This window comes from Rana temporaria, chromosome 5 (genome assembly GCF_905171775.1).
Source record: "Rana temporaria chromosome 5, aRanTem1.1, whole genome shotgun sequence".
NCBI classification, from domain to species: Eukaryota; Metazoa; Chordata; class Amphibia; order Anura; family Ranidae; genus Rana; species Rana temporaria.
Window position 1 is genome coordinate 4,673,408 of NC_053493.1, and position 115,712 is coordinate 4,789,119.

General features: G+C 47.8%; 1 protein-coding gene across 1 annotated transcript; it reads right to left on the minus strand.

Moving 5' to 3' along the window:
* Positions 1 to 20,914: 20,914 nt before the first annotated feature.
* CALCRL (calcitonin receptor like receptor) lies at positions 20,915 to 104,635 on the minus strand. The gene is made up of 13 exons (XM_040352082.1): positions 104,482 to 104,635; positions 80,930 to 81,014; positions 79,004 to 79,163; positions 63,198 to 63,308; positions 57,340 to 57,452; positions 55,145 to 55,236; positions 51,135 to 51,261; positions 45,359 to 45,512; positions 36,715 to 36,775; positions 36,563 to 36,629; positions 31,693 to 31,911; positions 26,380 to 26,421; positions 20,915 to 21,266 (listed from the first exon to the last, which is right to left on the minus strand). Exons 2-13 carry the CDS (start codon positions 80,990 to 80,992, stop codon positions 21,045 to 21,047), a joined length of 1,431 nt encoding a protein of 476 aa, XP_040208016.1. The 5' UTR covers positions 80,993 to 81,014; positions 104,482 to 104,635; the 3' UTR covers positions 20,915 to 21,044.
* Between the last annotated feature and the right edge of the window lie 11,077 nt (positions 104,636 to 115,712).

A 115,712-nucleotide genomic window follows, 5' to 3' on the forward strand; every position in this document is an offset into this window, starting at 1 on the left:
TAAAAAATTCGAATTTCGACGCGGGAACGGCGGCCATACTTGACATTGCTATTCCACTAGGGCCTAGCTATAACTTTACGCGGCCTATCTCTTACGTAAACGGCGTAAAAGTACTGCGTCGGCCGGGTGTACGTTCGTGAATCGGCGTATCTCCTCATTTACATATTCTACGCCGACCGCAATGGAAGCGCCACCTAGCGGCCATCCAAAATATTGCAATCTAAGATAGGACGGCGCAAGCCGTTGTAGCTTAGATATGTTTAAGCGTATCTCTGTTTGAGCATACGCTTAACCACTTAAGCCCCGGACCAATATGCTGCCTAAAGACCCAAGGGGTTTTTACAGTTCGGGACTGCGTCGCTTTAACAGACAATTGCGCGGTCGTGCGACGTGGCTCCCAAACAAAATTGGCGTCCTTTTTCCCCCACAAATAGAGCTTTCTTTTGGTGGTATTTGATGACCTCTGCGGTTTTTATTTTTTGCGCTATAAACAAAAATAGAGCGACAATTTTGAAAAAAATGCAATATTTTTTACTTTTTGCTATAATAAATATCCCCCAAAAATGTATATAAAAAAATAAATTTCCCTCAGTTTAGGCCGATACGTATTCTTCTACCTATTTTTGGTAAAAAAATCGCAATAATCGTTTATCGGTTGGTTTGCGCAAAATTTATAGCGTTTACAAAATAGGGGATAGTTTTATTGCATTTTTTTTTTTTTTTTTACTACTAATGGCGGCGATCAGCGATTTTTTTCGTGACTGCGACGTTATGGCGGACACTTCGGACAATTTTGACACATTTTTGGGACCATTGTCATTTTCACAGCAAAAAATGCATTTAAATTGCATTCTTTATTGTGAAAATGACAATTGCAGTTTGGGAGTTAAACACAGGGGGCGCTGTAACATTTAGTGTTCACTTAGTGTGTGTTTACTACTGTAGGGGGGTGTGGCTGTAGGACTGACATCATCGATCGAGTCTCCCCTATAAAAGGGATGACTCGATCGATGCGCCGACACAGTGAAGCATGGGGAAGCCGTGTTTACATACGTCTCTCCCCGTTCTTCAGCTCCGGGGAGCGATCGCGACGGAGCGGCTATAAACGAATAGCCGCGCCGTCGTCCCGGATCGCTCCCCGAGGCTTACCGACCGCTGCATGTAGCGGGGGGGTTCCGATGGGACCCCCCACCCACGTCAAGCAGAGGACGTACAGGTACGTTGATGTGCCTGTCCGTGCCATTCTGCCGACGTAAATGTACATGAGGAGGTCGGCAATTGGTTAAACATAAGTCGGCGTAGATTCTGAGTTAGGTCGGCTTATCTACTGATAAGTCGGCCTAACTCTTATGCCGCGTACACACGGTCGTTTTATGTGATGAAAAAAAATGACGTTTTTAAAAACGTCACTATAATTGACTGTGTGTGGGGGAAAACGTCGTTTTATGTCTTCTAAAAAACGACCAAAAAAAATTGAAGCATGCTTCAATTTTATGTGTCGTTTTTCAAAACGTCAACTTTTACTTCACAGAAATTGACCGTGTGTAGCAAAAACGTCGTTTAAAACGACGTTTTTTCATCCGCGCATGCCCAGAAGCTACTTATGAAGCGAGCTTCAATGGAAAAACGTGGTGGAACGTAACCTCGCTTTGCTAGAACATTGTGAGAAAAACGATGGTGTGTAGGCAACTTCGTCTTTGAAAATTGAAGTTTCAAAAACGTCGTTTTTTACTTCACAGAAAATGTCATTTTTTTTCATCACATAAAGTGATGGTGTGTATGCGGCATTACTGAATCTACCTAAAAAACAGCAGAGGTGATCAAATACCACCAAAAGAAAGCTCTATCTGTGGGGAAAAAAGGACGCCAGTTTTGTTTGGGAGCCACGTCGCACGACCGCGCAATTGTTAGTTAAAGCGACGCAGTGCCGAATCGCAAAAAGGGTCAAGGTCCTTCACCTGCATAATGGTCTGGGGGAGAAGTGGTTAAGGGGGTGCTACACTCTGAAGGAACCCTATGGTTCCACAGAAACCCTGGTTGTGTGTAGTGTGTGGGCCAGATTCACAGTGAGAGTACGCCGGCATATCTGCTGATACTCCGGCGTACTTTCAAATTTGCTGCGTCGTATCTTTATTTGGAATTCTCAAACAAAGATACGACGGCATTTGGCATAGATCCGACAGGTGTGCGGCTTTGTTCGCCTTCGGATCTTAGGATGCAATACTTCGGCGCCCGCTGGGTGGAGTTTGCGTTGTTTTTCGTGTCGGGTATGCTAATTAGCTGTTTACGGCGATCCACAAAGGTACGCGCGGTTGTCGCATTCTCTTACGTCGTCGCTAGTCGGCTTTTCCCGTCGTAAAGTTGCGACTGCTATTTCAATGGCTTATATTTAGACTAGCCATGTTAAAGTATGGCTGTCGTTCCCGCGTCGAATTTGAATTTTTTTGCGTAAGTCGTCCATGAATAGGAAATGACGTAACGCATGTCGCCGTTCAAAAAATTACGTCGGTGCGACGTCATTTCGCGCAAAGCACGGCGGGAAATTTCAAAACGGAGCATGCGCAGTACGTTTGGCGCGGGAACGCGCCTAATTTAAATGATACACGCCCCATTTGAATTAGGCGGACTTGCGCCGGACGGCTTTACGCTACGCCGCCGCAAGCTTACAGGCAAGTGCTTTGTGAATCAAGCACTTGCGCGTAAAACTTGCGGCGGTGCAACGTAAATGTAATACGTTACGCGGACGCAGATGTACCTGAATCTGGCCCTGTGTTTTTAGCTATGCAGTCAGTGCCACAGTTTTGCGGTACGGATGCCGTAAATAACAGAGAGACTCACACGACAATAAAACACAATAAGACAAAGCCGTAGCATGCGTATAACACTTTATTTCACAGAGCATTCCCTTTACAAAAAGTCAGCCTGCTTCACATTTCCTGGAGACAGCACAGTGTTGGCAGTGGTAAGTTTTTGGCAGTTGTAATCTGCAGCCTTCATTTGCCCGACCACGCGCCACCGCGACCCGTGATCTCTATTCATATACATTCAAAAGAAAAAAACTTTGTACAGTGCTAAAGTGAATATATTGTCAGTTTCTTCCTTAATTTGCAGGATAACGTATTAAAGTGCAGCTTCGGAAAACGCAGAAAAGCGCAAAATCTTCACACGGTCTTTGCATAATTGCAGCCTGATGGCCAGGGGTCCATGTAGTGACCTTTTCATAACCACACGGCCTCATATTGGTTCCATTTCCCCAGGGGCCATCTTAATAAATGGACACTGCCCAGGGGCCATGATCAGGGCCAGGACAAGCGGGCACAGGCGCTGTGTTGGAGGTGGGGTGCACTGGCGATTTGGCCACCCCTGCCGCTCCTTTTTGACAGAAGTAACTGCAATGACACTCCTGTCAGAAGGAGCAGCTCTGGCTTCTGCTGCAGAGAGGATTGAACTTTCTCCCGCAGGGGGAAGAAGAGAGGTGGGGCGCCGAGACTGAGAGCTCACCTCAGTCTCAGCGCTGGGGAGGAAGGAGAAACTGCTTTCATTGCAGGTGGGAGCAGCATTAGTGATCGGTGAGTAAAAGGGTAAAGGGGTGGGCGGGCACAACTCTGATGTTTGGGGGGCACTGGGATGGGGACACCTGCTGTCTGAGGACAATGACAGGGGTACCTGATGTACAATATATGGGCACAGTGATGGGGGTACCTGATGTACAGTATATGGGCACAGTGATGGGGGAACCTGATGTACAGTATATGGGCACAGTGATGGGGGAGCCTGATGTACAGTATATGGGCACAATGATGGGGGAGCCTGATGTACAGTATATGGGCACAGTGATGGGGGAACCTGATGTACAGTATATGGGCACAGTGATGGGGGAACCTGATGTACAGTATATGGGCACAGTGATGGGGGAACCTGATGTACAGTATATGGGCACAGTGATGGGGGTACCTGATGTACAGTATGTGGGCACAGTGATGGGGGAGCCTGATGTACAGTATATGGGCACAGTGATGGGGGTACCTGGTGTACAGTATATGGGCACAGTGATGGGGGAACCTGGTGTACAGTATATGGGCACAGTGATGGGGGAACCTGATGTACAGTATATGGGCACAGTGATGGGGGAACCTGATGTACAGTATATGGGCACAGTGATGGGGAAACCTGATGTACAATATATGGGCACAGTGATGGGGGTAACTGATGTATAGTATATGGGCACAGTGATGGGGGAACGTGATGTACAGTATATGGGCACAGTGATGGGGGAGCCTGATGTACAGTATATGGGCACAGTGATGGGGGAACCTGATTTACAGTATATGGGCACAGTGATGGGGGAGCCTGATGTACAGTATATGGGCACAGTGATGGGGGAACCTGATTTACAGTATATGGGCACAGTGATGGGGGAACCTGATGTACAGTATGTGGGCACTGTATTGGGGGAACCTGATGTACAGTATATGGGCACAGTGATGGGGGAACCTGATGTACAGTATGTGGGCACAGTGATGGGGGAACCTGATGTACAGTATATGGGCACAGTGATGGGGGAACCTGATGTACAGTATATGTGATGGGGGAACCTGATGTACAGTATGTGGGCACAGTGATGGGGGAACCTGATGTACAGTGTATGGGCACAGTGATGGGGGAACCTGATGTACAGTATATGTGATGGGGGAACCTGATGTACAGTATATGGGCACAGTGATGGGGGAACCTGATGTACAGTATATGGGCACAGTGATGGGGGAACCTGATGTACAGTATATGTGCACAGTGATGGGGGAACCTGATGTACAGTATATGGGTGTGAGAAAAAACATGGGATTGTGGGCAAATCTTATAGGTTGGGGGGGTGTCCCTAATCCCCCCTATCCTAGTTAGGCTTGGAACAAAGGTGTCCCTAGTCCCCCCTATCCTAGTCAGCCATGGAAGGGAGGTGTCCCTAGTCCCCTCTATCCTAGTCAGCCTTGGAAGGAAGGTGTCCCTAGTCCTCCCTATCCTAGTCAGCCTTGGAAGGAAGGTGTCCCTAGTCCCCTCTATCCTAGTCAGCCATGGAAGGAAGGTGTCCCTAGTCCCCCCTATCCTAGTCAGCCATGGAAGGAAGGTGTCCCTAGTCCCCCCTATCCTAGTCAGCCATGGAAGGAAGGTGTCCATAGTCCCCCCTATCCTAGTCAGCCATGGAAGGAAGGTGTCCATAGTCCCCCCTATCCTAGTCAGCCATGGAAGGAAGGTGTCCATAGTCCCCCCTATCCTAGTCAGCCATGGAAGGAAGGTGTCCATAGTCCCCCCTATCCTAGTCAGCCTTGGAAGGAAGGGGTCCCTAGTCCCCCCTATCCCAGTCAGCCTTGAAAGGAAGGTGTCCCTAGTCCCCCCTATCCTAGTCAGCCTTGGAAGGGAGGTGTCCCTAGTCCCCCCTATCCTAGTCAGCCTTGGAAGGAAGGGGTCCCTAGTCCCCCCTATCCTAGTCAGCCATGGAAGGAAGGTGTCCCTAGTCCACCCTATCCTAGTCAGCCATGGAAGGAAGGTGTGCCTAGTCCCCCCTATCCTAGTCAGCCATGGAAGGAAGGTGTCCATAGTCCCCCCTATCCTAGTGAGCCATGGAAGGAAGGTGTGCCTAGTCCCCCCCTATCCTAGTCAGCCATGGAAGGAAGGTGTCTCTAGTCCCCCCTATCCTAGTCAGCCTTGGAAGGAAGGTGTCCCTAGTCCCCCCTATCCTAGTCAGCCATGGAAGGAAGGTGTCCATAGTCCCCCCTATCCTAGTGATGGGGGAACCTGATGTATAGTATATGGGCACAGTGATGGGGAAACCTGATGTGGATGGGATTGTGGGCAAATCTTATAGGTGGGGAGGTGTCCCTAATCCCCCCTATCCTAGTCAGCCTTGGAAGGAAGATGTCCATAGTCCCCCCTATCCTAGTCAGCCATGGAAGGAAGGTGTCTCTTGTCCCCCCTATCCTAGTCAGCCTTGGAAGGAAGGTGTCCATAGTCCCCCCCTATCCTAGTCAGCCATGGAAGGAAGGTGTCCCTAGTCCCCCCTATCCTAGTCAGCCATGGAAGGAAGGTGTGCCTAGTCCCCCCTATCCTAGTCAGCCTTGGAAGGAAGGTGTCCCTAGTCCCCCCTATCCTAGTCAGCCTTGGAAGGAAGGTGTGCCTAGTCCCCCCTATCCTAGTCAGCCATGGAAGGAAGGTGTCCCTAGTCCCCCCTATCCTAGTCAGCCTTGGAAGGAAGGTGTCCCTAGTCCCCCCTATCCTAGTCAGCCATGGAAGGAAGGTGTCCCTAGTCCCCCCTATCCTAGTCAGCCTTGGAAGGAAGGTGTGCCTAGTCCCCCCTATCCTAGTCAGCCTTGGAAGGAAGGTGTCCCTAGTCCCCCCTATCCTAGTCAGCCTTGGAAGGAAGGTGTGCCTAGTCCCCCCTATCCTAGTCAGCCTTGGAAGGAAGGTGTCCCTAGTCCCCCCTATCCTAGTCAGCCTTGGAAGGAAGGTGTCCCTAGTCCCCCCTATCCTAGTCAGCCTTGGAAGGAAGGTGTCCCTAGTCCCCCTTATCCTAGTCAGCCTTGGAAGGGAGGTGTCCCTAGTCCCCCCTATCCTAGTCAGCCTTGGAAGGAAGGTGTCCCTAGTCCCCCCTATCCTAGTCAGCCATGGAAGGAAGGTGTCCTAACTCTGGATCCTAGTCCCTGGTGGTGATGAAGATAATGTGTAGGTTAGACGTATGTTGTACAGCCGGAATATCATGTGTGAGGGATCTACTTCAAGGATACAAAGGGCCTCAAAAGGGGTTACTTTCCTTCTGCTGAGAGATCCTTGTTTATGTAGGTGGTGACGGAAGTTCTGATGGATAGTAACTCCTTCAGTTTTCCCAAGGAACACTACAGGGAGGTGTGACCAGCAGGGGGCGCCTGCTATGCCGCGCACCCGGAAGTTTCACAGCTTTACTATATCACAGTTTTTTTTTTCTTTACTCAATCAGTAACAACCCCCAGCCATTCCCATTGTGGGACAATATGGAAATAAGAAAAGAAAGAACTCACATTGCCTCATCCGTGGATCATAGAAATACAAAAAAAGAGGGTCCCAAAAAGGTGACCCCGGGCCGGACTTTAACGGCACAGTAAACGATAATGATATAGAAAAATAATGATATTTATTGAAGCATAGAAAAATACAAAAGTGTAAAAAAAGGGACATGAAAAGAGGTTAAAAAAAAACCCCATATACATAAAGATACATAGTACAGTGGAACCTCAGATTACAAGCATAATCCGTTCCAGGAGAATGCTTGTAATCCAAAGCGCTTGCATATCAAAGCAAGTTTTCCCATTAAAGTCAATGGAAACGAAAATAATTAGTTCCGCATTAACTTCAATGGGATGCAATACCGAATGCAGCCAGAGGTGGGGGGGGCGCCAGAGAGCGCCAAAAACGGGCGAAAAGGCCCAAGGACACTTCGGCTTGTTTCCTGCGCCCCCATAACTCAGGCCAAATGAGGTACTGCAGGCCTATTTTCTGCTCTGCTCGGCTTCTGCTCCCCCCCGTGCCTCAGGCCAAATGAGGTACTGCAGGCCTATTTTTGTCTCTGCACTCCCGTACCTCAGGCCAAATGAGGTACTGCAGGCCAATGTTTGTTTTTTCTCTGCCCCTGCGCCCCCGTACCTCAGGCCAAACGAGGTACTGCAGGCCTATTTTCGTCTCTGCTCGGCTTCTGCTCGCCCCCGTGCCTCAGGCCAAATGTGGTACTGCAGGCCTATTTAGCTTAAATTCTGCTCGTCTTGCAGGTCAACACTCGCAAACCGAGTAAAAAAAAAAAAAGTTGCTCGCAAATCAAAACGCTCTTAAACCGAGGTTCCGCTGTATATGATGTGAGCCCTAGTGCGTCAACGCGTTTCGCCGCTAGGCTTCCTGCAAGGTATATATATATATATATATATATATATATGCATGTCTCTATGCCTACACATGACCTGGCTGTTTGTCTAGACAGAACAGTGCTTCTTATGCCCCGTACACACGATCGGAAATTCCGACAAGAAAAGTCCGATGTGAGCTTTTGGCCAGAAAATCCGACCGTGTGCAGGGCGGCTCCATCGGAATTTTGCTGTCGGAATTTCCGCCAACAAAAGATTGAGAGCCGGTTCTCAAATTTTCAGCCGGAAAAAAATTTCAGACGGAAATTCCGTTCATCTGTAGCAATTCCGACGCGCGAAAATTCCAACGCCTGCTTGGAAACAAATCAAAAGCATGCTCGGAAGCATTGAACTTCATTTTTCTCGGCTCGTGGTGGTGTTGCACGTCACCGCGCTCTTGACGGTCGAAAGTTCAGAGAACTTTTGTGTGACCGTGTGTATGCAAGCCAAGCTTGAGCGGAAATTCCGTCGGAAAAAAACATCCAAGGTTTTTTCCGAAGGAAAAACCGATGGTGTGCACGCGGCGTAAGAAATGTATGTCATTATTTTAATTATAAATATATCTGTTTTATATCCTAGGTAGTGAGACCCGTTTTCTCTTTTTCTTGCAACCAACGAATCCCAAATGTGTCCTGACGAAGCCTAACGGCGAAACACGTTGACGCACCAGGGCTCACATCATATACTATGTATATATTTTTTTAACCTCTTTAACCACTTAAGGACCGCCTCCTGCACATATACATCGGCAGAATGGAACGGCTGGGCACATGCACGTACAGGTACGTGCTGTGCTATTGTCCAGCCGTGGGTCACGGGCGGCGCGCACCCGCAACCCAGTCCTAAGCTCCGGGAACGCGGGACCCGCGGACCCGATCGCCGCTGGAGTCCCATGATCGTTCCCCGGAGCTGAAGAACGGGGAGAGCCGTGTGTAAACACAGCTTCCCCGATCTTCACTGTGGCTCCGTCATCGATCGTGTGTTCCCTTTTATAGGGGGACACAATCGATGATGTCACACCTACAGCCACACCCCCCTACAGTTGTAAACACACTTCAGGTCACACATAACCCCTTCAGCGCCCCCTTGTGGTTAACTCCCAAACTGCAATTGTCATTTCCACAGTAATCAGTGCATTTTTATAGCATTTTTTTGCTGTGAAAATGCCAATGGTCCCAAAAATGTGTCAGAATTGTCCGAAGTGTCCGCCATAATGTCGCAGTCACGAAAAAAATCGCTGATCGCCGCCATTAGTAGTAAAAATAAATAATAAAAATGCAATAAAACTATCCCCTATTTTGTAAACGCTATAAATTTTGCGCAAACCAATCGATAAACGCTTATTGCGATTTTTTTTATACCAAAAATAGGTAGAAGAATACGTATCGGCCTAAACTGAGGAAAAAAAATGATTTATATTTTTTGGGGGATATTTATTGTAGCAAAAAAGAAAAAAATATTGAATTTTTTTTCAAAATTGTCGCTCTATTTTTGTTTATAGCGCAAAAAAATAAAAACGGCAGAGGTGATCAAATACCACCAAAAGAAAGCTCTATTTGTAGGGAAAAAAAGGACGCCAATTTTGTTTGGGAGCCACGTCGCACGACCGCGCAATTGTTAGTTAAAGTGACGCAGTGCTGAATCGCAAAAACTGGCCGGGTCCTTTAGCTGCATTTTGGTCCGGGTCTTAAGTGGTTAATGTCCCTTTTTTACACTATTATATGTTTCAATAAATATCATTATTTTTCTATATCCTTATCGTTTACTGTCCCGTTAAAGTCTGCCCTGGGGTCACCTTTTCGGGACCCTCTTTTTTTTTGTATTTCCACCGTGGGATAATACTCCACACATATCCCGATGAGGGGGGGAGGGGGGGGCCTGCAATTAGCAAACGGTGATCGATTTTGCCGATTCTGTTACCATAGGTATGATACATTGTGACACACGAGTAAAGCAAAATAAAAAAAAAAAAAATAAACACAGAAAATCAGATTTCCCGGAATTCTGCCAATCACAGAAATCCCTTCATCTCCACTCTTAGCTTGCGACAGAAAGGGGAGGGGTTGGTGGGCGGAGCCAATCCCGACCCCTCAACTTCATCAATGACCCAAGGATTCCGTTATCTTCAAAACGCTCCGACTCTACGCATTTCAAAAGATAACGGGCTAGATTCAGCAACAAGATACGGCGGCGTATCTGGAGATACGCCGCCGTAATTTCAAATATGCGCTGCCGTATCTTTACGCCGACGTTTAGACGTTTAAAAAATAGGCTTCCTCCGCCGACGTAACTTGAATACGCCGGCGTATAATTGTGTGCAATTTTACGCTGGCCGCTAGGTTTTCGGCGTAGAATATGCAAATGACCTAGATACGCCGATTCACAAATTTACGTACGCCCGGCGCTATTTTTTTTTCGTCGTTTACGTTAGGCTTTTTCGGCATAAGGTTACTCCTGCTTTTAGGAGGCGCACGCAAGTATGGCCGTCCTTCCCGCGTCGAAATTTGAATTTCTTAAGTCGTTCGCGAATAGGGCTGGACGTAAATTACGTTCACGTCGAAACCGATACGTCCTTGCGGCGTACTTTGGAGCAATGCACACTGGGAAATTCCACGGACGGCGCATGCACCGTTCGTAAAAAAAACGTCAATCACGTCGGGTCACCAATAATTCACATAAAACACGCCCCCCTCATCCGCATTTGAATTAGGCGCGCTTACGCCGGCCCCATTTACGCCACGCCGCCGTAAGTTAGGAGACAAGTGCTTTGTGAATACAGCACTTGCCTCTCTGACTTACGGCGGCGTAGCGTAAACACGATACGCTGCGCCGCCGTAACTATGCGCGCCCCTACCTGAATCCAGCCCAACATTTCCAAGAAACCAAAATATTAAAAGCGGAACTCCAGGCAAATAAAACAATAAAAATAAAAAAAATCCCTTAGTTCTTGTAAATATTCACACAAAAAAAGTTATTTAACATATTTTTAAATATTAGCAAAAAAAAAAAAATGGCAGAAATGTACAGTATGTGATTTCCTCCTAAACCCCGGCATGGAGGAAACCGGACTGGAACGGTTCTACCCAGGGCTGTCTTAATGAGAGGGCACAGCTGCGTGGGGGGGGGGGCCCCTGCACTATCCCCAAAGCAGCTGGTACTTGAGCCCCACGCTGCCCCAAAATTGGGGGCCCCATGATGGTACTGAGAGTGATAGATACACAGGGGAGGCAGTCTGCCTCCTACCTACTTGATGTCTGTTTACCTGCACTGTCATCACTGTAGGGGCCCCCAGAGCATTACTTTGCCCAGGGGCCCGTGATGGCACTAAGAGTGATAGATGCACGGGGGGGGGGGGGGCACTCCTACCTGTCATCATTGTAGGGGCCCCCAGAGCATTACTTTGCCCAGGGGCCCGTGATGCTATTAAGACGGCCCTGGTTCTACCTGCCAGACTCTTCCATTGTCCAGGATGGAGATGAAGTCCCATTAATATGATCCATGATAAATTTAAAGGTTTTCCTAAAGCCCCCCCCTTTTTTTTTTGTATGAATGGTGAGAGATTGGAATCCCTGTAAGCCCTGTGCCCCCCTCCCCCATCATACATAAGAAAAAAGAGGAAACCCAACACGCTTCGGGGCCTCGGATCCTCCACACCGCATGAACCGCCAGTGGAAGAAGTCCGGCCACATGTGAGATCATACAATACACAAGCCCCTATGAGAGTAGCCAAACGGTCGAAACGCGTTGGGTTCCTTCCTACTGACTATTTAATAAGACACCAGTTTACACCCTTTGACCATTGGGGCGGCGCTCCTACTGCTTCTTGCATAGTTGGACTTTTTTCAAGACCGCCCCACCCCCCCCCCCCCCCTTTGGCAACTCGTACAATGAGATGGTCTATTGTACGAGTCTCTAAACTTTCTAATGTTTTCAGGCTTTACGGTGGGCCAGTAGGGAGTAAAAAATGCTCCGGCGTCAGTGGGAGTTTAAACCATGTGCCCCATTATTTGTATCAGTGAGAGGAATAGTGCCCCATCATTAGTTTAAGTGGAAGGAATAGTGTCCCATCATTGGTGTCAGTGGGAGGAATAGTGTCCCATCATTGGTGTCAGTGGGAGGAATAGTGTCCCATCATTGGTGTCAGTGGGAGGAATAGTGTCCCATCATTGGTGTCAGTGGGAGGAATAGTGTCCCATCATTGGTGTCAGTGGGAGGAATAGTGCCCCATCATTGGTGTCAGTGGGAGGAATAGTGTCCCATCATTGGTGTCAGTGGGAGGAATAGTGTCCCATCATTGGTGGCAGTGGGAGGAATAGTGTCCCATCATTGGTGTCAATGGGATGGATAGTGCCACATCATTGGTGTCGGTGGGTGGAATAGTGTCCCATTATTGGTGTCAGTGGGAGGAATAGTGTCCCATCATTGGTGTCAGTGGGAGGAATAGTGTCCCATCATTGGTGTCAGTGGGAGGAATAGTGTCCCATCATTGGTGTCAGTGGGAAGAATAGTGTCCCATCATTGGTGTCAGTGGGAGGAATAGTGTCCCATCATTGGTGGCAGTGGGAGGAATAGTGTCCCATCATTGGTGTCAATGGGATGGATAGTGCCACATCATTGGTGTCGGTGGGTGGAATAGTGTCCCATTATTGGTGTCAGTGGGAGGAATAGTGTCCCATCATTGGTGTCAGTGGGAGGAATAGTGTCCCATCATTGGTGTCAGTGGGAGGAATAGTGTCCCATCATTGGGGTCAGTGGGAGGAATATTGTCCCATCATTGGGAGGAATAGTCCCCCAAGGGCCAGATAAAGGCAAGCAAAGGGCCACATCCCCGCCCCTGGGTCGCAGACTGGAGACCACTGATCCTTTATAACTCTGGATTCTAATAACAGAAGACCTGGGTATGTACCCCCCTCTATCTAACCATTGTACAAATGTATCCGAAGTTACGAATTATCTAAAATAACGAATGCCGCATCTAAACGAATGGAACAGAACAAATTGATAATAATAATGAACACTTATTATTATTATTATTATTATTATTATTATTATTATTATCTATTAATTCATTCCGGTCTATTTGTTTAGATGCGACATTCGTTATTTCTGGTATTTTATAACTTCGGATAAATTTGTATTCGTTACGTTCCCTAACAGCCACATTTTAATGAAAATTCCTATACCTATAATTTAATAGTTAGCTATTCTTTTGAATTTTTTTGTATTTACGAATTTACTAATTTTTTAATTTACGAATTGCGATCATAACGAATGACCCAAAAAACTTTTCTTATCAATTTCAAAACAAAACGAAAAAAAAAACAAACACCAAAAGAAACAAAAATGAAAACGAACACATTTTTTGTCAGTGCACATGTGCGCAGAATGAAAAAAATAGTTTTGTTTTGTTTCCTTTTGAATCATCATTTACATAAATTTGTTTATAGTTTTATTCGTTCAATTCGTTTTCGGGATTCGTTTCGTTTATTCGTTTTGAAATCGATACGAAAATTTTTCGAATCAATTTTCGAGTAGTTGTCAAATTTGAAAAGTTTTTTCGAATCAATTTCGAATAGATCTAGAATGCAAAAAAATTTTGAATTCAAATCGTTTTCCAATTTCCAAAGAGAATAAAATAGAATATAAAATAAAGGATTAGAATAGAAAAAAATATATATATTTTTTCTATTTTATTTCTTTATTTTCTATTCTATTTTATTATTTTTAGAAATTGGAAAACTATTCAAATTTCGAAAACTTTTTGAATTTGCAAAAAGAATTTGAAATTTTTTTTCGAATCAGTTTCGAATAGATCTAGAATTCGAAAATTTTTCGAATTTGAAAATTTTTCGAATTTGAAAAGTTTTCGAATTTGAAAAGTTTTCGAATTCAAATCGTTTTCCAATTTCCAAAGAGAATAAAATAGAATAGAAAATAAAGGATTAGAAAAGAAAAAAAAATATATATTTTTTCGATTTTATCTCTTTATTTTCTATTCTATTTTATTATTTTTAGAAATTGGAAAACTATTCAAACTTCGAAAACTTTTTGAATTTGCAAAAAGAATAAAACTAGAACAGAAAATAAAGGAATAGAATAGAAAAAAAAATATATTAGATTTGAAAACGATTCGAAAACTATTCGTCCGAATTCGAACTTCGTTAGTTGGGATTCGTTTAAATTTGGTACTATTTTAATTCGGAAATTCGGTTACATCTGAATTTCCGAATAACGAAAATTTGTCCGGATTTTCATTCGCAAAGAAACGAACTGCATATGTCTAGTGCGCAGTCATGTTGGGACAGGAAGGGGCCGTCCCCAAACTTTTCACACAAAGTTGGGAGCATGAAATTGTCCAAAATGTCATGGTATGCCGACGCCTTAAGAGTTCCCTTCACTGGAACTAAAAGGGGGGCAAGCCCAACCCCTGAGGGACCAAGCCCAAACCCCAGAGGGGCCAAGAAGCCCAACCCCAGAGGGGCCAAGAAGCCCAACCCCAGAGGGGCCAAGAAGCCCAACCCCAGAGGGGCCAAGAAGCCCAACCCCTGAAAAACAACCCCACACCATAATCCCGCCTCCACAAAATGATCTGTCTGCCTGAAAACTGCCTGAGGACCTTCTTGTGATCGGAGGAACCTGTGCTGAGAAACACAAACCATCTGCCATTGCCGGTCTCACCATGAAAATGCAGTTGACTCGGCTGCCAAGCTGGCCCTCTGGTTTCAGTGTTTTCTGAGATACTGGCCTACAAGGATTATACAGATCAGGAGGAGGTATTACTACAATTGCTGCATGCTTGTTCCAGGTCAGTGGCAGCCAGGGCACTAGCATTTTCGGGAGATGACCAGTGGCAGCCTATGTACTGTATTTCTCGGTGTTATGGTTACAACCATTGGAGCCAGAGAACTGGATGTTTCCAGTAACTAAAGCCAAGACTGTTTTTATTTTAGTTCTGGATAGAGATTACGGAAGGGTTAGATCAGCTGTTGGCAACTTACAAGGTTTAAGAGGCCTTAAATGTGGCCCCTGAGGGCCGAATATAATATTTACTACTATGCTGCAGAAGACTCTCATAGACTCGAATGGTCATAGACTGTTCTACGGGGAGAGGTTTGAGATGGGACTTGTGCTGAAGGAGACAGTCAGAGACTTGGGGACATGCTACATGAGACTGCTAGGGAACACTTTCTGTTACAACTCAAATCTCCCTCTACCGACTGCTGGGGCCTATGGGCCACACTGCAAACACCAAAGGGCCCCTGGGCTGCAGGTTGGACATCAGTGGGGTAGAACTTTTGGGCGTCAAGAACATTATTTAAAGCCATCCCCCCAACTCTCGATATCCTAGGTACCTACCCATCTATTGAGGTTCTCCATTGGTGCTTTCGCACTCAAATCTCCCTCTACTGACTGCTGGGGCCTGAAGGCCACACTGCAAACACCAAAGGGTTTTTGGGCCTGAGGGCCACACTGCAAACACTAAATGACAAAACGGCAGCATGTGGCCCCCTGGGCTACAGGTTGGACATCAGTGGGGTAGAACCTTTGAGCGCCAAGAACATTATGTAAAGCCATCCCGCCAACTCTCGATATCCTAGGTACCTACCCATCTATTGAGGTTCCCCATTGGGGCCATCACACTCAAATCTCCCTCTACTGACTGCTGGGGCCTGAGGGCCACACTGCAAAAACCAAAGGGCTGCATATGGCCCCCTGTGCTGCAGGTTGGACATCAGCGGGGTAGAACCTTTGGGCGTCAGGAACACTATTTAAAGCCATCCCGCCAACTCTCGATATCCTAGGTACCTTCCCCTTCTATTGAGGTTCCCCATTGGAGCCATCACACACAAATCTTCTTCTACTGACTGCTGGGGCCTGAGGGCCACACTGCAAACACCAAAGGCCCCCTGGGCTGCAGGTTGGACATCAGTGGGGTAGAACTTTTGGGCGTAAAGAACATTATTTAAAGCCATCCCGCCAACTCTCGATATCCTAGGTACCTACCCATCTATTGAGGTTCCCCATTGGAGCCATCGCACTCAAATCTCCCTCTACTGACTGTTTGGGCCTGAAGGCCACACTGCAAACACCAAAGGGTTTTTGGGCCTGAGGGCCACACTGCAAACACTAAAGGCCCCTGGACTGCAGAATGAATGAACAGGAAGCGCTCCTACAGGTGCTCCCTGTTCATTTACAAACTCAAGCAAAGTAAACACAGTTTACTCTGCTTCAGTTATGAATGAACGGAGGAGCGATCGGTACGGATCGCTATATATCAGTCCCTCGCTCTCCATCCTGAAACTGATCCCCCTGCGTGCCTACAGTACAGCCACCTGGCTTCTCCTCCTTCTCTCCCTACAGCTGGCTGTAAGCTGCTGTGGGCACACAGGGTGGGGGGGGGATCAGCTTCAGGATGGAGAGCGGTGGGGGAACAATATACAGTAATTGGTACTGATTGCTCCTGTGTTCATTCATAACTGAAGCATAGTGAACTGTGCTTCAGTTTGTGAATGCACAGGGAGCCTCTGTACGCGCGCTTCCTGTTCATGCATTCTGCAGAGAAAGGACTTAAGGAATATGTGTCCTCAATCACTTTCTCTGTATCAAAAGTGAGACATCAGGGGTCTTTTAGACCCCTGATTTTTCACCAAAAGCCCCCCCCCCCCTCCCCTCCGGACAATATGCCCACACCACTGTCCCCCACATCAAACACACATTGCATGTTTCATAAAAAAAAGTATCATTCACATTTCTCAGTTCATCACCTTGTGTTGGCGAACCATTCGAAAAGAATCGAAATGAATGGACCGCCTTAACGCAACGCACAATAATGCACTTAGCCGGACCTCTCAGATCTGAACCCGGAACTAACAAAGTCTCACTTTTAAGGCTAGAATATTTAGACCCCCTAATGGACGGCTATGGGAAGGAGCAATGCCCGTCCTCTGCGGCTCCGTCTGTAAAGTGGATGAATGTCTTGGCTTTAGCTCTTAGGTCAGTGGTTCTCAACCTGGGGGTCGGGACCCCCTTGGGGGTGTCGAATGACGATTTGCCAGGGGTCACCAAATCCTGGCCAGTTTCTGAAGCCCGCACCGCTCTCCCAGCCTTTTCTCGGCCATTCCTGGAGCCCGCGGGCGCCCACTCAGCCTCTTTGCAGCCGCCCATTCAGTTCACGGCATGGCTGAGGGGCAGAGACTAGAAGTCGGCTGACGGGTGAGGAAAGTGAAGTGGGAGGGGCTGAAGGAGACCCCATCTCCTGATTTCAGCATAGGTGTCACTGCTGCGAGACACCACTGTAGTACGGGTTCCACGCTACGAAAATAATTTTACTGTTAGGGGTCCCCACAATTTGTGAAATGTTATCAAGGGGTCACGACACTAGAAAGGTTGAGAAGCACTGTCTTAGGTGGAGCCTTAACATTGAACAGTTCATACATTGTAACACCGCAATTGCAAATAAAATATTAAAACATATCATCGTAACCCGAAACCAAGACTGGGAATTTAGAACAGGTGAAAAAAATAATTGCTCTGTAAATAAAGCAAAAAAGGTGAGCGCCATATTTAAGATGTCACAAACGGGTGAGGAATTCTACCCAGCATATATGATGGACCAGAAAATTGGAGGGTGCGTTGCGTTAGAAACCCATTGAAATCAATGGTCTGCCAACACGCAAAAGGCAAGTCCCAAAATTTGTAACGCAAGGCACTATGGTGCGTCGCAGCGCCGTTTGTGCATTGGGGCACCATTGAAATTTGAAGCAACATGCACATTACCGCAACTCAAAGGGGCCCTTAAACTGAACCTGCTCTGAAAGGAACGGGGCAGCTATCACCCATCGTTTTCTTCGTTGTTGTCTGGTCATCAAGCCGATCCCTCAGCTTCAAGATCTGGCTTTCCTTGCTGCCTACATATCAGATCCATTTGTTTCGAGTTTTCTTTCTTTCTTTTACTTTTTAAGCCCTGATGAAGCTTTGAGTGTCGAAACACGTTGGTTTTATCTTCAAATTTTTCTTTTTTTTTAAATCAAGATCAATAAACTTTTCTGGACTCATTAACTAACTTGTGATGCCTTTACACTTAGCCTGAACAACTCAAGGGACCCCTAAGGATACCCCGTTGGATAGTGCTGCAGGTTGGACATCAGTGGGGTAGAACCTTTGGGCGTCAAGAACACTATTTGAAGCCACCCCGCCAAGTCTTGATATCCTAGGTACCTTCCCCTTCTATTGAGGTTCCCCATTGGAGCCATCACACATAAATCTTCTTCTACTGACTGCTGGGGCCTGAGGGCCACACTGCAAACACCAAAGGGCCCCTGGGCTGCAGGTTGGACATCAGTGGGGTAGAACTTTTGGGCGTCAAGAACATTATTTAAAGCCATCCCGCCAACTCTTGATATCCTAGGTACCTACCCATCTATTGAGGTTTCCCATTGGAGCCATCGCACTCAAATCTCCCTCTACTGACTGTTTGGGCCTGAAGGCCACACTGCAAACACCAAAGGGTTTTTGGGCCTGAAGGCCACACTGCAAACACCAAAGGGTTTTTGGGCCTGAAGGCCACACTGCAAACACCAAAGGGTTTTTGGGCCTGAGGGCCACACTGCAAACACCAAAGGGTTTTTGGGCCTGAGGGCCACACTGCAAACACTAAAGGCCCCTGGACTGCAGAATGAATGAACAGGAAGCGCTCCCATAGATGCTCCCTGTACAGGATACCCCGTAGAATAGCGAGTTCCCTCATAGAGTTGAAGATCAAATTTTTATATAACTAGCCCCCGAAACACATTGGTTTCATCTTCTAAGTTTTCTTTTTTTTAAATCAAGATCAATACATTTTCTTTCTTTCTTCCACTTTTTAAGCCCTGATGAAGCTTTGAGTGTCGAAACACGCTGGTTTTACCTTTATTGATCTTTTTTTAAATCAAGATCAATAAACTTTTATGGACTCATTTACCAACTTGTGGTGCTCTCATCCTTTACACTTAGCCTGGACCCCGAAGGATACCCCGTAGGATAGCGAGCTGCCTCCTAGAGCTGAAGATCTAATTTTGATATAAGTAGCCCCGAAACACGCCACCCCCCCTGGAATCAGGGATCAGCAAGGTGTCCGCCATAGTCGTGCGCATGGGTTGTACACGTCTGAAATCTGCACCCTGTACATAACACACTCCTGCAATCTGCACCCTGTGACCTTAAAATTATGCCCCCCCCCCCCGGAAAAAGGTTCTGCGGACGCCCATGTTCTGCTCATTAAATATCTACCAGCATTCGGTTTTCCGGTAAATCCAAAAGAGAAAAAGCTGGCGGGATTCTGAGAAAGGCAACAACAAAGGCATTTCACCTGAAATTGGGCTTATTCATATGGAGGCAGGTGCGGTCTACTTTCTCCATGCAGGTGTGATGCTTTTCTGCAATGACACTGCAGTTGGAGAGGAAGTCAGCAGGAACACAGTTCCTCTATGGTTTCCTGGGTCACTGGGGAAGATATGCCATTGGATGCTGCCACCCCATGTGACTCTGGCAGCCATCTTGGGTCAGGCAGCACCTATTTAAGGCCCTGGCTCCAAGGTTTGGCACGCATTTGCAAGTGGGTAGAGTAGGGACAGCTACACCGCCTGGTAGAGACAGTACTAGCGGCAGAGAAAGGTTCCTGAAGAGGAAGGAAAGCATAGGGCTCGCAAATCCTCTAGACCAGGGGGTCTCAAACTGGCGGCCCTCCAGCTGTTGTGAAACTACAAGTCCCATGAGGCATTGCAAGGCTGACAGTTACAAACATGACTCCCTCAGGCAGCGGCATGGTGGGACTTGTAGTTGCGCAACAGCTGGAGAGCCGCCAGTTTGAGACCCCTGCTCTGGACGCCTGCCTGTTGGGCACAAGACGGCCAGGCCACATTCTTCCTCTCTCTACAGATGCTGGCAGGTCGGCTGCACTCTGCTCTCTACCCGCTGTTTGAACTGTGAGTGTTCCCGGTTGGGCGGCCTTCCCGATATTCGTGAACTGTTTCTGCATTTATATATCTGCATTACATAAATAAATCCCAGTCCTTTCATTGCACTGGGATCCCATATGGAAGACTGAGTGTGTTATTCCCGCCGCATGTAGGTTTGTGTGAAATCAGAGGTGGGGGGTACCAGATGGGGACTTTGTGTCTGCTTGCCTGGAACAATAAAGTTACAACTGGGTTGAATTTTAACCAAGTTCCGCTCGCTTTTTCTCCTTTACATTTACTGGCGGTTAGGGTATAGGATGTGCCTTTGGTTGGCTTCTGGTACCCAGTATTCCACCACACCACACTGCACCCCACCTACATGTAGGTTTGGGTGAAATACATCAGGGGAGGGGGTTGTAGGTGGGGACTTTGTGTCTGCTTGCCCGGAGCAATAAAGTTACACCTGGGTTGAATTTTAACTAAGTTCCCTTGGCTTTTTCTCCTTTACATTTACTGGCGGTTGGGGTATAGATGTGCCTTTGGTTGGCTTCTGATACCCAGTATTCCACCCCACCTACATGTAGGTTTGGGTGAAATGCATTAGAGGAGGCGGTCCTAGGTGGGGACTTTGTGTCTTCTTGGCCAGAACAATAAAGTTACAACTGGGTTGAATTTTAACCGAGTTCTGCCGGATTTTTCACCTTTACGTTTACTGGCGGTTGGGGTATAGACGTGCCTTTGGTTGGCTTCTGGTACCCAGTATTCCACCACACCACACTGCACCCCACCTACATGAAGATTTGGGTGAAATGCATCAGAGGAGGGGGTCCTAGGTGGGGACTTTGTGTCTGCTTGCCTGGAACAATAAAGTTACATCTGGCTTTTTCTCCTTTACATTTACTAGCGGTTTGGGTATAGGACGTGGCCTTGGTTGGCTTCCACCACCCGGTCAGCCAGGCCAATACCCCGGAACATCGGGCTGGTGAGCAGAGAACACATTTCCTTATTGGATTCTCCTTGCTGGGTAGGATTCATCGTTTCTATACAAGTGCAAAAACATAAACTTAATACAATTTACAAACTTACTATAAATATGAAATACTGAAAACAAACATAAGATGAGTAGTAGGCCTTGCAGTGGTTACTCCTTGACACACGGACACGCAATCTCGGAGCCGGTACTCGGGATTCACAGGTAGGATTTATCCTGTTTGAAGGACACGTTCTCCATGTCATGGCAGTTTTTCCCGTTCGAGTGCTCGCTGTTATAGTCGTGAGTAAACGTGGTGCCCTGCGCCTCGCTGATGGACGATATGGTGTAGGACGCCGATCGGAGACCCTCAGAATGGGCAAAGCCATTTCCAAACTGGATCCTGTACTGGTTCCAATGTCTTTTTAGAACGCCTTGAACCTAAAAACAAAAACAAACAGACTGCGTGTAAGAAGACCCAACGCTTCCATGTGTTGGTACATGGCTCATCACAGCCTAGGAGGACATTATGGTCTTAAAGCAAGCTGGTCGATAATAGACAGTTATGGATCTGAATATTGCCCATGGTGTGCGGTACGTTTCGCTTTCCGAATTGAAATTCAGACAACATTTTCATTATTCAGAGATTCTAATGTATCCGATTTTCTGAATTACAATAGTAATGATGTTCAACGACTCCTAACTATTAAATTACAGGTATTGGAATTTCCTTTCAAATTAGGCTGTTAGTGAACCTAACGAATACGAATTTATCCAAAGTTACGAAATAACGAATGCCAAATCTACCGTATTTATTGGCGTATAAAGCGCACTTTTTTCCCCTTAAAATCAGAGGAAAATCGTGGGTGCATGTTATACACCGATCCCCACTGTCTCTGAGCGCGACCGACAAAGACCGAGCCGAGCCCAGTGTACTGCGCACTCAGCTAGGCTCGGCTAGGGTCGGCCACGCTTGGCTCCGCCCGCAGCAACGCGAGAGGAGCCGAGAGAAGCTGAGAGGAGCCGAACACACAGGAAATCCGGCTCTGCACAGCTCGACCGAGGCGCCGAACTCAAACACCCCTGCAGACGGACGCGATGGACACCGACAAGGCTGGACGGACCGGCAGACGCACGCGACGGACACCGACAAGGCTGGACGGACCCCGCGCAAGGCCGCAGACGGACGCCGGACAAGGCCGCCGATGGACGCCGGGCAAGACAGCAGACGGACACCGACAAGGCTGGACGGACCCCGCGCAAGGGCGCAGACGGACGCCGGACAAGGCCGCCGATGGACGCCGGGCAAGACAGCAGACGGACACCGACAAGGCTGGACGGACCCCGTGCAAGGCCGCAGACGGACACCGACAGGGCTGAGCATCCAAAATGTACGTTTTTTCCTAAACTTCCCTTCTAAGCTTGGGGTGCAATGCACCGGCGCGCGGTATACCCCGATAAATACGGTATTTATGTCTATCTAAATGGAATGAAACCAAATAAAAATAATAAATAATAATACGTTTTTATTATTATTATTTATTATTTTTCATTTGTTACGTTCCATTCGCTTCCATTTTCTATTACGGATAATTTGTAACTTCGGATAAGTTTGTATTCGTTACGTTCACTAACAGCCAAATTTTAAAGGAAATTCCAATACCTATAATCTAATAGTTAGTAATAGTCATAGTTATTATTCAGATTTTCAAAGTATTCGTGTTTTTGAATTTTCAAATTTTTGTTCTTATTTTTTTGATTTTCGGTCTTTTGAATTTTTGGATTTTCATTCTTATGCCGCGTACACACGATCATTTTTCGGCATGTAAAAAACAACGTTTGTAAAAAAATGTCTTTTAACTGCTTAACGACCGCCGCATGTAAATGTACGTCCACAGAATGGCACGTACAGGCATATGGGCGTACATGTACGTCCCTGCCTTTCCGCGGGTCGGGGGTCTGATCGGGACCCCCCGCTACATGCGACGGTCGGTTCTTCCGTGGGAGAGATCCGGGATGAGGGCGCGGCTATTTGTTTCTAGCCGCCCCCTTGCGGTCGCTCCCCAGAGCTGAAGAACGCGGAGAGCTGTATGTAAACACGGCTTCCCCGTGCTTCACTGTGGCGGCTGCATCGATCGTGTGATCCCTTATGTAGGGAGACTCGATCGATGACGTCACAGCTACAGCCACACCCCCCTACAGTTGTAAACACACACTGGGTGAAGCATAACTCCTACAGCGCCCCCTGTGGTTAACTCCCAAACTGCAACTGTGATTTTCACAATAAACAATGCAATTTAAATGCATTTTTTGCTGTGAAAAATGCCAATTGTCCCAAAAATGTGTCAAAATTGTCCGAAGTGTCCGCCATAATGTCGCAGTCACAAAAAAAATCGCTGATCGCCGCCATTAGTAGTAAAAACAAAAACAAAATAATAAAAATGCAATAAAACTATCCCTTATTTTGTAAACGCTATAAATTTTGCGCAAACCAATCGATAAACGCTTATTGCGATTTTTTGACCAAAAATATGTAGAAGAATATGTATCGGCCTAAACTGAGGAAAAAAATTTTTTTTAGATATGTTTTTGGGGGATATTTATTATAGCAACAAGTAAAAAATAATGAATTTTTTTCAAAATTGTCGCTCTATTTTTGTTTATAGCGCAAAAAATAAAAGCCGCAGAGGTGATCAAATACCACCAAAAGAAAGCTCTATTTGTGGGAAAAAAAGGACGCCAATTTTGTTTGGGAGCCGCGTCGCACGCCCGCGCAATTGTCAGTTAAAGCGACGCAGTGCCGAATCGCAAAACTTGGCCTGGGCATTTAGCTGCCTAAAGGTGGTTAACCACTTAACCCCCGGACCATATTGCTGGTCAAAGACCAGAGCACTTTTTGCGATTCGGCACTGCGTCGCTATAATCGTGTGTACGCGGCATCATTTTTGGATTTCCGAATTTTCTGATTTTTGAATTTCCGAATTTCCAAATTTCCCCTTTTTTTTTTTATGAAACTTGGAATTTTCCAAAAAAAAAAAAAATTCAGAATTTCCGAATATTCTGAAAAATATTGGAAATTTGGATATTTCCGAATGAACGAATTTGTCTAAATTTGTTTGAAAACTAATTTGGAACAAAACCAAATGTCTACTGTACAGGAGGTGTACTACGGAACTCCAGGCACACCGTCAGCACAATATCCTGTAGGTCCAATTACAAGTGAAAGGATGTAAACTGACCAAATTAGCTTCCATGGTTAGCATGGTCAGAAAGGGAGGAAGACACAGGGACTGGTGGGATCACCAGGTAGTTAGAGTGGCCCGGATTCACAAAGCACTTACGCCGGCGTATCTCGAGATACGCCACGTAAGTGTAACTATGCGCCGTCGTATCTGTGCGCCGTGCCCACAAAACTAGATACGCCTGAAAATAGGCTTCCTACGACCGACGTAACTTGCCTACACCGTCGTATCTTGGGCGCATATTTACGCTGGGCGCATTTGCCGCTCCCCTAGATTTTCTATGCACATATGCAAATGAGGGAGATACGCCGATTCACAAACGTAGTTGCGCCCGGCGCATCACATACGCGGTTTGCCTAAGTCGTACGTCCGGCGTAAAGTTATTCCCCATATAGGAGGCGCAACTTATGCAAAGGTATGGACCAGGGAACACAGCCGTCGTATCTTTTGTTGTTTACGTTGTACATGAATATGACTAGGCGTAGGTTACGTTCACGTCGTAGGCAGTGATTCAACGTATCTTAGGCAGTAGTTCCGACGTGATTCTGAGCATGCGCACTGGGATGCGGCCACGGGATGGCGCATGCCCCGTTCATTTTTAGTACTTCTATGGCGCTTGGCCCATCATTTGCATGGGGTCACGCCTCATTAGCATGGCTCACGCCCACTTCCACCTACACTGGCTTACGCCGAGGAAACCCAGCATATCTTTAGGGGGAGTGGGAGCGAGTGCTTTGTGAATCCAGTGCTTGCGCCGGCGTAGCGTAAAAGAGATACGCTACGGCGGCATAAATATGCGCCGATGTCTGTGAATCCGGGCCAATGTCTTGAATTCAGTCTGTAAAGAGAATTAACCCTTAGGTGGAATACAAGGGACAAAGGAGTGCGGTCCCAAAGGTTTACATACATGTTAAAGCCTAACTGAACATGCAGTTCAAGCTAAATGCATTCCAGGTACATCAAAGGAAAAGCGGTGCAAAGACTTCTGGTCCTTTATCTTCATAAAGCAACCAAAGCCTGTCCCCTGCCAGCATGCTGCAGAGGAGGACCCTTTACGCTCTGTGGATAAACAGTGGTCTCTCTGCAGAGGTCCAGCATGCCTCCTGCCCAGCTGGGCATATAGCTCTCCAATCAATGAAGCTGCCTGAGCAGACTTGTTGATAGGAACGCTTGTTCAGGAGGATTTGGTTTGGGGACTGATGTGTGCTGTGTGAGTGCGGCGGATGGCGGTCCGTCTCTTCAATGTGCTGCCAACACAGAGCAGTTTTCACAGCCTGGGGGGGAGGGGAGGGCGGGCAGAGGAGTCTTAAATGGTCATGTAGCTTTAAATAGACTTTAACTGAGAAATGTGTGGTGACTGGGCGCCACGCTTATTGGTTCTTGACCATTACTGCAGACCCTGAGTTGTCAGTAAAAGTGGAGGGGGGGGGGGTCTCACAGCAAGGAGCGTTCACATGTGTGTGCTCCTAGTTCTTTGTTATAACATGGACTGACCAAGCGTCTCTAAGTCATAAAAGCACCATATCCATATTTTATAGTATTTTTATTGGGGTGGATTCAGTAAGCAATTGCGTCTGCGTAACCATAGTTACGCAGCGCAATTGCTTAGCTTTCTGTATTCAGAAAGCTTGTTACGCCGACTGCAGCCTAAGATATGACTGGCATAAGGCTCTTATGCCGTCGTATCTTAGGCTGCATTCTTACGATGGCCGCTAGGTGGCGTTCCCGTAGTGGTCAGCGTAGAGTATGCAAATTGCATACTAACGCCGATTCACAACCCTACGCGCGCCCTACGTACGCATTTTACGTCGTTTACGTTCGTCGGGTTCCGCGTAAGGCTGCTCCTGCTATTAGCAGGGGCAGCCAATGCTAAGTATACCCGTCGTTCACCGCGTCGCGATGTTTGAAAGTTACGTTGTTTGCGTAAGTGAATCGTGAATGGCGCTGGACGCCATTTACGTTCACGTTGAAGCAAATGACGTCCTTGCGACGTCATTTGCCGCAATGCACGTCGGGAAAGTTTCCCGACGGAGCATGTGCACTACGTTCGGCACGGGAACGCGCCTAATTTAAATGATCCATGCCCCCTACGGGATCATTTAAATTACGCGCACTTACGCCGGGCAGTTTTAAGGAGCGCCCGCGCAAATTACGTAGCTACTGCTTCATGAATGAAGCGTAGCGCAGGTAATTTACGGAGGCGCAGCGTTAAAATGGTACGCTGCGCCTCCGTAAGAGGGCGCAATTCGTACCTGAATCCACCCCATTATTTTTATCAAAATTCAGTAAATTCCAGAAAAAAATACACTTACCTCTCCATTGAAGAAACAAAATATCGTAGCCACCAGCAACCCCTAGAGAGAAGAATAATTTATATATCAATGCATACCTCTCCAGAAATGAATGATTATGAGCAATAAATTAATAAATATGGACATTCTCCCAGCATTTTTCATTGATGTAGTGCAAGTCGGGGCCCCTTTAAGCTGCCCTGCAGAATGTCGCTTCCCACTGCAGATTGTTCCCACCCTCCCTGTCCTGTAATAGACAGCTGCAGGGAGAAGGGAGTTAGAAAGGAGGAACCTGATTGGAGGGTTGACCCTACCAACTGGTTTTGGAGCTCTGGGGGAGTGGCTAAGCTGGTGGGATGAGTGCGCCTGGAGCTCAGGAGTGAAGGGGGGTCAGAGATTGCTGCAAGGACTGTGCTGCTGAGAGCTTCAGGGCTGGAGGTGACAATGCATGTGACTTGTAGGGATGAGCTTCGTGTTCGAGTCAAACCCATGTTCGTATGTTCACCAGTTCGTCGAATTAAGAACGTTACGGCCCGTTCGCGCCAAATTCGAGTGACGTGTCACGGCCCATAATTCACTGCGGCATCGCAGTGCATTACTGGCTGATGATTGGCCAAGCATGCACTATGACCCGCATGCTTGGCCAATCACAGCTTGCAAAAAAACGGAGAGCCATAATTGGCCAAAGCTAGGGTGGCTTTGGCCAATTATGGCTCGGGGGATTTAGTACACGCCCCACACTATAAAAGGCCGCCTGCAGGTCGGCCTTGTGCAGTGTGTTGCGGCGGTGGTTAAAGAGAGAGAGAGATTGTAGGTAGATAGAGCAGGCAGGCTAGTCAGTTAAAGTTACAGTGTGTAGAGGATATATATGCATCCCAGGTGTTGTATATATATTTATACACTGTATAGTTTAGCTAGATCAGCTCTTTCTAATTTACTGGCAGGCAGGTGATTGTGCTAGCTGCAGTATTCTCACGTGGTGTACTGCCTGTGTCCTCTGCAGTGTGCACCTAAAGCTACGTGGTGTGTGTACTGTCCGTGTCCTCTGCAGTGTGCACCTAAAGCTACGTGGTGTGTGTACTGCCTGTGTCCTCTGCAGTGTGCACCTAAAGCTACGTGGTGTGTGTACTGCCTGTGTCCTCTGCAGTGTGCACCTAAAGCTACGTGGTGTGTGTACTGCCTGTGTCCTCTGCAGTGTGCACCTAAAGCTACGTGGTGTGTGTACTGTCTGTGTCCTCTGCAGTGTGCACCTAAAGCTACGTGGTGTGTGTACTGCCTGTGTCCTCTGCAGTGTGCACCTAAAGCTACGTGGTGTGTGTACTGCCTGTGTCCTCTGCAGTGTGCACCTAAAGCTACGTGGTGTGTGTACTGCCTGTGTCCTCTGCACATTGTGCACCTAACGTAAAGCTGGTGTTTCTGATATTTACTCCTAGAAGCAGGGATCTGCTCATATTAATACTACAGGCAGGGTATATTGCTGCAAGTACTTTCATGTGGTGTACAGTCTGTGTCCTCTGCAGGCCATTAGTATGTCTGGAAGGACAACAAGGAGAGGCAGAGAGTCACGAGCCGATAAAAGAGGGCAAGCAGGCTCTGCGTCTAGAGGTAACAGTGCTGGTCGTGGACACGGAAGGCAGTAACGTGAGCCCAGAGAGAGCGGGTGCCCAAGAAGGACAACAATCTGGCAGTCATGTTCCCCCAGCTGCAGCATACTGCCAGGTTTTTTACAGTGATGAGGAGGGAGGGGATGATGAGGTCACTGACTCTATGTGGGTGCCTGATACAAGAGAGGAGGAGGAGGAGGCACAGGCACATCTCTAACGAGGCAGGATGCCCTCCAGGGGCCAGCTTAAGGGCAGCACACCAACTGCATCACAATGCAGAGCTACGCATGTGCAGGGCGCTGCTGTCTCTCAGCGTCATTCCAAAAGTTCTTCATCATTAAAATCACTGCTCCAGAAAAAACAACCGTTTAAAAAAAAAAATTCCATTGATACATGTTCCCTGGGGCAAGACCCGGGTTCTCAAACCCGTTTTACGACAATAACTTGCATATTAGGCTTTAAAATTAGCACTTTTGAATTCGAACATTCGAGTCTCATAGACATCAATGGGGTTCTAAATGTTTGCGCGAACGTTCGGTCCATTCGAAAGGTTCTGGTTGCGAACCAAACGGGGGGGTGTTTGGCTCATCCCTGGTGACTTGGGGTTGCTGCAAAGCAGAGGCGTTGCTAGGGGGGTGCGGTCCGCACCGGGTGACACCCGCTAGAGGGGCGACACCATCCGTTTTTTTTTTTTTTAGCTGACATGCCCAGCCTGCCCTGTGCAATCCCAGCCTGCCCTGTACCACCCCAGCCTGCTCTGTGCCACCCCAGCCTGCCCTGTACCACCCCAGCCTGCCCTATATCACCCAGCCTGCCCTGTACCACCCCAGCCTGCCCTGTACCACCCCAAACAGCCCTATAACACCCCAGCCTGCCCTGTACCCCCCAAACAGCCCTGTACCACCCCAGCCTGCCCTGTGCCACCACAGCCTGCCCTGTACCACCCCAGCCTGCCCTGTACCACCCCAAACTTTCCCATGCCACCCCAACTTGCCCTGTGCCACCCTAACTTGCCCTGTACCACCCCAATCTGCCCTATGCCACCATAACTTGCCCTGTACCATCCCAACCTTTCCCATGCCATCCCAACTTGCCCTATGCCACCCTAACTTGCACTATACCACCCAACCTGCCCTGTACCACCCTAACTTGCCCTATACCACCCCAACCTGCCCTATGCAACCCTAACTTTCCCTATACCACCCCAAACTACCCTATATCACCCCAACATGCCCTATACCACCTTAACCTGTCCTATACCACCCCACTACACCAACCTGCCACTATACAACTCTATACTACCCTAACCTGCAACTATACTGCCCTATACTATCATTTACAGGGGCTGGTTTGGGGTGCGCCCCGTGCCCGTGCGCTGCCTGCTTGGTGCTGGGCAGCCTAGACAGAGGGGGGGGTGACACCATATTTTACCGCACCGGGTGACACCAACCCTAGTGACGCCACTGCTGCCAAGGACTGTGCTGCTGAGAGCTTCAGGGCTGAAGGTGGCAAAGCATGTGACTTGGGGTGGCTGCCATGGCTATCAAGGAGTGTGCTGCTGAGAGCTTCAGTGCTGGAGGCAGCTGCACATATTTTGCCAGGGGTCAAGGGCTAACGGTGACACTCTTCACATTTTTTGGAGTTCCTTGGGAATGACTTAGACCTGCAGCCTGTGCGGGTGAGCTGAGTGTGTATAAAGCCCAGGAGTGAAGGGCTCAGACATTGCCGCCAAGAACTATGCTGCTGAGAGCATCAAGGCTAGAGGTGATGATGCATGTGACTTGGGGTTGCTCGCTTGGGCCTGCGGTATGACTGCTGCTGAGGATCTGCCGGGGATCAGTTTACGGCTAATGAGACTGTATTGCTGCTGTGCTGCCTCTGCGAGAACTACAAGGCCACATTTTGCTGTTCCTGTGCTACTGCTGTGGTGTGTTACTGTTTGCTGTGCTATGTGGTGTACTACCCATTCCTGAGCTGTAGGACTGTGACTACAGTTGTGTTGCTACTGTGTGCTAGAGGTGAAGGCTGGAGAGGAGGCCCAACGCCTGGTGGGCTACCTTTTACCTGACTTCAACCTAGAGCTGAGCCCATCAGATGTACTACTCCTCCAAAGGATAAGTCGGGACCTTTGTAGGTGGTGAGAGCACCTTGAAGTGCTAGTTTTGTTATTGTTGTTGTTGTTCCTGCTTACAAAAGAAGTTCTGCCAGGAGGACATTGTGCCTACTTACCTTGGAATTACAAATACTCCCAGCTGGGAGTGAGAGCTCCTAAAAGTAAGCCAAGGGCCCCAACGCAGGCAGGACTAAGATGGTATACCACAGGCCAGTGGCATAGACCTTGGTCTCTTGGCCATAGATAGGCTAGTGGCATAGACCTTGGCCTCTTGGACATACATAGGCCAGTGGCATAGACCTTGGTCTCTTGGCCATAGATAGGCCAGTGGCATAGACCTTGGCCTCTTGGTCATAGATAGGCCAGTGGCTCAGACCTTGGCCTCTTGGTCATAGATAGGTCAGTGTCTCAGACCATGGCCTCTTGGTCACAAAAAGGCCAGTGGCATAGACCTTGGTCTCTTCGTCATAGATAGGCCACTGGCATTCACCTTGGTCTCTTGGTCAAAGATAGGCCAGTGGCATAGACCTTGGTCTCTTGGCCATATATAGGCCAGTAGCATAGACCTTGGTCTCTTGGTCACAGATAGGCCAGTGGCATAGACCTTGGTCTCTTCGTCATAGATAGGCAGTAGCATAGACCTTGGTCTCTTCGTCACAGATAGGCCAGTGGCATAGACCTTGGTCTCGGGGTCATAGATAGGCCAGTGGCATAGACCTTGGTCTCTTCGTCATAGATAGGCCAGTGGTATAGACCTTGGTCTCTTGGTCATATATAGGCCAGTGGCATAGACCTTGGCCTCTTGGTCATAGATAGGCCAGTGGCATAGACCTTGGCCTCTTGGTCATAGATAGGCCAGTGGCATAGACCTTGGCCTCTTGGTCACAGATAGGCCAGTGGCATAGACCTTGGTCTCTTCGTCATAGATAGACCAGTGGCATAGACCTTGGTCTCTTCGTCATATATAGGCCAGTGGCATAGACCTTAGTCTCTTGGTCACAGATAGGCCAGTGGCATAGACCTTGGTCTCGTGGTCATAGATAGGCCAGTAGCATAGACCTTGGTCTCTTGGTCACAGATAGGCCAGTGGCATAGACCTTGGTCTCGTGGTCACAGATAGGCCAGTGGCATAGACCTTGGTCTCGTGGTCACAGATAGGCCAGTGGCATAGACCTTGGTCTTGTGGTCATAGATAGGCCAGTGGCATAGGCCTTGGTCTTTTGGTCATATATAGACCAGTAGCATAGACATTGGTCTCGTGGTCACAGATAGGCCAGTGGCATAGACCTTGGTCTCTTGGCCATATATAGGCCAGTAGCATAGACCTTGGTCTCTTCGTCACAGATAGGCCAGTGGCATAGACCTTGGTCTTGTGGTCATAGATAGGCCAGTGGCATAGACCTTGGTCTCTCGGTCACAGATAGGCCAGTGGCATAGACCATGGTCTCGTGGTCACAGATAGGCCAGTGGCATAGACCTTGGTCTCTTTGTCATAATTTTTCTTTAGATCAGCATTATATTACAAAATGGTTTGCATTGCATTTAAACTCAAGCAAAACCGGAGCGACATTCTAAGGCTACGACTGGCCAAAAATACAAAATTTTCTGCAGCTGTACCTGGTAATTCATGAGAATATGCATGACATAGTCATAGATTTCCTCCGCTATGTGTCCTTCCGGTCTCCATGGCAACAATACAAACTGGATTCCAAGAAGAGGCACGAGGATGAGAGTGGCCCGCACGGCTTTCATGTACAGGTTGGATTCTGCCTGATGCGTCACTTTCAGTTTCGTGATTAAGACACGCACGATGTTCAGCAGAAAGAACAGGTTCACCTAAGAGGAAAGAGAAAAAACACAAAAACATGATTACAAACAATGTATAGAGTTGCTGTCAACTGGCTACAACTCAATGTGAATTACAATGTAACAGCTGACCTAAATGGTAGAGAGATCACATTACATGGACTGCAAGGGTGACCCACAGAATTGGGACTCCCCTCCCCCCTTCCCCTCCACACAAATTTCCTAGCAATCTGGTCAGTGATGAACAGGCTGCCCACTATCATGCAAAGTGCTATTCTGACCACCTGTTCTTTATATTTGACAACCAGGGCCGCCATCAGGGGGGTACAGGCAGTACACCTGTAAGGGGCCTGGGTGGCAACCCCCTTTAAAAAAAAAAAAATGCCCAGATGGCAACCCCCCCCCCTTTTTTTTTCTTTTATTATTTATATATATATATATATATATATATATATATATATATATATATATATATATATATATATATATATATATATATATATATATATATAATTATTATATTATTATTATTATTAAAGGGCCCAGAGATCCCCAGGGCCCCGGATGGCAACCCCCCTTTTTATAATTTTTTATATATATATATATATATATATATATATATATATTTATTAAAGGGCTCAGATGTCCCCAGGGCCCCATGTGGCAAACCCCCCTTTTTTTTTAATAAATGTTTATTTTTGTTTATATATATATTTTTTATTATTATTAAAGGGCCCAGAGGTCCCCAGGGTCCTGGATGGAAACCCTCTTTTTTTTATTTATTTTTTAATATATTTTTTTTATATTTTTGTATTTCTTTTATTATATATATATATCCCCAGGGCCCCCGGATGGCAAACTCCCTTTTTTTTATTTTTTTATAAATGTTTATATATTTTTTTTGTATTATTATTAAAAGGGCCCAGAGGTTCCCAGGGCCCTGGATGGCAACCCCCTTTTTGTATTTATTTTTAAATTTTTATAAATGTTTATAAATGGCAACCCCCCTTTTTTTGTAATTTCTTTTTATAAAAAATAATAATAATTTGTGTATATATATATATTTTTATTAAAGGGCCCAGAGGTCCCCAGCCCCCCCCTGCTTTTCAATTTCAGGCGGCAGCCCCCCAGTTCTCTGCTCCAGGAGGGCCCATGCCTGAAGCTGTGTAAGGGGCCCCATAATTCCTGATGGCGGCCCTGTTGACAACCTTCAAGCAGTGCAAGTCCCCACATGATGGGATACAAATATATAGATGGCCCCTCACGCTACACAGTTTTTGAAGGATCTAAATCAGATTGTGCAAACAGGCTGAACCAGGTTTGGCCAGCTTGCCTGTGAAGGTTCTCATTCACCCACATCATGGAAGATCTAGTAGTAGTTGGTCACACTCGGGACTTGTTTTCTAATGTCGAAGACACTTCACTGCCCATCCAATGGGCTTCCTCAGTTCCTAGGTTTGGCCAGCTTCAGTGGCGTTGCTAGGCAGGCGACACCCGCCAGAGGGGTGACACCCATGGGTAGCGGCACCACTAACACCGCCCGCTGCCCTGTGCCTCGCGTCGCGGCTGTATCCCTCAGCGGAGCGGAACAAAGCCACCTCCTCTTCTCTCTGTTTACATCCACAGAGGAGGAGGAGCCCGTGCTCGAGGGACACACACTGCTCTGTGTATCTGCTGTTCTGTGGTCTGTACGTCTATACTGCTGGGGGTTTGCACTGAGGGGGGGTCTGCACTGAGGTGGTGGTGTCTGAACTAATGTGGGGTCTGCACTGAGGTGGGGGTGTTTGTACTGATGGAGGGGTCTGCACTGAGGGGGGTGTCTGTACTGATGGAGGGGTCTGCACTGAGGTGGGGGTGTCTGTACTGATGGAGGGGTCTGCACTGAGGGGGGTGTCTGTACTGATGGAGGGGTCTGCACTGAGGTGGGGGTGTCTGTACTGATGGAGGGGTCTGCACTGAGGGGGGTGTCTGTACTGATGGAGGGGTCTGCACTGAGAGGGGTGTCTGTACTGATGGAGGGGTCTGCACTGAGGTGGGGGTGTCTGTACTGATGGAGGGGTCTGCACTGAGGGGGGTGTCTGTACTGATGGAGGGGTCTGCACTGAGGTGGGGGTGTCTGTACTGATGGAGGGTTCTGCACTGAGGGGGGTGTCTGTACTCATTCATCTAGTTAATGGAAGATCTAGTAGTAGTAGTTGGTCACACTCAAGACTTGTTCTCTAATGTTGAGAACACTTCGCTGCTCCTCCTATAGGCTTCCTCAGTTCCTAGGTTTGGCCAGTTTGTCTGTGAAGGTTCTCATTCAACCAGGTCATGGTGTATCCAGTGGTAGTTGGTCATACTCAGGACTTGTTTTCTAATGTTGAAGACAATTCTCCGCTCATCCAGTGGGCTTCCTCAGTTCCTATATTTTTCTTCAACCAGGTCATGGTATATCTAGTATTAGTTGGTCACATTTCGGACTTTGTCCGGGTGCCGCCCCCTCTCTCCTGCCACCTCTCTATCACCATAGTTAGATTCATGCATTGCATGAATCTATCTATAGTCGCTGCTGACACCCCCTATTCAGGTGCTCGAATTACAGCAGCGGGGGTGTTATTTGAAAGCACACTGGCTGAAATTGATGGGCACAGTATCAGCAATTGATGGGCACACTGGCAGAAATTGATGGGCACAGTGGCAGCAATTGATGGGCACACTGGCAGAAATTGATGAGTACAGTAGAGGCAATTGATGGGCACAATGGCAGCAATTGATGGGCACACTGGCAGCAATTGATGAGCATACTGGCAGCAATTGATGGGCACAGTAGTGGCAATTGAAGGGCACACTGGCTGAAATTGATGGGCACAGTATCAGCAATTGATGGGCACACTGGCAGAAATTGATGGGCACAGTGGCAGCAATTGATGGGCACAGTAGCGGCAATTGATGCACACTGGCAGCAATTGATGGGCAAACTGGCAGCAATTGATGAGCATACTGGCAGCAATTGATGGGCACAGTAGTGGCAATGGATTGGCACAGTGGCAGCAATTGATAGGCACACTGGCAGCATTTGATGGGTACAGTAGCTGCTTTTGATGACACAGTGGTGGCAATTTATGGGTACAGTGGCGGCAATTGATGGCACAGTGGTGGCAATTTATGGGTACAGTAGCTGCGTTTGATGGCACAGTGGCAGCAATTGATGGCACAGTGGCTGCAATTGATGGGTTTTTTTTCAGTTTGTTTGCGCCCCCCCCAAAAAATGTTAAGCCTTACATTGGGGGTCAGTGTGAAGAATTCCCCTTATAGTTAGCTAAAAAGATAATCAGTGTCTTTGGTTACTAATACCTCTGGAGGAGCTCGAGGGTTCCACAGAATCCTTGGTGAGAAAGGCTGGTCTAAGGATATCTGGACCTCAGTTATGGGGGATGGAGCACCTCAGTTATGGAGATGGAGGACCTCAGTATTGAGGGATGGAGGACCTCAGTATTGAGGGATGGAGGACCTCAGTTATGGGGGATGGAGGATCTCAGTATTGAGGGATGGAGGACCTCAGTTATGAGGGATGGAGGACCTCAGTTATGAGGGATGGAGGACCTCAGTTATGGGGGATGGAGGACCTCAGTTATGGGGGATGGAGGACCTCAGTTATGAGGGATGGAGGACCTCAGTTATGGGGGATGGAGGACCTCAGTTATGGGGGATGGAGGACCTCAGTTATGGGGGATGGAGGACCTCAGTTATGGGGGATGGAGGACCTCAGTTATGAGGGATGGAGGACCTCAGTTATGAGGGATGGAGGACCTCAGTTATGGGGGATGGAGGACCTCAGTTATGGGGGATGGAGGACCTCAGTTATGGGGGATGGAGGACCTCAGTATTGAGGGATGGAGGACCTCAGTTATGGGGGATGGAGGACCTCAGTTATGAGGGATGGAGGACCTCAGTTATGGGGGATGGAGGACCTCAGTTATGGGGGATGGAGGACCTCAGTTATGGGGATGGAGGACCTCAGTTATGGGGGATGGAGGACCTCAGTTATGGGGGATGGAGGACCTCAGTTATGGGGGATGGAGGACCTCAGTTATGGGGGATGGAGGACCTCAGTTATGGGGGATGGAGGACCTCAGTATTGAGGGATGGAGGACCTCAGTTATGGGGGATGGAGGACCTCAGTTATGAGGGATGGAGGACCTCAGTTATGGGGGATGGAGGACCTCAGTTATGGGGGATGGAGGACCTCAGTTATGGGGATGGAGGACCTCAGTTATGGGGGATGGAGGACCTCAGTTATGGGGGATGGAGGACCTCAGTATTGAGGGATGGAGGACCTCAGTATTGAGGGATGGAGGACCTCAGTTATGGGGGATGGAGGACCTCAGTATTGAGGGATGGAGGACCTCAGTATTGAGGGATGGAGGACCTCAGTTATGGGGGATGGGGGACCTCAGTTATGGGGGATGGAGGACCTCAGTTATGGGGGATGGAGGACCTCAGTTATGAGGGATGGAGGACCTCAGTTATGGGGGATGGAGGACCTCAGTTATGGGGGATGGAGGACCTCAGTTATGGGGGATATGTTCTAAAGAGATCATTGCTGGTACATCATTGACTCATTGCACACAATGTCGCTCTTTTATACTCGATATAAAGTGAACAGAAGTGGGATAAAATGAATAAATATAATACATACCAATAAAGCCGCACAAATGGGTCCATGAATAATATAAAGCAAATGAGTGTCAGAACTTATCCAGCAGCTAAACAGAAAAGAGAAGGTTAGAGAGAATATTCTACACTTACAGTGCCATTCAATTACTCACTACAAATGTATTTTTCACTTACTTGTCGTTATAATAAATACTTCTCGCCACGGCGTGTATGCATGCTGGAATCAGAGGGAACCCTGGGAGGAAAGGAATAGAAAGGGTTGAAATGTGAACCTCTCTTCAGGTAAGTTGGCCAAGCCTAGAGTCCCTCAGCTCCTGAATAACCAACATTTAAAGTGCTCTGATTACCATTATCAACTATAGGAAAATGTAAATAAAAACCCACATTTTGGGTTGTCCCCAGAACAGGAATAGTGCGGATATTTTCCAATCAGGATAACTGAGGTCCTCCAATCTCCATAACTGAGGTCCTCCAATCCCCATAACTGAGGTCCTCCAATCCCCATAACTGAGGTCCTCCAATCCCCCATAACTGAGGTCCTCCAATCCCCCATAACTGAGGTCCTCCAATCCCCCATAACTGAGGTCCTCCATCCCCCATAACTGAGGTCCTCCATCCCCCATAACTGAGGTCCTTCACCCCCCATAACTGAGGTCCTCCATCCCCCATAACTGAGGTCCTTCACCCCCCATAACTGAGGTCCTCCATCCCCCATAACTGAGGTCCTTCACCCCCCATAACTGAGGTCCTCCATCGCCCATAACTGAGGTCCTCCATCCCTCATAACGGAGGTCCTCCATCCCCCATAACAGAGGTCCTCCATCCCCCATAACGGAGGTCCTCCATCCCCCATAATGGAGGTCCTCCATCCCCCATAACGGAGGTCCTCCATCCCCCATAACAGAGGTCCTCCACCCCCCATAACTGAGGTCCTCCATTGCCCATAACTGAGGTCCTCCATCCCTCATAACTAAGGTCCTCCATCCCCCATAACTGAGGCCCTTCATCCCCCATAACTGAGGTCCTCCATCCCCTATAACTGAGGTCCTCCATCGCCCATAACTGAGGTCCTCCATCCCCTATAACTGAGGTCCTCCATCCCCCATAACTGAGGCCCTTCATCCCCCATAACTGAGGTCCTCCATTCCCTATAACTGAGGTCCTCCATCCCCCATAACTGAGGTCCTCCATTCCCCATAACTGAGGCCCTTCATCCCCCATAACTGAGGTCCTCCATCCCCTATAACTGAGGTCCTCCATCCCCTATAACTGAGGTCCTCTATCGCCCATAACTGAGGTCCTCCAGCCCACATAACTGAGGTCCTCCATCCCCTATAACTGAGGTCCTCCATCCCTCATAACTAAGGTCCTCCATTCCCAATAATTGAGGTCCTCCATTCCCCATATCTGAGGTCCTCCATCCCCCATAACTGAGGTCCTCTATCCCCCATAACTGAGGTCCTCTATCCCCCATAACTGAGGTCCTCTATCCCCCATAACTGAGGTCCTCCATCCTCTATAACTGAGGTCCTCCATCGCCCATAACTGAGGTCCTCAATCCCTCATAACTAAGGTCCTCCATCGCCCATAACTGAGGTCCTCCATCCCCCATAACTGAGGTCCTCCATCCCCCATAACTGAGGTCCTCCATCCCCCATAACTGAGGTCCTCCAGCCCACATAACTGAGGTCCTCCAGCCCACATAACTGAGGTCCTCCATCCCCCATAACTGAGGTCCTCCATCCCCCATAACTGAGGTCCTCCATCCCCCATAACTGAGGTCCTCCATCCCCCATAACTGAGGTCCTCCATCCCCCATAACTGAGGTCCTCCATCCCCCATAACTGAGGTCCTCCATCCCTCATAACTGGGGTCCACCATCCCCCATAACTGAGGTCCTCCATCCCCCATAACTGAGGTCCTCCATCCCTCAACACTAAGGTCCTCCATCCCCCATAACTGAGGTCCTCCATTCCACATAACTGAGGTCCTCCACCCCCCATAACTGAGGTCCTCCATCCCTCATAACTGAGGTCCTTCATCCCCCATAACTGAGGTCATCCATCCCTCATAACTGAGGTCCTCCATCCCCATAACTGAGGTCCTCCATCCCCCATAACTGAGGTCCTCCATCCCCCATAACTGAGGTCCTCCATCCCCCATAACTGAGGTCCTCCAGCCCACATAACTGAGGTCCTCCAGCCCACATAACTGAGGCCATCCATCCCCCATAACTGAGGTCCTCCATCCTCCATAACTGAGGTCCTCCATCCCCCATAACTAAGGTCCTCCATACCCCATAACTAAGGTTCCCCATCCCCATAAATGGGATCATCCAGCCCACATAACTTAGGTCCTCCAGCTCAAATATCAGAGCCCCCCACAACATCAGATTCCCTCCTTACATCATGGCCCCCATCAAAGTCCATCTGAGTCTCTCTTACTTTAGGATTCCCATCAGTGTTCTCATTACATCAGAGTCCCCCCTCACATCAGGGACTCTATCACAGCCATCTTCCCTAACCCACCACACACATAAGAGTCCTTATTAGAGCCCCCCTTATATAAGAGTCCCCATCAGAGTCCCCCTTACATCAGGGTCCCTATCAGTTTCCTCTTTACACCAGACTCCCCCCTTACACCAGGGTCCGCATTATTTCCCCCTCCAACCTCAGAGTCCCTATAGGGCAGGGGTGTTAAACTCAATTTCATCGTGGGCCGCATCAGCATTATGATTGCCCTCAAAAGGGCCGGTTGTCTCTGTAAGATTAGATGTCTCTTAGATGTCTCCCCATATATTAAATGTCAAGAGCCACCCCACCATCAAAAGCTGAGTCCCCCACCCTCCCTTACATCACAGTGCACCCCCTTTCCTTATTCTGCTACTGGGAAGAAGCTGGATGCATTGCTTGAAAGCAGAAAGTAAGGGTCTGGAGGAGGACCAGAGGAGGGCTGGAGCTTTCCTGCAGCTGCAGGAGAGGTGTGAGGGCCACATGATATGGCCTGGAGGGCCGGATTCGGCCCGTGGGCCTTCTGTTTGACACCTGTGCTATAGGGGCTCCCCTTACATCAGAGTTTCCCTTATATCAGAGCCCCCAGCAGAGTCCGCTGCTACATCATGGTAACCATCAGAGTCTCCCTTACATCAGAGTCCCAATCACAGGGCCAGATGCACAAAGAAGTTACGCTGGCGTATCTATTGATACGCCGCGTAACTTCTACTTTGCTCCGGCGTATCTTTGTTTTGTATCCACAAAACAAGATACGCCTAAAGCTGGGCTAGATCCGACTGGCGTACGTCTTAGTACGCCGTTGGATCTAAGGTGCATATTTACGCTGGCCGCTAGGTGGCGCTTCCGTCGATCTCTGCGTTGAGTATGCAAATTAGCTAGATACGGCGATCCACAAATGTACGTCCGGCCGGCGCATTTTTTTACGTTGTTTCCGTAAGGCTTTTTTCGGCGTATAGTTACCCCTGCTACATGAGGCGTACGCAATGTTAAGTATGGCCGTCGTTCCTGCGTCAAATTTTTAAATTTTGTACGTCGTTTGCGTAAGTCGTTCGCGAATAGGGCTTTGCGTAGAATGACGTTCACGTCGTAAGCATTGGCTTGTTGCGGGTTTATTTCGAGCATGCGCACTGGGATACCCCCACGGACGGGTAAAAAAAACGTCATTTACGTCGAGTCAAGACGTATTAACATAAAACACGCCCCCGTCACATACATTTGAATTGCGTGCCCTTACGCCAGGAGATTTACGCTACGCCGCTGTAACTTTAGAGGCAAGTGCTTTGTGAATACAGCACTTGCCTCTCAAAGTTGCGGCGGCGTAGCGTTACTAAGATACGCTACGCCTGCATAAAAATACGATCCGCTACGTGGATCTGGGCCAGAGTCTTCTTCACATCAAGCCAAAGAAGACAACATAGGCAGCTTCTGCTGACCTGAATCACATTGTGTGCACATTGAGGATATGACCCCGGGCGTGGGTTGGATAATATCTGCTCTCAAGCCAGATCTGGCCCCAGGGCCGTCGTTTGGAGACCCCTGGATTAGAGAATGGTCAACATAAAAAAAAAAAAAAGATTGTTACATGTAGGAGGGGAATGTCAGACTTGGTCTGGGTGGGGATTGGCTAAACACAAGAAACAGCAAAGTATTCCTAATCTCCGAAAAGCCCAACACCCGACTCTTTCTGAGGAACAAAACATTATTTTTCACAAACTTATCTTCCGATTTATCATCAGCGCCAAGCAGAGGAAGCGCGACTGCTAATTGGTTTTATGTCAACTCTTCCGAAATAGACGGCAATCTTCTGGAAGGATCAAAGCGCGTCGGCACACGCCTCAGTCCTCCGAGATATCCTTCGTTATTATCTTCTGACTGACACATAAAAAACAATCACCGCTTACGCGATTCAACCCAAAGGGGCCCTAGTCACAGCTTTGTCTAAGGCCCCTCCAGACAGAAATGCGCCGGCGCTGCTTGTCTTCATGTGTCGCTCCTAAGCGGCGGTCAATGTGAAGTCAGCTCATAAAAAGTGAGCTGTTAGATGTAAAGCACTAATATGTTCATAAAACACTCTAAGGAAAGGCAAATAACCTTTCTAATCATTAAAATCCAGCGGTCACATGACTGCAGGGCTCAGTTGCAATGCCTGTTCTGCATGGCAGGGGGCGTCTTTACATAGGAGGCATCTGGTCAGCAGTCATGTGACACTGGTGCGGGGAATGTCCATCTTTGCTGCCCAGCATGTTGCTTCCGGCACTGGCAGGCATTGTCGCTGTGAATGCCACCTATGCATGCCTTTGGGGCAGTGGAGGCCTCTCGGCCCCTTAATCTAAATGCAGGGCACCGGACGCATGGATTTCTATAAAAGATTTTTTTTTTAAAGAACATGATTGGAGCCTGAGGCTCTAATTGGCTTAAAAAAAGGGTGGGCTCGGGGCGCAGAGCACTACGCCCCGAGCCCACCCTGTTGTGTGACATTAGCAAATTATTATTCGCTAATGTCTTCCCGTTTCTCCCATTGCTCCAGCCCGCCATCGCACACCATTGACAACACCGCCCCCCCCCCCCCCCCAAGGCACTGGATCGCCCTTTCACCTGTCAGGCCCTCGTCAGACCCGCACTTACCCCGTGCAGTTCACAGCTGCCGTGATGGCTTCCTCCCTCTATCTCCTCCGTGTCCCGGCCGTTGCTTCTCCTCCTGGCCAATGGGGTCTTCCGACTCCTGGCCAATGGTCGATTGGCCGGGAGGAGAAGTGATGGCCGGAACACGGAGGAGACGGAGGGGGGAAGCCGCAGCTGTGAACTGCACGGGGTAAGTACAGGGCTGTCTTATGGCTCTGCACACCATTGACAACACCGCCCCCCCCCCCGGGCTCCAGCTTGCCCTCTCACCCCTGCGGTGACAGCTCCTCCGCGTCCCGGCCATCGCTTCTCCTCCCGGCCAATCGGGTCTTAGGACTTCCAGCCAATGGTGTCTTAGGACTCCCGGTCAATCACAAAGCACGTCCTCAGACCCCATTGGCTGGGAGTCCTAAGACACCATTCCGTAGACCTGATTGGCCAGGAGGAGAAGCAATGGCTGGGACACAGAGGAGATAGAGGGGGTGAGAGGGCGAGCCGGAGCCCGGGGGGGTGTTGTCAATGTCATTCATTACTGCGGATCATTCGTTACTGTGGATCATTAGTTAAATCGGATCATTCGTTACTTCGGATCATTCGTTACTTCGGATCATTCGTTACTGCGGATATAGCAATGCCACTGAACGCCACTATTTACGTATGAATGTCGATTATTTAAAAGTAAACACAGGGGCCCAGATTCAAGAAGCAATTGCGCCCGTGTAACCATAAGTTACACGGCGCAATTGCTTACTTGCTCCGGTGTAACGAGTGCTCCTGATTCAGGAACCTCGTTACACCGACTGCAGCCTAAAATCTGCGCGGCATAAACTTGACCAAGTCAGAAGCCATGGGGGTGGGAATCTCACGGGAACTAATGTCGCACCTTAAAGATAACTTCCATTTTAGCTGGACGGAAGTGGCGCTGAAATACTTGGGAACGTTTATACCCCCCTCCTTCTCCCAGGTATACAGACTTAACTTCCCCCCCCCTACTGAGGGAGGTCCAAAAGCTACTTCTCCAATGGACAGGAGGCCTCCACTCGTGGGTAGGACGCTGCAACATCCTTAAAATGACGGTGCTCCCCAAATTCCTATACCTACTACAGGCACTCCCGGTCTTTATCCCGGGAAGCTACTTTAAACTAGTGCACTCTGCATTTACTCGGTTCTTATGGGCGGGAAAGAGGCCTCGTATACAGAGAAATACACTCTCCCTACCGAAGCTCCACGGGGGATTAGCTCTCCCGGATGTACGGAAGTACTACCACGCCGCACAATTGGTACGCCTCCTAGACTGGGTTCGGATAGAACAGGAGCAATCTGACATACCAGGCTCCCTGGTGCCTGAAAGATCTGCCCACGCGGTTCGCGAAACACCCACTGATGGGGAACACGGCTAAAGTCTGCGCGCGTCTATTCACACAATACTCCCTATCCGGTCAGAACTCCCCCCTCCGCCCCGTTATCGGACACCCCAAATTTGACCCTGGACTCTGGGACCGTAGATTTCTGGACCTTAGCAAAACGGGGTTTTTCCAGGTATCACATTTCTGCACGAACGGGAGGTGGAAAACGGCGACGGAACTAGCAGACCCTAACGGGGTGTTTAGACTCGACTTCCTAAGGGCGAACCAACTGAGCCACTTCCTAGGTAGCCCCCCCCCCCCCAGAGGAACTCTGCACAGAGACGGGAACACTGTCCCATGCACTTTCCCTAATGTACTCCTTGCTGAACACCCCCCCTGACGGACACCAGATCTCGGCCCTTGTTAAATGGGAAAAAGACCTAAACACTCAATTCTCTCCACTCAAAAGGCAAAACATACTGCGATTTACGCACAAGTCATCAATTTGTTCCAAAACACAGGAGACGAATTATAAGATCCTCATGCGCTGGTATAAAACCCCTGATCTACTGAACAAAATCTTGCCTGCCTCCGACGCCACTTGCTGGAGATGCAAACAGGACAGAGGTACAATCCTTCATATTTTCTGGTCTTGTCCCCGGGTTGGGGGATTCTGGGGGGAGGTATGCCGCATTGTCCAGAAATTTACAGAGAGAACGGTGCCGGATGACCCGGCGTACTTTCTGCTCCACGCGACGGATTGGCCGGCTGGAGCCTATAAAAAAATCGATTGTCCGCCACCTCCTGGACGCGGCTAGGGCATGCGTGCCCCTCCACTGGAAGTCCCCCCACCCGCCGACGACGGCAACATGGCTCAGGAAGGTAGACGAGATCAGCCGCATGGAGGACCTGGTGCTCTCTGGCCAACAACGACAGGAAGCATACACCAAAACATGGCAACTCTGGAATATGTTTAAATATTCGGAGGAAGGATCAGTCCGACCATATAAGACTCACCCACTGATCCCCCGACTCTGTAAAACCCAGTGGATACACTGGGCCCCCTAGGGACACTCTTGGACGTCCCTGCCTGCGCAGCCCCCCCCCCCCACGTCTCTATCCCCTCCCCAACTTTTTCTATCTTTCTTTTCTTACCTTTGATATTCTAGCTTTCCTACATCTCCTTAAGGAAAACGCGAAAACTAGGAAGGGGGACTGGACCTCTTGGACCTACAGCCCTGTTCCATATACGCATCCATACGACTTCACCTACTTAATGACGAAAGGCAGCTGGAGATCTCTCAAGGCCGCTACTCGTTATCTAAGGGTAAGCCGTACTGACCCTCGAGCCGTGTCTCTTCCGCCATTTCGGAGGGGCATGGTTCCGAGGAGGAAACGTTAATGATAAAAACGTGTGCGATGCCCTGCTATGCTACTATTTCTCTTGATGCCTTTTTAATGCCTGTGTTGACTGTGTTGTCAATGTCATACTGTCTGTAAATTCTATGGCCCGGGACGGGCAGGTTCCTCTGTTTATAAATAAAAAATGTTGAAAAATAAAAATCTGCGCGGCATAAGGCACTTATGCCTCGCAGATTTTAGGCTGCATTCTTGTGCTTGCCGCTAGGGGGCGCTCCCATTGTGTATCAGCGTGTAGTATGCAAATTGCATACTACCAACTGATTCACAAACTTGCGCGGGCCCCGCGCAAGCCAGGTACGGAGTTTCCGTACGGCATCTTTAGCGCAAGGCTGCCCCTTCTAATAGTAGGGGCAGCCAATGCTAAAGTATAGCCGCCGTTCCCGCGACGTGAAATTTGAATTTCACGGCGTTTGCGTAAGTGCTTCGTGAATGGCGCTGGACGCCATTCACGTTCACTTTGAAGCAAATGACGTCCTTGCGACGTCATTTGCCGCAATGCACGTCGGGAGCGCGCCTAATTTAAATGATTCGGGATCATTTAACTTGCGCGCGCTTACGCCGGGCAAATTTGCCGGCGCGCCCTCGCAGTTCACGTGAATCGAGGGCAGCGCAAAATATTTGCGGGGGCGCAGGGCAAAATCGTTGCCCTGCTCCCCCGCAAATATCGCGCAAATGTACCTGAATCTGGCCCAGGGTCTGCAGGGTCTGCAGGTGAGTCAACCATACACAATAGGGCAGAGCTGGGCAGCATTAGTAGTAGAATTTCACACTGAGATATCGGGACACAGCACAGGACAAAGGGAATTCAATCCAGGATAGTTGACAACAATGACAGGGCCCAGGGCAGCTTCCCCTTTTGCCCCTGCCTAAAAAAAACGGCAAACAAAATGTTGATAAAGACTCGGAATATCTTACCCCATCCTAGTAAGTAATACCAGATCAGATGCTGCTTCTCAGCGAAGACGGCCACCACGATGAGCGTATGGAGGTAGATCCCCTCACACAGCATCCAGAAGTAATTACACCCCATCAGATAGAAGTGGATGAACTGGGAGATTTTGCAGCTCACCTGTCATCGTAATAAATAAAAGTTAAAGGTTATTAATGTAAATCAAATCGATTTTTTTAAATCAGATTTTTTTTTCCATTTTTTTTTTTTTTAACCACTTGCCCACCGCGCCTATTCCGGCACTTCTCTCCTTCATGTAAAAATCACAATTCTTTTGCTAAAAAATTAATCAGAACCCCCCAAACATTATATATATATTTTTTAGCAGACACCCTAGGGAATAAAATGGCCGTCATTGCAACTTTTTTTCTCGCACGGTATTTGCGCAATCATATTTCAAAAACACCTTTTTTTAGGGAAAAAAACTGTTTCATGAATTAAAAAATAACAAAACAGTAAAGTTAGCCCAATTTTTTCGTATAATGTGAAAGATGATGTTACGCCGAGTAAACAGATACCTAACATGTCGCGCTTTAAAATTGCGCACACTCATGGAATGGCGCCAAACTTCGGTACTTAAAAATCTCCATAGGCGACGCTTTAATTTTTTTTACAAGTTACTATTTTTGAGTTACAGAGGATGTCTAGTGCTAGAATTGTTGCTGGCGCTCTATCGCACGCGACGATACCTCACACGTGGGGTTTGAACGGCGTTTACATATGTAGGCGGGACTTGCATGCGGGGCGTTTAAAAAAATGTTTTTTTTTTTCATTTTATTTTTATTTAACTTTTTTTTAATATTTTTTTTTTGATCACTTTTATTCCTATTATAAGGAATGTAACCATCCCCAGTAATAGGAATCAGTGTGACAGGTCCTTATTATGGAGAGAGGCGGGGTCAATAAGACCTCCCCCTCCCCCCCACATCTCTCCTCCAGGCTGGAAAGCATGAAATCGGTGAAAAAAAATTCACCAATCACATGCCGACAGCCGGGATTGCGGCTTTGTTTACTTGCGGCTAACGTCGCGCCCGGGCCTTCGACGGTCATAGAGATGACTGGTGACCATCTGGATCTGATTGAAGATCCTTTCAGGCGCTTTACAGGCGCTTTTTTAACGCCAAAGCGCCTGAAAAACACCCCCGCGTGAAAGGGGTCTTAAACTTTTTTGCATTGCAGTGTACACTTCTCTAAGGCCCCCTTCACACCTGGGCGGCAGGTGCGGTGGCGGTATAGCGCCGATATACCGTCGGAATTGCGTCGGTATTCGGCCGCTAGCGGTGCGGTTTTAACCCCCGCTAGCGGCTGAAAAAGGTTTAATACCGCCGGCAATGCGCCTCTGCAGGTACAGCCGCGGTTTCCCATTGCTTTGAATAGGAAGGAGGGGTGGAGGGGCGGCAAACACACCGCTCCAAAGATGCGGCTAGCAGGACTTTTGGAGCGGAGGTCCTGCTAGTCAGGGCCGCCATCAGGAATTATAGGGCCCCTTACACAGCTTCAGGTATGGGCCCTCCTGGAGCAGAGAACCGAGGGGGGGGGGGCTGCCCCGCCTCAACAAATTGAGAAGCGGGGGGGTGCCGCCGATGATTGAGAAAGGGGGGTTGCCCTGGGCCCCTTCATTAAAAAAAGAAATAAAAAAAATATGTAAAAAAAAGGGGGGGGGGCGGTTTGCCATCCGGGGCCCCTGGGCCCTTTAATAAAAAGAAAAATAAAATATTTAATTTTTTATAAAGCTTCTATTAAAAAAAAGAGGGGGGGACCTCTGGGTTCTTTAATAAAATAAAAAAAAATCTACACATATAAAAAAATATGTATAAAAAAAAGGGGGGGGTTACCATCCGGGGGCCCTGGGCCCTTTAATAAAAAGAAAAAATATATATATATATACTTTTTTAAAAAAGCTTCTATTAAAAAAAAGAGGGGGGGGTGGGGACCTCTGGGTTCTTTAATAAAATAAAAAAAAATCTATACATATAAAAAAATATATATAAAAAAAAAGGGGGGTTACCATCCGGGGGCCCTGGGCCCTTTAATAAAAAGAAAAAAAATATATATATATATATTTTTTTAAAAAAGCTTCTATTAAAAAAAAGAGGGGGGGGGGGGTGGGGACCTCTAGGTTCTTTAATAAAAAAAAAATGTATACATATAAAAAAAAAAAGGGGGGGGGGTTGCCATCCGGGGTCCCTTAAAAAAAAAGGGGGGGTGCCATCCGGGCCCCTGGAGACCTCTGGGCCCCTTACAGGTGTACTGCCTGTACCCCCCCTGATGGCGGCCCTGCTGCTAGCGCACCGCTCCAGTGTGAGAGCCCTCGGGGGTTGTCACACTGGAGAAAGCACCCCGCTGTTTAGGGACGGTTTGCAGGCGCTATTTTTAGCGCAATCGCGCCTGTAAACCGCCCCCAGTGTGAAGGGGGGCCTTAAGCAAACCAATTTTTTTGCAAAGTTTATCTCCTAAAAATCCCGCCAGTGACAACGCTTCCTGCTGCAGGCCGACAACTTGAAACCACTTCCCAGCAATTAGCGCCGGACTTTAAAAATCAATGCAAAAAAAAAACGGAAACAAGACCACGAAGTCTGTATTTAGTAGATGTAGCGCTGGCGGCAATCTCAGCCTTGAGTCTGTGTGGATCAGGCTCTATCAGCTCTGCACATCTGGGCGTGTTTCCTCTCCCCTCCCCCCCCCCAACTCCTTTCACAATTGTTCCAGCCTGTCAGGTTGTATGGGGACCCGTCATCGTCGGGATCTTGATGCTGATTTGGCCATTCCGGGACATCAACACCCTGATTTTAAGCCATTTGTTTTTGTTTTTTTACTTTTAACCACTTAAGACCCGGACCTTTAGGCAGCTAGAGGACCGGGCCAGTTTTTGCGATTCGGCACTGCGTCGCATTAACTGACAATTGCGCGGTCGCGCGACGTGGCTCCCAAACAAAATTTGCGTCCTTTTTTCCCCACAAATAGAGATTTCTTTTGGTGGTATTTGATCACCTCTGCGGTTTTTATTTTTTTGCGCTATAAACAAAAATAGAGCGACAATTTAAAAAAAAATTCAATATTTTTTACTTTTTGCTATAATAAATATCCCCCAAAAATATTTAAAAAAAAAATGTTTTCCTCAGTTTAGGACGATACGTATTCTTCTACATATTTTTGGTAAAAAAAATCGTAATAAGCGTTTATCGATTGGTTTGCGCAAAATTTATAGCGTTTACAAAAGAGGGGATAGTTTTATTGCATTTTTATTAATTTTTTTTTTTTTTTACTACTAATGGCGGCGATCAGCGATTTTTTTCGTGACTGCGACATTATGGCGGACACTTCGGACAATTTTGACACATTTTTGGGACCATTGTCATTTTCACAGCAAAAAGTGCTATAAAAATGCATTGTTAGGGCTCTTTCACACGGAGCGGACCGTTTCTCGGTCCGCTCCGTGTGTCCGCCAAAGCTCAGCGGGGATCCCCGCTCAGCTGTCGGCGGATAGGGCGGTCCCCGCACACAGTGCAGGGACCGCCCTGTCTCTGCTCCGTTCTCCCCTATGGGGAACCTGATGCAGACGGACCGTCTGCATCAGTTCCGCTCCGCCGAACGGAAGAAAAATAGGGTTTCTTCCGTTCGGAAAAGCGGATCCCGACTGACGCGGACGCTAGCGGATGCTCCATCCGCTAACGGACGCGTCCCTATAGGGATTCATTACAAGTCCGTTAACGGACTTGTAATGAACGGACAGACGGAGCGGACGTCTGAAAGGGGCCTAACTGTGAAAATAACAATGGCAGTGAAGGGGTTAACCACTAGGGGCCGCTAAAGGGGTTAAGTGTGCCCTGATTTGTGCTTCTTACTGTAGGGGGGCGGGCTAGACGTGTGATCGCCGCCATTAGTAGTAAAAAAAAATATTAATAAAAATGCCATAAAACTATCCCCTATTTTGTAAACGCTATAACTTTTGCGCAAACCAATCAATAAACGCTTATTGTGATTTTTTTTACCAAAAATATGTAGAAGAATACGTATCGGTCTTTTTATATATTTTTGGGGATATTTATTATAGAAAAAAGTTAAAAATATTGCTTTTTTTTCAAAATGTTCGCTCTATTTTTGTTTATAGCGCAAAAAATTAAAATCGCAGAGGTGATCAAATAACACCAAAAGAAAGCTCTATTTGTGGGGAAAAAAGGACGCCAATTTTGTTTGGGAGCCACGTCGCACGACCGCGCAATTGTCAGTTAAAACGACGCAGTGCCGAATCGCAAAAAGGGGCCTGGTCCTTTAATCGGGTCTTAAGTGGTTAAAAGGAAAGTGTAAAAAACAAAACAAAAAAAAAACTTTTTTTTTTTTTTTTAGAAAAGCGCCCTCGTCCCTGCAAGCTTGCATGCAGAAGCGAACGAATAGGTACGTTGCGCCCACATTTGCAAACAGAATTCAAACCACACATGTGAGGTATCGCCGTGAACGTTAGAGCGAGAGCAATAATTCTATCCCAAGACCTCCTCTGTAACTCTAAAAAGGTTACCTGTAAAAAAAAAAGTTAAAGCGTTGCCTATGGAGATTTTTGAGTACCGAAGTTTGGCGCCATTCCACGAGTGTGCACTATTTTCAAGTGTGACGTGTGGGGTATCTATTTACTCGGCGTAACATCATCTTTCACATTATACAGAAAAGTTGGGCTACCTTAATTTTAATTCATGAAACAGTTTTTTTTCAGCAAAAAAGCGTTAGAAAATACCACGTGACATAAAAAGTTGCAATGACTACAGTTTTATTCCCTAGGGTCTCTGCTGAAAAAAAAAAAAAATACATAATATTTGGGGGTTCTGAGTAATTTTCTACCCCAAAAAATTATGGCCCAGATTCACGTAGATGGGCACAAAAATGTGCGGGCGTAACGTATCTCATTTACGTTACGCCGCCGCAAGTTTTTCAGGCAAGTGCTTTATTCACAAAGCACTTGCCTGTAAAGTTGCAGCAGCGTAGCGTAAATCACGCGGCGTAATTCAAATTCGCCGGGTAGGGGGCGTGTATCATTTAAATGAAGCTCGTCCCCGCGCCGAACGAACTGCGCATGCGCCGTCCGTCAAATATCCCAGTGTGCATTGCTCCAAATGACGTCGCAAGGACGTCATTGGTTTCAACGTGAATGTAAATGACGTCCAGCCCCATTCACGGACGACTTACGCAAACGACGTAAATTTATAAATTTTCGACGCGGGAACGACGGCCATACTTAACATTGGCTGCGCTTCATAGACCCAGGGGCAACTTTACGCCGGGAAAAGCCTAACGTAAACGTCGTAACTTAACTGCGTCGGCCGCGCGTACGTTCGTGAATTCGCGTATCTAGCTAATTTGCATACTCGACGGGGAAATCGACGGAAGCGCCACCTAGCGGGCAAAAAAAAAATTGCATTTAAGATCCGACAGTGTAAGAGACTTACACCTGTCGGATCTAATGGATATCTATGCGCAACTGATTCTAAAAATCAGTCGCATAGATACGACGGCGCTAGGCAGAGATACGACGGCGTATCTGGAGATGCGCCGTCGTATCTCTTTTGAGAATCTGGGTCTATGATTTTTACATGGAGGAGCGAAGTGCCAGAATTGGCCCGGATGGGAAGTGTTGTGTTTCGAAAACCCAAAACCCACTTTTTTTTCTTCTGTAATACACTCATCATGGAAGAAGACAAAGGAAAATAAAAATTTAAATTGTCATATAGATAAAAAAATCATTTCACCTACCGGGTTGGTGGCAACCAAAGCCTGGTTGTTGGCCACAGCCGTCAGCGAAATGATGGTGACAATGGAATTGCACACGAAGGACATGAAAAGATTTTTGTGGAGGGTGATTCTCTGGCAGCTTAAATTTCTGGAGAAAGAAGAGTAAATTGTAAATATTGTAAAGGTGGCATTGGATAGCAAAGAACATTGTGGCCCGGATTCACAAAGCACTTACGCCGACGTATCTTGAGATACGCCGCGTAAGTGTAACTATGCAAAACACAAAACTAGATACGCCTGAAAATAGGCTTCCTACGACCGACGTAACTTGCCTACGCCGTCGTATCGTGGGCGCATATTTACGCCGGGCGCATTTGCCGCTCCCATAGATTTTCTATGCACATATACAAATGAGGGAGATACGCCGATTCACAAACGTAGTTGCGCCCGGCGCATCATATACGCGGTTTGCGTAAGTCGTAAGTTATTCCCCATATAGGAGGCGCAACTCATGCAAAGGTATGGACCAGGGAACACAAGCCGTCGTATCTTTTGTCGTTTACGTTGTACGTGAATAGGGCTGGGCGTAGGTTACGTTCACGTCGTAGGCAGTGATTCGACGTATCTTAGGCAGTTGTCTCGACGTGATTCTGAGCATGCGCACTGGGATGCGGCCACGGGATGGCGCATGCGCCGTTCGTTTTAAGTACTTCTATGACGCTTGGCCCATCATAGGCATGGGGTCACGCCTCATTAGCATGGCTCACGCCCACTTCCACCTACGCTGGCTTACACCGAGGAAACCCAGCGTATCTTTAACAGCGAGTGGGAGCAAGTGCTTTGTGAATCCATTGCTTGCCTCTGTGCGCTGCGCCGGTGTAGCGTAAAAGAGATACGCTATGGCGGCATAAATATGCGCCGATGTATGTGAATCCAGGCCTGTGAGAGGAGAGGGCAAAAAAAAGTTCTCATTTTTTTGACCGAAGGTTAACTGACCGATGGGGCCCACACACAATCGGTTTGGACCGATGAAAAGGTCCTTCAGTCCGTTTTCATCTGTTTTGACCGATCGTGTGTACGCGGCCTCAGTGTGAGAATAGCGAATATTTATTCACTATTCTCACACAACTGGGTGGGCTCTGCGCCCCAAGCCCACACTTTTTTAAGCCTATTAGAGGCTATGGCTTTAATCACGTGCTTTAAAAAATAAAACACCCCCCCTCTATTGGAATCCATGTGTCCGGCAAACAGCATGTAGATTAGGGGGCTGGAAGCATAGATAGGGGGGCGGCGCCCATGCGCCCCTAATGAATGACCCGCCCACTGAAGGGGGCCTTTCTCCATTGAACTCCTAAAGCAAGAGAACTCTTCATTGACCACTAATGTAAGGGGGCCCCTCTCCCAATGATCACCAATGTAAGGGAGTCCTTTTTCCACTGACCTGCAATGTAAGGTTGCCCTCCTCCACTGACCCTCTAAGGGTGCTCTTCATTGACCACCAATGTAAGGGGACCATCTCCCAATGATCACCAATGTAAGGGGGTTCTTCCCCTACTGACCACCAATCTAGGGGGTCTAGGGGGGTCCTTCTCCACTGATCCATAAAGTAAGGTAGCTCTTCACTGACTACCAATGTAAGGGGGCACTTTTCCACTGACCCCTAAAATAATGTAGCTCTTTATTAACCACCAATATAAAGGGAACCCTCTCCAATCATCACCAATGTAAGGGACCCCCCCCCCCCAATCTAAAAGGTCCTGTCACTGACCCCCAAAGTAAGGGAGCTTTTTACTGATTATTAATGTAAGGGGGCCTTTCTCCAAATGTCACCAATGTAAGGAGTCTTTCTCCCATTGACCACCAATCTAAGGAGGCCTTCCTCCACTGACCCCTAAGGTACGGTAGCTCATCATTGACCACCAATGTAAGGGGGCCCTTCTCCCAATGATCACCAATGTACGGAGTTCTTCTCTAACTGACCATCAATCACTGACCCCCAAAACAAGGTAGTTCTTCATTCACCAATGTAAGAGGATCCTTCTCCCACTGATCCCAATGTAAGTGACTTCTTCTCCCACTGACCACCGATCTAAATGATCCTTCCCCACTGACCCCTAAAGCAAGGGAGCTGTTCATTGACCACCAATGTAGGGAGAGCCCTCTCCCAATGACCACCAATATAAGGGGGGCCTCTCCCAATGACCACCAATGTAAGGGGGGCCCTCTCCCAATGACCACCAATGTAAGGGGGGACCTCTCCCAATGATCACCATTGTAAGGGGGTCCTCTCCCAACGATCACCAATATAAGGAGGGCCCTCTCCCATTGATCACCAATATAAAGGGGGCCCTCTCCCAATGACCACCAATGTAAGGGGGGCCCTCTCCCAATGATCACCAATGTAAGGGGGCCCTCTCCTAATGATCACCAATGTAAGGGGACCCTCTCCTAATGATCACCAATGTAAGGGGACCCTCTCCTAATGATCACCAATGTAAGGGGACCCTCTCCTAATGATCACCAATGTAAGGGGACCCTCTCCCATTGATCACCAATATAAGGGGGGCCCTCTCCCAATGATCACCATTGTAAGGGGGTCCTCTCCCAACAATCACCAATATAAGGAGGGCCCTCTCCCATTGATCACCAATATAAAGGGGGCCCTCTCACAATGACCACCAATGTAAAGGGGGCCCCCTCCCAATGATCACTAATGTAAGGGGGCCCTCTCCTAATGATCACCACTGTAAGGGGACCCTCTCCTAATGATCACCAATGTAAGGGGACCCTTTCCTAATGATCACCAATATAAGGGGGGCCCTCTCCCATTGATCACCAATATAAGGGGGGCCCTCTCCCAATGATTACCAATGTAAGGGGGGCCCTCTCCCAATGATCACCAATGTAAGGGGACCCTCTCCTAATGATCACCAATGTAAGGGGACCCTTTCCTAATGATCACCAATATAAGGGGGGCCCTCTCCCATTGATCACCAATATAAGGGGGGCCCTCTCCCAATGATTACCAATGTAAGGGGGGCCCTCTCCCAATGATCACCAATGTAAGGGGACCCTCTCCCAATGATCACCAATGTAAGGGCGGCCCTCTCCCAATGATCACCAATGTAAGGGGACCCTCTCCCAATGATCACCAATGTAAGGGCGGCCCTCTCCCATTGATCATCAATGATCATCCTTTACAAAAAAAAGAAGAAATAAGGAAAAATATATATTAAAAAAAAGGGGTGTAGCCACCCGGGCCCTGGGGACCTCTGGGCCCTTTAATAAAAAAAATAAAAAAATAAAAAAAATATTTATATTTAAAAAAAGAAATTACAAAAAAGGGGGGTTGCCATTCGGGACCTCTGGGCCCTTTAATAAAAATAAAAAAAAGAAACCTCTGGGCCCTTTAATAAAAAAATATATATATAAAAAAAATAAACATTTATTAAAAAAAAAAGGGAGGGGGGGTTGCCACCCTTTAATAAATAATAAATAAAATAAATATATAAACAAAAATAAAAAAATAAACATTTATTAAAAAAAAAAAGGGGGGGGTTGCCACATGGGGCCCTGGGGACCTCCTGAGTCCTTTAATAATAATAATAATAATAATAAATATATATATATATATATATATATATATATATATAGATATATTTAGAAATAAAAAGAATAAAAAAGAAATAAAATATAAAAAATATATATATATAAAAAAGTGGGGTTGTCATCCGGGGCCCTGGGGATCTCCGGGCCCCTGGGGACCTCCGGACCTCTTAAAAAAAAAAAAAAAAAAATTGGCTATTTAATAAAAAATAAAATAAAAATATATTAAAAAATATTTTTTTTTTATAAAAAAAAGGGGGGGGGGGGTTGTCATCCGGGGCCCTGGGGGGAGGGGGAGGGGGGCTGCTATATAAAGCCACAAGTTCACTTTAAAACTAACACAGGTTTTATTTTTTGTAGTGTTGCTGCAAATATATTATGATCTTAATAAAGGAAAACCAAAAAATAAATAAAAGATGACTTACTTGAAATAATAAAAGATTACCAGTGATATTAATAACGAGGCGATCGATAATCCTTGTCCAATGATAGTCAGATAATACAAATTAAGAGCCGTCTGTAAAGTAATAGAGAGAAAATTCATCCAATCATTCAAGAACCCAAAGACCAAAGCCGATACATGTGACAGTTTTCAGTCAATCCTTTAAGAATCTTCAATATTCCTGCAAAATCATTTCCAGAAACCAAGCAATCTATCACCCTAGTACGGGTTTGATCAACGGCTGGAATTTGGTCAACCGTGGAGTCAAAATTAGACGATAATAAATCAAAGGTTTTAATATACTTTTTGGAAAATATTGAATTGGAATAGAACTGAAACAGGAAAACAACTACAGCAAAATGAATTGGGAGATGGGAAGACATCTGATGTGATGGAGGATCTCTGATGTGATGGGGGATCTCTGATGTGATGACGGAACCTCTGATGTGATTGAGGATCTCTGATGTGATGAGGGGACCTCTGATGTGATGGGGGACCTCTGATGTGATGGGGGATCTCTGATGTGATGGGGGATCTCTGATGTGATAGGAGGACCTCTGATGTGATGGGAGGATCTCTGATGTGATGGAGGACCTCTGATGTGATGGGAGGACCTCTGATGTGATGGAGGACCTCTGATGTGATGGGAGGACCTCTGATGTGATGGGGGATCTCTGATGTGATGGGGGGATCTCTGATGTGATGGAGGACCTCTGATGTGATGGGGGGGGGGCTCTGATGTGATGGGGGATCTCTGATATGATGGGAGGACCTCTTATGTGATGGGGGATCTCTGATGTGATGGGGGGATCTCTGATGTGATGGAGGACCTCTGATGTGATGGGGGGGGGGGCTCTGATGTGATTGGGGATCTCTGATATGATGGGGGGATCTCTGATGTGATGGGGGACCTCTGATGTGATGGGGGATCTCTGATGTGATGGGGGATCTCTGATGTGATGGGGGATCTCTGATGTGATGGGGGATCTCTGATGTGATGGAAGATCTCTGATGTGATGAGGGGACCTCTGATGTGATGAGGGGACCTCTGATGTGATGGGGATCTCTGATGTGATGGAAGATCTCTGATGTGATGGGGGACCTCTGATGTGATGGGGGATCTCTGATGTGATGGAGGATCTCTGATGTGATGAGGGGATCTCTGATGTGATGGAGGATCTCTGATGTGATGGGGGATCTCTGATGTGATGAGAGGACCTCTGATGTGATGGGGGATCTCTGATGTGATGGAGGATCTCTGATGTGATGAGGGGATCTCTGATGTGATGGGGGATCTCTGATGTGATGGAGGATCTCTGATGTAATGGGGGACCTCTGATGTGATGGGAGGATCTCTGATGTGATGGGGGGACCTCTGATGTGATGGGAGGATCTCTGATGTGATGGGAGGATCTCTGATGTGATGGGGGATCTCTGATGTGATGGGGGATCTCTGATGTGATGGAGGATCTTTGATGTGATGGAGGATCTCTGATGTGATGGAAAATCTCTGATGTGATGGGGGACCTCTGATGTGATGGGGGACCTCTGATGTGATGGGGGACCTCTGATGTGATGGGGGATCTCTGATGTGATGGAGGATCTCTGATGTGATGGAGGACCTCTGATGTGATGGAGGATCTCTGATGTGATGAGGGGACCTCTGATGTGATGAGGGACCTCTGATGTGATGGGGGACCTCCAATGAGATGGGGGGACCTCTGATGAGATGGGAGGACTTCTGGTGAGATGGAAGGACCTCTGGTGAGATGGAAGGACCTCTGGTGAGATGGGGACCTCTGATGAGATGGGGGGACTTCTGATGTGATGGGGGACCTCTGATTTGATGGGAGGACTTCTGATGTGATGGGTGACCTCATATAAAAAAAGGGGTCCTCTGATGTGAATGGGTGACCTCTGATGTAAAGAGGAGGTCTCTAATGTTATGGGGGATTTCTAATATAAAGGGGGGACCTCTGATTAGCCGGGGGGATCTCTGATGTGAAGTTCACGTCATCTAGGTGGTTGTGTTCATCATCCCAGGCTCAGGTCTCCCATTGCTTAGACTTGGGGGGCCTCGGGACATGAAGTACTTTTAAAAAGGGATCCACCATTTCTAAAAGATTGAGAAGCGCTGAGTTCTGCTAAAGAAATGCTGAGGGCTTAGTACAACGTTACCTTGACTTTGACATGGGTGTGTTTGTTACATCGGGTGTAGTTGCTCCACGTCCTGTTACTCTCGGGGTGCCGGAACCAGAAGCCCTTGTCATCGCATTCCTTGGTGACTTTCTCTTGGAGAAATAAATGGTACATCAATGTCACAAGACACAGATCACGATATTCATTAATAGGAGTGTTTCACAAATGTCTGCCTTCAGAGGAAAGTTCAAAGAAGAAAAGACGGAGCTGCTGTAAGCGCCCCCCCTACACTGATACAACCCCCAAAGGAGAGTGTATGGGGGGGCCATCTGTTTGTATGCAATGTATTGTCTAGAGAGGGCGACGGTGTCAGGACCCAGACCTAAACCTCCCTCTAAAAGCCACCTGAGATACTGGATAGCACCCTGGACAACTTCTTGCACAATCTTGCCTTGAACCTTGTTTCTTGTCAACCTCTTTGGTCCTCCCATGAATTTCCAATTGAAGCCATTAATTTGCACTTCCTGTTAGGCAGATTATTGTGCTCTCTCAAGCTAACATCTTGCTCTTAACCACTTAACCCCCGGACCATATTGCTGCCCAACGACCAGAGCACTTTTTGCGATTCGGGACTGCGTCACTTTAACTGACAATTGCGCGGTCGTGCGACGTGGCTCCCAAACAAAATTGGTGTCCTTTTTTTCCCACAAATAGAGCTTTCTTTTGGTGGTATTTGATCACCTCTGCTGTTTTTATTTTTTGCGCTTTAAACAAAAATAGAGCGACAATTTTGAAAAAAAATAATATTTTTTACTTTTTGCTATAATAAATATCCCCCAAAAATATATAAAAAAAACATTTTTTTTTCCTCAGTTTAGGCCGATACGTATTCTTCTACGTATTTTTCGTAAAAAAATCGCAATAAGCGTTTATTGATTGGTTTGCACAAAAGTTATAGCGTTTACAAAATAGGGGGTATTTTTATGGCATTTTTATTAATATATTTTTTTTACTAGTAATGGCGGTGATCAGCGATTTTTTTTCAATACTGCGACATTATGGCGGACACTTCGGACACTTTTGACACATTTTTGGGACCATTGGCATTTTTATAGCGATCAGTGCTATAAAAATGCATTGGATTACTATAAAAATGCCACTGGCAGTGAAGGGGTTAACACTAGGGGGCAGGGAAGGGGTTAAGTATGCCTGGGTGTGTTCTTACTGTGGGGGGGGTGGCCTCACTAGGGGAAATCACTGATCCTCTGTTCATACATTGTATGAACAGAAGATCAGCATTTCCCCCGCTGACAGGACCGAGAGCTGTGTGTTTACACACACAGCTCCCGGTCCCTGCTCTGTAACGAGCAATCGCGGGTGCCCGGCGGCGATCGCGCCCGCCGGGCACACGCACGGGAGTCGGGAGCGAGCGGGGGGTGCGCACGCGCCCCTAGTGGCCGCTCTAAGAGCCGACGTTATTATACTATGGGCTCTCGCCCAGGAGAGCCGACCTGGCGCTGTAGAATGACGGCGGCTGGTCGGCTAGTAGTTAAAACAGGAAGAAGTTCTGGACAGCCGCACTCCAAAAAAGTTTTTGCCTTTTATTGAAAAAATTAAATCAAAAATACATGCCACAGCAGAATGGACAGAAGAGCTGACCCGTTTCACACTAACAAACAGTTAGAACTTCTTCCTGTTTTAAGAGCAAGATATTAGCTTGAGAGAGCACAATAATCTGCCTAACAGGAAGTGCAAATTCATGGCTTAAATTGGAAATTCATGGGAGGACCAAAGAGTTCAAGGTTGACAAGAGACAAGGTTCAAGGCAAGATTGTCCAAGAAGTTGTGACGCCGTGATCGATCGTGTGATCCCTTTTATAGGGATACACAATCGATGACGTCACACCTACAGCCACACCCCCCTACAGTTAGAAACACAGATGAGGTCACACTTAACTCCTTCAGCGCCCCCTTGTGGTTAACTCCCAAACTCTCCTCGATACGCCGACTGCAGCCTAAGATATGCCTGGCATAAGGCTCTTATGCCATCGTATCGTAGACTGCATTCTTACGCTGGCTGATAGGTGGCGTTCCTGTAGTGGTCAGCGTATAGTATGCAAATTGCATACTAACGCCGATTCACAACCCTACGCGAGCCCTGCGTACGCAGTTTACGTCGTTTCCGTTCGTCGGGTTCCGCGTAAGGCTGCTCCTGCTATTAGCAGGGGCAGCCAATGCTACGTATACCCGTCGTTCCCGCATCGCGAATTTAAAATTTAACGTCGTTTGCGTAAGTGAATCGTGAATGGCGATGGACGCCATTTATGTTCACTTCGAAGCAAATGACGTCCTTGCGACGTCATTTGCCGCAATGCACGTTGGGAAAGTTTCGGAACGTGCCTAATTTAAATGATCCACGCCCCCTACAGGATCATTTAAATTACGCGCCCTTACGCCAGGCAGTTTTAAGGAGCGCCCGCGCAAATTACGTAGCTACTGCTTCATGAATGAAGCGTAGCGCAGATAATTTGCGTAGGCGCAGGGTAAAAACGGTACGGTGCGCCTCCGTAAGAAGTGCGCAGCGGTACCTGAATCTACCCCAATGCATTTCAAATGCATTTTTTGCTGTGAAAATGACAATGGTCCCAAAAATGTGTCAAAATTGTCTGAAGTGTCCGCCATAATGTCGTAGTCATGAAAAAATTTGCCGCCATTAGTAGTAAAAAAAATTTATAAAAATGCAATAAAACTATCCCCTATTTTGTAAACGCTATAAATTTTGCGCAAACCAACCGATAAACGCTTATTGCAATTTTTTTTTACCAAAAATAGGTAGAAGAATACGAATCGGCCTAAACTGAGGAAAAAAAATATTTTTTTATATATTTTTGGGGGATATTATAGCAAAAAGTAAAAAATATTGATTTTTTTTCAAAATTGTCGCTCTATTTTTGTTTATAGCGCAAAAAATAAAAACCGCAGAGGTGATCAAATACCACCAAAAAAAAGCTCTATTTGTGGGGAAAAAAGGACGCCAATTTTGTTTGGGAGCCACGTCGCACGACCGCGCAATTGTCAGTTAAGGCGACGCAGTGCCGAATCGCAAAAACTGTCCGAGTCCTTTAGCTGCCTAAAGGTCCGGGTCTTAAGTGGTTAAAGGACTTTGTGCTTCTTTTCTTTGGCCTGTAATTCCTGTGTATTGTTGTTGTTGGGTTTATCACTTCGCTGGGTGTTTCATGTTCTCACGTTGTACGCAACATTGCTTTCCTCTCACCACGTCCCGGTGGTTGATTGCTGAGGGATTTGTGGTCACTTTCAGTTCCTCATATAAGTAGAGCGTGCCAAGCGGTGACCCACCCGTGGAGTGTGGGAGGAAAACCGCGGGCAGTGGTTTTGTTGTCTCTCACATAGGCGCATCTTTTCTATAAACTCCTTACACGGTTCAGCGACTTGGAGTCTCACAAGTCAGATCCAAAGCTACTTGTATATTGCAAGACATTTCTTGTCTATTAAGTTAAAATGTATTTCAAAATGTTGCTTGTCTTGTAATATAAGTTACTTGCAATCCAAGGTTTTACTGTATTACCAAAAGTATTGGGACGATCCTCGCCCATGGTGGGTCGATTGATCCACATCCTGCACTGGTACTGCCTGCTGGGTAACCACACTGATGGGTAAGGACAGCTGGATCTAGAGGGTGGTGTGCCCCCCCATTGATACGGTACCAGAATTGGTAGGTCCCCCACCCCCCCATTCTCCTACTGTACTCAGTGTCACATAGGACATAAAGCAGAGCTGCTCCTACCCAATCTGCACACAGCTGAGATTGGATTCTTGCGCAGATAAAGCCTCGATCTGCACTGCGTGTAGCTGGCTGTTGCAGTTCTGACCTGTGAAATCCTCATATTGGAAAGACAGTAGAGCTGCAACAGCCGGCTACACATGGCTGTGCAGATTGAGGCTGTGTCTGTAAAATAATTTAACCTCAGCTGTGTGCAGTATGGGAAGGAGCATCTCTGCTAATGGCCCCACCAGAAGAGACCTTATCCTTTGCCCTACTGACCTCTGTCCTTTACCCTGCTGACCCCATCCCCTGCCTCAATAACTCCATGCTCTGCTCTACTGACCCTGTCCTCTGCCTCACTGACCCCATTATGTGCCCTGCTGACCCTATCCCCTGCCCTAATAACTCCATGCTCTGCTCTACTAACCCTGTCCTCTGCCCCACTGACCCCATTCTGTGCCTTGCTGACCCTATCCCCTGTCCAATGTCCTGCTGACACCATCCTATGTCCCACTGACCCCATGCTCTGCCCCACTGACTCCATGCTCTGCCCTACTGACCCCATCCTATGTCCCACTGACCCCCATGCTATGTCCTGCTGACCCTGTCCTCTGCCCTGCTGACCCCATTCTGTGCCCTACAGACCCCATTGTCTGCCCCACTGATCCCATGCTCTGCCCTACTGACCCCATCCTATGTCCCGCTGACCCCATGCCCTGCCCCACTGACTCCATGCTCTGCCCTACTGACCCCATCCTATGTCCTGTTGACCCCATCCTATGTCCTGCTGACCGCATTCCCTGCCCCACTGACTCGATGATCTGCCCTACTGACCCTGTCCTCTGCACCACTGACCCCATTCTGTGCCCTGCTGACCCTATCCCCTGCCCTACTGACCCTGTCCTATGTCTTGCTGACACCATCCTATGTCCCACTGACCCCATCCTCTGCCCCACTGACACCATGCTCTGCCCTACTGACCCCATCCTATGTCCCACTGACCCCATGCTATGTGCCGCTGACCCCATCCCCTGCCCCGCTGACTCCATGCTCTTCCCTACTGACCCGGTACTCTGCCCCGCTGACCCCATTCTGTGCCTTGCTGACCCTATCCCCTGCTCTACTGACCCTGTCCTATGTCCCGCTGACCCCATCCTCTGCCCCACTGACCCCATTCTATGTCCTGCTGACCCCATCTTATGTCCCATTGACTCCATTCTATGTCCTGCTGACCCCATCCTATGTCCCGCTGACTCCATGCTCTGCCCTACTGACCCCATCCCTTGCCTTACTGACTCCATGCTCTGCCCTACTGACCCTGTCTCTCTGCCTGCTGACCCCATTTTGTGTCCTGCTAACCCCATCCCCTTCCTAACTGATTCCATGCTTTGCCCTACTGACTCCACCCTACTGACTTCCTGCTCTGCCCTACTGACCCCATCTTATGTCCCGCTGACCCCATTCTATGTCCCGCTGACCCCATTCTATGTCCTGCTGACCCCATCTTATGTCCCATTGACTCCATTCTATGTCCTGCTGACCCCATCCTATGTCCCGCTGACTCGATGCTCTGCCCTACTGACCCCATCCCCTGCCTTACTGACTCCATGCTCTGCCCTACTGACCCTGTCTCTCTGCCTGCTGACCCCATTTTGTATCCTGCTAACCCCATCCCCTTCCTAACTGATTCCATGCTTTGCCCTACTGACTCCATCCTATGTTCCGCTGACCCCATCTCCTGCCCCACTGACTCCATGCTCTGCCCAGTGTGGAAAGTAGCAGCTCTGCTGAGAGCCCCACCAAAAGTGACCCCATCCCTGCCCTATGTCCCGCTGATCCCATCCTCTGCCCCATTGACCACACATGTGGCACTTGGACGAATCATGTCTCAGGGTCTGATGAGGAAGCCGCAGCTGTTCACTGTGAACGGCTGCAGTTTCCTCATCAGACCCTGAACGGTATACCGCGGCTGGGGTGGGACAAATGTAGATGGGTAGGGGGGGATCCCGATTTTAGTCTTGCCTAGAGCAGCACAAAACCAAAATACACCGCTGGTTATAGCTTCTATTTAGAGAATATAATTATTATTGCTGATTTCAATGTTGGCACTTACCAGTGGGGTCAAAGTCCTGGAAGTAATCGGGACAGCGCTGCTCGGAAATCTCTCCCATAGACGTATCGCCCCAACATAACCAGCCGTCCCACGTCCTGTTACAATACCGACCTATGGCAGATATACAACAATTATTATTATTATTATTATTATTATTATTATTATTATATACAGTTTGCACAGAGCTTTACAATAGAAAGATCGACAGGACAGTTACATTACAGTTCAAGACAAGAGGGGTAGGAGGGCCCTGCTCATGAGAGCTTACAATCTAAAAGGGAGGGGCAAGTGATACAAAAGGAAATGACTGTGGGGGATGAACTGATAGAGCAAGTAAAAGTGTAAGACAGAGTAAGAAATAGTTGGACAGATGGAGGTAGGGAGTTCCAGAGGAAAGGACAGGCTCTGGGGAAGTCCTGCATGCAAGCATGGGAGGAAAACGATGAGGAAGCAGGAGGTCTTGGGACAGAAACTGGGGTGAGGAATTCCAGAAGAAGGGAAAGGCTCTAGAGAAGACCTGGAGGTAAGCATGGGATAAGGAGGTCAGGAGCTATACAGCAGGAGGTCTTGGGACAGAAATTTGGGTAAGGAGTTCCAGAGGCTGGGAGGGGCTCCGGAATAGTCCTGGAGAAGAGCATGTGAGAAGGTGATGAGGGAGCTAGGGAGAAGGAGGTCTTGGAACTAAAATTGGCGCAGGGAGTTCAAGAGGATGGGAGAGGCTCTGGAAAAGTCCTGGAGATAAGAATGCGAAGAGATGAAGAGGGATCCAGGATTGGTAGAGAGGGGTGGAGAACACTGAGTGGAGACCAGTGGAGGGATTGAAGGAAACCAAGCAAAGGTGAGTGGAGGGATTGGTAGAGAGGGGTGGAGAGCACTGAATGGAGGCCAGTGGAGGGATTGGTAAAGAGGACAGGAGGACACTGAGCAGAGGCCAGTGGAGGGATTGGTAGAGAGGACAGGAGGACACTGAGCAGAGGCCAGTGGAGGGATTGGTAGAGAGGACAGGAGGACACTGAGCAGAGGCCAGTGGAGAGATTGGTAGAGAGGACAGGAGGACACTGAGCAGAGGCCAGTGGAGGGATTGGTAGAGAGGACAGGAGGACACTGAGCAGAGGCCAGTGGAGTGATTGGTAGAGAGGACAGGAGGACACTGAGCAGAGGCCAGTGGAAGGATTGGTAAAGAGGACAGGAGGACACTGAGCAGAGGCCAGTGGAGGGATTGGTAGAGAGGACAGGAGGACACTGAGCAGAGGCCAGTGGAGGGATTGGTAGAGAGGACAGGAGGACACTGAGCAGAGGCCAGTGGAAGGATTGGTAGAGAGGACAGGAGGACACTGAGCAGAGGCCAGTGGAAGGATTGGTAGAGAGGACAGGAGGACACTGAGCAGAGGCCAGTGGAGGGATTGGTAAAGAGGACAGAAGGACACTGAGCAGAGGCCAGTGGAAGGATTGGTAGAGAGGACAGGAGGAAACTGAGCAGAGGCCAGTGGAAGGATTGGTAGAGAGGACAGGAGGACACTGAGCAGAGGCCAGTGGAATGATTGGTAGAGAGGACAGGAGGACACTGAGCAGAGGCCAGTGGAAGGATTGGTAGAGAGGACAGGAGGACACTGAGCAGAGGCCAGTGGAAGGATTGGTAGAGAGGACAGGAGGACACTGAGCAGAGGCCAGTGGAGGGATTGGTAGAGAGGACAGGAGGACACTGAGCAGAGGCCAGTGGAAGGATTGGTAGAGAGGACAGGAGGACACTGAGCAGAGGCCAGTGGAAGGATTGGTAGAGAGGACAGGAGGACACTGAGCAGAGGCCAGTGGAGGGATTGGTAAAGAGGACAGAAGGACACTGAGCAGAGGCCAGTGGAAGGATTGGTAGAGAGGACAGGAGGAAACTGAGCAGAGGCCAGTGGAAGGATTGGTAGAGAGGACAGGAGGACACTGAGCAGAGGCCAGTGGAGTGATTGGTAGAGAGGACAGGAGGACACTGAGCAGAGGCCAGTGGAAGGATTGGTAGAGAGGACAGGAGGACACTGAGCAGAGGCCAGTGGAAGGATTGGTAGAGAGGACAGGAGGACACTGAGCAGAGGCCAGTGGAGGGATTGGTAGAGAAGACAGGAGAACACTGAGCAGAGGCCAGTGGAGGGATTGGTAGAGAGGACAGGAGGACACTGAGCAGAGGCCAGTGGAGTGATTGGCAGAGAGGCATGGAGGAAACTAAGCAGAGGTCAGTGGAGGGATTGGCACTGAGGGGTGGAGGGCACTGAGTTGGGACCAGTGGATGGATTGGCGGAGTGGTAGAGGGCACTGAGTGGAGGGATTGGCAGAGAGAGGTGGAGGGCTTTGAGTGGCGACCAATGAAGAGAGGGATTGAGGGCACTGAGTGGAGGAATTGGCAAATAGGGGTGGAAGCCACTGAATGGGGACCAGTGGAGGGATTGGCAGAGAGAGGTGGAGGGCACTGAGTGGAGGGATTGGCAGAGAGGGGGGGAGGGCACTGAGTGGGGACCAGTGGAGGGATTGACAGAGAGGGGTGGAGGACACTGAGTGGAGGGATTGGCAGAGAGGGGTGGAGGGCACTGAGTGGAGGGATTGGCAGAGAGGGGTGGAGGGCACTGAGTGGGGACCAGTGGAGGGATTGGCAGAGAGGGGTGGAGGGCACTGAGTGGGGACCAGTGGAGGGATTGGTAGAGAGGGGTGGAGAGCACTGAGTGGAGGGATTGGCAGAGAGGGATGGAGGGCACTGAGTGGTGGGATTGGCAGAGAGGGGGCGGAGGGCACTGAGTGGGGACCAGTGGAGGTATTGGCAGAGAGGGGTGAAGGACACTGAGTAGAGGGATTGGTAGAGAGGGGTGGAGGGCACTGAGTGGGGACCAGTGGAGGGATTGGCAGAGAGGGGTGGAGGAAACTGAGTGGAGGGATTGGCAGAGAGGGGTGGAGGGCACTGAGTGGGGACCAGTGGAGGGATTGGCAGAGAGGGGTGGAGGGCACTGAGTGGGGACCAGTGGAGGGATTGGTAGAGAGGGGTGGAGGGCACTGAATGGAGGGATTGGCAGAGAGGGATGGAGGGCACTGAGTGGTGGGATTGGCAGAGAGGGGCGGAGGGCACTGAGTGGGGAACCAGTGGAGGTATTGGCAGAGAGGGGTGAAGGACACTGAGTAGAGGGATTGGCAGAGAGGGGTGGAGGGCACTGAGTGGAGGGATTGGCGGAGTGGTAGAGGGCACTGAGTGGAGGGATTGGCAGAGAGATGTGGAGGGCTTTGAGTGGCGACCAATGAAGAGAGGGGTGGAGGGCACTGAGTGGAGGGATTGGCAAATAGGGGTGGAAGGCACTGAGTGGGGACCAGTGGAGGGATTGGCAGAGAGGGGTGGAGGACACTGAGTGGAGGGATTGGCAGAGAGGGGCGGAGGGCACTGAGTGGGGACCAGTGGAGGGATTGACAGAGAGGGGTGGAGGGCACCGAGAGGTTGGTAAGGTGGATGAGCCTAATTGCAGCCTTCATGAGCCTCCAACAAAGATGAAGTTGCGCTAGTCCAGGGAAGAGATAAGCAGAGTAATGAGTAGCCTGGTTGTGTCTCTGGAAAAGAAGGCGGGGCATATTTTGGAGGAGGTTAAGGTGGCACATTCTGCATTCCTTCAGCATTATTGTGATGTAACCATAGTTGCCCTTTAGTTGGGCACGACTATATCTGTTCGGATCTGCCAGGCACCTCACATGGCGTCTGGCGTTGGTCCTCTGTCATCTCTACCTCCTCATTGGGGATGACATACTTGTCACCGATCTCCGAGCCTCATCACCACACAACGTCCCTCCAGTCAGATGGGTACGGCTGTCACATGAAACATGCTTATTAGCCGGCTTTTCCCCAGCCGTCCCCGACAAACAGCGGAAGACGGTGCCGTATAATATAATCAGAGCCTTGTCAGCCTTGCATGAAAAATACCAATTATACGTCTTCCACTGTGCCGAGCGGCAACATCAAGCTGCTTAACCCTCTCGGAGCGAAGCTCCCTGCGCAACACGGCGAGCCCATCGCATTTCTGTTCATTCATGGAACCTTCTCAACCTTTTCTACATGGAAGGACCTTGTACTACCTTTCAGGTCCCAGAGAACCTTTACTAATCGTACCTACAACTCCGAGGACATCTGCTTTATTAGGTCCCCCTTGCTAATAGTGAATTGGACCCCCTTTATTAGGTCCCCCTTGCTAGTACCGGGTTTGACCCCCTTTATTAGGTCCCCCTTAGCGGGTTGGACCCCCTTTATTAGCTCTCTTGCTACTAGTGGGTTGGACCCCCTTTATTAGGTCCCTCTAGCTAGTCCCAGGTTGGACCCCCTTCATTAGGTCCTCCTTGCTAGTAGCGGGTTGGACCCCCTTTATTAGGCCCCCCTTGCTAGTAGCGGGTTGGACCCCCTTTATTAGGTCCTCCTTGCTAGTAGCGGGTTGGACCCCCTTATTAGGTTCCCCCTTCTAGTAGCGGGTTGGACCCCCTTTATTAGGTCCTCCTTGCTAGTAGCGGGTTGGACCCCCTTTATTAGGTCCTCCTTGCTAGTAGCGGGTTGGACCCCCTTTATTAGGTCCCCCTTGCTAGTAGCGGGTTGGAGCCCCTTTATTAGATCCCCCTTGCCAGTAGCGGGTTGGACCCCCTTTATTAGGTCCCCCTTGCTAGTAGCGGGTTGGACCCCCTTTATTAGGTCCCCCTTGCCAGTAGCGGGTTGGACCCCCTTTATTAGGTCCCCCTTGCCAGTAGCGGGTTGGACCCCCTTTATTAGGTCCCCCTTGCTAGTAGTGGGTTGGACTCCCTTTATTAGGTCCCCTTTGCTAGTAGCGGGTTGGACCCCTTTATTAGGTCCTCCTTGCTAGTAGTGGGTTGGACCCCCTTTATTAGGCCCCCCTTGCTAGTAGCGTGTTGGACCCCCTTTATTATGTTCCCCTTGCTAGTAGCGGGTTGGACCCCCTTTATTAGGTCCCCCTTGCTAGTAGCGGGTTGGACCCCCTTTATTAAGTCCCCCTTGCCAGTAGCGGGTTGGACCCCCTTTATTAGGTCCCCCTTGCTAGTAGTGGGTTGGACTCCCTTTATTAGGTCCCCTTTGCTAGTAGCGGGTTGGACCCCCTTTATTAGGCCCCCCTTGCTAGTAGCGTGTTGGACCCCCTTTATTATGTTCCCCTTGCTAGTAGCGGGTTGGACCCCCTTTATTAGGTCCCCCTTGCTAGTCCCGGGTTGGATCTCCTTTATTAGGTCCCCCTTGCTAGTAGCGGGTTGGATCCCCTTTATTAGGTCCCCCTTGCTAGTAGCGGGTTGGACCCCCTTTATTAGGTCCCCCTTGCTAGTAGCGGGTTGGACCCCCTTTATTAGGTCCTCCTTGCTAGTAGCGGGTTGGACCCCCTTTATTAGGCCCTCCTTGCTAGTAGTGAGTTGGACTCCCTTTATTAGGTCCCCCTTGCTAGTAGCAGGTTGGACCCCCTTTATTAGGTCCCTCTTGCTAGTCCCGGGTTGGACCCCCTTTATTAGGTCCCCCTTGCTAATAGTGAGTTGGACCCCCTTTATTAGGTCCCCCTTGCTAGTAGCGGGTTGGACCCCCTTTATTAGGTCCCCCTTGCTAGTAGCGGGTTGGACCCCCTTTATTAGGCCCCCCTTGCTAGTAGCGGGTTGGACCCCCTTTATTAGGTCCTCCTTGCTAGTAGCGGGTTGGACCCCCTTTATTAGGTCCCCCTTGCTAGTAGCGGGTTGGACCCCTTTATTTGGTCCTCCTTGCCAGTAGTGGGTTGGACCCCCTTTATTAGGTCCCAGAAATACTCAGACCAGCCCGTCGTGCCACCAACCACCACGCCACGTTCAAAGTCACTTCAATCCCCTTTCTTCCCCCCATTCTGAGGCTCGGATTGAACCTCAGCAAGTCGTCTTCACCACGTCTAGATGCCTAAATGCATTTAGTTGCTGCCGTGCGATTGGCTGATTAGCAATTTGTGTTATCGAGTAACTGAACAGGTGTACCTAATAAAGCGGCCGGAAGGTTTTACCCCCCCCCCCCCCTTTAACTGGTAATTGCGCAGTCGTGCTACGCTGTACCCAAAATAACATTTATATATTTTTTTCACACAAATAGAGCTTTTCTTTTGGTGGTATTTGATCACCTCTTGGGGGGGGGGGGGGTTGTGCTACAAAGACCGAAAATTTTGAACCCCCCCCCCAATATTTTCTACATTCTGCAATAAAACATATCGGATAAAATCGAATTTCTTCATAAATTTTGTCAAAAAAAATATTTTGCTACAAAAAAAATCCCAATAAGTGAATATTGATTTGGTTTGTCTGAAAGTTATAAAGGGCTAGATTCAGGTACAATTGCGCTTTTTTTACGGAGGCGCAGGGCAACGTTTTTGCCCTGCGCCCCCGCAAATTTACTGCGCTGCCCTTGATTCACGGAGCTCCGTAAATTGCGTGGGCGCGCCGGCAATTTAAATGATCCCGTAAGGGGCGGGAATCATTTAAATTAGGCGCGATCCGGCACCGATCGTAGAGCGCATGCTTCGTCTGGAACCTTTCCCGACGTGCATTGCGGCAAATGACGTCGCAAGGACGTCATTTGCTTCAAAGTGAACGTGAATGGCGTCCAGCGCCATTCACGAATCACTTACGCAAACTACGTAAATTTGAAATTTCGCGACGCGGGAACAACGGGTATACGTTACATTGGCTGCCCCTGCTAATAGCAGGGGCAGCCTTACGCGAAAAACGCCGTACTGAAACGACGTAAACTGCGTACGCAGGGCTCGCGTAACGTTGTGAATCGGCGTTAGTATGCAATTTGCATACTATACGCTGAGCACAACGGGAACGCCACCTAGTGGCCTACGTAAGAATGCAGCCTAAGATATGCGGGCTTAAGAGCCTTATGCCGCGCATATCTTAGGCTGCAGTCGGCGTAACGAGGTTCCTGAATCAGGAGCATTCGTTACGCCGGGGCAAGTAAGCAATTGCGCTGTGTAACTATGGTTACACAGGCGCAATTGCTTCTTGAATCCAGGCCAAAGTCCACAAACTATTGCAGATATATCTGAATATCGATCGATTCTGATGTACTGACGGCCGATCTCATTGCTTGATGCCCAAAAATTCCAGGAAAAAAAAATAACCCCCTTTTTGGAAAGCAGACAGTCCAAGGTGTTTAGTAGGAGGCATGGCGAGTTTTTTGAAGTTGCAATTTTATGTGACAATAGTTTCCACAATTTTTTTTTTTCGTTTTTTTTACATACAATCATCAGTGCAGTACAGTGCCATCCAGGGGGGCCGCCATCAGGAATTATGGGGCCCCTTACACAGCTTTAGGTATGGGCCCCCTGGAGCAGAGAACCGGTGGGGGGGGGGTGCCTCCGTCTGAAATTGAGAAGCGGGGGGGCTGCCGCAAATTGAGAAGCGGGAGGGGGGGGGGCCCTTTACAAAAAAAAGAAGAAATAAAGAAAAATATATATACAAAAAGGGGGGTAGCCATCTGGGGCCCTGGGAAACTCTGGGCCCTTTAGTAAAAATAAATAAATAAAAAAAGGGGGGGGGGGGGTTGCTACCTGGGGACCTCTGGGGGCTTTAATAAAAAATGAAAAAAGAAATAAAAAGAAATTACAAAAAAAGGGGGGTTGCCATCCGGGACCTCTGGGCCCTTTAGTAAAAAATAAATACACAGACACCCGGATTTATGATTTATTTAGGACCTCTGATGTCTGAACGGCATGCTGGCAGGTGACGGGCTTTTCTACTCTGTGGTTGCTCTCCATAGAAACTGAACATAAGACTTTGATTGGAGGGGGGGGGGGGTGTAGACGATGCTCCCGATGTGGGCGTGTCTCTTCTCTATTATTCTTACATTGGAGATATGGGAAGAGAGGAGTGGAGGAGGTCAGCAGCTGTGTGCATGAGAACCCCTGACATGGGCCCCGCACCGTCCCCCCCCCCCCCCCCCCCCCCCCCCCCCCCCCCCTCCGTACATGAAACTCAGGAAACAGCTGTGCGGGTGGAGAGGAGCGCCGCTTCCTGCTCTGTAATATAAACTGACCATGCCGGCCCCCTCTCCCAGTACAGGAGAATATACAACGTACTGGTGTCAGAGGAGCCCTGGGGCCCCATCTGCAGTTCAAGGGCCACATGTGGCCCTTTGGTGTTCGCAGTGTGGCCCCCAGCAGTCAGTAGTGGGAGCATTGATTTGTGAAGGGGCCTCTTACAGTCTCATGTAATTTGTCCCCCCCATCACATCAGAGATCCCCCCTATCACATCAGAGATCCCCCCCCATCACATCAGAGATCCCCCATCACATCAGAGGTCCCCCATCACATCAGAGATCTCCCCCATCACATCAGAGATCCCCCATCACATTAGAGATCCCCCCATCACATCAGAGGTCCCCCCATCACATCAGAGATCCCCCATCACATCAGAGATCCCCCCCATCACATCAGAGATCCCCCATCACATCAGAGATCCCCCATCACATCAGAGATCCCCCCATCACATCAGAGGTCCCCCCATCACATCAGAGGATCTCCCCATCACATCAGAGATCTCCCCCATCACATCAGAGATCCCCCATCACATTAGAGATCCCCCATCACATCAGAGATCCCCCCATCACATCAGAGATCCCCCATCACATCAGAGATCCCGCATCACATCAGAGATCCCCCCCATCACATCAGAGATCCCCCATCACATCAGAGATCCCCCCATCACATCAGAGGTCCCCCATCACATCAGAGATCCCCCCATCACATCAGAGGTCCCCCCATCACATCAGAGGATCTCCCCATCACATCAGAGATCCCCCCATCACATCAGAGGTCCCCCATCACATCAGAGGTCTCCCCATCACATCAGAGATCCCCCCATTACATCAGAGGTCCCCCCATCACATCAGAGATCCCCCCATCACATCAGAGATCCCCCATCACATCAGAGATCCCCCATCACATCAGAGATCCCCCATCACATCAGAGGTCCCCCCCATCACATCAGAGATCCTCCCATCACATCAGAGATCCCCCATCACATCAGAGATCCTCCATCACATCAGAGATCCCCCATCACATCAGAGATCCCCCATCACATCAGAGATCCCCCATCACATCAGAGACCCCCATCACATCAGAGGTCTCCCATCACATCAGAGGTCCCCCATCACATCAGAGGATCTCCCATTACATCAGAGGTCCCCTCATCACATCAGAGATCCCCCATCACATCAGAGATCCCCCATCACATCAGAGATCCCCCCATCACATCAGAGGTCCCCCATCACATCAGAGATCCCCCCATCACATCAGAGGTCCTCCATCACATCAGAGATCCACCATCACATCAGAGGATCTCCCATTACATCAGAGATCCCCCATCACATCAGAAATCCCCCATCACATCAGAGATCCCCCATCACATCAGAGATCCCCCATCACATCAGAGGTCCCCCCATCACATCAGAGGATCTCCCATTACATCAGAGGTCCCCCCATCACATCAGAGATCCCCCATCACATCAGAGGTCCCCCCATCACATCAGAGGTCCCCCCATCACATCAGAGATCCCCCATCACATCAGAGGTCCTCCTATCACATCAGAGATCCTCCCATCACATCAGAGATCCCCCCATCACATCAGAGGTCCTCCTATCACATCAGAGCCCCTCCCATCACATCAGAGCCCCTCCCATCACATCAGAGGTCCCCCCATCACATCAGAGATCCCCCATCACATCAGAGATCCTCCCATCACATCAGAGGTCCCCCATCACATCATAGGTCCCCCCATCACATCAGAGATCCCCCCATCACATCAGAGATCCTCTTATCACATCAGAGGTCCCCCCATCACATCAGAGGATCTCCCATTACATCAGAGGTTCCCCCATCACATCAGAGATCCTCCATCACATCAGAGGTCCCCCCATCACATCAGAGGTCCCCCATTACATCAGAGGTCCCCCATCACATCAGAGATCCCCTATCACATCAGAGGTCCCCCCATCACATCAGAGATCCCCCATCACATTAGAGGATCTCCCATTACATCAGAGCCCCTCCCATCACATCAGAGGTCCTCCCATCACATCAGAGATCCCCCATCACATCAGAGATCCTCCATCACATCAGAGATCCCCCATCACATCAGAGATCCCCCATCACATCAGAGGTCCCCCCATCACATCAGAGATCCTCCATCACATCAGAGGTCCCCCATCACATCAGAGATCCCCCCATCACATCAGAGATCCCCCATCACATCAGAGGTCCCCCCCTTCACATCAGAGATCCCCCATCACATCAGAGGTCCCCCCATCACATCAGAGGTCCTCCCATTACATCATAGGTCCCCCCATCACATCAGAGATCCCCCCATCACATCAGAGATCCCCCCCATCACATCAGAGGTCCCCCATCACATCAGAGGTCCCCCCATCACATCAGAGGTCCCCCATCACATCAGAGATCCCCCCATCACATCAGAGATCCCCCCATCACATCAGAGATCCTCCATCACATCAGAGGTCCCCCATCACATCAGAGATCCCCCATCACATCAGAGGATCTCCCATTACATCAGAGATCCCCCATCACATCAGAGATCCCCCATCACATCAGAGGTCCCCCTATCACATCAGAGATCCCCCATCACATCAGAGATCCCCATCACATCAGAGGTCCCCCATCACATCAGAGATCCCCATCACATCAGAGATCCCCCATCACATCAGAGGTCCCCCTATCACATCAGAGATCCCCCATCACATCAGAGATCCCCCATCACATCAGAGATCCTCCATCACATCAAAGACCCTCCCATCACATCAGAGGTCCCCCATCACATCAGAGGTCCCCCCATCACATCAGAGATCCCCCATCACATCAGAGATCCCCCCATCACATCAGAGATCCCCCATCACATCAGAGGTCTCCCCATCACATCAGAAGTCTCCAATCCCATCTGATCAATGTTTATAAACAATGTTACTTTGTATCTCTCTATCGTGCAATACCGATATTATTCACCAACTCCCTACTCTCATAGTGAAAGTCAGGCATTGCTGACAAGTGTGTGGGGGTGGGGGGAGGAGCAGCAGTGAAGTAGAACAAGGGAATGTCCCATGTATGACCCCTGTATGACCCCTGTATGACCCCTGTATGACCTCTGTACTTCAGTTCAACCAAAAGAATAAATAAATAAAACAAAAATTCCTTGAATCCTCAGAACTCACCACAGACCAATGCTGGGAAAAAAACAAATGCAATTTGCACTAGCGAGGAAAATGATTCTTTATGGATCCCCAAAGCCATAGTAACGGGTTCCCGGGTGCGAATCCCGACCACGGCACCACCTGCCTGGAGTCTGTATGTTCTCCCTGTGTGGGTTTCCTCCGGGTACTCCGGTTTCCTCCCACACTCCAAGGCCCCATACACACGAGAGGATTATCCGCTGGAAACGGTCCTCCGGACCGTTCCCGCGGATAAATCCTCTGGCGGATTTTGATCTGATGGATGTACTAACCATCAGATCGAAATCCGCGCGGAATCCATCCGCGGTGACGTGTCGCGCTGTCGCCACGATGATGACGCGGCGACGTGCGCGACGCTGGAAGGTAAAGACTTCCCACACATGCTAAGAAATTTTTATCCGCTGGAAATCCATCGGCCCGAAAAATATCCGCTGGGCCGTACACACCACAGGATCTATCCGCTGGAACTGATCCACGGATAAATACCAGCGGATAGATCCTCTCGTGTGTACGGGGCCCAAAGGTATTCTGGGAGGTTTATTGGCTCCTGTCTAAATTGGCCCCTAGTATGTAGGAATGTGAGTTAGGGGCCTTAGATTGTAAGCTCCTTGGGGGCCGGGACTGATATGAATGTACAATGTATTTGTAAAGCGTTGCGTAAATTGACGGCGATATATCAGTACCTGAAATAGATAAATCAATAAATGTTACCCTCTTGCCACACTGAATATGACCATTGGCAAATAGGGAGGGGTCAAATATGTAAATACCTGAATATGTGTGCTGATGGATAACATCAGAGATACCCCCCCCCCCCCCCTCACATCAGAGGTCCCCCATGACATCAGAGCCCCTCCCATCACATTAGAGGTCTTCCCATCACATCAGAGAACCCCTCCCCCATCACATCAGAGGTCCTCCCATCACATCAGAGATCCCCCATCACATCAGAGATCCTCCATCACATCAGATCCCCCATCACATCAGAGGTCCCCCATCACATCAGAGGTCCTCCCATCACATCAGAGATCCCCCATCACATCAGAGGTCCCCCATCACATCAGAGATCCCCCATCACATCAGAGATCCCTCATCACATCAGAGATCCCCCCATCACATCAGATCCCCCATCACATCAGATCCCCCATCACATCAGAGATCCCCCATCACATCAGAGGTTCCCCCATCACATCAGAGATCCCCCATCACATCAGAGGTTCCCCCATCACATCAGAGGTCCCCCCATCACATCAGAGGTCCCCCATCACATCAGAGATCCCCCATCACATCAGAGATCCCCCCCATCACATCAGATCCCCCATCACATCAGATCCCCCATCACATCAGAGGTCCCCCATCACATCATAGATCCCCCATCACATCAGAGTTCCCCCCATCACATCAGAGATCCCCCATCACATCAGATCCCCCATCACATCAGAGGTCCTCCATCACATCAGATCCCCCATCACATCAGAGGTCCCCCATCACATCAGAGATCCCCCATCACATCAGAGTTCCCCCCATCACATCAGAGATCCCCCATCACATCAGATCCCCCATCACATCAGAGGTCCTCCATCACATCAGAGATCCCCCCATCACATCAGAGATCCCCCATCACATCAGAGATCCCCCATCACATCAGAGGTCCCCACCACATCAGAGATCCCTCATCACATCCGAGGTCCTCCCATCACATCAGAGCCCCCCCCATCACATCAGAGGTCCTCCCATCACATCAGAGGTCCCTCATCACATCCGAGGTCCTCCCATCACATCAGAGATCCCCCATCACATCAGAGATCCTCCATCACATCAGAGATCCTCCATCACATCAGAGATCCCCCATCACATCATAAATATTACCCTCTTGCCACACTCATAATGAATATGACCATTGGCGAAGAGGGAGGGGTCACACATGTAAATACCTGAATATGTGTGCCGATGGGTAACATACGAGTCAATGGCAGCGAAAGGGTTAAAGGGATGCTGGGTGGGAAGGGGTTAACATCCTGCATTGTTGCTCCTGATTTCTACTGAAAATTATACATTTTGTTTCGTTCCGAATTCATTTTTCAACAAAGTTTGAAAAATTCGTTAATTTGGAAAAATTCGAATGAACAAAAACCCGTTTAACAAGTTTTTTACAAAAATAAAATTCGAATGAAAATCCGAAAATTAATAAGAACGAAAATTCGAAAATCGGAAACAATAATAACTAACTATTAAATTAAATTACAGGTATTTTTATAGGAATTTTCTTTAAAATTTGGCTGTTAGTGAAAGTAACGAATACGAATTTATCCGAAGTTACGAATTATCCAAAATAACAAATGCTGCATCTAAACAAATGGAACATACCTAATTATTAATAAATAATAATAATATTAATACAAACTTTTTATTATTAATTGGTTACGTTCCATTCGTTTGGATTAGTTATATGTGATAATTCATAACTTCGGAAAATGATACATCAAATATATTAGACATGTGCAATTCGTTTCGTCCCAAATTCATTTTTCGACCAAATTCTGCAAATTTGTTAATTTGGAAATATTCAAATTAATAAAAAAAAACATTTAACAAGTTTTTCCGAAAATTAAAATTCGAATGAAAATCCGAAAATTAAAAAGAACGAAAATTGGAAAGTAAGAACGAAAAGACGAAAACCTGAATAATAACTAACTAACTATTAAATTATAGGTATTGGAATTTCCTTTAAAATGTGGCTGTTAGTGAACGTAGCGAATACGAATTTATCCGAAGTTACGAATTATCCAAAATAACAAATGCTGAATCTAAACAAATGGGACGTAACTAATTAATAATAATAAATAATAATAATAATACAAACTTATTATTATTATTTTTTATTAATAATTGGTTACGTTCCATTCGTTTGGATTAGTTATATCTGATAATTCATAACTTCGGGAAAATGATACATTAAAAATATTAGACATGTGCAATTAGTTTCGTTCTAAAAATTTATTTGTCGAAATTCAACCTAAAAATTTATTTGTCGAAATTCGACCTAAAAATTAATTTGTCGAAATTCGACCTAAAAATTTCATTTGTCGAAATTCGACAAATTCGTTAATTTGGAAATATTCGATTCAATGAAAACCCGTTTAACAGGTTTTTTCGAAAAATGAAAATTGAAATGAAAATCCGAAAATCCAAAAATCCGAAATTTTAACTAACTATTAAATTATAGGTATTGGAAGTTTCTTAAAAATGTGTCTGTTAGTGAGCGTAGCGACTACAGATTTATCCGAAGTTACGAATTATCCGAAATAACGAATGCCGCATCTATATGAATGGAACAGAACTAATTAATAATAATAAATAAAAAATAACAATAAAACAAACTTTTTATTATTATTATTTATTATTATTAATTGGTTACGTGCCGTGCGTTTAGATTAGTTATTTCTGATCATTTGGAATTTTGTATAAGTTCTTATTTGTATTAATAACTAACTAACTATTAAAATATAGGTATTGGAATTTCCTTTAAAATGTGGCTGTTAGTGAACGTAGCGAATACGAATTTATCCGAAGTTACGAATTATCCAAAATAATAAACGCTGCATCTAAAAAAATGGGACGTAGCTAATTAATAATAATAAAGAATAATACTAAAAAGTTTGTATTATTATTATTATTATTAGTTATGTTCCATTCATTTAGATGCGGCATTCGTTATTTCGGATAATTCGTAACTTCGGATAAATTCATATTCGTTACGTTCACTAACAGCCAAATTTGAAAGGAAATTCAAATTTATCCAAAGTTATGAATTTTTAGAAAAAAACAATTCTAAACGAATGGAACGTAACCAATTAATAATATTAAATAATAATACAAAGTTTGTATTATTATTATTAGTTATTATTAATGATTAGTTACGTTCCATCCATTTAGATGCGGCATTCGTTATTTCGGATAATTCGTGACTTCGGATAATTTTTTTTCGTTACATTCACTAACAGACAAATTTGAAAGGAAATTCCAATACCTGTAATTTTTTATGCTAGTGATTTTTTTTGGATCTTTGGATTTTTGTTCTTATTTTCGAATTTCTAAAATTTCTGAATTGTTCGAATTTCAGAATACCACATCTAAACAAATTTTTCCGAAGTTAAAAATTGTATTAGAAAAAAACAAAAAACGAATTTCGATCATAACGAATGACCGACCCGAAAAACGAACCCCCCCCTTTTTTTGGCAGTGTCTAATACCTATACAGGTATGGCTCCGCCCCCTGTCCTGAAATGAGGAATAATCCTCTTATTTTTGTGACGTGTGATTGGAGGAGACTCCTCTGCGCACTGATAATGATCATTTAGGATCCTCCCCCTTTTATTTCCCCAGTATTGGTCATGTGGCGAAAAATCGCCGATTTGCGTCGTGATCGCTAATATCAACCATTCTGCGTTTCACTTTTTTTAAAACAGAGACCCCGGCGGCAATGACAGCTAAGTCTGCGCCCTTCCGATCGACCCGATCCCAACACCACAATGCGACAGCGCGATTCTCACCTTCTATTCCTTGGGGCGAGTCGTGTAGGATTTTCTGATAACATTCATACTGCGCAGTCATAATCTTGTTCCTCGTCACACCAACAAACATGGCGTCTCCTTCGAAGGGGTTACCCTCCTCCTCCTCCACCTCCTCCACCTGGATATTTGACGCTGCAGTCTACAAAAAAATTTAATAAAAAATGCAACAGTTAGGGCCCTTTCACACTGGTGCGTTTTTGCCGCGTTTTCGCTGTAAAAATAGCGCTATTAAAATGCTCCCCATGCCCCTCTCCATTGAAATGAATTAAAAACGCGGTAAAATCGCGGTGTTTTACCGGGATTTTAACGCTCTGTTTTTACCGCATTTTTACCACGTTTTAGCGCGTTTTTACAGCGGTTATTAATTCATTTCAATGGAGGGGGCATGGGGAGCGTTTTATGGGCGTTTTAATAGAGCTATTTTTACCGCAAAAACGCGGCAAAAACACGGGAAAAACGCACCAGTGTGAAAGGGCCCTTAGATAAGCAGGTAAATCAGCGACATTCATGATCAGAATACATACAGTATGTACTATCAGGGCCACCATCAGGAATTATGTGGCCCCTTACACAGCTCCAGGCATGGGCCCTCCTGGAGCAGAGAACCGGGGGGGGGGGGGGGTGCTGCCGCTTGAAATTGAGAAGCTGGACCGCGAATTGCCACGCCCTTTACAAAAAAAAGAAGAACATTTTTTTAAATGACAAATTTAGGGCTAGATTCAGCGCAAGTGCCTGATTCACCAAGCACTTGCGTGTAAACTTACGGCGGTGTAACGTAAAGCCGTCTGGCGCAAGCCCGCCTAATTCAAATGGGGTGTGTACCATTTAAATTAGGCGCGTTCCCGCGCCGAACGTTCTGCGCATGCTCCGTTAGGAAATTTCCCGCCGTGCTTTGCCGCGAAATTACGGCGCCCCGACGTGTTTTTTGAACGGCGACGCGCGTAACGTACTTTCGGATTCCCGGACGTCTTACGCAAAAAAAAATATTTGAAATTCGACGCAGGAACGACGGCCATACTTTAACATGGCTGGTCTAAATGTAAGCCATGAAAAAGCAGGCTTATGTTTGCGACGGGAAAAACCGACTAGCGACGACGTAACGAACGCGCGTAACCTTCGTGGATCGCCGTAAACAGCTAATTAGCATACCCGACGCGGAAAACGACGCAAACTCCACCCAGAGGCGGCCAAAGTATTGCATCCTAAGATCCGAAGGCGTACGCCTGTCGGATCTCAGCCAAATGCCGTTGTATCTTGTTTGTGAATTACAAATTAAGATACGACGCGGCAAATTTTAAAGTACGCCGGAGTATCAGCAGATACTCCGGCGTACTTAGTCTGTGAATCTGGCCCTTAATTTTTATTTTTTTATTGCATTTTAGTGTAAATATGAGATGTGACGTCTTTTTGACCCCAGATCTCATATGTAAGAGGACCTGTCATGCTTTTTTCTATTACAAGGGATGTTTACATTCCTTGCAATAGGAATAAAAGTAACCAATTTTTTTTTTAAAAACAGTGTAAAAAAAAAAAAAAACAATTAAAATAAATAAGAAAACAAAAACATTTTTTTATCAACATTTTTTATAATAACAACATAATATAATAATGAAAAATAATAGCAAAATAATAATAATTGAAATATTCACATAATACTATTAAAATAATAAAAATAATGATAGTTTTTTTAATTATAACATATTATAATATTAATATTGAAATAAAAATATCAGAATAATAATAATAATTGAAATATTAGCAAAATACTATTGAAATAATAACGATAATACTTTAAAAATAATAACAACATAATATAAAATGAATATTGAAACATAAATAACAACAAAATAATAATAATAATAATAATAATAATAATAATAATAATAATAATAATATATTACTTACTGCTGCGATGAAGATGAACATAAAAAATAAGAGGAGATTTTTTTCCATCTTGGAAGAAGACATCTTGCAGGAGATCGCTAGTAATCTGCAATAGAAGGGAAACAAAAATGAACTTGTTTGTTCTGTATAAAAATACATTTACACACAATAATAAAAAAAGGCCAGTCTATGGGAATGTGATATTACATTTATTGGACACAGCGGGTGTACAGACCCGGGAACTCAGCACAGGGATGGTGAGAACCCCTCATAATGGGCACAGCGGGTGTACAGACCCGGGAACTCAGCACAGGGATGGTGAGAACTCCTCATAATGGGCACAGCGGGTGTACAGACCCGGGAACTCAGCACAGGGATGGTGAGAACTCCTCATAATGGGCACAGAGGGTGTACAGACCCGGGAACTCAGCACAGGGATGGTGAGAACTCCTCATAATGGGCACAGCGGGTGTACAGACCCGGGAACTCAGCACAGGGATGGTGAGAACCCCTCATAATGGGCACAGCGGGTGTACAGACCTGGGAACTCAGCACAGGGATGGTGAGAACTCCTCATAATGGGCACAGCGGGTGTACAGACCCGGGAACTCAGCACAGGGGTGGTGGGGACCCCTCATAATGGGCACAGCGGGTGTACAGACCCGGGAACTCAGCACAGGGATGGTGAGAACCCCTCATAATGGGCACAGCGGGTGTACAGACCCGGGAACTCAGCACAGGGATGGTGAGAACTCCTCATAATGGGCACAGCGGGTGTACAGACCTGGGAACTCAGCACAGGGATGGTGAGAACTCCTCATAATGGGCACAGCGGGTGTAGAGACCCGGGAACTCAGCACAGGGATGGTGGGAACCCCTCATAATGGGCACAGCGGGTGTACAGACCTGGGAACTCAGCACAGGGATGGTGGGAACCCCTCATAATGGGCACAGTGGGTGTACAGACCCGGGAACTCAGCACAGGGATGGTGAGAACTCCTCATAATGGGCACAGCGGGTGTACAGACCTGGGAACTCAGCACAGGGATGGTGAGAACTCCTCATAATGGGCACAGCGGGTGTACAGACCCGGGAACTCAGAACAGGGATGGCGGGAACCCCTCATAATGGGCACAGCGGGTGTACAGACCCGGGGACTCAGCACAGGGATGGTGAGAACCCCTCATAATGGGCACAGCGGGGGTACAGACCCGGGGACTCAGCACAGGGATGGCGGGAACCCCTCATAATGGGCACAGCGGGTGTACAGACCCGGGAACTCAGCACAGGGATGGTGGGAACCCCTCATAATGGGGCACAGCAGGTGTACAGACCCGGGAACTCAGCATAGGGATGGTGGGAACCCCTCATAATGGGCACAGCGGGTGTACAGACCCGGGAACTCAGCACAAGAATGGTGAGAACTCCTCACCCGTATAGCTGTCTACCTATAGAAGTCTCTGAGTCTGACAATTAACATTGTATCTACATAGGTTTTCCCTAACCTCTCTCCCTCAGTTCTGTTTAAGAGACATTAAATCTCTTTTTTTCATTCTAAAAGTGTCTGGCGCCCATGAATCTATCTTGCATTACACCCACCATGCCTTGCAACCTACACAGAAGGATGTCAGCTGTCCCTGACTCTGGAGGTCATGGCCACTGGGCTTCAGGGGCCCCGGGACTTTGCAACACTTACATTGGTGGTCAGCAGTGATGGGCTATCTGTTCGAGTGGAACGCGAGTTCGATTTAAACATCGGCTGTTCGATCGTTCGATGAAGATCAAATATTATGAGCCGTTCGCGCCAAATTTGAGTAGCACGTCACGGCCCATAATGCACTGCGTCATCGCAGTGCATTGCTGGCTGATGATTGGCCAATCATGCACTATGACCCGCATGCTTTGGCCAATCACAGCGCCGTCAGCGAAGAGAGCCATAATTGGCCAAAGCCAGGGTGCTTACACCGTCGTAAGTGTCTTACACCGTCGTATCTTAGGCTGCATATTTACGCTGGCCGCTAGGTGGCGCTTCCGTATATTTACGCGAGGAATATTCAAATTATGTAGATACGCCGATACACAAACGTACGTACACCCGGCGCATTTTTTTTTACGTCGTTTACGTTAGGCTTTTTCCGGCGTAAAGTTACCCCTGCTATATGAGGCGTATCCTATGTTAAGCATGGACGTCGTTCCCGCGTCGAATTTTGAACATTTTACGTCGTTTGCGTAAGTCGTTCGCGAATAGGGCTGTACGTAAGTTACATTCACGTCTAAAGCATTGACGATTTGCGGCGGAAATTCGAGCATGCGCACTGGGATTCTTTCACGAACGGCGCATGCAATACGTGGGGTCATCATTAATTTAAATAAAACACGCCCACATCATCCACATTTGAATTAGGCGGGCTTACGCCGGACCACAAACGTTACGCCGCCGTAACTTAGGGCGCAAGTTCTTTCTGAATACGGAACTTGCGCCCTAATTTACGGCGGCGTAACGTATCTGAGATACGTTACGCCACCCGGAAAGATACACCAATGTATCTGAATCCGGCCCATACTGTATACAGTTTAGCTAGATCTCACTGCAGACCAGGGCCGATCCTAGGTAGGGTGCGCAGGGTGCATTGCACCCAGGTGCCTGCAGAGGTGGGGGCGCCGAAGTGCCAGAGTTCTCCCCTCCTTCTGGCAGTGCTGGGGGGGGGGTTCTAGTTTTCAGTGGCTGCTGAGTGCAGGAATTAATTCCTCACACTGGGAGTCTGGGATCCCGCAACTCCAGTTGGAATGCCTCCCCCTCCCATTAGGCTTTTTTCAGGAGCTATTTTTAACACTAAAGCGCCTGAAAAATGCCTCCAGTGTGAAAGGGGTCTAATGGACCATCTCCTGTACTATTGTCTGCAGTCTCTGACCATCTCCTGTACTATTGTCTGCAGTCTCTGACCATCTCCTGTACTATGTCTGCAGTCTCTGACCATCTCCTATATCATGTCTGCAGTCTCTGACCATCTCCTGTACTATTGTCTGCAGTCTCTGACCATCTCCTGTATTATGTCTGCAGTCTCTGACCGTTTCATGTACTATGTCTGCAGTCTCTGACTGTGTCTGCAGTCTTTGACCATCTCCTGTATCATGTCTGCAGTCTCTAACCATCTCCTGTACTATTGTCTGCAGTCTCTGACCATCTCCTGTACTTTGTCCGCAGTCTCTGACTATCTCCTATATCATGTCTGCAGTCTCTGACCATCTCCTGTACTATGTCCGCAGTCTCTGACTGTCTCATGTACTATGTCTGCAGTCTCTAACCATCTCCTGTATTATGTCTGCAGTCTCTGACCATCTCCTGTACTATTGTCTGCAGTCTCTGACCATCTCCTGCTCTATTGTCTGCAGTCTCTGACCATCTCCTGTACTTTGTCCGCAGTCTCTGACCATCTCCTATATCATGTCTGCAGTCTCTGACCATTTCCTGTACTATGTCCGCAGTCTCTGACTGTCTCATGTACTATGTCTGCAGTCTCTGACCATCTCCTATATCATGTCTGCAGTCTCTGACCATCTCCTGTACTATGTCCGCAGTCTCTGACTGTCTCATGTACTATGTCTGCAGTCTCTGACCATCTCCTGTATCATGTCTGCAGTCTCTGACCATCTCCTGTACTATTGTCTGCAGTCTCTGACCATCTCCTGTACTATTGTCTGCAGTCTCTGACCATCTCCTGTACTATGTCTGCAGTCTCTGCGACCATGACACATTTTACCCTTTCTTCGACCGCTAGCGGGGGTTAAAAGCGCCACCCCCCCACGTTAAAATGTAAAAACACCCCACTGTGTTCCCTGCATCTTTCAATATCTCTTTGTCACTACGGTGTACCCCTCTCCACCCCTTTACATTACACAGCACCAGTTCTGGGCACCAACACCAGTGCCTAAAGCCCAATTTTTCTGCCCCTGTTTAACAGGGGCGTGAAATTAATTTTTTTTGTTCTAATATTTCACAGCAGGGCCCCGTTCCAGCACCCACCAAGAATAACTGTGAGCAGGGCCGTCTTAATAGCATCATGGGCCCCTGGGCAAAGTAATGCTCTGGGGCCCCTACAATGATGACATTGCAGGTAAACAGACATTAAGTAGGTAGGAGGCAGACTGCCTCCCTTTTGCATCTATCACTCTCAGTGCCATCACGGGGCCCACAATTTTGGGGCAGCGTGGGCTCAAGGACCAGATGCTTTGGGGAAAGTGCAGGGGCCCCCCATGCAGCTGGGGCCCCTGGGCAGTGCCCAGGTGTGCCCTCTCATTAAGACAGCCCTGACTGTGAGGGCTTACAGTATTCTGGTACCACCAACACCAAAGGCCCAATTTTCTGCAGAGTATATAGGGCAGGCCGTAGAGTATATACAGGCGGTCCCCTACTTTCAAACATCTGACTTACAAACGACTCCTACTTACAATTGGAGGGAGACAACAGGAAGTGAGAGGAAATCTATCCCTAGGAAGGGAAATTCTCTCCTGTAAGAGTTAATATGGGAAAAAGGTGTCTCCACTGATGCTTTATCACCAATCCTTGTTTCCCTGTTATTGACAACGGGAGGGATAATTTTCTCTTCTCGTTATACATTGTAGCTTTTCATGCAGATCAGACCCCCAATGAATGTTTTTCTATATGATGTTCCTTTGAATTTCAGATACAAGTAATTACAATGTCACAGCGATGAATGTCTGCGAGTGAAGAAGGTTCTCTCAATTCTCTCGGGTAGATGGAACGTTCTCGTGTACGAGCGCCAGCAGAAGGAGGCAGCGAGTTTGCAGGTTGCACAAATGTTTTCAGAGTGGTGATGAGCTATTTTGGCAAACACTTTGCTACTATTAATACATATCGGGTATAGCGGCACCGGTGCCATCTGTCACTCCTCCAGCACAAAAAATAAATAAATATCCAAACTGTACCAAAGAAGTGAGAGTCTCCCGTGTTATATTTTGTCAGGCTGATGTCCACTCAATGTTTCACTCAACTAGGCCCAAGGCCAATATTTTGTCCAATTTGCACCCCCACCTTATACTCCATAAAAGGGACCCCCGTCGCTGCACATTAATCTCAAAGCCAACACTACAAAGGAAAGGGTTAACATGTATCTCATCATGGAAGTGGAGAGAAGGCGCCTCTAAGTGTAGTATTCCAGTCATTTATTGGAAAACACAGGTAAGAACACTTAAAGGAAATGAGCATAAACAATGCTCATCAAGGCATGGCATTCCTCGCTGGGCTCCTGTCACCGTCTGTCCATCTCCCAGTGGCGGCCCGCGGCTGAGGGGATAGGCTATCCCAGTCAAGACCACGATGGGCCACAAGCTGTGCGTGTGAAACGCACACGCTGAAGGTACGACAGAAAAAAGGGGGCATTAACGCGTTTCGGAGCATGCAGAACATACCCATCCTGTGCCCCTTCCTTCAACCATAGCCATCCTGTGCACATACCTTCAACCATACCCATTATGTGCCCATACCTTCAACCATACCCATTATGTGCCCATACCTTCAACCATACCCATTATGTGCACATACCTTCAACCATACCCATTATGTGCCCATACCTTCAACCATACCCATTATGTGCCCATACCTTCAACCATACCCATTATGTGCACATACCTTCAACCATACCCATTATGTGCCCATACCTTCAACCATACCCATTATGTGCCCATACCTTCAACCATACCCATACCTTCAACTATACCCATTATGTGCCCATACCTTCAACCATACCCATTATGTGCCCATACCTTCAACCATACCCATTATGTGCCAAAACCTTTAACCATACCCATTATGTGCACATACCTTCAACCATACCCATTATGTGCCCATACCTTCAACCATACCCATTATGTGCACATACCTTCAACCATACCCATTATGTGCCCATACCTTCAACCATACCCATTATGTGCCCATACCTTCAACCATACCCATTATGTGCCCATACCTTCAACCATACCCATTATGTGCCCATACCTTCAACCATACCCATTATGTGCACATACCTTCAACCATACCCATTATGTTCCCATACCCATTATGTGCACATACCTTCAACCATACCCATTATGTGCCCATACCTTCAGCCATAGCCATCCTGTGCCCCCTTCCTTCAACCATACCCATTATGTGCACATACCTTCAGCCAAAATTATCATGTGCCTATTCAACCATAACCATCCTGTGCCCCTTCCTTTAACCATAATCATCCCTGTGCTGAGTTCCCAGGTCTGTACACCCGCTGTGCCCATTATGAGGGGTTCCCACCATCCCTGTGATGAGTTCCCGGGTCTGTACACCCGCTGTGCCCATTATGAGGAGTTCTCACCATCCCTGTGCTGAGTTCCCGGGTCTGTACACCTGCTGTGCCCATTATGAGGGGTTCCCACCATCCCTGTGCTGAGTTCCCGAGTCTGAACACCCGCTGTGCCCATTATGAGGGGTTCCCACCATCCCTGTGCTGAGTTCCCGGGTCTGTACACCCGCTGTGCCCATTATGAGGGGTTCCCACCATCCCTGTGCTGAGTTTCTGGGTCTGTACACCCGCTGTGCCCATTATGAGGGGTTCCCACCATCCCTGTGCTGAGTTCCTGGGTCTGTACACCCGCTGTGCCCATTATGAGGGGTTCCCACCATCCCTGTGCTGAGTTCCTTGGTCTGTACACCCGCTGTGCCCCATTATGAGGGGTTCCCACCATCCCTGTGCTGAGTTCCCGGGTCTGTGCACCCGCTGTGCCCCATCATGAGGGGTTCCCACCATCCCTGTGCTGAGTTCCCGGGTCTGTACACCTGCTGTGCCCCATTATGAGGGGTTCCCACCATCCCTGTGCTGAGTTCCTAGGTCTGTACACCCGCTGTGCCCATTATGAGGGGTTCCCACCATCCCTGTGCTGAGTTCCCGGGTCTGTACACCTGCTGTGCCCCATTATGAGGGGGTTCTCACCATCCCTGTGCTGAGTTCCCGGGTCTGTACACCCGCTGTGCCCCATTATGAGGGGTTCCCAACATCCCTGTGCTGAGTTCCCGGGTCTGTACACCCGCTGTGCCCATTATGAGGGGTTCCCACCATCCCTGTGCTGAGTTCCCCGGGTCTGTACACCCGCTGTGCCCATTATGAGTGGTTCCCACCATCCCTGTGCTGAGTTCCCGGGTCTGTACACCCGCTGTGCCCAATTTTTTTGTGGGCGGTAGATCCATGACAACCTAGGCTCACAGGAGTGGTTTGAATGATGGTCCATCAAGAGACTGGCAGGGGAGCTGAGATTCTGTAGGGGGCAGCACTGGAGACATGGTAAGTATTGCAGCGTGAACTGCATGCATTTCTGATTTCAGGTCTGAGTGGGAGAGAAATAAACTCCATCCCCTGTTTTCATCACTATACCCGCCTGGTACATATCTGTGCCGTGCACCTCTTCTAGTCCTCTGACCTCCTGTGCCGTGCACCTCTTCTAGTCCTCTGCCCCCCTGTGCCGTGCACCTCTTCTAGTCCTCTGACCGCCTGTGCCGTGCACCTCTTCTAGTCCTCTGACCTCCTGTGCCATGCACCTCTTCTAGTCCTCTGACCGCCTGTGCCGTGCACCTCTTCTAGTCCTCTGACCTCCTGTGCCGTGCACCTCTTCTAGTCCTCTGCCCCCCCTGCCCTGTGCACCTCTTCTAGTCCTCTGCCTCCCCTGTGCCGTGCACCTCTTCTAATCCTCTGACCTTCTGTGCCGTGCACCTCTTCTAGTCCTCTGACCACCTGTGCCGTGCACCTCTTCTAATCCTCTGACCTTCTGTGCCGTGCACCTCTTCTAGTCCTCTGCCCCTCCTCTGCCGTGCACCTCTTCTAGTCCTCTGACCCCCTGTGCTGTGCACCTCTTCTAGTCCTCTGCCCCCCTGTGCCGTGCACCTCTTCTAGTCCTCTGCCCCCCTGTGCCGTGCACCTCTTCTAGTCCTCTGCCCCCCTGTGCCGTGCACCTCTTCTAGTCCTCTGCCCCCCTGTGCCGTGCACCTCTTCTAGTCCTCTGCCCCCCTGTGCCGTGCACCTATTCTAGTCCTCTGCCCCCCTGTGCCGTGCACCTCTTCTAGTCCTCTGCCCCCCTGTGCCGTGCACCTCTTCTAGTCCTCTGCCCCCCTGTGCCGTGCACCTCTTCTAGTCCTCTGCCCCCCTGTGCCGTGCACCTCTTCTAGTCCTCTGCCCCCCTGTGCCGTGAACCTCTTCTAGTCCTCTGCCCCCCTGTGCCGTGCACCTCTTCTAGTCCTCTGCCCCCCTGTGCCGTGCACCTCTTCTAATCCTCTGGCCCCCTGTGCCGTGCACCTCTTCTAGTCCTCTACCCCCCTGTGCCGTGCACCTCTTCTAATCCTCTGGCCCCCTGTGCCGTGCACCTCTTCTAGTCCTCTGCCCCCCTGTGCCGTGCACCTCTTCTAGTCGTCTTCTTGCATTCACGGAAAAGAATGGAAAACTTTTTCTCAATGGTCGAGGGGCCGAGCGAGCGACCCGCTACGATCAAGCGGGAACTGTGAGTGCCGGACGTTTGGCACTTACTATACTGTATGGGGTGAATGGAAGTCAGAATATTTCAGAAAGCTGCGGCCCACCCAGCCGCCACACCCTATTGGCTTTGCCCATGTATATGGCGCAAAAATGCCCAAATGTTGTTTTTGGCCGGAGCTCAGCTTTCATCGAACAAAATGATGTGAATACAAAACAGATAAAGATCAGCAGAAGAAGGAAGCTATTTACAAAGGAGTCCGGGGCGATGAAGGTCACCATTGTGGCATCTTTCATCGGTCAGGGAGCGACCAGAGTGGTTGTAAACCCTCCATGTCCCCAGTGCTGTGACCGGCCTCCGGGGATAACACAGAGATGAAACAAATCCTTCTACATACAGTTGTGCTCATAAGTTTACATACCCCTTACAAAAAAGAAATAAATAATAAAACAATATTATATTTAAAAAAATGGGCCCTTTAATAAAAAGATAAAAGAAAAAAAAAAGAAATAAAGAAAAATATATGGAAAAAAGTATAAAAAAAAGGGGGGGTTGCCACCCGGGGGCCCTGGGGACCTCTGGGCCCTTTAATAAAAACAAAAAAATAAAAGAAATATATAAAAAAATATAAATATTTTTTTATAAAAAAAAAAAAAAAAAAAGGAGGGTTGCCACCCGGGGCCCTCTGGGCCCTTTAATAAAAACAAAAAAAATATAAAAAATTATTTTTACAAAAAAAAGGGGGGGGGGGTTGCCATCTGGGGCCCAGGGGAGCTCTGGGCCCTTTAATAAAAAACAAAAAAAATACATAAAAAATTATAATTTATTTTTATTAAAAAAAAGGGGGGGGGGGGTTGTCATCCGGGCACTGGGGACCTCTGGGCCCTTTAATAAAAACAAATATTAAAAAAAAGGGGGGGTTGCCATCTGGGCCCTTTAATAAAAACAAAAAAAATACATAAAAAAATTATAATTTTTTTATAAAAAAAAAAAAGGGGGAGGTTGTCATCCGGGGCCCTGGGGACCTCTTGGCCGTTTAATAAAAAAAAAAAAAAAAAAAAAATATATAAAAAAATATAAATATTTTTTTTATAAAAAAAAAAAAAAAAAAAGGAGGGTTGCCACCCGGGGCCCTCTGGGCCCTTTAATAAAAACAAAAAAAATATAAAAAATTATTTTTACAAAAAAAGGGGGGGGGGGTTGCCATCTGGGGCCCAGGGGAGCTCTGGGCCCTTTAATAAAAAACAAAATAAATACATAAAAAATTATAATTTATTTTTATTAAAAAAAAGGGGGGGGTTGTCATCCGGGCACTGGGGACCTCTGGGCCCTTTAATAAAAACAAATATTAAAAAAAAGGGGGGGTTGCCATCTGGGGCCCTGGGGACCTCTGGGCCCTTTAATAAAAACAAAAAAAAATACATAAAAAAATTATAATTTTTTTATAAAAAAAAAAAAGGGGGAGGTTGTCATCCGGGGCCCTGGAGACCTCTTGGCCGTTTAATAAAAACAAAAAATATATATAAAAAAATGTATAAAAAAATAAAAAAATAATTTATAAAAAATATATATACAAAGCGGGGTTGCCATCAGGGGCCCTGGGGACCTCTGGGCCCCTTACAGGTGTACTGCCTGTACCCCCCTGATGGCAGCCCTGATCACAACAGGAACTACACAAATTACCCTGATCAAAAGTTTACATACCCTGGTGATTTTGGCCTGATAACATGCACACAAAGGTGACACAAAGGCGTTTGAATGGCTATTAAAGGTCACCATCCTCACCTGTGATCTGTCTGCTTTTAATTAGTGTGTGTGTATAAAAGGTCAATGAGTTTCTGGACTCCTGACAGACCCTTGCATCTCTCATCCAGTGCTGCACTGACGTTTCTGGATTCTGAGTTATGGGGAAAGCAAAAGAATTGTCAAAGGCTCTGCGGGAAAAGGAAGTTGAACTTTATAAAACAGGAAAGGGATAGAAAAAGATATCCAAGGAATTGAGAATGCCAATAAGCAGTGTTCAAACTCTAAACAAGAAGTGGAAAATGAGGGGTTCTGGTGAAACCAAACCACGGTCAGGTAGACTAACGAAAATTTAGGCTCAACTTGGCACCTCATGGCAAAGAACTATCTGAGGATCTGAAAAAAAGAATTGTTGCTCCACATAAAGATGGCCTAGGCTATAAGAAGATCGCCAAGACCCTGAAACTGAGCTGCAGCACGGGGGCCAAGACCATACAGCGGTATAACAGGACGGGTTCCCCTCAGAACAGGCCTCGCCATGGTCCACCAAAGAAGTTGAGGTCACATGCTCAGCGTCACACCCAGAGGTTGTCTTTGGGAAATAGACGTATGAGTGCTGCCAGCATTGCTGCAGAGCTTGAAGGGGTGGGGGGTCAGCCTGTCAGTGCTCAGACCATACGCCACACATCAATAAGCCTCCCCCCGCCTCCTTCAACAAGCCTCCCCCTCCCCAACCTCCATCAATGAACCTTCACTCCTCCCCTCCATCACTGAGCCTTCCCTTCCCACCTCCATCAAAGAGCCTTCCCCCACCTCCATCAATGAGCCTTCCCTTTCCACCTCCATCAGTGAGCCTTCCCTCCCCACCTCCATGAACAAGCCTCCCCCTCCCCACCTCCATCAATGAACCTTCACTCCTCACCTCCATCAATGAGCCTTCCCCCACCTCCATCAATGAGCCTTCCCTTTCCACCTCCATCAATGAGCCTTCCCTTTTCACCTCCATCAATGAGCCTTCCCTTTCCACCTCCATCAATGAGCCTTCCCTCCCCACCTCCATCAATGAGCCTTCCCTCCTGACCTCCATCAATGAGCCTTCCCTTCCCACCTCCATCAATGAGCCTTCTCTCCCCACCTCTATCATTGAGCCTTCCCTCCCCACCTCTATCAATGAGCCTTCCCTTCCCTCCACCATCAATGAGCCTTCTCTCTCATTCTCCATCAATGAGCCTTCCCTTCTTTCCTCCATCAATGAGTCTTCTTCCCTCCCCGCCTCCATCAATGAGCCCTCCCTCCTCGCCTCCATCAATGAGCCTTCCCTCCCCACCTCCATCAATGAGCCTTCCCTCCCTACCTCCATCAATGAGCCTTCCCTCCCCACCTCCATCAATGAGCCTTCCCTCCTCACCTCCATCAGTGAGCCTTCCCTCCTCACCTCCATCAATAAGCCTTCCCTCCTCACCTCCATCAATGAGCCTTCCCTCATCACCTCCATTAATGAGCCTTCCCTTCCCACCTCCATCAATGAGCCTTCCCTCCCCCACCTCCATCAATGAGCCTTCCATCCCCCACCTACATCAATGAGCCTTCCCTCCCCCCACCTCCATCAATGAGCCTTTCCTCCCCACCTTCATCAATGAGCCTTTCCTCCCCACCTTCATCATTGAGCCTTCCCTCCCCACCTCCATCAATGAGCCTTCCCTCCCCACCTCCATCAATGAGCCTTCCCTCCATACCTCTATCAATGAGCATTAACTCCCCTCCTCCATCAATGAGCCTTCCCTCTTATCCTCAATCAATGAACCCTCCTTCCTCACCTCCATCAATGAGCCTTCCCTCCCCACCTCCATCAACGAGCCTTCCCTCCCCACCTCTATCAAAGGGCCTTCCCTCCCCACTCCATCAATGAGCCTTCCCTCCCCCACCTCCATCAATGAGCCTTCCCTCCCCACCTCCATCAATGAGCCTTTCTCCCCCCCCACCTCCATCAATGAGCCTTCCCTTCCCACCTGAATCAATGAGCCTTCCCTTCTCACCTCCATCAATGAGCCTTCCTCCCCACCTCCATCAATGAGCCTTTCCCTCCCCACCTCCATCAATGAGCCTTCCCTCCCCACCTCCATCAATGAGCCTTTCCTCCTCACCTCCATCAATGAGCCTTCCATCCCCACCTCCATCAATGAGCCTTCCCTCCTCACCTCCATCAATGAGCCTTCCCTCCCCAACTCCATCAACGAGCCTTCCCTCCCCACCTCCATCAATGAGCCTTCCCTCCTCACCTCCATCAATGAGCCTTCCCTCCCCAACTCCATCAATGAGCCTTCCCTCCTCACCTCCATCAATGAGCCTTCCCTCCTCACCTCCGTCAATGAGCCTTCCCTCCCCAACTCCATCAATGAGCCTTCCCTCCCCAACTCCATCAATGAGCCTTCCCTCCCCACCTCCATCAATGAGCCTTCCCTCCCCACCTCCATCAATGAGCCTTCTCTCCCCACCTCCATCAATGAGCCTTCCCTCCCCACCTCCATCAATGAGCCTTCCCTCCCCACCTCCATCAATGAGCCTTTCTCCCCCCCCCCACCTCCATCAATGAGCCTTCCCTTCCCACCTGAATCAATGAGCCTTCCCTTCTCACCTCCATCAATGAGCCTTCCCTCCCCACCTCCATCAATGAGCCTTTCCTCCCCACCTCCATCAATGAGCCTTCCCTCCCCACCTCCATCAATGAGCCTTCCCTTCCCACCTCCATCAATGAGCCTTCCTCCTCACCTCCATCAATGAGCCTTCCATCCCCACCTCCATCAATGAGCCTTCCCTCCTCACCTCCATCAATGAGCCTTCCCTCCCCAACTCCATCAATGAGCCTTCCCTCCCCACCTCCATCAATGAGCCTTCCCTCCCCACCTCCATCAACGAGCCTTCCCTCCCCACCTCCATCAATGAGCCTTCCCTCCTCACCTCCATCAATGAGCCTTCCCTCCCCAACTCCATCAATGAGCCTTCCCTCCTCACCTCCATCAATGAGCCTTCCCTCCTCACCTCCGTCAATGAGCCTTCCCTCCCCAACTCCATCAATGAGCCTTCCCTCCCCAACTCCATCAATGAGCCTTCCCTCCCCACCTCCATCAATGAGCCTTCCCTCCCCACCTCCATCAATGAGCCTTCTCTCCCCACCTCCATCAATGAGCCTTCCCTCCCCACCTCCATCAATGAGCCTTCCCTTCCCTCCTCCATCAATGAGCCTTCTCTTCCCACCTCCATCAATGAGCCTTCCATCCCCACCTCCATCAATGAGCCTTCCCTCCCCACCTCCATCAATGAGCCTTCCCTCCCCACCTCCATCAATGAGCCTTCCCTTTCCACCTCTATCAATGAGCCTTCCCTCTTCACCTCCATCAATGAGCCTTCCCTCCCCACCTCCATCAATGAGCCTTCCTTCCCCCCACCTCCATCAATGAGCCTTCCCTTCTCCATCAATGAGCCTTCTCTTCCTACCTTCATCAATGAGGCTTCCATCCCCACCTCCATCAATGAGCCTTCCCTCCCCACCTCCATCAATGAGCCTTCCCTCCCTACCTCCATCAATGAGCCTTCCTTCCCCACCTCTATCAATGAGCCTTCCCTCCCCACCTCCATCAATGAGCCTTCCCTCCCCACCTCCATCAATGAGCCTTCCCTCCCCACCTCCATCAATGAGCCTTCCCTTTCCACCTCTATCAATGAGCCTTCCCTCCTCACCTCCATCAATGAGCCTTCCCTCCCCACCTCCATCAATGAGCCTTCCTTCCCCCCACCTCCATCAATGAGCCTTCTCTTCTCCATCAATGAGCCTTCTCTTCCTACCTCCATCAATGAGCCTTCCATCCCCACCTCCATCAATGAGCCTTCCCTCCCCACATCCATCAACGAGCCTTCCATCCCCAACTCCATCAATGAGCCTTTCCTCCTCACCTCCATCAATGAGCCTCCCCTCCCCACCGCCATCAATGAGCCTTCCCTCCCCAACTCCATCAATGAGCCTTCCCTCCCCAACTCCATCAATGAGCCTTCCCTCCTCACCTCCATCAATGAGCCTTCCCTCCCCACCTCCATCAATGAGCCTTCCCTCCCCACCTCCATCAATGAGCCTTCCCTCCCCAACTCCATCAATGAGCCTTCCCTCCCCAACTCCATCAATGAGCCTTCCCTTCTCCATCAATGAGCCTTCTCTTCCTACCTTCATCAATGAGGCTTCCATCCCCACCTCCATCAATGAGCCTTCCCTCCCCACCTCCATCAATGAGCCTTCCCTCCCACCTCCATCAATGAGCCTTCCTTCCCCACCTCTATCAATGAGCCTTCCCTCCCCACCTCCATCAATGAGCCTTCCCTCCCCACCTCCATCAATGAGCCTTCCCTCCCCACCTCCATCAATGAGCCTTCCCTTTCCACCTCTATCAATGAGCCTTCCCTCCTCACCTCCATCAATGAGCCTTCCCTCCCCACCTCCATCAATGAGCCTTCCTTCCCCCCACCTCCATCAATGAGCCTTCTCTTCTCCATCAATGAGCCTTCTCTTCCTACCTCCATCAATGAGCCTTCCCTCCCCACCTCCATCAATGAGCCTTCCCTCCCCACATCCATCAACGAGCCTTCCATCCCCAACTCCATCAATGAGCCTTTCCTCCTCACCTCCATCAATGAGCCTCCCCTCCCCACCGCCATCAATGAGCCTTCCCTCCCCAACTCCATCAATGAGCCTTCCCTCCCCAACTCCATCAATGAGCCTTCCCTCCTCACCTCCATCAATGAGCCTTCCCTCCCCACCTCCATCAATGAGCCTTCCCTCCCCACCTCCATCAATGAGCCTTCCCTCCCCAACTCCATCAATGAGCCTTCCCTCCCCAACTCCATCAATGAGCCTTCCCTTTCCACCTCTATCAATGAGCCTTCCCTCCTCACCTCCATCAATGAGCCTTCCCTCCCCACCTCTATCAATGAGCCTTCCCTCCCTACCTCCATCAATGAGCCTTCCCTCCCCACCTCCATCAATTAGCCTTCCCTCCCCACCTCCATCAATGAGCTTTCCCTCCCCACCTTCATCAATAAGCCTTCCCTCCCCACCTCCATCAATAAGCCTTCCCTTCCCTTCCCACCTCCATCAATTAGCCTTCCCTCCCCACCTCCATCAATGAGCCTTCCCTCCCCACCTTCATCAATAAGCCTTCCCTCCCCACCTCCATCAATAAGCCTTCCTTCCCACCTCCATCAATGAGCCTTCCCTCCCCACCTCCATCAATGAGCCTTCCCTCCCCACCTCCATCAATGAGCCTTCCCTCCCCACCTTTATCAATGAGCCTTCCCTCCCCACCTCCATCAATGAGCCTTCCCTTCACACCTCCATCAATGAGCCTTCTCTCCCCACCTCCATCAATGAGCCTTCCCTTTCCACCTCTATCAATGAGCCTTCCCGACCCCACCTCCATCAATGAGCCTTCCCTCCCCACCTCCATCAATGAGCCTTCCCTCCCCACCTCCATCAGTGAGCCTTCCCTCCTCACCTCCATCAATGAGCCTTCCCTCCTCACCTCCATTAATGAGCCTTCCCTTCCCACCTCCATCAATGAGCCTTCCCTCCCCCTCCCCCACCTCCATCAATGAGCCTTCCATCCCCCCACCTACATCAATGAGCCTTCCCTCCCCCCACCTCCATCAATGAGCTTTTCCTCCCCACCTTCATCAATGAGCCTTTCCTCCCCACCTTCATCATTGAGCCTTCCCTCCCCACCTCCATCAATGAGCCTTCCCTCCCCACCTCCATCAATGAGCCTTCCCTCCCCACCTCTATCAATGAGCATTAACTCCCCTCCTCCATCAATGAGCCCTCCCTCTTATCCTCAATCAATGAACCCTCCTTCCTCACCTCCATCAATGAGCCTTCCCTCCCCACCTCCATCAACGAGCCTTCCCTCCCCACCTCTATCAAAGGGCCTTCCCTCCCCACTCCATCAATGAGCCTTCCCTTCCCACCTCCATCAATGAGCCTTCTCTCCCCACCTCCATCAATGAGCCTTTCTTCCCCCCCCCCACCTCCATCAATGAGCCTTCCCTTCCCACCTGAATCAATGAGCCTTTCCTTCTCACCTCCATCAATGAGCCTTCCCTCCCCACCTCCATCAATGAGCCTTCCCTCCCCACCCCCATCAATGAGCCTTCCCTTCCCTCCTCCATCAATGAGCCTTCTCTTCCCACCTCCATCAATGAGCCTTCCATCCCACCTCCATCAATGAGCCTTCCCTCCCCACCTCCATCAATGAGCCTTCCCTCCCCACCTCCATCAATGAGCCTTCCCTTTCCACCTCTATCAATGAGCCTTCCCTCCTCACCTCCATCAATGAGCCTTCCTCCCACCTCCATCAATGAGCCTTCCTTCCCCCCACCTCCATCAATGAGCCTTCCCTTCTCCATCAATGAGCCTTCTCTTCCTACCTCCATCAATGAGCCTTCCATCCCCACCTCCATCAATGAGCCTTCCCTCCCCACCTCCATCAATGAGCCTTCCCTCCCAACCTCCATCAATGAGCCTTCCTTCCCCACTTCTATCAATGAGCCTTCCCTCCCCACCTCCATCAATGAGCCTTCCCTCCCCACCTCCATCAATGAGCCTTCCCTCCCCACCTCCATCAATGAGCCTTCCCTTTCTACCTCTATCAATGAGCCTTCCCTCCTCACCTCCATCAATGAGCCTTCCCTCCCCACCTCCATCAATGAGCCTTCCTTCCCCCCACCTCCATCAATGAGCCTTCTCTTCTCCATCAATGAGCCTTCTCTTCCTACCTCCATCAATGAGCCTTCCATCCCCACCTCCATCAATGAGCCTTCCCTCCCCCCATCCATCAACGAGCCTTCCATCCCCAACTCCATCAATGAGCCTTTCCTCCTCACCTCCATCAATGAGCCTTCCCTCCCCACCGCCATCAATGAGCCTTCCCTCCCCAACTCCATCAATGAGCCTTCCCTCCCCAACTCCATCAATGAGCCTTCCCTCCCCACCTCCATCAATGAGCCTTCCCTCCCCACCTCCATCAATGAGCCTTCCCTCCCCACCTCCATCAATGAGCCTTCCCTCCCCAACTCCATCAATGAGCCTTCCCTCCCCAACTCCATCAATGAGCCTTCCCTTCTCCATCAATGAGCCTTCTCTTCCTACCTCCATCAATGAGCCTTCCATCCCCACCTCCATCAATGAGCCTTCCCTCCCCACCTCCATCAATGAGCCTTCCCTCCCCACCTCCATCAATGAGCCTTCCTTCCCCACCTCTATCAATGAGCCTTCCCTCCCCACCTCCATCAATGAGCCTTCCCTCCCCACCTCCATCAATGAGCCTTCCCTCCCCACCTCCATCAATGAGCCTTCCCTTTCTACCTCTATCAATGAGCCTTCCCTCCTCACCTCCTCAATGAGCCTTCCCTCCCCACCTCCATCAATGAGCCTTCCTTCCCCCCACCTCCATCAATGAGCCTTCCTCCCCACCTCCATCAATGAGCCTTCCCTCCCCACCTCCATCAATGAGCCTTCCTTCCCCCCACCTCCATCAATGAGCCTTCTCTTCCTACCTCCATCAATGAGCCTTCCATCCCCACCTCCATCAATGAGCTTCCCTCCCACATCCATCAATGAGCCTTTCCTCCTCACCTCCATCAATGAGCCTTCCCTCCCCACCTCCATCAATGAGCCTTCTTCTTCCCCCACCTCCATCAATGAGCCTTCTTCTCCTCCCTCCTCCATCAATGAGCCTTCTCCTCCCTCCTCCATCAATGAGCCTTCCATCCCCACCTCCATCAATGAGCCTTCATCCCCAACTCCATCAATGAGCCTTTCCTCCTCACCTCCATCAATGAGCCTTCCCTCCCCACCGCCATCAATGAGCCTTCCCTCCCCAACTCCATCAATGAGCCTTCCCTCCCCAACTCCATCAATGAGCCTTCCCTCCTCACCTCCATCAATGAGCCTTCCCTCCCCACCTCCATCAATTAGCCTTCCCTCCCCACCTCCATCAATGAGCCTTCCCTCCCCACCTTCATCAATAAGCCTTCCCTCCCCACCTCCATCAATAAGCCTTCCCTTCCCTTCCCACCTCCATCAATGAGCCTTCCCTCCTCACCTCCATCAATGAGCCTTCCTTCCCCACCTCCATCAATGAGCCTTCCCTCCCCACCTCCATCAATGAGCCTTCCCTTTCCACCTCTATCAATGAGCCTTCCCTCCTCACCTCCATCAATGAGCCTTTCCTCCCCACCTCCATCAATGAGCCTTCCCTACTCAACCTCCATCAATGAGCCTTCCCTCCCCACCTCCATCAATGAGCCTTCCCTCCCTACCTCCATCAATGAGCCTTCCCTCCCCAACTCCATCAATGAGCCTTCCCTTTCCACCTCTATCAATGAGCCTTCCCTCCTCACCTCCATCAATGAGCCTTCCCTACTCAACCTCCATCAATGAGCCTTCCCTCCCCACCTCCATCAATGAGCCTTCCCTCCCTACCTCCATCAATGAGCCTTCCCTCCCCACCTCCATCAATTAGCCTTCCTCCCCACCTCCATCAATGAGCCTTCCCTCCCCACTTTCATCAATAAGCCTTCCCTCCCACCTCCATTAATAAGCCTTCCCTTCCCACCTCCATCAATGAGCCTTCCCTCCCCACCTCCATCAATGAGCCTTCCCTCCCCACCTCCATCAATGAGCCTTCCCTCCCCACCTTCATCAATAAGCCTTCCCTCCCCACCTCCATCAATAAGCCTTCCCTTCTCACCTCCATCAATGAGCCTTCCCTCCCACCTCCATCAATGAGCCTTCTCTCCCACCTCCATCAATGAGCCTTCCCTCCCCACCTCCATCAATGAGCCTTCCCTCCCCAACTCCATCAATGAGCCTTCCCTCCCCACCTCCATCAATGAGCCTTCCCTCCCCAACTCCATCAACGAGCCTTCCCTCCCCACCTCCATCAATGAGCCTTCCCTTCCCACCTGAATCAACGAGCCTTCCCTCCCCACCTCCATCAATGAGCCTTCCCTCCTCACCTCCATCAATGAGCCTTCCCTACTCAACTTCCATCAATGAGCCTTCCCTCCCCACCTCCATCAATGAGCCTTACCTTTTCACCTCTATCAATGAGCGTTCCCTCCTCACCTCCATCAATGAGCCTTCCCTCCCCACCTCCATCAATGAGCCTTCCTTCCCCCCACCTCCATCAATGAGCCTTCCCTTCTCCATCAATGAGCCTTCTCTCCCCACCTCCATCAATGAGCCTTCCATCCCCACCTCCATCAATGAGCCTTCCTTCCCCACCTCCATCAATGAGCCTTCCCTCCCCACCTCCATCAATGAGCCTTCCCTCCCCAACTCCATCAATGAGCCTTCCTCCCCACCTCCATCAATGAGCCTTCCCTCCCCAACTTCATCAATGAGCCTTCCTCCCCACCTCCATCAACGAGCCTTCCCTCCCCAACTCCATCAATGAGCCTTCCCTCCCACCTCCATCAATGACCTTCCCTCCCCAACTCCATCAATGAGCCTTCCCTCCCCACCTCCATCAATGAGCCTTCCCTCCCCAACTTCATCATGAGCCTTCCTCCTCACCTCCATCAATGAGCCTTCCCTACTCAACCTCCATCAATGAGCCTTCCCTCCCCACCTCCATCAATGAGCCTTACCTTTCCACCTCTATCAATGAGCCTTCCCTCCTCACCTCCATCAATGAGCCTTCCCTCCCCACCTCCATCAATGAGCCTTCCTTCCCCCCACCTCCATCAATGAGCCTTCCCTTCTCTCCTCCATCAATGAGCCTTCCCTCCCCCACCTCCATCAAGCCTTGACCATCCATCACCCTGTCACCGGTTGGCCGGTTTTCCTTCCTTGGTCCTCTTTTGTTTGGTCATTAGTCAGGACGTTATGGCTGATTGGTGTACATCAGAGTTCTGATTCGTTAAAAAAAAATGTACACATTACAGATGTGAACGCGGCGATCTGAACGCAGCATACCGGAGCCCTAGAGATGAATTTCAGGCAGATATAAAATACACCAATTAGTGCAGCTTTGCAATCATTAATACATTGCGAAGGGCTGGCTCACATCACAAAAACGCACTCCAGATTGGTTGCCGATGCATTTCTGCATGAACATCTTTAATGGGGTTTTGCTGCATTCCAGTGCATTGTTTCTCTTTTTCCTTGTTTTTTTAACTGTACTGGGGTCTGGTGCATTTCTTATGCATTCCGGTGCATTTTTTTAATGCATTTTACCACATTCCACAGTCCAGTGCATGAAAAAATGCAGCATGTTCTATGCTTAACCTTCTATGCATGCGTTTTTGATACAGAACAAAAACACACTGGACTGCATGTGGTGTGAACTGACCCTTAATACAAAAGCCATGCCGGTAGCTGACTATTTAGGGTATTGCGTTCCTGCAATCTGGGGGGGGAAGCAGCACAATGAGCCAATCCGTGGGGCTGCAGAGCTCATGTGCTTACAAAGAGCATGCTGATCATTACTGTGCTGCTTTTCCTTTCACTTTTAATATAAAATATAATTATATATATATATATATATATATATATATATATATATATATATATATATAGACCAACGCCCCCCCCCCCTCATTAATATCAGTGTGAGGAATAGTGCCCCAACATTGGTATCAGTGGGAGGAATAGTGTCCCATCATTGGTGTCAGTGGGAGGAATAGTGTTCCATCATTGGTGTCAGTGGGAGGAATAGTGTCCCATCATTGGTGTCAGTGGGAGGAATAGTGTCCCATCATTGGTATCAGTGGAATGAATAGTGTCCCCTCATTGGTGTCAGTGGGAGGAATAGTGTCCCATCATTGGTGTCAGTGGGAGGAATAGTGTCCCATCATTGGTATCAGTGGGAGGAATAGTCTCCTATCATTGGTGTCAGTGGGAGGAATAGTGTCCCATCATTGGTATCAGTGGGAGGAATAGTGTCCCATCATTGGTATCAGTGGGAGTAATAGTGTCCCATCATTGGTGTCAGTGGAGGAATAGTGTCCCATCATTGGTATCAGTGGGAGGAATAGTGTCCCATCATTGGTATCAGTGGGAGGAATAGTGTCCCATCATTGGTGTCAGTGGAGGAATAGTGTCCCATCATTGGTATCAGTGGAATGAATAGTGTCCCCTCATTGGTGTCAGTGGGAGGAATAGTGTCCCATCATTGGTGTCAGTGGGAGGAATAGTGTCCCATCATTGGTATCAGTGGGAGGAATAGTCTCCTATCATTGGTGTCAGTGGGAGGAATAGTGTCCCATCATTGGTATCAGTGGGAGGAATAGTGTCCCATCATTGGTATCAGTGGGAGTAATAGTCTCCTATCATTGGTGTCAGTGGGAGGAATAGTGTCCCATCATTGGTATCAGTGGGGGAATAGTGTCCCATCATTGGTATCAGTGGGAGTAATAGTGTCCCATCATTGGTGTCAGTGGGAGGAATAGTGTCCCATCATTGGTATCAGTGGGAGGAATAGTGTCCCATCATTGGTGTCAGTGGGAGGAATAGTGTCCCATCATTGGTGTCAGTGGGAGGAATAGTGTCCCATCATTGGTGTCAGTGGGAGGAATAGTGCCCCATCATTGGTGTCAGTGGGGGGGGAATAGTGTCCCATCATTGGTGTCAGTGGTAGGAATAGTGTCCCATCATTGGTGTCAGTGGGAGGAATAGTGTCCCATCATTGGTGTCAGTGGGATGAATAGTGTCCCATCATTGGTGTCAGCGGGAGGAATAGTGTCCCATCATTGGTATCAGTGGGAGGAATAGTGTCCCATCATTGGTGTCAGTGGGAGGAATAGTGTCCCATCATTGGTGTCAGTGGGAGGAATAGTGTCCCATCATTGGTATCAGTGGGAGTATAAGTGCCCCATCATTGGTATTAGTAGCAGTGGGACCCAGAAGAAAACCTGGCAGTTCACCCTTCCCTATCTAAAATAAAGATGCTTTTTAAGGCACAACAATAACGTATTAATTGTATTATTATTGTCATTATTTAGTAATTAAATTGCAATTTATATAAGAAAAAATATTAAATATAAAATAAAGTGTACGCAAAAAGAATCTTGTTTTATGTCTACGTTTTAGACCAACGCCCCCCCCCCCCCCAATTATATATATATATAATTATAGTTTTTTTGTGCATTTAAAGACAATTATATCCCCAAGCATTCACTTACTGTTGATTGATTGTTGACTACTCTTTTGGTAAAGAAATTAAAAATAAAAATAAAATGGGGCTCAAATGAAAAATATAAAATAAAATAAATAATAAAAAATAAAATAAATATATATATATATATATATATAGTACAAATTTATTTTGTGTGTACAAATATACACGTAGAAGAGTGTACGCATAAAAAGACGTTGCGGTCATAGTTTGCCCCAAGCCTGTTTCCTTCCCCTTACTGCTGATCGATTCCCTCCCTCTGCTGGGAGTCGGTTCCAAGCCACAACTACTCTTTCTGTAAAATAATACTTTCTGAGCTTAGTGTTGCTCTGTCCCTCCTCTAGCTGGAGGTCGTGTCCTCCGTGTTCTTCCTCTGAGCTCCGTCCCAAAAAAATCCCCCCCCCCCTTCATGTACTTAAAGTTCCCGTCATGTCCATCCTTTCCCTTCTTTCCTCCAGACTGTACACATGACCCCCCCGCCCCCTCTCTCATAGATGTGAACTGACACTTATACATGCAAATTAGCGGCACTTGTCTTTTGTCACTCGCTCTCTGTCCCTCCACTTCGGATCGGGTGTCATTCAGAGAGGAGATCCTCTAATTACCCCCCCGCCCCTCCCCCCTCAGAGGGTAACAACTCAAATATGTAATAAAAATAAAAAATATGTCTACTTTCATATGCGCAATGTGCGCTGCGCTCCCTGACATGCGATATAGAGAAGGAGGAATGGTGTGCAGAGCTGGGGGCGATGCTAGGGGGGGGGGCGATGCTCTGCTCCCATCCTGTCCCTGATAAGTCTCTGCTACAAATCACAACATAAAAGTAACACAAATAAATTAACAACAAAACACACAAAGCCGCTGCGTCGTCTGATGGAAATCTACGAGACAAACTTGTCCGCAGCCCGGCCTGAAGTTTAGGAAACATTTGTACACATTGTATCCACTTCATTCCCGGGAGAGATAATAATAATAATAATAATAGTAATAATAATAATAATAATAGTAATAATAATAATAATAATAGTAATAATAATAATAATAATAATAATAATAATAATAAGAAGAAGAAGAAGAAGAAGAAGAAGAAGAACTCACCGGGTTTCGCACGCACAGACAAAGCGTTACGTTCCCCTTTTCAATAAGTCCTGACGATCTTCCCGAAGACTTGACGCCGGTCCCCTGGTGACGGCGAGCCGAGCGAGCCGAGGAGGATTAGCTGTCGAGGGAAAGAGAAGGAAAAAAAAAAAAAAAAAAAGAAGGAAAGCCGAGGCTGTTGCTTGAAGTGAGTGAATGTATGTGAACATCAACAGGAAACATGCGAGCTTCCTGTGACATCACCGGCTCCGCCTGCGCTCGGCTTCCTCGCCGGAGAAACTTCTCCCTCTTCTCCTCTGACTTGGACTGCTGCCGCGTTCCAGGGCGGACCGCCGAAAAGCCCAACCGTCTTCCCAAAACCACAGGATACGGCTTTTCTCTTCAGGAAGTCCGTCTCCCGCTGAGCTCCCAATTCATTCTTCACTCTGCCAATTGTGTTTTCCTTTTTCTGATGTCACACTGCATGGAAACATAGAAGAGAAACACCAAGACTGACCCCTTTTCAGATCTTTGTTATTATTATTATTATTATTATACAGGATTTATGTTATTATTATTATTATTATTATTATTATTATTATAATACAGGATTTATGTTATTATTATTATTATTATTATTATTATATAGGATTTATATTATTAATATTATTCAGGATTTATTATTATTATTATTATTATTATTATTATTATACAGGATTTATTATTATTATACAGGATTTATTATTATTATTATACATGATTTGTTATTGTTATTATTATACAAGATTTATCTAATTATTTTTATTATACAGGATTTACATTAATATTATACAGGATTTAGATTTTTATTATTCAGGATTTGTTATTATTATTATTATTATTATTATTATTATTATTATAATACAGGGTTTATATTATTATTATTATTATTATTATTATTATTATTATTCATGATTTATTATTATTATTATTATTATTATTATTATTATTATTATTGTTATACAGAGTTTATACATGTATTGTAACTATTATTATTATTATTATACAGGATTTATACATTATTTATTATTATTATTATTATTATTATTATTCAGGGTTTATATACATTATTATTATTATTTATACATGTGTTATTATTATTATTATTATTATTATTATTATTATTATTATTATTATATAGGGGTTATACATTTATTATTATTATTATTATTATTATATAGGGGTTATACATTTATTATTATTATTATTATTATTATTATTCTTATTATTATTCTTCTTATTATTATTATAATAATACATGACTTATACATTATTTATTATTATTATTATTATTATTATTATTATTATTATTATTATTATTATTATATAGGGGTTATACATTTATTATTATTATTATTATTATTATTATTATTATTATTATTAATAATATTATAATAATACATGACTAATACATTATTTATTATTATTATCATTATTATTATTATTATTATTATTATTATTATTATTATCAGGGCTTTTTTTCTCAGACAATAGGTGCAGGAACTCCCCCTTTCCGAGTCACCCCATTTCTCCGCCCCTTACCCACCTCCCAGTACCGCCCCTTTTAGACAATATAGAACCAAGTATCATTTTGTGGTGCTAAGTAATTTATATGGAATTTGGTAATGATATCAAGAAAAGCAGTAAAATAGATCCCCTGCAGCCAGCAACAATAGATCCCCCTAACAACAATGGACCACCCACAACAAAATGTCCCCGCCAGCAACAATACTCACGGCAGTATCAACAGATCTCAGTACAGTCAGCCTTAATAGACTCTCTGGCTGCCATCAACAATAGACCCCTCCCCCAACAGTAGATCTCTTTCAGCAACAACTGAGCCCCAGCAACAACATAAGACCCCCCCTAGAAACAATAGGTCCCCCACCAGCAACAATAGACCCCCTGCAAAAATAGATCCACAGCAGTGAGCATCAATACCCTGCAGCACACCCCAGCATCCCTTGCTATTCATACAGTCAGTTCAGAAGGTGCCGGAACTGCGTTCCCCAGCGTTCCCGCTGAAAAAAAGCCCTGATTATTATTATAAAGTATTTATACATTTATTATGATGATTATTATTGTTATACAGGATTTATACATTTATTATTATTATTGTTGTTATTTTACTGGATTTATACATTTATTATTATTATTATTATTATTATTATTATTATTATACATTATTTATTCATTTATTTTTATTATTAATATTAATATATAGTATTTATACATTTATACATTTCAATCTTGTTACATCCACCAGAATTTGTATTCTCCTGTACAATCCATAATGATGATGGGTTGATAGAATTTAGAATTGATAATAAATTGCTACTTCCTACAATACACACAATTAGGCTCCATGCACACTGAAGCTAAAAAAAAAAAGCTATAAAAAAAACGCCAGAAGCTTTGCAGGGAGCCTTTCAACGTTTTTTTTTAGCATTTTTGAAATAGTGTTTAGGAGTTTTTCAGTGTAGTGTTTTTTAGCTTTTTTTTTCAATGGATAAAAAAAACGCTAAAAAATGCTGCGTTTTTCAGCGTTTTGCGTTATTTCCCGCCGAAAAACGGGCACTTTGAACACAAATTTCGGGCATTCAGAAAAAAGCCAATAAACTCCACTGCTCATTAACACTAAAACACGCCCAATTACGTTTTTGAAACTTCAATTTTCAAAGACGAAGTTGCCTACACACCATCGTTTTCTCACAATGTTCTTGCAAAGCGAGGTTACGTTCTCACCACTTTTTCCATTGAAGCTCGCTTCATAAGTAGCTTCTGGGCATGCGCGGGTGAAAAAACGTTGTTTTAAACGATGTTTTTGCTACACACGGTCAATTTCTGTGAAGTAAAAAGTGCACTTTTTAAAAAACGACACATAAAATTGAAGCATGCTTGAATTTTTTTTGGTCGTTTTTTACAAGACATAAAATGACGTTTTCCCCCACACACGGTCAATTAAAGTGACATTTTTGAAAACGTCATTTTTTTCCATCACATAAAGTGATGGTGTGTACGCGGCATTAGAATAACAATAACATTGTAACCCCCCACCTGCAGTACTACAGATAAAAATAAACAAAAGCTAAAACTACTACAAATAATACAAATAAATAAATATTAAAAATAAATAGGACACAATACAAACAATCAGTAATCGCCTATCAGCAATACATGTCATGTAACATTGTAATTAAATGAATTCCCTCATATAATAAATACTCTTTGAAAAACAAAACAAAAAATAAGTATATAAAATATATATATATATATATATAATACCCTCTGAATCTATCTATCTATCTATCTCTATACCTAGATTTATAGATATATATAAAAAATATTCTCCAAAAAATAAAATAAAATACTATCTAAAAAAAAAACAAAACACATAGGGGCAGATCCACAAAACAATTATGCCGGCGTATCTCTTGATACACCGGCGTAATTTTAAATTTACCGCGTCGTATCTTTGTTTTGTATCCACAAAACAAGATACAACGGCATCTGGGATCGATCCGACAGGCGTACGTCTTAGTACACCGTCGGATCTTAGGTGCATTTTTTCGGCGGCCGCTAGGTGGCGTTTCCGTAGAATTCCGTGTCCAGTATGCAAATTAGCTAGATAGAAAAAATAGGACCTCTAGCCATGATCATGATGGACAGAAATGTTGGGACTTGTAGTCACACTTATGTATAGGAATGCTGGAACCTGTAGTCCCAATGATGTTGGACGTGAATGCTGGGACCTGTAGACCAGGCTGTAGATCTCTTCTCCCCCACCTCATCTGATCCTCATCAGATCTCTTCTCACCCCCCACCTCATCTGATCCTCATCAAATCCCCCCACCTCATCTGATCCTCATCAGATCCCCCCCACCTCATCTGATCCTCATCACATCTCTTTTCACCCCATCTCATCTAATCATCATCAGATCTCTCCCCCACCTCATCTGATCCTCATCAGATTTCTTCTCTCCCCCACCTCATCTGATCCTCATTAGATATCTTCTCTCCCCCACCTCATCTGATCCTCATCAGATTTCTTCTCACCCCCACCTCATCTGATCCTCATCAGATCTCTTCTCACCCCCACCTCATCTGATCCTCATCAGATCCCCCCACCTCATTTGACCCTCATCACATCTCTTTTCACCCCATCTCATCTAATCATCATCAGATCTCCCCCACCTCATCTGATCCTCATCACATCTCTTATCACCCCCACCTCATCTGATCCTCATCACATCTCTTCACTCCCCCCACCTCATCTGATCCTAATTAGATCTCTTCTCTCACCCCACCTCATCTGATCCTCATCAGATCTCTTCTCACCCCCCACCTCATCTGATCCTCATCAGATCTCTTCTCACCCCCACCTCATCTGATCCTCATCAGACCCCCCCCCCCCACCTCATCTGATCCTCATCACATCTCTTTTCACCCCATCTCATCTATTCATCATCAGATCTCTCCCCCCACCTCATCTGATCCTCATCAGATTTCTTCTCACCCCCACCTCATCTGATCCTCATCACATCTCTTATCACCCCCACCTCATCTGATCCTCATCAGATCCCCCCCCACCTCATCTGATCCTCATCACATCTCTTTTCACCCCATCTCATCTGATCATCATCAGATCTCCCCCCCCACCTCATCTGATCCTCATCAGATCTCTTCTCACCCCCACCTCATCTGATCCTCATCACATCTCTTATCACCCCCACCTCATCTGATCCTCATCAGATCTCTTCACTCCCCCACCTCATCTGATCCTCATCAGATCTCTTCTCACCCCCACCTCATCTGATCCTCATCAGACCCCCCCCCCCACCTCATCTGATCCTCATCAGATCTCTTCTCTCCCCCCACCTCATCTGATCCTCATCAGATCTCTTCTCTCCCCCCACCTCATCTGATCCTCATCAGATCTCTTCTCTCCCCCACCTCATCTGATCCTCATCAGATCTCTTCTCTCCCCCCACTTCATCTGATCCTCATCAGATCTCTTCTCTCCCCCACCTCATCTGATCCTCATCAGATCTCTTCTCTCCCCCCACCTCATCTGATCCTCATCAGATCTCTTCTCTCCCCCACCTCATCTGATCCTCATCAGATCTCTTCTCTCCCCCCACCTCATCTGATCCTCATCAGATCTCTTCTCTCCCCCACCTCATCTGATCCTCATCAGATCTCTTCTCACCCCCACCTCATCTGATCCTCATCAGATCTCTTCTCACCCCCCCACCTCATCTGATCCTCATCAGATCTCTTCTCACCCCCACCTCATCTGATCCTCATCAGATCTCTTCTCACCCCCCCCCCCACCTCAATGTTCTTTCTTCTAAACCCTGTCAGATAACCCAGACTCCCATACATGGGCGTCTCATTTCCTATATTAGACCTCCAATCTTTCTCCATCATCTCCGCCGCTGTTTGCAGTAAGCCCTCGCTGTCCATTTCCCTCCCCCCCCCCATCCTCTGTCTTCTCTCTGCACCTTCTCTCCTCTCACCCCCCCCCATCCTCTGTCTTCTCTCTGCACCTTCCCTCCTCTCACCCCCCCCCCCTCCCTCAACATTTCATTCTTTTGTTCCATTACTTTTCCAGCCATTATATTCCGCTCCCAACCAATTATCCTGATGGTCTGCCAACCCCCCCTCCCCCTCCCTCCGCGCTTTGCAGATACAAGGCTTCCTATATATATCACCTCATTCTCCCCTCTCTTCACCACATCCCATAATTCAATCTCCACTTATATCATGGCAACATAGAGAAAGATGAGATCCTTCAGTCTGTGAGGATAACTCAGTAGTGTTGATTTATAAAAAAAAAAGAAAAAAAAAAAAGACATAATAATTTTCTCAGTGAAGGGCAAGTACATTCGCTCTGTGTTAATGAAAAAACAAATGTAAAGAGGCTTTATCCTGTGCTGTTCCAATGTAAATCAATTTATTTGATATGGAAAATATCACATTTAACCACTAGATGGAGCTACGTGGTATAGGAAAATTCCTATGATACTTGGCACCATCTAGTGGTCAGACTTCGGGCCGGATCCACAAAGAAGTTACGCTGGTGTATCTATTGATACGCCGCGTAACTTCTATTTTGCTGCGGCATATCTTTGTTTTGTATCCACAAAACAAAGATACGTCTGAAGCTGGGCTAGATCCGACTGGCGTACGTCTTAGTACGCCATCGGATCTAAGGTGCATATTTACGCTGGCCGCTGGGTGGCGTTTCCGTCGATTTCCGCGTTGAGTATGCAAATTAACTAGATACGCCAATCAACAAACGTACGTCCGGCCGGCGCATTTTTTTTAGTTTCCGTAAGGCTTTTTTCTGCGTATAGTTACCCCTGATCTATGAGGCGTATCCTATGTTAAGTATGGACGTCGTTCCCGCGTCAAATTTTTAATTTTTTACGTCGTTTGCGTAAGTCGTTCGCGAATAGGGCTTTGCGTAGAATGACGTTCACGTCGTAAGCATTGGCTTGTTGCGGGTTAATTTCGCGCATGCGCACTGGGATACCCCCACGGACGGCGCATGTGCCGTTAAAAAAAATATGTAATTTACGTTGGGTCAAGACGTATTAGCATAAAACATGCCCCCATCACATCCATTTGAATTGCGCGCCCTTACGCCGCCAAAGTTACACTACGCCGCCATAACTTACGGCGCAAATTCTTTCAGGATAAGGAAAATACGCTGTAAGTTACGGCGGCGTAGCGAATCAACAATGCGCCACGCTACGTGGATCTGCCCCTTGGTATTTACCATTTAAAAGCATTGAAAGCAAAAAATGACCTACCGAAAATGCATGCACCCTGTGCGAATAGGGTGTAAACCCCCCCCCCCCCCAAAAAAAACCGAATGTAAATGGGATATATCCTGTGCTGTTTGAATGTAAATATTTTTTTTTCCATTTCCCTGCAAGTACATTCTTACTGTGTGAATAGGGGGTAAAAAAATTCCCCCCCAAAAAACGAATGTAAATAGGATATATCCTGTGCTGTTCGAATGTAAGTCAATCCATTTAAATGGAAAATATCACATTTGGCCACTAGACGGAGCAAAGTCATATAGAAAATTCCTATGATATGTCACTCCATCTAGTGGCCAGGCTTGGTATTTTCCGTTTAAAAACAAAGGGCCAGATTCACAAAGAGTTACGCCGGCGTATCAGAAGATACGCCGACGTAACTCCGAATCTACGCCGTCGTATCCTAGGGTGCAATATTTACGCTGGCCGCTAGGTGGCGCTTCCATTGCGGTCGGCGTAGAATATGCAAATGAGTCGTTACGCCGATTCACGAACGTACGCTTGCCCGTCGCAGTAAATTTACGCCGTTTCCGTAAGAGATATGCGGCGTAAAGATAAACATGCCCCCTAGGTGGCGTATCCAACGTTAAGTATGGCCGTCGTTCCCGCGTCGCAATTTGAAAATTTTACGTCGTTTGCGTAAGTCGTCCGTGAATGGGGCTGGACGCCATTTACGTTCACGTCGAAACCAACGACGTCCTTGCGACGTCATTTACCGCAATGCACGTCGGGAAATTTTAGGGACGGCGCATGCGCAGTACGATCGGCGCGGGAATGCGCCTAATTTGAATGATCCACGCCCCCTACCCGGATCATTTGAATTACCCGCGCTTACGCCGGCCCCTTTTACGCTACGCCGCTGCAACTTTACAGGCAAGTGCTTTGTGAATCAAGCACTTGCCCGTAAAACTTGCGGCGGTGTAGCGTAAATGCGATACGTTACGCCGCCGCAGATGTACGAGAATCTGGCCCAAAGAATTTAAATATATCAATTTGACTATGGAAAGTGCATGCGCATTCTTTCTGCGCGAATAGAGTGTAAAAAAATATATATATTTATAAAAAAAAAGAATGTAAATAGGATATATCCTGTGCTGTTCGAATGTAAATATTTTTTTTTTTTTAATGATGAAAATTCTGTGTTTGGCCACTAGATGGAGCATTTAGGAATTTCTTATGATACGTAACACCATGTAGAGATCAAATGTAATGTTTTCTATTTAAATGTAATAAAAAACATTTAACCAGCGCATAGGACATGTTTTTATTTTTTATCCCATTAGCACTTTTTATTGGACCGACGCCTATGATGCTTTCGCTCCATCTAGTGGCCAGACTTGGTATTTACCAATTTAAAGCATTAAAATGCAATGGGGTAGATTCACGTACGGGCGCGCAATGTTACGGCGGCGCAGCGTATCGTATTTACGCTTCGCCGCCGTAACTTTTACAGGAGCAAGTTCTGTATTCACAAAGCACTTGGGGCCAGATTCACAGAAAAAGTACGCCGGCGTATCTGCTGATACTCCGGCGTATTTTCAAATTCGCCGCGTCGTATCGTTATTTGTAATTCACAAACAAAGATACGGCGGCTTTTGGCTAAGAAGCGTATGGCCTTCGGATCGTAGGTGTAATTCTCCGGCCGCCGCTGGGTGGAGTTTGCGTAGTTTTCCAGCGTCGCGTATGCAAATTAGCTGTTTACGGCGATCCACGAAGGTACGCGCGTTCGTCGCATTCTCTTACGTCGTTTTTTCCCGTCGCAAAGTTACGAGTGCTATTTAGATGGTGTAAAATTACACCAGCCATGTTAAAGTATGGCCGTCGTTCCCACGTCGAATTTTAAACTTTTTTTTTTTTTTTGCGTAAGACGTCCGGGAATACGAAAGTACGTTACGCACGTCGCCGTTCAAAAAACACGTCGGGAGCGCCGTAATTTCGCGCAAAGCACGGCGGGAAATTTCCTTACGGAGCATGCGCAAAACGTTCGGTGCCTAATTTAAATGGTACACGCCCCATTTGAATTAGGCGGGCTTGCGCCGGACGGCTTTACGCTACGCCGCCGCAAGTTTACACGCAAGTGCTTTGTGAATCAAGCACTTACGCTGAAAACTTGCGGCGGCGTAACGTAAAGGGGTATACGTTACGCCGCCGGAATTGTTCGTGAATCTGGCCCACGCTCCGTAAGTCGTAGCGGCGGCGGCGTAGCGTAAAAGGGGCCGGCGTAAGCGTGCGTAATTCAAATGTGGAAGGGGGGGCGTGTTTTATTTTAATTTAGGATGACCTGACGTGATTGATGTTTTGTACGGATGGCGCATGCGCCGTCCGTGTACATATCCCAGTGTGCATTGCTTCCAAGTACGGCGTAACGACGTATTGGTTTCGACGTGAACGTAAATTACGTCCGGCCCCATTCGCGAACGACTTACGCAAACAACGTAAAAAATTCAAATTTTCGAAGCGGGAACGACGTCCATACTTAACATTGACTGCGCCTCCTAATAGCAGGAGCAGCCTTACACCGAACAAGCCTTAACGCAAACGACGTAAAAAACGAACGCCGGGCGCACGTACGTTTGTGAATCGGCGTAAGTAGCTAATTTGCGTACTCGACGCTGAAAACGACGGGAGCGCCACCTAGCGGCCAGCGTCAGAATGTACCCTAAGATACGACGGAGTAAGAGAATTACGCCAGTCGTATCTTAGGCTACAGTCGGCGTATCTACCTTTCTGAATACAGAAAGAAGATACGCCGGCGCAGCTTTGAATTTACGCCGGCGTATCTATGGATACGCCGGCGTAAATCGTTCGTGAATCTACCCCCAAAGAATTTGCATATACATTCTTTTCTGAGTGTAAAAAAAAGCCCCAAAAAACAATCAATCCGATTTAAATGGAAAATATCACAATTGGCCACTAGATGGAGCTAAGTCCTATAGAAAATTCCTGTGACACGTCACTCCATCTAGTGGCCAGAGTGTAATATTTCCATTCAAAAATCAGAATCCAGAACAGGAAAGCGTCTGTTTTACGAATGTAAATGGGATACGTCCTGTGCTGGTCGAATGTAAAATCAATCCGATTTCAATGGAAAATATCACATTTCACCACTAGATGGAGATACGGAGTGCAGGAAGTTCCTCTGATACTCGGCGCCACCCAGTGGCCAAATGCGGTATTTCCATTTCCAGAACAGGAGAGAGTCCGTTTTATATTCAGGTTTTTATTTTTGCCCCGTTCACACAGAATGAATTTCTTGATCCTGCCGTAAATGTAATCCCTCTTTTTTTTTTTTGGATCCTGCCATAAATCCAATCCCTCTTTTTTTTTTTTTGGATCCTGCCATAAATCCAATCCCTCTTTTTTTTTTTTGATCCTGCCATTACTCTTGACCTTACACTGTGTTACTCCCACAGAGTATTTTCCTTGGACCTTCCTCTAGGAATACATTTCTCTCTTGGATTTAAAGGAACCCAACATCTCGTGGAGAATTTTTTTTTTCTACAAATTTCTTTTTTTTTTATTTTTTTATTTTTTTTTAGATTTAAACCTCCATTTTTATTTAAATATAAATTAATAATACATTGTACAATCGTAATAGTGCTTATTACTGTTATGATGCTATTATGGTGCGCAACTCAGTGGGCCAGATTCAAGAAGCACTTGCGCCCGCGCAACCATAGGTTGCGCGGCGCAAGGGCTTACTTGCTCCGGTGTAACGAGTGCTCCTGATTCAGGAACCTCGTTACACCGACTGCAGCCTAGGATATGACAGACATAAGCCTCCTTATGCCTTCATATCTCAGGCTGCATTCTTGCGTTGGCCGCTAGGGGGCGCGGCTATTGTGATTGGCGTATAGTATGCAAATTGCATACTACCACCGATTCACAAAAGTTGCGCGGGCCCTGCGCACGCAAGGTACGGAGTTTCCGTACGCCGACTTTAGCATAAGGCTGCTCCTGCTAATAGCAGGCGCAACCAATGCTAAAGTATAGCTGCGCCTCCCGCTCGCGACGTTCAAATTTTACGTCGTTTACGTAAGTGAACCGTGAATGGCGCTGGACGCCATTCACGTTCACTTAGAAGCAAATGACATCCTTGCGACGTCGTTTCCCGACGGAAGTTTCCCGACGGAGCATGCGCTGTTTGCTCGGCGCGGGAGCGCGCCTAATTTAAATGATTCCCGCCCCCGGCGGGATCATTTACATTAGGCAGCCTTACGCCCGGCTGTTTAGCATATCGCCCGCGCAATTTACGGAGCAACTGCTCCGTGAATCGCGGGCAAAGCGCAATATTTGCGTGGGCGCAGAGAAAATGTTTTGCTCTTTGCCCACGCAAATATTGCGCGGATCTACCTGAATCTGGGCCAGTATATATACAATTCA

What these genes read in the sequence shown, in the direction of transcription:
- CALCRL (XM_040352082.1), bottom strand. Translation starts at nt 80,992, where the DNA reads ATGTCTTCTTCCAAGATGGAAAAAAATCTCCTCTTATTTTTTATGTTC. An exon ending in CCATTTGTGCGGCTTTATTG is followed by an intron (nt 31,912 to 36,562) that starts GTATGTATTATA and finishes CTTTCCTCTTAG; the next exon opens with GTGAACCTGTTCTTTCTGCT. An exon ending in TTTGTTTCTTCAATGGAGAG is followed by an intron (nt 21,267 to 26,379) that starts GTAAGTGTATTT and finishes TTTTGTTTTTAG; the next exon opens with GTTCAAGGCGTTCTAAAAAG.